Raw genomic sequence first — 144,179 nt, 5'->3', positions numbered from 1 at the left:
TGGTATAGGGCGCATCAGTATGTGGGAGATACTCCTCCCATCTCTCGCTTTTCACCTAGTTTGGGCAACACATTTTTTAAGGCAGGGAGAGCTGATGGGGGTTTCAAAATCTGGGCAGATAAAGGTGTGCAGAAGCTGGCAGACCTTTACAAGGATGGCAACCTTCTTACATTTGAGCAATTATGCCAAACATATAACATTCCAAGGAAACATTTTTACAAATATTTACAAGTTAAACACTTCATTATGTCAAAATATAGGCCAATCGAATCCGAACCACCACAGTCACACCTAGAGAATACCGTACTGCAAAATCTAGAGAAGAGAGGCCATATTTCTTTATTTTACACAGTTTTATTAACACACGATAAGGAATCCACTACTGACAGGTTGGATGCATGGAGATCTGACATTCAAGAGGAGATACAGGAGACGGACTGGGAAAATACATGTTTAAAAGCCCAAAAGCAATCAATTAATACAAGAATGAAACTTCTCCAATATAAGTGGTTGATGAGAACCTCCAGTCAAACTGAATTGTTGGTCTCCTGATATTCCAGATAGTTGTAGTAAATGTTTAGCTGGAAAGGGTACTCTCTTTCACTGCGTATGGGAATGTCCAAAATTACAGCAGTACTGGAAATCAGTCATGCAGACTTTGTCTAAGATTGTTGGAGTAAATGTACCTGTTAAGGCAAAAATGTATGTGCTGGGTATATATTCAGAGAACTGTATTTTTAGTTTGACAATTAAAACTGATTGACTTTGGTCTCCTGCAGGCCAGGCGATTAATATCTTTGTACTGGAAGAAAATGGATGTACCCTCAAATCATATGTGGGTGAAGGAGATGGCATCCTGTATTGTATTGGAACGACTCGCTTATATTGTCAAAGGAAAGGGGATAAAATTTGAAGAAATATGGTCACCGTTGACTGAGTTTCTGAGACATTATGAAGGAAATTAATTAGGACAATGATGCTAAGTGCTGAGTATTTATTAATTAATTTATTTATTTCATTTTACTTTGTTTTATTTATTTATTTTTTTGTGGGGGATTATGTTGTTTAATGTACATCTTATGTCAACTGTTATTATTTGCTTGTTTTGTAATATTGAAAATCAATAAAAAGAGGAAGGGGAAAAAAAATAGTGAATTATCACGTGTTTCACTTTATAACACTGTCCCTGATCATAATTTACATCTAGTTCATTAATATTGAGTTATCATTGTTTCATTTTATATAGTTCCTGATTATCATTAGCTCCTAATGAAAAACAGCAACACCTCATTCATTATCTGGCTGACAGCAATTACATACCCTCAAGAGGACAATAAGTGAGAACTACTGTTCAGAAGAAACACTGGTACATGTGCTCCTGCAGAAAAGAATGGTGTTTTCTTTTCTAAACATGAGAGGTAAGCAGAATGGTCTACTGAATACTGAAGTATTTTAGTAGTTGTCCCATTTGTAGGCTGATGCGCAAATTGGTTCACACTGCCAAATATGACGATGAGCCTTTTAGGGTTTCTGATCAAAACAAACACATGAGGCGCACCAGTCAATACAATGTGGTGTGATGCCCCAGCCTTCTCTGAGCATACCTGTTTCTGTGAATAGAAATGGAGGGTATAATTAATTATACTGTAGAGACTGCACAGTGTATAGTGTATTTCACTACTGTTGGAATACACTACATCAGTTAATAGTTTAGCAGAAACCTTGACAGTCTCCGATATTGAGAAATTAATGTGGAATTGATCTGTAATTTATGAGTAGTTATTCTAAGAAACCATAGTTACTAAGAAATTCTCTCTGAGACGCAGTAGCTATTGTTTAGTTAATAGTGAACTACCCTAATCATTAGTTCACTATTACCTACTGCATAGTAAACTAGTAGTTCTTGGTAGTTAAAAGTAGTTACTTAAGCATTAGTGCAGAACTACTCATTAGTTCCTGCTTAGTTCCTGATTAGTTATTCATTAACAAAGAAACAGTATTGTAAAGTGTTACCAAACATCCTTTGTATAAACCAATTTAACTGTTCTATGGGTGTAGGAATGGTATTTTGTTGTGTCCAACACAAATAATTTTTAATATATATTGATCAAAAGGACATTTAATACATTAATGGGTTTAAATATTTATGACTTACACTGGATCCCCAGTTAAAATATAAAGCTCACATAAAGAAACTGATCAAGACCATGAAGACCAATTTAAATTGTTTACAATTGATAAGACCTTGGATTCCACTCAAGGCTGCACAGGTGTATGAGCTTGCCATGATTTTATCACTTATGTCTTACTGTGGGACTGTCTGGAGCCAAGATTGTCAGTTAACAGTTAAACCTACAATGTTGTTATACACTATATTTCCAAAAATATTCGCTCGTCTGCCTTCACATGCATTTGAACTTGAGTGACATCCCATTCTTAATCCATAGGGTTTAATATGGTGTCAGCCCACCCTTTGCAGTTATAACAGCTTCGACTCTTCTAGGAAGGCTTTCCACAAGGGTTTAGGGGTGGGTTTATGGGAATTTCTGACCATTCTTGCAGAAGCACATTTGTGAGGTCAGACAGTGATGTTGGACAAGAGGTCTTGACTGGCAGTCTCCGCTCTAATTCATCCCAAAGGTGTTCTATTGGGTTGAGGTTAGGCCCGTCAAGTTCTTCCACACCAAACTTGCTCATCCATGTCTTTATGGACCTTGCTTTGTGCACTGGTTTGCAGTTATGTTGGAACAGGAAGGGGCGATCCCCGAACTGTTCGCAAAAAGATTTGCTACTGGAACCACCATCTGTAAGGTCTGTCCTTGCTGTTTATTAGGAACAGACTGAAACAGGATTCCATGCTTTATCACGAAGCATATACGATCTTCTTGTGGCTTGTCACTTTTTACGTCTCTCCACATGCCGTCTAAGGAAGAGTCTTCTAACTGAGCCTTGGCGATTTCAACCCAGACAACAGGAAAGGATAACTGATGGGAGGTTGTGGCTTGGTAGGTAGCTACAGCTCCTTCTTCGGGTCTACTTCGGGACAGAGTGTCTGGTACTATATTGCACCTTCCCTTCCTATATCAGACCGTAAAATCAAATCCCTGCAAACGGATTGCCCATCTAGTTAATCTCGAAGAGGATTTTGGTTAAAAACCCAAGACAGAGCAGCATGGTCTGTGGCTACTTCAAAGTGTCTCCCCTCCAGGTAAACACTCAATTTCTCAATGGCCCAGATCACTGCCAGACACTCCTTTTCTGAACTGGAGTAATTCAACTATGCACCTTTCAAAAGCCTGAAAGCATATGCAATCACCTGTTCTTGTCCTTCCACTTCTTGAAGGAGTACCACTCCCAAACCTTTGTCACTTGCATCAACCTCCACTTGAAACTGTTTGGAAAAATCAGGCGGCATTAGGATTGGTGAGGAGATCAAAGCTTGCTTGATGTATTGGAAGGCACTTTGGCACTCATCCATCCAAATCCATGTTGCACCCTTCTTCAGAGCATTTAACCAAAGTGCTCTGTTAGCCAACCGTGGGATGAAGTTATGGTACCAGCCAGCCCAAGAACCTCTGTACTTCCTTCATAGACCGAGGTATAGAAAAGCTCTTCACAGCTTCTACTTTGCCATGCACAGTTCGTATACCATTCGCTGACACTGCATGTCCCAGAAAAGTGAGCTCCCATTTCAGGAGGTTACACTTCTTGAGGTTAAGAGTCAGTCCAGCATAATGAAGACAACAGAACACATCCTCCAAATGTTGCAAGTGTTGTTCTACTGAGGTGGAGTAGACAATTATATCATCTATGTAAACAAAACAACAGCGACCTTTCACTTTCATTAAAACAGATTCCATCAGTTGCTGAAATGTAGCAGCAGCGTATTTGAGACCAAACAGAAGGACAGTAAATTCAAACAACCTACAACATGTGCTAAAAGCAGTCTTCCGGATGCTGTCTGGTTCCAGTCCTACTTGCCAATATCCTCTACTCAAATCTAAAGTGCTGAACACTGTGGCTCCATGAAGGGACTCCATAATGTCTTGAACTTGAGGCATAGGGTATCCATCCAGATGGGTCTTTGTGTTCAGTTTCCGGTAGTCAATACAGAATCTCATTCCTTTTTGGGCACTAACATTACTGGGGATGCCCATGGAGATGTGAAGGCTCTTATAATACCCTTTTCTTTCATGGCTTCGATCTCTTTCTTGACAAGCTCCTGTTTGTCAGAGACTCTGTAGGGGCGCTGACGCACAGGTAGCTCATCCACTGTGGCAATGCAGTGAGTCACAGCAGTGTCTTGTGTTGCGGTCTGGTTGCCAATTGATCCCATTTGCAGTTAAGTACGGTTATGGAATGTATAAGCTTCAGAAAACAAAAACACAAAAATTTAAGTTTTTAACATAAAAGTGAAATATTTGCTCAAAAATAAAAACCTGTGAATATTTTGCCAGTTCTAAGTAATATACGGATATAACAATGCATTTATATACTCAAATATAATCATGCAAACAGATATGCATATTTTATGTACAGTATTTGCTATACATGCTTTTTTTTTCTTCTAACCAGGGACTGGCTGCAATTTATCTTAAACTGGATGCATTACATGTGCTGCATTGTATGTAACATATAATGTGTATCTGTATTGTATTTAATTAATTAAATAAAATATATAAAAGGTAAATCATGAAGGCAACACACACTCTCTTACACACACACACACACACACACACACACACACATTAGCTTTCAGCAGCCCTCCTCTATCTAACTGCCAATCTCATAATAGTCACCCTCTGCCACCTGTACTCCTGCACCGCTTCTTGGAATGTTAAAGAATATTAAAGCCTGCAAATGGAAAACATCACTGACTCTGAGGCTTTCTAACCACCCCCACTCAAAATCTTAACTTATGATCTGAGCAATTAAGACTTTAGAATTCAAGACATTACAGGGCTAAATCAGATATGACCTTCTCTGTGTGTGCAGAAGCTCGAGTCTGTTATTTCATGTTTTCCTTTGGTCTATTAATGTGATCTATGCTTTCATGAATAAACGGCCCCAGCAGGAGTGACATTTCAACGGAGGACAAATTGATTTTTTCCCCCACTCATTTCTGTCCAGGGAAGTAACTATTGAGTCAGCGACTGTAGGTGGATATAGTCGACACCTGCCAGATTATGAGATCAGCTGATCTGTACATCTAACCAATTTAAAGACATTTACATTTTTACAGCAGGTCTTATCTGGATTCACCAACTATTGTTTGTATGCCTTTCAATCAACTGTTCCTTCTTTTTTTAGTAGAATCAATTTGTGCAATTTCTGCTGGTGCATACACTGAGTTGCCAGGCTACTGGGTCATTAGAGTTTTTTGCGGTTTTTTGTCCAAAGGAAATAACAAAAAACAGCAAACTAGTGCCTAGTTTGTATGTAGTACCTCTTATTTTGCAAACCTCCACACAGAAAAGTGACATATGCATTGATCCACAGTTGAGATGGAATTCTTGTGTGAAAGCAAACCAGCGATAATGAGCCCCTCCTCCCCAAAACGAGCCCAAAATTGATCCTGGGTGCAGATTAAAGTATCCAGGACAAGAGTGAAAGGCCCTTACAAGCAACTACCTTGTACTTGCACTTATCATTTCATCAGAAACATCTCATATAGCTGCACTTTGTTGACTGTAGCACTTTTGTTCTTGCACAATTTATCACCTCCATCAAAAGAAAGGAACCTCCGCTTGACCAAAAATATTTTTGGTCACTTTCTATGAATATCACATTTGTAAGCATCTATAAACATGGTTATGAATTGCACTGAAATACACTTTATAGCCATGTTTATTATACATTACGAATTTTTAACATAATGCATTATAAATAATGTTAATAACATGTTATACTGTCAGTGCCAAGGAAGTCAGTCCCAGTTTGGAGAGTGTGAAGACAAATACCTAATAAAGCTAATGGTGGTGTACATTTCCTTTCCCACATCGGGTAAAACACTGATGACAGCACTAGTTTAAACCCTGACATTTGAAGCCTGTAATGTGCTTTACTGAGTATGTTTTAGTGTTTCAGTCAATCCTTCAGTAAATACTTCAACTTGAAGCCTCACTCTTAACACTGGAGGAGGCTTTAGTACAGTAAGCTTCACTTTACTTAGAGCAGACAAATATGACTTATGAGCTCTTATAAATTGTTATTATCAGTACTTATAATGTATTATGTTAACAATTCATAAAGCATAATAAGCATGGTTATAACGTTTAATGCATTTTTATAAATACTTATAGCCATGTTTATAATGCCTTATGAATGCATTATAACAAGTTATGAATGTGTTCATACACATATATATGCTTACAAAAGCATATATATATATATATTTATATTAAATATATATTTTTTCATTTACTTCTTATTTTAAAAATAGAAAAAATAGGAATGACAGAAAAAAATAGGAAAAAAACATGGTGATTGTGGCATGTGCAGAAGTTTGGACCCCCTTCCAGTTGTAAAGTCTCAACTCAACAAAAGTCTCAAAGTCTCTGTCAAACTCTCATTAGGCCCTAATCGACAAATTAAGACTGATTAGGCTTGTTAAAATTAGGAAAATTAATGTCAGATCATTTCAGAGTGCAATAAATTCTGTGACTCTTCAAACTTTGTGCTAATAAGGAACATCTGTGGTTACCTCTGAGCAGTTGGCTGAAGAGTTGAAAATGAAACTAATTGATGCCTACAAAGCAGGGGAAAGCTAGAAAAAAGATATAAAAGATATAAAATTCCTTTTAGCTTGCAATTTCCACAGTTTGAAATATATGTCAATGAGAACTGGCAGTTAAGGTAAACTATGGCAAGTCAAGCCAAGATCTGGAAGATTAAGAAAACTCTCAGACTCGTATACTCTCCAGAAAGGCAAAGGAAAACCCCCACATGACAGCGAAAGATATACAGAAAGGTTTAGCTGGCACAGCAGTGGTAGCCCACTCTTCAACTGCGCAGCATCACTTGTATAAATATGATCTGCATGGAGGTGTCTGCAGATTACCTATGACTTCATCACAGAAGTCTTTATGCAAAACATCTAGAAAAGCCAGAGACATTTTGGAAGTGCTGTTTACCGATGAAGTAAAAATTGAACTCTTTGGTCATTCAAAGATCAAAGATATGTTTGAAGAACAACAGCAGCAGCATTTGATGAAAGGAACACCTTGCCAAGTCTTAAATACAGGGGTGACAGCCAGTGACAGAAAAATTACACGGTATTATTACGGTAGATGGAAGAATGGATTCCACCAACTTTCTGCAAATTCTGGAAGCAAATGTGAAACAGTCAGTCAAGAAACTGAAGCTGAAAAGAGGCTACAACAGAAAAAATCATTTAAAACATACCTCAAAATCCACCATGAACTACCTCAAGTAATGCAAGCTAAAGCTTTTGGGATGCCCCTCATGAACTCCTGGCCAAAACATCATTGAAAATCTATGAGTAGACCTTAAACATGCTGTACATGCAAGACAGCTCAGGAATGTCAGAGAACAAGAAGAATTCTGTAAAGAAGAGTGGATGAAAATTCCTAAAATAAGAATAGAAAGACTCCTAGCTGGCTTATTGCAAGTAGTGATATCTGCCAAAAGGGGGTTTATTACTGACTTAGTAGAGTGTCCAACCTTTTGCAAAACACCTATGATTAATATATTATTTTTTCCATTTTGAAAGTGGCCAGTTAGTGTACACGTTCAGTCTTCTGTATCAGATTGATGCTAATCAGCTTGCATGCTTGTGCACTTTATCTGACTCTCTGTATTCACATCATTGGTCATCATTGGCCATCCACCCCCGCCTTCATTTTTGAGGATTTAACATGACATATTCGCTCAAACATACAACAACTTGACTTTATATTTCATTATAAAGATAGACAGCTTGTATTACCAAAGCAGGTGCAAACTAATATGTTTTGCTATACATATAAAAGTATCATGAACCATGAACACTGCAATATATTTTGGTTGAAAATTATTCATGATCCTGATTAAAAAACAACATTAGCTTGTATTAACAGCACCGTTTGAAAAGTCTGTAACCAAACAAAATCCCTGCCAAAGGACGCATGTCTTGTACACGTGTACAGAATGAGTCTGAGCAAAGAAAGCTTTTACAGCCTGAATGAATAATTTGACTTTATTCGGTCTGGGGGGTTTCAAAGCTTATTGCTTTCTTTTATTCCTGCAAGCGTTTCCCTTGTCTCTAATGCCGTAATTCATTAAGCCTGTTCCTTCTCAATCAAAATAAGCAGCTACTTTATGTGCGCCAATTACTTCTCATACATATGTATGTAGGAGTGATCAAAGAACGAAAAGCGTGTTTCCAACCAGCTCTGGTGTTAGAGTTCAGCCGCTCAGAGCGTTCTGCATAACCAGGCCAATGTCTGCGTTTGCATGCTGGTGCTGTTGCCAAGATTGCGTTGGCTCGAAGGATGATTTGGTGATTAGAATGGAAGATGAATTTCTGAGGGAAAAAAAAGAAAAGAAAAGGAGGATCAAACTGATGGAAATTGGTACAGTGAGGAATGCGTGGGCGGTCGAGGACGGAACAGAGTGGAGAAGAGAAAGTCTGTGTTTAGCAAGTGCAGGCGTGGAACTGTTTTGCTCTCCTTAAGGGGACCAGATGTTTTATGGATGGGACAATTACCAACTTCAGTGGCGTACCACAGTATAAAACCCAAAGGAAAAAGTACCCTTTGACAGTACAGGCATGGTGACGTCTTTACTGGAGCCCTTTCATTGCTTCTCTTGCAATTTCACACCTATGATTTATGACACAACGTGCTTCAACTGTTACCAACTTGGCCAAAACTAGCAAGTAAACAAATAAATTACATGATCATTTCTAAATTGAAAAGAATTTTCATATGGGGCCACACTCATTTAATTACTTTTTTTTTTTTTTTTCAAATCAAATAACATCCCAATTATGACAATATATGTACGCCTACTGCTACACTGGAAGGAAATAACCTACTGTTACAGCCTCCCTACAAAGCAGAACACCACATGTTCACATAGTTATAATCTGAACAATGAACAGTAATAGTACAGGTAATGAATTCATCATTATTTAAATTGTACTTGATTGTTATATAGGAATAAACTCCTTCATATAGAAAACAAGAGGTTCAGTAAGAAGTACAAATTACTTACAGCTTTCATGTGAAAAAAGCCAGGTAGGCCTGGCAATACTTTCTTTTATAGTCCCTTAAGGCAACGTTATGTAACAGTTTTACCTTAAAATAACATCTTCAAAATCATTTTGATTGTACACTGACTTATAACAGGGAGAATGCTGTCTCAGTCACTGGCGCTCTAAGCCCAAAATGCCTGCTGTTGCACAGTGTAACTATGAGCAGGACAAGGCCTCTCGTGAGAACTGCTTAACGCTTTACGGCATCATCACACACTGCTGGCTTGTTGGCTCTTCAGCCAGATATAAGAAGCTCACTATTCCCAGCATGGACATCATGGCTGGGCCTTCCAACAGGAAGATACTGTTGGAGGAAGCGAGGAAGATAAAGAAAAAAGACAGTTACCGGGCAAAAGACCAGACAAAGGTAAATCTCAGACTGGCTTTTACTCATTGGCAAGAGGTACAAGAGATACGAGACAGTCTCACAGCTAATGGGAAACAACAAAAATCTAACAGCATCCCTGCCAATGATATTTATGAAAGACTGCAACAAAGGCTGTAACTTTATCTGTGTCATTCATGTCTCACAGAGCTTGGAAGTTTTACTGGAGACCAAAAGTCATGTAACCTCAGTCCTGTTTCAGCCTAGCATGCGAAGAAGTAAATTCTTCTCAAGCCAGAATGTTCAGTCAGGCTTTGTCAGTCTTCCACCAAATAAGCCTTGAAAGTTTGTAACTTACTGTAATAAAATCCTGTAATATTACTCTACCTTGTAAATTGATACGGTGCTTTCTCTTCTGATGTTCTTTGCAGGTGTTATGCCGAATCTCTCTAGCAGGTGTACAGCTGTCCAGGAGGGGGGCTGAAAGTGTGATGTGTGTTTACAACAGCGGTGTAGAGGTGAAATACACTCTGAACTGTAATGGGAGCCCATAAGCAAAAAATACACACTCACATGATGCTGCTTTTAGTTCTGGGTATTAACCAAATAACCAAACTCCAAATTCAAAGGGACCATGGTGGCAAATTCCAATGCCGTTTAATTCATTTAGACTGAAATTCAATCAGGTTCTAGGTATTAACTAGGTGGGTTTGTGGTACAAACTCCATGGTGCTGTGAAATTGTTTTTGAATAAAAAGTAGTTTTATGATGTAAATAGATACATTAAATCTGGGCTGTAAACAAAAGCATCCATTCTTACTGGGTTCTGAGAATGTATGTCCGAAACCTTTGCTAGGAGGTCTACTTTCCCACTTTAACATGACATTACAATGAAATTTAGTGTATCTGTGCATTTACCACTATGTTACTCCAAATATCGGGATATTTTACTATTTCCTAATAGCTAGAACCAGTCAGTCATTTTGATGTAGTGTAGTTGGTACTTCTCTCTATTTTACCCACAATGAAAACACAGCACTTTGGAGACTGTGTGTGTGTGTGTGTGTGCGTGTGTGTGTGAGACTTGGAATGACTCATTTAGGAGAGTCCAATTAAACTCTTAGTATCTCTCATCTTTCCTCCCTCTGGTTCAGGGACAGTGTGTTCTGTGTTCTGTGTGTGTGTGTGTGTGTGTGTGTGTGTGTGTGTGTGCGTGCAGGGGATTAACCTCAAGAGCATCTGAAGAGATCGGCCTGTGGAACATCAAAACACAGTAGTCTAATCTCAGTGGAAAATTCAGCAGGGCTTCTGTGCATGTTAAGTGTCTGTACGTCTCTCCCAGAGACTTATTTAACTCTCTTTTTTAACCTGGCCTTCTTCATTCCAGACTCTGGATCTCCACTGGAACCACTGTAAACCTATGAGCAAACCGTGTGTGCATGTAGATCTCAAATGATGTGCTTATTTATTTTTTTTTTCCAAAAAGGTTTCAAAAATATTTTTATGAGGCAGGTTGCCAACAACACAACACAACACATTTAACCAAAGATGGTTTTTTCCCCAAAACATTTCATTAGTTTGTAGTGATGCACTCTGACTGTATTGTATTACATGGGAAAAGCCCCTTACATTGAGCAGCTACTCATCTGCACATTCCTAAGTGAGCCTGGTAAAGTTCTCACACACACACACACACACACTAGGCAACACACTTAAAAAACACAGTCTTTCAACAGCTCTTTAGTAAAGGCAATTGTTCTATTTTTGAGTTTCTTTTTGAAACTTGTCCCATATCTTAATCAGTGGCCTTGACAACATCCTTAAACCACCGGCTGAATGTTGCAGTTTAAACGTTATTTAACATTTAACCTTGTAGGAATATAATTTGAAATGCTAAACCTTCTCAAAACATTCTTTGAACATTAGGTTTACTTTAAACATTGTGAGAACTTGTAAGTAACACTAACCAAAGTTATGGGACCTTTTCCTGCTTCTTACAATGTCAATGACAATAAAAAAAACCCTTTTGGTGCTATCTAGAACCATTTTCAAAAGGTTTTATGCATTTTGGATGTAAATATACAGAGATCAGTCAAATAACAACAATCTGAAACACACCAGTTGCCTTTTGACAGAAAACTTTACCAAAAAGAAAACGAGTCTTGGAGTGGTCGGTTTAAAATAAATGCCATTTACTTTGACATTTTTTTCAATTGAACATTTTTAAGCATGGGACAAATGTCCAAGTCCTTCTGGGGGTCACTGTGTACTGGCTATTGATGCAATTTCTTAGGCTCCAAATTCCAGGTGAGACAATATCAATAAGGACTAGAAGCACCACTGTGGAAAAATAACCCTCCAAGACGTTTGCCTCTAGCAAATCACAGCCACTTAGGGCATGGTCAAAAATCAAGGTGAGGATTTCAGCATGGCCTCAATGTTTGGTAAATGGATCCCCAGCTGACTAGTTCTTCCTCATAGAATAAAAGAGCTGAATCGCTTTGGTCAAATGAATGTGACATACTTCAGAAAGGTCAGCACTTTGCTGTATCCATGTGATTATATAATTAGTTGTGTGGGGAATTACATCTATATTTGATTTATATTCAGTATCAACAGCTGTGAATCTGCACTTCTGCATAAAGGATGCTTCTTTCCTTCCACAAACTCAAATCAGAATAAAAACTCTGTATTTACAAACACATGTGATACTGATTGAAAGTTTACAACCCAACTGATATTCCCACTGAATTTCCTGCTCGTTTCAAAAAGCTACAATTGAGAAATAATTAATATTACTTATTTTATCATATTATGCTTTGCTTTTGTTTACACAGATGATAACTGTGACGCCCAAAGGTTAGTATCAAATACATATTGGTGTGGTCTGACTTGTCTTAGCTAGTTAACCCCTCTTGCTACGGGGGCTTGTTTGAGGGATGGAATATCTGAGCAGGACAGTCTGGTTGACAGAGAAGAGACCGGAGCCATCGCAGCAAACCAGATGCCACTAGATTCAATTCCAGAGCAAACGTTTCTGGGAACCGGGTGTCCTTGTGGAACTCCAGGCGTCTGGTACCGAGGCGAATTCACTCTAGACCCAATCTCTTCATGTTCATGCATTAGCTATAATAAGCCTATTATATCATTACCAGTGGGCCGACATATCCATTATAGCTAATTGGAATTTGAGAGCAGAATCTCCACACACGTCCCCATTCCTCATCGCCGCACTTCTTTATGACCTTATCAGATCCCACCCAATTACCACCTGATGTATCCATGGTAACCCTTCCCCCACAAACTCTGTTCAGTGGAGGATGGTGCTTTGTTCCTAGTGACCTCTGTCTGTCCCCTATTTGATAGACATTACAGACCACAACTGCTGAGAATAGCAACGAGAGGACAGATGAGTTTATGGGTTTGTGAGCCAAATTTGATTACGCCAGTCTACAGCCTCAATTGCCAGATGATTGTACTGTCTGAACTCACTGTGCTTCCAAACTGGCAATAGCCCTCTGATTTACTTAGGCTTGAAAAACAGCACCTATTATATCATCATTCATGGCAGTTCAAAGTTTCGAATCAGTTGTCATATAATTTTTTTAAAGTAATAACACCAAATGCATATTTAAACATTATAAACTAGACACAATGTATTCCTAGATGTTTTGGTCAAGTATACTCGGAAGTTATTAATTGATAAATAACCATTTATATTGTTTACAATCTGAAATTTGTGAATTTGCATAGTAATAGCTTATTAGAATAAATATACATGTATCTGCGAGCAAATTGTTTTATATTACTGATGATAATGATTCAGAACTTATAACTATTGCCTAAAGGAGCAACTTTGGTTTGAAAACTAGATTTATATTTATCATAATGTTATTTAGATGTCACTAAAAGTAAGATGAAGCAAAGCCTGTATTCCCTGCATGATATTAATTAAGAATAAATATGAAATAATCACCACCAAATAAAAGAAATTGTACATGGTAATACTCTGCCACAGATGCAGTAGATGGAGGTTAGGTTGAAAGACACTGGAGTATCCTTTAACGGCACAGATGTGACCTAGAACAGCTGGATGAATACTGGATTCTGTTAAAAATTCTGTCAGTTGAGCTGAGCCAAGATAGTGATGATATAAAGTGAGTCTTTAATGTTTATTCACAGGTTTTATGTAATGTCAAGAGAGATAATGATGACCTACTGGGCAGATTGGTGTTTGTCTTTATAAATATATATGGCTGATGTCAAAATGATAACTTTACAGGAGAAGGGAAAAAAACTGATTTTGCTATTTCTGCTGTATAAGTTAAGTGATACTTTTTTGATCCCACAACTGGGGAAATTCCACCTCCACATTTAACCCATCTGTGGTTAGTGAAACAACCAAATACACACTAGTGAACACACACACTAGGGGGCAGTGAGCACACTTGCCCGGAGCGGTGGGCAGCCCTATCCACGGCGCCTGGGGAGCAGTTGGGGGTTAGGTGTCTTGCTCAAGGACACCTCAGTCATGGACCTGGGGATTGAACCGGCAACCTTCTGGTCACAGGGCCAGATGCCTAACCTCTAGCCCACGACTGCCCCTTAAATATATATGGGTATGTAAAGTACATGGTTCTTTCTATCAAACTGGTTCAAAATCAGAGTTTGAAACATCAGGCTTTTACCTGGAACTGGACTTTAGACTAAAATCATTTAGCTTAGAATGAACTTCAGTCATGTTAATTTTATTAAAACAAATGACTGAACATTCTATTTTGTCACTATACCAAAACATTCATAACTCTGCCGAAACTTTACCAAATGTATATGAATAGCAAACAGCTGTACAAAGATAAAACAATAATATTTTAAGCTTAGTTAATTGCAGAAAATGAGGTTTTCAGAAGTGACCATTCTTAATGTTACGTTAATAATGTTTCGAATATTTTTTTTTATTTGAAAATGAAGCTCATGAGCAATTTAAATCTAAAACTTCAAAAGGAATTGAAAAAAATCTTTAAAAGAAATAATAAAAAAAAGAAGAAAATCAGGGAAATTTAAAAAGTTGAGGTTTGGGAAAGCCACTTCCCATAGAAAGTACCCCGATATACTGTTTTAATATTTTTACTGTGGGACCGTGGTTTGATCTATTTAGGTATAATGGTCTATATGTGTTAGATAAAACATGCCAGAAATATGTTTAGCACTGCTGGTTGCAACAGTATGTTAGGGATATATATATATTTATATCTTCTGCCTAAGGAAACCACTTCCCCTTAGCTGTGTTTCAAAGCCAAGGATGCAGCTGAGGCCGTTGCATCACTGAAGGCTGGTCTGTTTCATAAGATCCTTCGAATGCGGCTGAGAAATGCAGCCTTAATTTCAGAGAAATCAAAGGACTCAACTAATGCATCCTTGCAGACCTTCAAGCACCAGCCATCCTTCACACCAAACACTTTGAAAAACAGCAGAAACAGCTGTTAAAGGAGAGGTGCTGTGGAGCCAGACCTTGTAATTTAAGAAAACATTTCATGTAATGTTTTCAGGCTTAAGACCTAAAAGTGTCACGATGCTCATATCAGTAAACCATGATGTCAGTACAGCCTGCTCAGACCCTCTCAAACATGCTCGAGTAAAACATGAAGAGCAGCCTTTTTATCCCAGTGCTCGTGAGATCTCTCCTCAACTGCTGCCTTCACTTACAGACATGCCTATTAACGGGAAAGGTTCTAGAAGAGCTCTATATAGAACCATTTGCATGGTAAAATGCTTCTTCAGACTGATGGAGAATGAGGTCTATTTGTCTGTATATGGAACCTTTTTTGAAAATGCCTCTAAATAACACCAAACAAGGTTTTTCTATTGTTATATTGTTAAGCTTCACATCATCATGATGGTAGAACCCCTTTTTGGTGCAACCATTTTCAACAAGGTTCCATATCAACACATTCTCCGTCTGTCTGAAGAACCATGCAAAGAACCCTTAAGGCATGAAATGGTCCTATATAGGACTCCTGGCTCTAAATAGAACCATTCTCTTTATTAAACAACGCTTAAAGAACCATCTTTTTAAGAGTGTAGAGGTTGCCAGAAAAATGTCATGTGTGAATGCTGGAATCCACAGTAAGTAACCACTACAGTTACCACTATGGAGAGAAAACTACACAGCTGTCTTTATTTATGTTGCTGCAATGGAAGCTTAATTTAACTTAGTCGAATCCATCCATTCCTGAAGCAACTGCACTAATGCATTAGACTCTCCTGAGAGCCTGTAGCTGTTTTTAGTGGCTGTGTCACGTTGATTAGGTATTGTTGTGGCAATTAATGGTAGATCCACCTTATCTCCCCAGAGTACAGAAGATGCTGACACCTGTGAACATTCTGCCAGTACCACATCCCTCATCCTTGCACACACACACACACACACACACACACACTCTCTCTCTCTCTCTCTCTCTCTCTCTCTCAGAGCATCAATGCACTGTCATTTATCACACTGTCAGTCTTGTCCCTATTTCACCTCACCTGGGAATCTGTACTTGCCTGATCACGGTCACCATGTTACACAGTCTATCATCAGATACCACAGCATTTGTTTTCTGTTCAGCTAAAACTAATTTATTATATCTCCACTTTGCTTCTTGCTACCTTGGGAACATATTCTCATACCTTAGAGATAGAGTTTCTATTCACAGGCCATCAGGCTGGTGAACACCTCACTAACTACCTCTTCCCCTCTCCCAATCTGAACTGATTTAACCTTGCACTCAACAACTGCACCTTACCTGCACTGCACTGCTGCTGTTAGAACAACACTGTTTACATCTATTAATGCACAGAGTAATATTGTTTACTGTTTACTGTTTACATCTGTTTTCATCTGTCACTTGATGCACTTTATGAACAGCTGCTACACTTATTTGCACATGCGCACGTGTAACTTAAATTTTATTTCAACTTTGCACATACTGTACACTTTTTGCTTTTACCTTTTACTACGGTTTTTTAGAGTTATTCTTATATTTTCTCTTTTTTATTCTCTTAAGAGTATATATGGTAAATGGAGGAACAGCAAAGTAAGAATTTCATTGTACAGTGCAACTGCCTGTTCTGCTGTGCACATGACAATAAAACTCTTGAATCTTGAATCTCTTGAATCTTGAGATGCCATAGTTTGCTCATTGTAGAGCACCGTCCACTGCTTTAGGTCAGACTGTTTGCAGCCAGCTCTGTTTCATCAAAGCTGGCTGAGCATTGCTGGTATTTCGAATGAAAATCTCTCACAGAAATTCCGTTCTTATTAAATCACCATTTAAAAACAAATGCTTACCTGGAACCAGATTCATGACAGCTTTCCTAAGAAAAAAAACCTACAAAGAATCTTAAGACAAAGACTAAGTTGTTCCTGAAAATAGGCCTCATTGCCCAATATCTTTTTCCTTTCATTTGTTCTTGAGAAATATCTTTAAAAAGTTCTTAAACTGCAGAACTCATTGTGCTCATGTGTAGATTCTGTTCTCTGGTGAAAACAGTTCCCCAAATAAGAAAACACTGGTGAATATCAGAATGTGTGTTGAAACTATGGAAGTGGGTTTTAAGAAGAAATTTGTGAAAGAGGCCCAAAGTTCTTTAAGGCAGTTCTCATAAAAATAAAAAAACAATCTTCCATTTTCTTGAGAACAACTGCAATGACTTTGATTTATGCTACAGGTTGTCAAATAAATGTTAAATATCATGTTGTATTTCAAGCATTATCAGAAATGATACCATGTTTCTGTTGTCCACTTATTCATTTTAATTACATCAGTGCCCGTGATGTCACGTTGTTATAAGCTTGACATCATAACAACAGAAGAATCCTTTTTAGTGATGTATGGAACCATTTTCAAAACGGTTCTATAGAGAACCATATACAGCACATTCTCTATCAGTCTGAAGAACACTTTCACGATGCAAAGAACCCCTTAATCATGCAAAGGGTTCTTTGAGTGTTCCTGGTTCTATATAGAACCATTGTCTTTACTAAAGAAATCTTGAAGAACCATCATTTTTAAATGTGCTTCATAAAATGAATATAATAATATTCTCAATTGTTATAACAACTAATCAGTAGCCTCTTAAACCACCGGCGGTTCCAAAACGCACTTCGTCGTATTCTTCATAACTTTCATATTTCATAAGCTACATTCAAAAGGTGGGTGTCATACGAGAGCTGTCTTCTTTCGAGTCAAATAGATGGATTATGTCATTTTAAACCCTTATAATAAAAGAAACTGAACTCCATATACAGACAGCATCTCTTCAGTGATGAACTCTGTTAAAATTATTTTTATAAACTATTACAAAGAGTGTCTAAGATTTTTGGCTTTCAGCAGTGAATTGTAAGCATGTAGCAATATGTCTGATCATAAAACACATTTTCTGTTAATTTGAAGGGAGATTTTACAAAAAATGAACAAATAAATACAATAAAAATTTACATTTACTTCATGCAGTTACTGAATAATTTGACTTTGATTTGGTCACATAAATTCAGATGGAAAACCCAAAAAATACCCTTCAGATTAAGAGGTTAAAACCGTGTGGGTCAGCTGTAGCATCTAGACTCAAGTAACAAATCGTTTAAGCAGCCAAATGGTTCTTTATGTCATCATGCTTCTGTATAAACACTGCCTTTTTAAAGCGTGTAGCCAGGTGCTCTTACAAACAGGTGATTTATTTTCTTCTTTTTCTACTCCTGCAAACCCAGCTAAGACACCTAACCCCATGTGCAGTGCGCAGTGAGCCTCCAGGCAGTACATGCAGGATCACTGTGCTTTGGTGTATGCTGCATAATTTAGCAATACAGAGAGGAGATATGTTCTGTATCTTTAGAGAAAGAGTAGGAAGAGGGAGATGAACGGAGATGTGAGCCGAGGCACAAAGACGAAGGCAGATGACACGACTGGCCCTTTTGATTCTCATTCCTGGTTTCTTATTAGCTCAGATTGGCAGGCTTCTGCAGAGTAATGTTGGCTGAAGCTACATATCAGTCCATCAAAGTGAAAACGTTGCCCAGGGGGCTGGCAAAGCTGCTACAGGTGCAAAATCTTCATATGCTGATTGAATTATTGCACATACGGGCTCCTAGGGGTGGACAGCATGATGCGTTACGGTCATCATGATGAGGTATGCCACAATAGCTTCTTTCTGACTATATATTCAGTAATTCTAGAGCCCAGACCTCCTTCGTTTTTCATAAAAAGACATATTTAGAGTTACAGCTATAGCGAGACCTGTGTATAGTACCAAGTAGCTGATGGGATAGTCTGTTATGATGCCAACTTATTTACTAATTTATTTAACAACAATTGTTTGACTGTTCCTTCTGGTGCCTATTGATTACTTTATTATAGCAAATGTTGAGCTTGGTGTTGCATTTGTTATCATTTTATAGGGCGACCAACTTGAAATACAAAAGCTGAAGTGGGAAAAGGAAAAAATAGACAGACCAACAGTTCAGTAAAACAGCAAAACACCAAATCACCCCCCCCCTTTCCCATAAGAAATGTGCTGTATTGAAGACAAATGCATTAAACTTTTCATCGCCTTAATGGTTTGACTGGTCTGACACATTAAAAACAGAAATACAGTCCTTGATTTGCAATTGAGTTTGCTCACCATCACGCTTCAGCTCTGCCAAGTTTAAAATGTTTTTGGAACCCTGTTCTCGATTGCATTTTTACTGTCAGCAAGGCTTCCTATCAATCAAAGATATTTACTTACATTTGCAACTGATGGTTACATTATGTGCATTTTTAAAGTAGGATTTTTTTTTTACACCTATTAAACATGTCTGGAAATATCAGGCTAATTCAGCCTAGCTTCACTGTAAAAAAAAAAAAAAAAAATTACTTCATGTAGCAATAAGCAACTGAACTGGTTTCATTCAACTCTAAAAATTACTTTCATTGAAATAGTCAGCCAAGGGAGGCCGGTGACATCGAGTCCGAGGAGGCCCTGTTCCATGCCTCCATTGTCGATGCAGCCAATCGGAACTGTGGCCGCAAAGTCGTAGGTGCCTGTCGTGACGGCAATCCCCGAACCTGCTGGTGGACACCTTGGGTAAAGGAAGCCGTCAAGCTGAAGAAAGAGTACTATCGGGCCTGGTTGACTTGTGGGACTCTGGAGGCAAAAGATGGGTACCGAAGGGCCAAGCGGATCGCGGCTTCGATGGTGGCTGAGGCAAAAACCTGGGTGTGGGAGGAGTTTGGTGAGGCCATGGAGAAAGATTATCGACAGGCACCGAGAAGGTTCTGGCAAACCGTCAGGCGCCTCAGGAGAGGAAAGCGGTTCCCGACCAATACTGTATACATGTGGGTTTCGCCCAGGTTGTGGAACACTGGACCAGCTTTTTACCCTCACCAGGGTCCTGGAGGGTGCATGGGAGTTTGCCCAACCAGTCTACATGTGTTTGTGGATTTGGAGAAGGCATTCGACCACGTCCCATGGGGGATCCTGTAGGGAGTGCTCCGGGAGTACGGGGTGAGGGGCTCGTTGTTATCTTGGGATTTTGTTCACAAGTGAAGGAAGGATGGAGCGGGAGCTTGACAGGCGGATTGGCGCGGCGTCTGCAGTAATGCGGATCCTAAACCAGTCCGTCAAGGTGAAGAGAGAGCTGAGCCAGAAAGCGAAGCTGTCAATTTACCGGTCAATCTACGTTCCGACTCTCACCTATGGTCACGAGCTTTGGGTAGTGACCAAAAGAATGAGATTGCGGATACAAGCGGCTGAAATGAGCTTTCTCCACAGGGTCACTGGGCTCTCCCTTAGAGACAGGGTGAGAAGATTCGGGAGAGGCTCGGAGTAGAGCCGCTGCTCCTCCATATTGAGAGAAGCCAGTTGAGGTGGTTTGGGCATCTGGTGAGGATGGCCTCTGGACGCCTCCCTATGGAGGTGTTCCAGACATGTCCGACGGGGAGGAGACCCCGGGGAAGACCCAGGACACGTTGGGATTATATCTCTCGACTGTCTTGGGAACACCTCGGCATTCATCTGGTGTTTTCCTTTGGTCTGACCCTTCAAAAACATTCAAGGTCAAGAGGGATTACCCAGGTGCTTTTTCCTTTATGTAAAATGAGTACAAATCAGTGAGCATGTAGTTAGTTGGGAAGCATGACAGTTGGTGAGTTTGTCAGTAGAGTCAACAGAAAGTGCTTTTTCAATGTACTAAATAAACAGTTCCCAATTTGCCCAACATATATTTGTGCAATGAATCACTTCCCACTATTTCAGCTCCTACATCCACACAAGAAAACAGTAGCTGCCACCTATTTAACAACATATTAAGCTTTGGAGTGAATCTGTCTGCCATCTAATGACTGTACACACCTAAAAAAGATGGTTCTTCAAGAGTTCTTTAGTCAAGAAAATGGTTCTATATAGAACCATGAACACTCAAAGAACCCTTTGCATGATTAAAGGGTTCTTTGCATCATGAAAGGGTTCTTCTGACTGATGGAGATGTGATGTAGATGGTCATAGCACTAGAAAGGGTTATGCTATTGTTACGATGTCAAGCTTGTGTCAGTAGAAGAACCTTTATGGTGCTATATTCTTAGGACAGAAGCATGATAACACTAGTATACTGGTTCTAGGTTTTCCATGGGATTTGAAAAAGGATTCTTATCATTTATATCAGAAATTAAAATACACAGGGAGAAAAAGCCTGAATGACATCCACTGTGACAATAAGGCCTAAGTGGTCAATGCTGATGCCATGGCTGGCATTTAAAGTGGGATCTAATGGCACATTTAACTGACAGTAAGGTGAGAGTTTTTCCCTTATTTTTTTTTTCAAACCTAGTTAGCATTTATTTAACTTTCGTCATGAATATTCTCATTATTATCCATTACTCTCAATCTCTAAGATCAGAAGTAGATATACACAAAGTCTCATGTCCCCCTACATGTGGGAATGGAGTGCATTATAATGGCAGAATTAAAGCTGGAATGTTGTCACTGTCCAAAGAAAAGCACACATCTCCACTTTTTCAGTCTTCTTTTTTTTCACATTTGAACACAGTAGTTGTCCTTAATATTGTGCAAAATTTCATGACTGGAAATGCTAGAAATGCTGTAACATCACTTGGAATGAAACGTCTTTACATTAACTTACACTGAAAGTAAAGAACGTTTCTGACCTCTCCTGTAAACCTGACTTATTTTGATTTAGACAGCGACAATATGCATAAATCATTGTTACTACTATTTGAACCAATAGTCATAAGACCAACGGTCAGTTGAAAGTAGCTGTTTACCTTTAATGTGGGAAAAAAAACAGAAAATTAGAAATATTTTATGATGGAGCCGTTTCTGCTTCCTTTTTTTATTAATAAAAATGAGTTTTCATGGATGTCCACTGTTGTCTAATTAGTGCAAAGGCAACTGCTGCTGGATTTGGCGATGTGAATGACCTGCAGAGACAAATTACCATCTTTAAGCAAACTTTCACAGCTTCTCTGAGTTATAGGCGATTCATTAGGAGTTCTATCAACTTGACTGTGTTCCAGTCTGTGCCCAGTGTCAGCTTGTGCCTTTTTATTCTTTTCTCAGTGAGCTTGCAACATCCCATATTCTCTCACTCTATCACTCGATATATATATATATATATATATATATATATATATATATATATATATATAGCATGTTAAAGCCTACCAGTAGTAAACATAAACATGAAAACATGAGTTATAAGGTTTTTTATATGACCACAACAATATGTTGACAATTTATATAATATGACTCAAACATGCATGTAAACAATGTTAATGTCTATTGTGTATATCCATTCTTGTGCAGGCACATACACTAAATAATATAAATTATATATTCTATATTATTTATTATTCAAATGTAATGACAGTGTCCTGCACAAATATTGGCACCCCAGTAAATGAGCAAAACAGGCTGTAAAAAAATGAACATTCTTTATTGCTTATCATTTTGATCTTTTCTTCAAAATATCAACACAACTAACAGTACAATAAATGAATCTTATCAGGCAATAAATATTTTTTCTGAAATGTTTCTGTGCCACAATTGTTGGCACCTCTTCATTTAATTCTTTGAGCAGCCTCCCTCTGTAAAGATAACAGCTATGAGTCGTCTCCTATAATGCGAGTTTGCTCCCTGATGATGCTACAGTCAATGATGTTGTGTGAGCAGCACAGAGGAAGCCTGGGCTAGTCTTCACCCTCCAAGCACTTGTGGTATCGTGTGATTGGGGGAGTATTAACTAGTGGGTGGGAATTGGATCTGACAAAATTGGGAAGAAAATTTAGGGGGGGAAGCTGGAGATGACACTGGAGAACAGATGGCAATAGATCTGAGACCATTCCTCTATACAGAACCTCTCCAGATCCTTCAGACTGTATGGCCCATGCCTGTGGACCATCCTTTTCATGTCATCCCACAAGTTTTCTAAGGATTTTAGGTGAGGGGACTGGGGTGGCTGTCAGTGAGACACTATTATGTTGATTTTGAAATGTGCTTTGGATTACTGCTGGAAGATCCAAGCTATGGCCCAGTGTGAGCTCCCTGGCTGAGGTACTATGGTTGTGAATTTATTTTCACTGGTACTTCATGAAGTCTGTGAAGATTGTTTTTTCTTTCAATCACTGTCCTTGAAATATAACATTTTTTATTGATGTTTTATATGAAATATCAAGAGGAAAAGCATCAAAGAATGTTTGTACAGCCTGTTTAGTTCATGTTTCTGGCACTATACATCTACCTGTGTCAAATATAAGGACATATATGATCATTTGTTAGATATGTATATCTGACAGGCTTGGTGTGATGGTACCTGTGTATTAGAATTCTGTATATTGATTTTGTCAGCCAATTCTAAAGCATCCTAGGGTGTGAAGAAATGTGCTCTTCTTATTATCTTCATCTTCTACGGAATATCAGAGAAATGAGGTAAGTGAGGGTGTAATTTAGAGTGGAATATAGAAAAGGAAAAGAAGGGAAGATGAGGGGAATGAGGATTCCCCTCCTCCATCTCTGTTTTCTGCTCTCCCTGCTGTCACAGTACTCCACATGCTGTTACTCTGCCAAATCTCTCACATCGCTCCCTCTCTCTCTCTCTCTCTCTCTCTCTCACTCTTACACACACACACACACACACACATACATGTAGTGACTGCAATATACACTAAATTACCATCTGGCCAGTGGAGTGCAGAGGTGACCTTAGAAGGCAATAGGGGAGGTCACTACCTGTCTATTTGTCTCTCTCATGTTTGTCTCTCTCCCATGTAATCACAGTCACATCATTATATTTTTATACACCATATAAAAAAGCCAGCTGGCCTTTATGTTGTGTGAATAGTTAATGATGATGAATGAACCAATATAAATTGTCCAAAATTCCATATAGCAGAATGTCATTATATTAACGTACGGTAACATTATGTTAATATAATGAACGTGAACGCGCTTCCTTCTCCTGTAACCATCATGATACAAGGTTCTCATAATCATAATGGTTATCATATGGTTATATTCTCCGTAGCTGTGTGGTTGAGCTATTAGACTCTCTGCTGGAGAGTCTGTGCCCTTTTAAAAATATTTCAATCAAATATGGGTCTGCCAAGCTCACTACAAAGCACTGAAATCCCTGCTTCATCTGTAATATGCAGATTTCACCAGCATGCCACAATCATCAACCAGCCAAAGACACATTTTCATGTTGATTTAAATCTTCCTACATCATATGATTTGTGGGAAATACAGTATATATCTTTTGTGATTATAGACTTTTCATGGGATGGAATTTGAACTAATAAATATCAGGCAATGTAAACTGACCTTTTCATGTGCCGCCAACAGGGGCACTTTTCTTTAGCAACTGCTGGGCAAGTTTTACTTGGAATATATATTTGGAAGCATTCCAGCCTTAAAATAGCCTTTATTACATTATTTGTTATGTTATGTAGTGTTCAGTGCATAATTGTACCCTCAGTCTCATCAGACTGGCAGAACTCATGATTGTATGTCATTGTCATGCATGCCTATTTTTCTTTATGCAAATACTTGCACAACCATTGCAAATCTTTACAGTGCTTAACAGAACCTGACCGTAATTTAAACTCATCTAGAGGTGAACAAATACTCTGTGGTGCTAGTTAGCATTAGCATATATATTAGCATATAGCACCAGAGGGGAACCTTCAGGGCCTTCTAGGCCTTCAGAGTAAGCCTAAGGATTTCTGGGAACCTAAAAAAAAAAAAAAAAAAAAAAAAAAAAACGTCTAATTTTTTTGTTCTTTTTTCTTTTTTACATAGAATCATGCTCATTTTCAAACTCACACATTTCATTGTTATGCTTTGATTAGAAACAAAAGGGATTGAAATTTGAATGGAAAATTGGCCAATCAGGTATTTTTTCCCTGTAACCAGGTATCTAGGGAGATTTAACTAAGTGAGCTCTCCTATTGGTTGCGACTTCAAGAGCTGAGGAGAACTCCTAACATGTTAGATTAACTATCAGCATAATTATGAAGTGACAGAGGGATCATCCAATCACATTATGATTTTAACAAGCAGGACTAATTTGAAAAAATGTGAAAAGGCCAGTGGTGTCCAGCTCTGGACCTGGAGATCTACCTTCTTGCAGAGCCTGATTTCAACCACAGTTTGCCACACCTGCTCCAGCTAATCAACCTCTTCTCAAGTCCCTGATTGGCTGGATAATTAGTGTTAGTGTTAAGTAAGTGGCAGGGCAGCTTAGTGGATACAGGTAGGAAATAACTCTGCCAGCATGTAGCGCTCCAGGACCAGGGCTGACAACCACTGCTCTAGGCCTTTTGCAAGCCCTAGATATGTCACTGACTGTGAGTACTAGCGGCAGCCTATTCAGAGACGTTATCAGTCAGAAGCTTCAAGTAAAGCATGGAACTGCCAGGACTGGCGACCTGTCCAGGGTGTATCCTGCCTTCCACCCGAAGACTGCTGGGATAGGCTCCAGCACCCCCCCCGCGACCCTGATGGAGAAGCGGCTTAGAAAATGGATGGATAGATGGATAAAACTACCAGAATCCCATAAGGATGCTAGCAATCAGCAATGTCATAGAGGTGGGCTTTTTCCTCATGTTTTGGTATTTATGGTTCAAAGGCCTAGCTCTAAAAACTGACAGTTTGCCACTGTACAGATATATTCTAATTATAATGAATTATAACAATAACAATAGTATTCAATAAACAAACAAACAAACAAATAAAATAATTCAAACAACCCAAATCAAGTGTCCACCACAATGCAGTTGTCTTTCAAAATTTGCTTCCACTTTCAAGATTCATAATCAGAAGTCTTCCTAGACTTTATCTCACTATAAAGATACTGCAGCACTGCTGTTAGAGACAAGTAGCCATGTTTATAACAGATGTAGCGGCAGCTGCACTTTCCTGTTCCTAACCCTAACCCAAAAAACACTATATGGGCTCTGCGGCCTTTCACAATCACATTAAATAAATAAATAAATATTAACAATGTCGAGTTTGCATGTTCTCCCCGTGTCTGCGTGGGTTTCCTCCGGGTTCTCTGGTTTCCTCCCACAGTCCAAAGACATGCAGTCAGGCCGATTGGACATGCTACATTGCCCCTGGGTGTGAGTGTGTGAGTGACTGTCTGTGTCTGTCTGCCCTGCGATGGACTGGCGACCTGTCCAGGGTGTATCCTGCCTTCCGCCCAATGACCGCTGGGGTAGGCACCCCCCTGCGACCCTGAGGGAGAAGCGGCTTAGAAAATGGATGGATGGATGGATGGATGGATATTAACAATGTAAATAATGTAAATGAAATATCACTTGAAATTAGTAACACTCTTAATATATGTCCTTTTACTAAATTGTTCTGTGTTATAACGTCTCATTACTTTTTTTTTTAACCAACATTCTCTAAACATTCTCTTACATCTTCTACATGTTCAACCTCGTAATCTGTGAAAATGCGTAAAATTGGCCATTAGAATGCTGAAGAGTTTAATGTTTAAAGACAATTTACTTACGCAAATGAAGCTATGCAGATTTTTGTCCTCACTTCCACTGGTTTCCATTCATTGATACCATATCATTTTGGGTGTTTTATTATTACCATGGGTGCCCTATTATTCCATTCTGACTATTCCTTTAATACAACTTCTCATAAATATTCACACTGCCCACGGTGTCTCGGCTCCTTTGCATGTTTTAAAGTGATTATTTTAAGGCACAACTCTCTTCGCTGTATTTAAATGCTGACAATGTTGACCTTCTGCTTAAACCCAGACACAGCTTGAAACAATTTACAAAAATAGGGGTCAGTTTACCACACTATCAGCAGTAAGCAACACAATTACTTTCACCAAAATGCAGATTTTACTTGCAAGTTTTCTTGAAATGAAAACTTTCTTTGCATGTAAGCAACCACCATTTATTTTGAAAAAGTTTTGAAAAACGACCATTTTGAGCAAACATGAACACTTCATCCTTCACTTTTATTGTTACTTTGATATAAGTCAATAGTAACTGTTCCCATAGCAATGTGAATTGCATTCTGAATGTGTGTTTGCTTAGAAAGGCAGCATGGAGCTTCTTTTATATATGGATGGAAGGCATGCCATATGGACCTATTCAAAAGGACACCCAACAACATCTCCACTACAGGTTTGATAGCACTTTAACACACAATTTCTACCTTGATATACAGAATATAGAATATAAAAAGCAGAAAGGTCCCTGCTAGCTAACGTAACACAGTATTTCAATGACAGAAAAATTGACAACCATAGTGCACAGCTAAAGTATAATATAAAAATATTGTCGGTCTAAACTGTGGCCTACATACTGTAGTAATTTTAGGTTTCTGATTTCTGCTTTCGGGCAAGGATTTTCTTTTACTGAATTTCATGATGGTTAACATACACATTCATGCATCGTAACCACTCTGGGGGAGATTAAACTGATTTAAAGAGGACACAGTCTCTGAATAACGGTACGTTCAATAAAGCCATCAGAACAAACCACACACTTCCAAAATACAAGCGAAACCCGTCGTTTAACAGTGCAGCAGAAAAACGTTTGCCATTGAGACATCATAAGAGTGCTGCTAATACTTCATGCAGCAATGTGTTTCACCAGCTCCCTGCAGATATAGGCTCAAGTGCATTTAGAGCACTTAGTCTGCTGCACACATGGAAAATCTCATCTGTCCCCACTGGATGGAGAAATTAGCAACAGTGTTTTAGTTGTGGAGACACGTACACATGGAGGTGACTGAAGATGGCAATACCTAATATATAACAGGCATCTGACTTGCATTTTATTAAAGGCTAAGGCTAAGCATAATATTTATGTTGGAACAAAACCTTAGATCTCCAACATGGTAACTCTTCAGGAGAAGGGAAAACAACCTCAACATATGATGGACGTTAATGTAAAAAGCTAGTTTTCCATAGCCCTGTTTCTGTATGCCCATTCACTGTGAAATTGTGTAGTCAGTGTTACTGGTCCAGAATTTTTTATGCTAAATGCCAAAGCCAATGCTGGAGTGGACCAGTTTGCTGATTGTAACTTTATCTCATACAGTGGATAGAGATTAGAGGAAGATGAAGGTAGCTCATTCTAATTCTAGTTTCCCATTCCACATTATATGATGTAGCAGTTACATTCAGATGCCTATATAGGTATTCAAATAAAAACCTAACAACAGCCTTGACACATTAGCATATCAAATTTAGTAACAGAGTAAATCTGGTGTTGACCAACACAACAGACACAGCGTTATTTTTAATTGCTGATGTAGCAACTTTCACATGTGAATTCTGACGATGGACAGCAGAGGCAAGATCTGCATGATAAAAAAAGGTGGCACCAAGAAGAATGAATGAAAAAGCTTCTTAAGAAGGATGAGGACATATCCGAGCAGGTCAGTGTTATCTCAGTGTAGCATATAAATACTAAATGTTTTTTTTGAAAACGTTATTTTGCATTTAACAAATTTAAGTCATTTAACATTATTTAAGTCAATGCTCTATGTGTGTGTGTGTGTGTGTGTGTGTGTGGTTTCTTTTGGAACTTAAAGCATGGCGCCTGATAGAACCCAGGGAGCTAGTTAGATGTACCTGCAAGAATTTTTAGACTATCAAAGATTACTCTAGTACATTTTTCTGTGGCATCTAAAATGTATTTTTTCAGTTTGAGTAGCGTATTGGATTTTAAGGGCACCTTCCGTTAACCGAGCAGTAATTTGTGGCCTTTAGATGTATTACAGCTATATATTACATACAAAGCATTTAGTGTTTCCTAAAGGAACTGTTTGGTGAAAAATTCAGACTTATGTGAATTTCCACTTGCCCCAGTTGTAGCCCATCAGGCATGACATATTTGGTCAAATTTTGCTTCTTTGTTTTTGTGCTGAAGCTATGTGGCAAATGCTGCAAACATACACTAAAATATATATCAACATATGGTGGATGTTAATGTAAAAAAGCTATTTTCCATAACTCTATTTCTATATGCCTATTCACTGTGAAATTGTAAAGAGCAGTCAGTGTTACTGGTCCAGAGTTTTTTTATGCCAAAGCCAATGCTGGAGTGGACCAGTTTGGTGATTGTAACTTTATCTCATACAGTGGATAGGAAATGCCCCATGAAATATCTCATAACCCTTTAATGACCAGGCCCAAAATTTTATTACACACTTCAAGAACCTAAGAATAGCTCAGCCAGTTTGCATTGACATTCCTGTAGTTATTCAGTAATACGCCTTAGTATGTAATAAGACTGGGATTTTTAGGGGTTTCTGTTGCTGATAGGAATATTACTTCTTTGCTGTTTTATAATCCAGTGTGTATCTGCATATCTTCAGTAATGTTGCTATTGTTCAATTCTCTACCCTAACAGATACAGTTAAATATATTTTACCCAATTATTGTTTCCAAAAAAGATGTGCCATCTACTATTACTTCAAAACTTTAAAAAATCAGATTTTGTTCTTCATGAATAAGCTCCAAAACTTTGCAACATAACGCTGGCCTAAAGGTACGCTCAGACTGTAAGCAGATCACTTGTCAGTAGAACATGCGTTCAAGAGGCTGGTCGACATCTGGATTTCTGTAACTTTCTGGAATCTGCTGTGGATCATAATCTATAAGATCTGACATAACCACTCAAGTCTTACTGTGACATTCCATGCAGAGGGAAGTTTTCGCTCCTATTATCTGGCTGTTTTTATCCTCTCTGCCTGCACTTTTACCTGCCATCTGTTGAGAGAAGAGAAGGGAAGTCATTAAATGTTCTTCAGAGTTTATTCTTGCATGTTTCACTTGTATATATACTCTCGCTTTGGATCCTACAGGTTACTTTGTTCCCTTTCAATTATTCATTAGTCTATGTACATGAAACACTACAATTCGTTATGTTATAAAGCAAACAGATTTGAGTAAAGTAAACATAAAATCAGCTGCAGGGTGATGAATGGCTCCTATAACCATTTGAATGAAGCTATAAACTGCTTAAGAAGCAGTGCAATTTCTGCTCCGTTTGATTATCCTGAGCACAGACCTAATAAATCCCTTGCTTAGCCATGCATTGGGAACAGAGATTTAAGCCTAAATTATGCAATGTGGCACCCATGGGATCATCAGAAGGTGGATAACTGTGTAGTTAGAGGGAAGTACAGCAGACTATTTTCCTCCTTTGCCACCAGTCTACATTATTACCCCCTTTTCACAGCAGCCATAAATGCACTTTTTGTCTGCATAATTTTATCATAATCTTCCCAGTTCGAGGCTTCATATGCCCGAATCTTGGCCCTCCCACAGAGTCCTTGCACACTGGAAATTGAGAATTGGATAAAAAAAATGACCAAAAATCAACATATATACTAAAATAAACTTCAAGTAGCATGAACACTGATGCTAATTTGTTCTTTTTAGCTGACAAGTCTGAAGTGTGTAGTCAGAATCTCTCAGCCTCATATCTACATAATGTAAATGCACTTAAGTCGAGAGTGAGCTGCATTCAAACAAGCCTTCATTTCTAAGTGATTGTGCCAATTGGATCCAAAGCATAATTGAAGTGCTGAAGTCCTCTCTTTTTGTCTGTTTTGCATGTCCCCTCCACCACTGAGTCAGAATATTATGTCTACTCATAGATGAAGCAAATAATATTGTTACTCTTCCAACAGCAGCAAATGAAAAGGTCTAGGATATGTGAGACAGTAATAGTTCTCATATCTGCTTACCTAGTCTGCCTACTGTCTCTCATGGACTTTGAGGATGACTGTTTTGAGGTTGTGCTGTGATCCCTATCAGCAGTGTTGAGTACCAACTGACAGTGGTCCAAGAAAGGACACATCACCAACTGGCAACAGGGTGTAGGGTGGCCATGGCTCATTAATGTGCAAGGACAACAAAGACACTTTGTCTGGTCTGACCTGACAGAAAGACTAGAGTGGACACTTTGGAGTGACAGATAAAGGACATTGGAGCAACAGAAGGAGTCCGTTTTCTTTTGCATCTATGTGTGTGGCATTTACCTGGGGATGTGATGGCACCAGGATGGGAAGAAGATAAGTCAGTAGGGGAGTGTGATGCAATGCTGGGCAATATTCTGGGTCCAGACAACTATGTGGATATTTTGGACATGTGCCACCCGACCAAAAATCATTGTGAGGCAGGTACACCCCTTTAGGACAATGGCGTTCCCTGACGGCAATGGCCTCTTACAGCAGGGTAATGCACTCTGCCACACATTGTTCAGGATTGATTTGAGGAAAATGGTGAAGAGTTCAAGGTGTTGCCACGGTCTTTAAATTCCCCAGATCTCAATCCAGTCAAGTTACCCTTGCTGTAAAGGATCTGCTGCTAATGTCTTGGTGCCAAATACATCAGTGTATATTCAAAGGTCTTGTAAAGTCCATACCTCAGAAGGTTGGACCCGTTTGGGTGGCACATGGATGACCAACAGTTAGGCATGTGGTCATGTTTTGGCTAATCGGTGTATACTTTGAGTGAAATACATGTGATATACAAAAAAAATGAAAGCGAACTGGATTTTCATTTTGGCAGGTGAGCAAGCAAATCAATATTTAGAGGTGTTTTAATTTTGTTTAAATGCTATTTTATTGTGGCAGTTGTGCACATTTTTTTACATTAAGATAGATGTAGTTCTACTGACCATTTCTTTCGGCAGCTGTCTTTGTGGCTGTCTACTTCCAGCCCACACTTGCTTGCTAGCAGCTCAACAGAGTCCCAACAGAGTCCCAGTCAATCTGATAACAGAGTTACAGGGAAATGTATTTTTATTCATTATATCGGAGTCCATTTCCATTTCACTGGCAGAATGGCCATTATGGGGCTTGAAGAAAGAGACTACACATGCATGTTGCTCTGCTTGAAACATATTGAGCTAACCTGTAATAACAATCTGCCTTGAAAAAACATGGTCGCAGACTTTCACCATGGCCTCCATTCATATGAAACACAATTTAATCACTCTCAGTCACTGAAATGCCTACAAATATGAATAGCTACACATTGTACAGGACTGTATGGCATAAGCTACTTTACCTTTCAAGAGCTAGGCTGCCTTTAAAGAAAGCACAATAAAATTCATAATCTTCCAAGTTCGAGGCTTCATATGCCCGAACCTTGGCCCTCCCACAGAGTCCTTGCACACCGGAAATTGAGAATTGGATAAAAGAAATGACCAAAAATCAACATATATACTAAAATAAACTTCAAGTAGCATGAACACTGATGCTAATTTGTTCTTTTTGGCTGACAAGTCTGAAGTGTGTAGTCAGAATCTCTCAGCCTCATATCTACATAATGTAAATGCACTTAAGTCGAGAGTGAGCTGCATTCAAACAAGCCTTCATTTCTAAGTGATTGCGCCAATTGGATCCAAAGCATAATTGAAGTGCTGAAGTCCTCTCTTTTGTAGAGGAGAGAGGACTTTTTAAATATATGTCTGGCATTTCATTTGGGTGAATCACAGCTGCATGAGTGTGAAACAAAATTTGGCAGACAGACACTACAGCACAAGGCCTAGCTAAGCGGTGTGACTTAACACGCTCTTTGTATCTGATTGTTTCCATATCAAGAAATGTGAAGCAGAAGATCAGATTTCCCTCAGCTGGGTTTGCTTCATTTCCAGTTATTGTTATGAACTCTATGACAGTTACAGTCCAAATCTAACCAAGAAATGCAATTTATTGCAGTCTATGGGGAGCAAATTCACAGAAATTCTGTGCAGTTTATCTGGAAAAATGTAACTGGGTAGGTAGTGCATGGTTCTCATTTGCCAACTAGCATACTTCTATTTTTGAAGCAAGGATAATAGTTCCCCTAATTATGTGTTAATGAGGCATACGCTGAAATGTAATACACTTGCTGATGAGTTAAATAGAGTCCTAGAGAAACACACACATACAAACACACTTTACATGTCTGCAGGCCTTTAGAATGACTCAAAATAACCTCAGGTCAGAGTCTTTTAGACACTGTGCTCATGAATCATGCTCTGACTATTATTTGAGTAACACATTGCAAGAATAATGGTAAAAACACAAGTTTACACAGATGAGTATAACATGCTTTTGGCCAAGTTCTTTCCAGCGCTTGAAGAGAACCTTGTTAAGTTCTTAAATGTTGTAAGTCTGAATGTGGGCCCACACATCGTTTCCTCACATACTGTACATCTAACTTAGCTTCATGGTAGCTACTGAATATTTTAAGGAGGTACTGAGTAAGAAAGGTCTTGAAAAATATAATATAATATAATATCCATTTTATCAGCTCCACTTACCATACACACTCACCAGCCACTTTATGAGGTACACCTTGCTAGTAAAAGGTTGGACCCCCTTTTGCCTTCAGAACTGCCTTAATTCTTCATGGCATACTTTCAACAAGGTGTTAGAAACGTTCCTCAGAGTGATTTTGGTTGGTTATTTGAGTTACTGTTCCCTTTCTATCATCCTGAACCAGTCTGCCCATTCTCCTCTGACCTCTCACACCAACAATGTATTTTCGTCCACACAACTGCTGCTCACTGGATATTTTCTCTTTTTTGGACCATTCTCTGTAAACCCTAGAGAAAATCCCAGTAGATCAGCAGTTTCTGAAATACTCAGACCAGCCCATCTGGCACCAACAAGCATGCCACGTTCAAAGTCACTTAAATCACCTTTCTTCTCCATTCTGATGCTCGGTCTGCACTTCAGCAAGTTGTCTTGACCACCTCTACATGCCTAAATGCATTGAGTTGCGGCCATGAGATTGGCTGATGAGCTATATGTCTTAACAAGCAATTAAACAGGTGTACCTAATAAAGTGGCCGGTGAGTGTAGGTGCACTTTGTAGTTCTACAGTTACAGACTGTAGTCCATCTGTCATTTGGACCCCCGGAGGACCACCACAGAGCAGGTATTACTTGGGTGGGGGATCATTCTCAGCACAGTGATACAGTGATACTGACGTAGTGGTGATGTCTTAGTGTGTGTTGCGCTGGTCTGAGTGGATCAGACACAGTGCTGCTGGAGTTTTTAAACACCTCAGCGTCATTGCTGGACTGAGAATAGTCCTCCAGCCAGCAGTGTCCTGTGGGCAGCGTCCTGTGACCACTGAAGGACCAACAGGGTAGGTGTGCCTAATAGAGTGGACATTAAGTGGAAACAGTGTTTAAAATCAAGAGCAGCACTGCTGTGTCTGATCCACTCGTACCAGCGCAACACACACTAACAAATCACCACTACGTCAGTGTCACTGTGTCAGAAACAGATGGACAACAGTCTGTAATTATAGAACTACGAAGTGCACCTAATATAGTAAGTGGAGCTGATATAGCGGACAATGAGTGTAGAAAGGAGGTAGCTTTAAAATTGAGGCTGATTGGTGTACATTACATTATATCACGTTATAGGCTGCAAAGAAGCTGCCATATTCAGGTGACGTGAATTCTATGTCAGTCATACTTCTCACATTTCTCTGCAACTAAGAAGAAGGAACCTTACTCAGGAGATTTCTTGCACTCTCCGCTCGCTGAGAGGGGAGCCTAAAGTTTATAACACCAATAATGACTGTTAGCTGCCTTGTTATGGACAGCTATGCATGAAATGGTATTTCAGGATGGCACAGCTGACATTTTCAGGGCTGGCTGTGATTGACAACAAGCCCTCTTAGTTCCAGGAATATTTAACTAAGAGTGTGTATACATGCAGCCATGTATTGAGCTCATTCCAGGGACCTAATGTGCTCAAGGTGGTGAAAAACATGAAAGGTTCTATGGTGCAAGAACGTTTGACTGGTTTGGCAGCCAAACCAGAGGATTTCTTTTGGTTCCTGAGGTCACCGTCAGAGTTGGTTTAAATGTGGAGCAGGTAGCGCTTAGCTACAGTAACACAAGTCAATCTGATTCCCACAAAGATAGCAATACATGTGTCTGTGGAGAGCGAGAGAGAGAGAGAGAGAGAGAGAGAGAGATCTCGTGGCGCCTTATTCGGAGGTAGCTTAGCTCTAGAAAACGGTCTGAAAAGATAACCCCTGTGAGACTCCACTTTTCAGTCTCTCACGGGTTAAACATGTAGCTCTTTGTATTTAAACACTGAACGTTAAAGCCTCCACTCGACTCCTACTTCATAATCCCTCACCTACAGTTTGATAACTACGCAGTCTTGGGCAGGAAAGACGAGGGAAAGCCGGTCTTTCCATGTTTGGCTAGTTGTGAGGAGAAGCCTATAGGAGGGAGCCGCTGCGCTGCTCGTATAGCCTTTAGGACCGCGCAGACTCGGCGGTTGGTCGGGGCAGAGCTCGTGCAGCTAACCGCTCTTGAGGAGAGAGTCCGTTACAGTCATCGGCTGGAGAGAAGAGAGAAGACAGAAGGAGGAGACGGCGGACGAAACGTCTTAAACTCGGGCTTTAATAAGTTTTTTTTTTTTTTATATCTCTGCTCTGACAAGTTTTCGCCCACTTCCGAGAAGAGCTGGGTCTGTTTTCGCACACCACAGCCCCGAGTCTGGATGGAGTTTGTGAGGTGTTTCCCCAACACCGTCCAAGCGTAGCCGAGAGCGGAGTGCTGCTTCTTCCTTCCCTCTTTTTTCTCCCTCTGAGGCAAAAAAACAGCCTTTCCTTCTTCAGTCTCGCAGTCTTTGTTCTCGCCACACACGGTAAGGCTGTGACTCGGACCGGCAGCCTGTTTTCCGCTCCTCCGCTGTGGCTCCGCGGGTTTCAGTGAAAGTGTCCTGTCCACGATGAGCTCGGACATTAACATGTACCTGGGCCGGGAGAAGGCGGGCATCATGCGGAAGAGAGCCCATCTGCTGAGGAAAGGCTGCAGCTTCGAAATAACGAGGTGAGTTATTTGGGGAGGAGAGGGATGGAGGGATGAAGGGGTTCGCATTGGGGTTGTGGTGGGCACCGGTGAGATAACAGCATCGACCCCATCAGTGGACGGCACCTCCAGCTTGTGGCCGCATTAGTGAAGCGCAGCTATAGACGACCATAGAGACGAACACAGTGTAGCCCCCAGAACCCAATTAGGGGACCTCTCGGCTCGTTTGGCTCGAGATGGACTTGACAGAGCGCTATGGGCGGATGGTGGAGGTGGAGATTCGACACTGTCTGTTTAAAAGTAACATTTAATTCAACATTTTTCTGCAGTAAAAGACTTTATATGAGAAAAAAGCCTTTTCCCTCCCGGCTTGTTAGACGAAGCTGAAGTTCATATTCGCCAGCTTCTTGTTGGAATTTTCCCGTTCCACCTTAAATGGTGCAGGCGCCAGACTGGAACCGCTTAGCCAGTTAAGGTGGAACGTGAAAATTCACACCACAATATTCGTGGTTGTTGGGCGCTTCTCATTAAAGTTGCCGCTCTGCCTTAAATTAGTGCAGCAGTCGGCGTCAGAAAGTAACGACCGCACCATTTAAGGTGGAACGGACAGTGCGAATGGGAAGCCAACTTCAACACACAAGCTTTGAGGGTCTAGGAGGGTTCCCCTCCAGCCGAAAGAGGGAGCTCGAAGCCCAGGGGGGGGCGCCGCAGCCCGCAGTGTCCCCAGCATTTTTACAGAAAAGTGGCCGAAGATGCTGCCAACCGGATAGTCGATGCTCGCAGTTTATGCGGTGGGGATTTTAGTGCGCAGAAATATGGCGCATTTCTGTCAATAGTTTCGGTTTATGGATTAGAAAGGTCATCTCATTAACTTATCCAGACACATCACAGCAACAACAGCGTGCGGGGTGTCGCAGTACGGTGTGTGTGAGTGAGTGTGTGTGTGAGAGAGGGAGAGAGCTAGGCTCTGTGTGAGTGTGTCTCTCTCCAAGGCTGTGTGTGTGTGTGTGTGTGTGTGTGTGTGTAACGTGTGGCTGCATCAGTGGTGTTCTTGCTTGGCTACAGTGTTGCTTGTTCATATGTGTGTGATTGTATGTGCCAGTATCAGTGATGAATATGTGTGATTGTGTGTGTGAGTGTGTGCTTTTGAAGCAGTGTCTGTGGTTGCGTCAGTGGTGTGTGTGTGTGTGTCTGTGTGATTGAGTGTTTGCTCTGGATCAATAGGGCTCTCCCGTGGAGCTGCACCGCTCCCACCCGCAGCGAATCTATCTGGCCCTGTACCAGCCATGGAGAGACTTCCAGATGCAACTGATGTCTCACACTGTGGCTGCGAGCAATCACAGACGTCTCGGCCCATCCTCCACTTCTCTCAGCAGCAAACTTCACCTTTATTCACAATAAGTGTGGATATAAACAGTAAATGCAGTGAGACTCTCACTGGGCAGAAACAGCTTTTATAAACTGGTTTTGAAGTAAAGCTGCATTACAAATCGTATTTGTATAGTTATTGTGATCTCAGTTTCAGAAATAAAGAGATTGTTAAAGGTGCGATGATACCATGGATTAAATGGACCCTTTCCACATCTGCATATTTGATGCAGCAGAACTTGTTAATACTACAGTAGAGGCCATGTTGACGAATGGGAATGTAGAGGACTCTCACTTTTTTACATCCTCGTTAAGGTATTTAGTGATTTTTATCCACAATAGATTGTTTAGTGAAGAAGTTTGCATTTTTAGAGAGAAGCAAGCTTGACAAGCTTTACGCTTCTTGCCTTGGCACTTGGTGGGTGTGCAGTAAGGATTTAAAGTAGGTAAAAATCGGTTTTGAACAGACAAAAGAATGTAATGATGTCTATAAATAAAACTAATAAAAAAAAACTGGTGGAATCAACTTGGTCAGCTAATGTTAGGTAGATGATTGTGTTGATTGGTCTCTTTTGAGTAAATGTTAGCACTGGTGATATTACTGCTCAAACACTGAATTAAATTAAACAATGTTGGTTAGTTTACATAAGAACACTGACCTGAACAAACACTGGACAGTTGGACAGACATTACAACGTTGGATAGTGTACGACAAAGCATTAACAATAGACAGGAAAATGTAAAAGTGTAAAAAGGTAAAAATATAAGTCACATAATACAACCAAAAGCCAGGAAGGTAAAATAGACTACTTTAACTTAACTCTTAAAATGTTGACTATATTCTAGTAAACATTAGACAGGTAAACTTATCTAACCTGAAAAGGGTCTGTTACCGCGCACATCACCAGAGAAACGTATTTAGGAACCCTGGCAGGCACCACGATCTGTTACAAAACACATGTGCACATCTCAAAAACTCCTGAACTACTAGCCTTTAAAAATACTTTTCTCAGTGTGTTGTGTGTCACAACAAACTTGCATCACCATAAGGAGCATTTAATGAAGTATGTATTTTTGTGTTTTGTAGGCCAATACACAATATAAAAAAAACAGATATTTGTTTTAATAGCTTTTACAGAAAAAGCTCTTCATGGGATGTCGATGCTTTTTAGCCTTATAGTGCACCAAAGAGAAGAGTCCACTTGTGGCACATCCAGTCGGAGGCGCACTATTTTAAGCATATATTTTGCTTTTCATATTATCATGATGTGCCACAGCTTTACTGAGCATCTCATTTTATGCCCACATATTGCAGCCCTACTTTGAACTTATCTGTTATGTTTTAATAGTTTCAGTTTAAAAGTTATTCTAAATTAAAGAGGAATTTTCAAAAATCTCAAAATGTCTGCATTATTCAGTTGATAAGATGTAAACAAAGTCGTCTTTTCATAGGAATTGGTACAGACAGAAAATTGCCGACCCTGATTTCTTTACAGATTGGAGATGGCAGTTTTTCGCTCTACACATGCAAATGGCAACTGTTTGATTTATTTTTCTTTTTGTTGAATTGACATAAATAACACGAGTCAGCTATGTGAACTGACATTGTATTTGACCGCCACTGCTGCTGGGCCTGTACCAAATTATCATAGCAAAATTGTGCATGACTTTCAGGAAAGTCACGTCTTACTTTCAATGTAGTACTTTCAATGTTTGATTCATGTTGTATAAATAGGCAACTTTAAATTTAAGGAGAAAAATAGTTTTATGGTTAATTTAGCCTGTTAAATAAGAAGTTACTTATATACAACTTATTTTATGTGTTCATTTAGCCCATTAAGTGCGAGCTGAGCTTTAGAAAAAGAATGCCATTGCATGGTTGGGATAGTGTAGTGGTTAACACCTCTGCCTTCTACACTGTAGACTGGGGTTCAATCCCCACCTGGGCAAAACACCCAACACTATACCAATAAGAGTCCTTGGGCAAGACTCCTAACACCGCCTTGGCCTCCCTGTGTAAAATGATCAAATTGTAAGTCGCTCTGGATAAGAGCGTCGGCCAAATGCCGTAAATGTAAATGACTAATCAATAATGGTAAGACAATGGCAAAAAAAAAAAAAAAAAATCAGGGTATAACTTTACAATGACCTGCCTTTTCCAATAATGAATGCAAAGGCAACCTTATACGTTATTGTAAAATTAACAGAAATTCAATTTCTAGAAAGCAAATTTACTGTTTGTGTTTTAAAACTGAAAATGAAGTGTTGTGATACCGACAGTAACACAGTGATGTGTTGCACATCGCACAGTGTACCTGAAAGTTCAAAACAATGTGGTAAACAAATAGAATGTTTTTTCATGGTATGGATGGTGTGCTAGTTAGCAAGAAGGTGTAAAGGGTTCACTCCACAGAGAGCAGAAGAGGGAATCCAAAAATGAATGAAATGCAATAAAAAAAACAACATTTTTAAGAAGGTCATCATTATAACTCTACTTATGTATACTCAGTATTTGTGTACTCTATGTACCTTCTTGTGTTGGGGATTCAGTTCCAGAACTGTCCTTAAACTGCCAAGTTAGACCACATTAAAACAAATGTAAAACAAAAAGCCGTTAGATAGACTTAAACTATGATTGAAAGCAGGGTGGTTCATAGGAAGGTTGCTTGTCAGGGTCAGTAAAAGCTTCCCTTCTTAGCTATGCAGACCTCCAAAAGAAGTGGCTTTGATTCATTTTTATTTTCTGCCTGAATTTAGCAGGTTGTTCTGCACACTGATTGCACACTGTTTTTTGAATGAAGCACAATACAGAGCAGGCAAGCACAGCAGAGGTCATTTACATATGTCAGTCTTACAAGTACAACCTGTTTAAGTCTAAAGGATTAATAGAGGTTGGAAATTAGTCAAGGCATAAAGGTTTAAGACTGGTTTTATTATGTAAAACCACACAAACATTATAAGCCGACTTTAGGGAAAAAAGGTACAAGAACATGAGATGCTTAAGAGTAATTAATGTACTGCTAAGAATAGGAACAAAACAAGTCCCTAAGTTGTTTAAAGCTATTTATTAACCTATGGTACCAATTATGTCATCACCAAGGTTCTTTAATCAAGGTTAAGAGTGTAGGGTAATGTAATAAAGAGTGGAATTTACTAGAATTTTTTTAAAGGATTTCCACAGCTTATACAGGGAACTCCTAGGCAACGGCATATGGCATTCGTCTTATGTTCTAATACCTATGGACTCCCAAAGGATTGCTGTATACTGCCCGGTGAAGTACTGACCTCATAACAGACCTCATTACAGTCTGCCTGTCTAGTTTCAATAGTACGTGGAAAGTATCCATACATTATTCAGATCCTGTGTAAGACTTTACATTTTAAAAGTCTAAATTAGTCCACTTCCCTTTCAGTGTGACGCATGGCTAGAGCCCTTATATAAATAGCTGTCTATTTATTGTTAATGGACATATGAGCAATTACAGTATGCATACTAGTCGACAGGTCTTTTTATAGTCATGTGCTTGTTACAGAACGTTGGGCTAATTGTTTACATGAAGGCGGACTTGGCCTGACTGATTTGTACCAACTTGTAGGTGTTACATTTTCAGTACTTAGACAAGCCAGCATAGCACAGATTTCTTTTTCTAAAAGCCCACTGTACTGCCTCACTATTGTAATCACTTTTTAAATAGTGTTTATGCAAAGTTGCGGACGTCTGACCTGCAAGGATGTCGTGTTTTGAACAGGCAGACAGTCTTAAAGAAAGAGCTACTTGGTGAAAATGAAGCGTAGGCGGGCAGGCCGTGCGCCTGGAGAGCCTTTGAATGTCACACGATGCTGTATTTAATTTGAGCTTCCTTTCTTTCTTTTAGCAGCATACATAGAAAGTGAGATATGCTATATATGTATAGATGTATGTGTATATATATATATATATATATATATATATATATATATATATGTGTGTATAGAGAGAGAGAGAGAGAGAGAGAGAGGAAGAGTAGTACTTTCACTGCCACTTGAAGGTCACACAGCATACTTCTTTTTTTGGGCTGTGAAACGATTAAAAAATTTAATCACGATTAATCGCATTTTTTAAAATTGGTGTAAATGTTACAGAAAATAATGTTACAATTAAAATGGTAACACATTTTATGCTAAATGTACTTTAGAAAACCGTAAGGGAGTTTTATTCACTCACATACTAGGCAGTAATACTGAACCTACAAAACACAAAATTGGATTTGTAATAGATTAGGGAGCTGTAGTCTCAAATATAAGACATGTAGTCACATCCTACGGTGTCTCAGTTCAGATCTGTGTAACAAAAGAAAATAAAAACTAGATAAAACGTCAGTTGTGCTGAAGTTGTTTTCAGTCACAGCCTGTAGGACTTCACAGTCCTGCGCAAACAAAAGTACATTACACAAAGTTGAACTTCATTAAAGACATGTAGTGTCATACCAGTGCTACAGCACTGTAAACAGCATGTAAACGTGGCTACTCACGAGGTGGGCAAACCTCTAAATAGTCCGTTAAATAGAAGAATATTAGCCGTGTAAACGCCTGAATCCGATTACACCCCAGTCGGAAGGTGTAAGACCGTTCTGCGCATGCGCGGCGCGTCATGGCGAAAGGTTTCTACCGTTCAGCACAGAAGAGACGAGGTTTATAATTAAAAGACGGCGGTGGGACGGGCGGCCAGCTTCTGTGTCTCAGAGCACGACGTCCTCCTCTCGCCGTTTCCTTTATAAGTACAGACCAGGGACGTTTTTCTGAGTCTGACATCAGTTTACAGCAGTTAAAAACACAAGCGCGCCGACTGGAAACTCACCTCACTCGGACTGGACATCACGTGATGTTCGCTGTCATGGTAACGTCACGCTCAGCGCTGCTCCACGCATGCGCGTCATTTTGCATCGGATTATTTGTAGCGAGCGTGTAAACGAAGATTTTCATCAGATTGTTGAACAGAGTGAGAATAAACTCCTCAGTCTGAGTCTGTAATCTGACTGTATTCAGTCGGATTGGCAAAAATCTGCATGTAAACACAGAAACTTAGTCCTCTACTCTTAATGAGAGACGCCGCGCACGGTCAAGTCTCTACGTGAACTACGGATGACACGCAGGGCCAAATAGAATTTGCGTTAACGGCACATTTTTAAAAATTGCGTTAAATTGAGATCGCGTCAATGCGTTATTATCGCGTTAAGTTCGACAGCCCTAATATATATATATATCACATAGGGGGCAGCACAGTGGGAAAATTGGTAGGTTTTGCGTCGGCCTCATTAGATGAGCTAATGAGCTAACAGTAGAGCTAACCAGAACAGTGTTGGATGCTGATGAGGAGTTCTACACGATATGTTTTCACCTCAGTGGACGATCGAGGGAAATATACTTTCCCATGTTTCTCAGGCTAGAGTGGTTAGACAAAAAAGAAATAAAATAAAATTGTGCTAGGACTGGCCACAATATCTCTGCATCTCTGCATTCTAAGTAACTTCCTCATCCTTGGCAACGTGCTCATGTTAAGGCACTCGTGTTTTATAGAGAAATGTAATACAGTATATACATACTCACAAATATGAGCAGAACAGTCACGTTTTACTGTCCTGTTTCAACGTAACATAACTGCATTATTAGCCTGCGTATTTTCTCCGTCTTCCCATGATGAAATAAAATATTAATTTCAGTGTTGAATTACTGGCTCCTTGAACAGTTAACAGAGGACTTGAGTACCTGTGCACATCCCGACAGCTGACCTTCAGAATGATAATTCAGAGCAGCACAGAGCAGCTTGTAGTTCTGATATAAGCAGCAATTATTATTTCTTTATTTTTATTTTGCACAATAGTGATCAAATAAATAGCTTCTCATATAGTTATTGTAATGCCAGCTCTGTCGAACATCGCGTTTTATGTCCATATTGTGAAGCTCTAGTACAAACTTGTAATTTATTTTAGATGTAAAACATCTCAGTCATGACTTGTACCAGGGCCATGTTCAGAATATTGATATGGCAATATATCATGGATAAGGGTGATACACTTCAATATAGGTTATGCCTGTATTGACATTAAATATACTTCTAGATGGTGTGTTAACGCATGACTGCATTCAAGTCAGTTTACAGCATTTAACATGTGGTAGACTTGTTCTAATAGTTAGGTTTGTGTTGTTGGAATGAAAAGCTGATCCAGTTTTACTCTTATGCATGTGAGGTGTTCAGGAGAATCAGTACAGAATAAAGTTCATTCATTAGTTAATCTTCTTCTATTGTGTGCATGAATGAAATAAATATTTTGAACTAGCTGTTGTTAAGGCCTGTATGATTGTTGTTAGTTGTGTACCACTTTCACTTTTACAGACCTTGTGGTTTGAGTTATTGGTTTGTAAGTGCTGTGGTTAATGTTAAGCAGTCAGTGTTTATATTGTGTGTTTGTGCTGTTCCCTGTTGTAACGCTCTTAAAAACTAAACAGATGATATTACGGTACTGTGTGTGTTCTACAGCACAAGTTAGTGAACATTTTGTTGTTGACTGATAATTTTACAGCCACATACCTTCACAAACGTGCCAGAATACTGACTAACATTAATGCCTCCTGGGCTGTTGCTGCCCTTGAGATAAGTACAGAATGTTCAGTCCTTTACCTCTCTGTGCTCTGACCAGCACCTTAGAGTGAATTACACCTACGGTATAGTCCTTAAACACAGTTAAAGTGTTCATAATAGTTGTTGTAAAAATGCCCGTTGCAAGTTTAAATGAATGAGTGACCCTTATTAGTCCCACACCTGGGAAATTTCACCTCTGCATTTAACCCATCTGTGAAGTGAAACACCACGTACACACTAGTGAGCGCACACACACACTAGGGGGCAGTGAACACACTTGGGTGGGCAGCCCTATCCGCAGCGCCCGGGGAGCAGTTGGGGGTTGGGTGCCTTGCTCAAGACACCTCAGTCATGTACCGTCAGCTCTGGGGATTGAACCAGCGACCTTCGGATCACAGGGCAGGTTCCCTAACCTCCAGCCCACATTAATGCGCAAAAGACTTATCTGCTTAAACACATTTTTTAAAACCATTTATTTTGGCAGTAGGTGTGTTTTGTGGTTGAAACACCATATAAACATAAATATAAATATAAATACAGTAAAAAGTAACAAGAAGTAATTTTAGCTCTTGAGCTCGTTTAAAGACCAAAGATCGGTTCCAGATATCTCCTTGATGCCCCCAGCCATCACATGGATTTGTTAAATTGTAGCATTACACTGATACTGATACCTTGTCAGTGTTGGTGCCAATACTCATGGCATAAAATGCTCATGTCAACATCTGTAATGCTGGAATATTGTGGGAAGGCTCTGATATTATGTGATAAACCAGTAAGAATTCTTTTTTAAGTATTAGTTTTATTGGTACCTGATACATAAGCCAGCAAACTACATAGACACAGTGTAAAAGATGCTACCAGCCCTTTACCTGAGTGGCTAAGCCAGATTCTTTCATTATTTCACTCATCTCCCACTATGTAGTCAGTTACAGTCCAAGTTAATGTTAGTTCAGATTGTTACTGAGGGACTGAATGTTTGACACATGCATGAAAGAAACTGTTGATGTCTTTGGGTATTGATAGACTTTTGGCTTGATTTAACCTTTAGCATAGCAGCCCACTGGCTAGGCTCACATTTCCACTATCACCACCTTGGTCAGTCACCTGCATCTCCATGGCTACAGGGTCTCATGACCTGTTACCAACGTGGAAACAATTGCTGAAAACAGCTGGTACTGACAGCGCAAGTGACTGTAATATTTACTAAACTCCAGCAGAGTCTGATGCTCGTAGACATAAGAGTAACATTTATAATAAGTAACATTTACCACCACTTTAGCTGAGCTGGTAAGCTGCTGCTTACATGTGTACAATGCAGTTTTATCTGTATATTGTCCTGTTTTAAACTATTTTACATTATAAATATCATTTACATTTACTTAAATTGTGAAATATTATTCTTATGACTAATTATATAGTATTAAATACTAAACAAAAAAAAATAGTATTTCTTAAGCATAAAAAAATTCATTAAACAGATAAACTGACATACAAAGTTGTTGATGGACCCAGGCCTACTTGTAACTCTCATACTGACACACTTTTAGCACGTAAAAAAGATTTTCCACAAGGCAGAGCTTTTAGTGCTTTGCATCAATGGCATTGTGACTTTGTTCTTTTAAATATTTCCCTATATAGAAGTTTGCTTAGCATGAGATACATCAGCTACTTGTGTCCCAACATTCTCTGCAGTTCTGTCGCACTCGTTTAGTCAAAAATGCCTTAAATATTTTACGATTCTTCACTATTTTTTTTTTCATGTTTCCATCCACACTTATACCTTATTCTAATATCTGATTAGACAAATTCTAAGACACCTTCGCGAGCCCTGTTTGGACAGGGTTAAGTTTACATGAGGTCCTGGGGTAATTTCCCTTTGTAAAGGAGCTCCTAGGTGATTTTGTTTCCAACTGGATCAGTTATGTCAGTATTTTCTCCCTTCACACCAGGGCGAATTACCTATTTTTTAAATGATTTTTTTACCAGTCTCAGCAGTCATCTGATCAATTTAGTCTTGTTTGGCTACAAGTCCCTGTGATTTTGGTGGATTTTCAAAGCAGATGTTGCATTGCATTGGGCAAAAAAAAAATTTGGCTGCTGCTACTTGCTGTTTTTACTCTTCTAGCACCTGACCATATTAAACCTTTTCCAAATTGCAAAATATGAAAGTGAAAGTTTTAACCATTTATTTGATCTGGTTTATCAGAGAAGCTCGATCTCACAAGTTGATCAAAGGGGGAATTATAATGGCAGCTACATGTATACACACACATGATATGACATCTAAGTATGAAGAAATTACAGCCCAAAACTCACACCTCCTGTAATAATTCTGTTGCCAAACAGATGCATAAGTCTTATTTCTGAGGAAATGTGTACATTTTATTTTTTACAGACGTCTCCTTAATAAACCAGTCCGATCCGAATAGGACTATAAACTCCTATAGCGTCTGAGATACTTCCATGTGTGTGTGTGTTTAGGGATGAAATGGATATAGTCATCAGAGTTTGATCCTGTCTGAAGATTTGCTGGTATGTCTGATGTCTGTTAAAGCCATTTCTCCACCACGTGTGCACACACATGTGCACACACTCACACAGACCTCTTTGTGTTTCACACACATGAAGCACTCTCCGTTTCCTCCGTTTCACTGACTTAATGTCTTTTTTGCCTTTCTGCCAGGGTTCACTGGCAAAACACCTTTAATGGGAATTTGAAGTTTGTCACTATAAATTATTCAAGGCGTTGAGAGTTTGGTGCCTTTTTGTCATTGTAAGCCAATCAGTGAGCTGATCAATCTGTCATTCAGTCCATCAGCCGGTCCATCAACTCAGCAATCGATACTGCAGACAAAACTGGCCGCGAGCCTCTGAATACTCAGTGCATGTGTGAGAGAGTTTCTCTTTTTCGGTCTCTTAAACTTTGAAGCCATGGTCAGATTTACAACGTAAGACCATTTCAGTTGTTTTTGCTCACTTTCTCCACTTTTTGCAGATTTCTCAGTGATATTTCAAAATGTACAGACAATTAGCTTGTGTGTCTTTTAGTGTCAGGTGAGAGTATGAGCCTTCATATTTGCTGCCACAGAGATGAATCTGATCTGGACTAGGACCTAACCAATGTGAAAAGTTTGAAACCTACACTTAACAGGACCTAAACATCTGATAGCTGATAACACTGGCCAACATAAACTGTAAAATTTACAATCAGGAGAAACTCACAAAGTCATAAATGATGTAAATCATTCATAAAAACATGATACTTTAATGTTAAAATGTATCCTTAAAGTTGGTAAATAACTAATCCCCACCATGAACATAAGTTCTCTTAACGGCTGACGCTGAACTGTTGGGTTGTCCATTCTTATATAACATTTTAATGGAGACTATCAGTGCTTTATTGAATGGATTTCTGCCAATGCTGATAAGTCTGGAACTTCAAAATCAGCCAAACATTCTATTGCTTAGTGTCACTATTTCCCTTTGCTGGCCCCATCCTCTCCAGTCTTCTCTCAAGTCCCGCATTATTTGTCTTTCCACATGTGTATCGTTTCTCACCCCCCTTTCTATGTGTTTCTAGACTTGCGTGCTTTATATGTAGCCCTCGTGTTTCTCTTCGTCTTTGGATTTATACGTCAGTTTGTGTTTTTTTTTGTTTTTGATTCTTCATTTATATGAAGTAAATCACTTGCACATCCTGCTCAAGCTTCAGTTGATTCCAGTTGTGGCCTTATCTAAATTCACAAGCTCAGCTAAACATTGTAAATGTTTGGCTATTATGCTCCCTTCCCTAGAGATGCAGCTACATAAAATTCACCATTAATTTCTATTTGTATTACATGTTGCACTGTATACAGTTACAGACTGTATCAAGATGTTTTTTAAATATGAAAAAGAATCATTCATGTATAATTTATACGTTAGTATAATATTCAGTTTTTATAAAACAGGTCATAAACATATTATTATTAATACTACCACTACCACTTCTACTACTACCACCACCACTATTGCTAATAACAACAACAATAACAACAACAGTGGACAGTGCTTCAGCAGATGTCTATATTTTGTATGTTTTATGCAGAATAATAAATATGGACAACAGCTGATCATGTTGCTATGCATTCAAACTGTAAAAATAATACTGCTTCTGATGATGAAGAAGTTTCTGATATGTGCTGAATCTGTCTTCCATTTACTGACTGAGAGAACGATGTACACAGAGAGGCAGAGAAGGGAGGACGGGGAGAGCTCTTAGTGTTGAGCGTGTCAGGGTGGGGATGAGACACACTTTGTATGAGTCATAAAGTGTGCGTTCTTGATTGAGTGCAAGTGTGTGTGTGGTGCATGTTTAAACACATGCCAGAACATCTTGCCAGCAACATTTTCTATTGAGAGAGGTCAAGCTACAACTAGTACTTACCTGCACTGCTAATGATTCTTAACAAAATGTTGACAAGCTCGAGTTTGAGAGAAAACAAAACTCTGACTTTGCTGACAGCGGGTGTGGTGTCACTACAAAACCAAAATATTACTATAGCAAAAACTGAACATCTGATGTTTATTAACTTAAATAAACAAAGATTCAGATTGCCACAGCTTGTATAATGAATCAAACCAGTAAATAAATCATAGAAATGTAGTCTCATCAGGGACAGGCAGATTAACAGGGAGATGAGGACAATGTAGCCTAGCACTCATCACATCATGTTAAAAACTAATAGAAAATGTGTTGTAACTCGTGTTGCTTGTTTCAATGGGCATAAGGTCATATGTTACTGAATAAAACTCTTCACCTGTATGTTTTACATGTGGTTATGGATGCTTCTCCCAGTCCTGATCAGATTAGTGTGTGCCTGCAGGTAGCATGTATCAACACAGCGTTAGCCTATTTTGATAAGGAGTTGAAAGTTTCAAAAGTTTCAGTATTGAACTGTTAACCACATTGTGGTACTGGAATAGCATTGAACTTTCAGTACCACACTAGTTCTGTCTGTCTTTCTCTTTGGCCTTTGAATAGCCTGCCCTGCGGCTGAAGCTTTCTGATAGTACCATTGCTACGGTTGACGGTAATCACTCTCAGCTGTGCGGCCTGCGGTCCTCTAGCCCGACCGCCTCGTTTGCAGAGAAAAATAGAGGGAGAAATCAGGCAGAGGAATAAAAGAGCGAGTCTCGCTCTGATTACAGCTCTGTGTAAACTTGCACTCCACTCCCCACATCTGCTTCCATTTAAGGCTGAAAGACGCATACCTACACATTAGTGTTTTTCTCTCCAGGAAGCTTCGCTAGGGGAATAAAGAAAAAAAAAAAACCCAAAACTTTTCTTCCCATTATAACCCAGCTGAACTGCGACCAACATAGAAGGGAACAGGATTTTGTCGTTTGCCTCACTGCCAGTTAAAATGCATGTGGTTGACTTTACCACAAGGTACATTCACATGGGGAGTGTACAGTGTATATAAGGCAATGTGGGCACAGGAGGCCGTGTTGCAACAGTCTAGGGGAGTTCTAATGTGGGGGTACACATACATGTGTAAAGAACATGCATAGTGGAAGAGCTATTTCTGGGAGTTTGATCCGATCACAACGTCTTCAACACAAGCATAGCCATTTTATTTACTATCCAGAACGACCTGTGAACCTACACGTCTTCACACATGTTAATATCTAATGTTGAGAATTCTACTATAGTCATTTTGATGGATATCATGTATATGATGTTTAGGGATTTGTTTGCCTAGAAAGCGCCCTGCATGTATCTCTCCACATTTAAGGATTTTCAGTATAAGTACATTGTAGCCCTAGAGGTTCTCCCCAAACTATGATAGAACAATATCTTTTGCATTAGGCAGCATATTCTTAACCATTTCATGTAATAACTTTTTGTGATGTAGGTTTAAGAGGCATTAAGTTCTTGATATGTTGGGCTCCACTGTGAACAATTCCCCTTTAAGCTGCATTCTGTTAATACCGTTGGTACACAGTTTGGTACACCTACTGTATAATATCATATTGATTATTGACTGCAGTCCACCTGTTGCTGCAAAATTGGTGACAAAGGGGACACCCTTTAAATTTCATCATAGCATGGCACTAAAATGGTTAACAATACATATTGTTGGCAATGTTCAAGAACCTTGCATCTCCATTTTCATCATTTTTAATTGTTGTCTAGTATGAAAACCCTAGTTATCCTTTGCATTGTGTTAAAATTTCATGATGAATCAGTCAATGAAACTGGTCCAAAATTACTAGGAAAAAAATCTTGTTACATTAACTGTCATTGCAAGAAGAAAAGTTTTTCCTTCTCCTGTTAAGTTGTGGTTTTGGAGATCCAAAGCGATGATATGTGTGCTGCAGTTCAAGATTGTAGCTTACAAAAGTGTGGAATATCTGCTTTACCTCACTCTCCATTGGTTCGGTTTGTTTATTTAACATGAGCTGCATTTTGTGGACAACATGGTCAGTGTGAATCTGTCTGTGGAAGCCAGTGAAAGCACATCCCATAGTTGGACCAGGGCCTCAGTGCGAGCTTGACAGATGGAGGAAAGATCAATGCAATACTGGACTATGGGCTTTTTTGGGTCCTGCTCACAATCATAAGTGCTTTTTGCATATGAAAAGTATTTTAATGTTTATTGGACTGTATGTTTTTAAAAGTGTATGTTTGTTCTGCCTGGAAGCTCAGCTTCTGCATGTGATTGGTGGAGCTCTCAAAGATGGGGGATTGACAACAAACTGCCAGTGTCATGTGCATTACTGACATCAACTTGAAATAGTCTACTGTATTACACAATTATTTGAGATCATTGCAGTTTGTGCTACAACAAACAAAATGTGAATTAGGTGCACTGGGTTGAGGCAAATAAATGTAACTAAAAGAAAACAGTAAATATGTTCCCTGAGGCATCATGAGAAAAAGTAGGTAGTGTTATTTTGCTTTTAATTTCACTTTGATTCATTCTGCACATATGTCTGTGTAACTACAGACATTTGGGCGAGCGTGCATGCAGTATTGATTTCACAGTACAACGAGTGTTAGCTACTAAGTAAACACAGTAGGATGGCTAATCAGCCAAGTTGGCCACTTTAGGCTTGTGTTGTAATAGTTGCTAACAAGATACAAGAACAAGATAACTGACAAAACAAAAATTTTATTTTTATCATTAATTACATGCTCAGTGCTGCAAGGGAATCATTTGTAAACTAGCATTGGCATTGCCTGCTTGATATAATTCACAGGTCTTTGTGATCTTTTGCCAGTGCCTTTTGAAAAAAACTGCAGAAAGAAGAATTCTTTGATTTTCTTTTACTTTCCTATCATTTTTAGGTACCTGTTAACAGTAAAGCATTTAATAACGATTGTATGTAATTTAGCAGCTAGAGCTGCTTTTTTGAAGCAGCAGGCAGACATTGCAAATGTAGTAGACCTAATCTAGAGAATTAGCTAGAAAATCATACACTATCATTCCAAAGTTCAGGATCACTGTTCTCCAAAATGAAACCGGTTTGGTGCATACACTCTTAAACAGGTGCGATAAAAAAACAGCACATTCTGTCTCTACATAGACACATCAGTGTATTCAGTTGGAGACAACATATTTTGTGTTAAATGTAACACAAAATGTGTTGAAAATTTTATTTGACCAGTTATGGATAACACATTTTGGGTACTGTTAACACAAAATTTGGTAAACCTGAAAACAATACGACATAAAAAGGGTTAAAATGGGTCGCACAAGTTAGTATGTTGTTATTTAACATGTCACTTTTTGGAACGTACAAAATGTATAAAATGATTTTAATATGCTAATACTGCACCTTCACAAATTTCAAATAATTAAAATTCAGTGATAGATGTGTCCAGAATGATAAACAGCTGTAAATTCCTATAATACTAGTTGCTTAATTAATACCCAGAATGCCTTGCATGTCAATAGGTGGTCGAATCTCAAAGCAGTAACAAAAAATGATTCTAAGTTATTACTTTGAATTGTTTATCATACCGTAATTACTTATCGTTCTCAAAAATGTTTGTAATATTGAATGATTGCCACCTGTGCTTCCCACTGATTTAATAAACCAGTCTCTACCCTCTCCATCAGTGGAGAAATGGAAAGGGACCACTGACTGCATATGATTTGGGAGATCATAGTGGTAACACTGGCAAGGCAGGGGCATGTTGTGCGCTGTGCTGGTACAAGTGCATCAGGCACAGCGGTGCGGTGTTACACACCACACTGTCACTGTGGGATTGAATAATAGTCCACCATCCAGAAATATCTAGCCAACACAAGTCCTGTGGTTAGAAAATGACCACTGATGAAGGACTTCAGGATGACTAACACAAATTGTACATGGAAAAAGATGAGATACAGTTTCTAACTGTACACCTACAAGGTGTCTAATGAGTGGATAGTAAGTGGTAGTTAGGGGTAGAGTGTGGCTGACAAATTGTGCAGTAATAAGCTACAGTCAGTAATTATATACCTGTATATGGTAGGTGTTTCAGATTAAATGGCTACTGAGTGGAGGTACACAGTTACCTAATAACTTGTACCCAATAATCTGTCAAATAGAGCGCTTAACACCTAAGCAGCTAAAATGATTTGGGGGAAAAAGTCACAGGTCATTGCTACAGGCATTTTCAGTTGCTTGGCTGTAAAACCTGATTCTGTAATAAGCAAAAGGACCACTAGAGGACATAGTAGGTCCATAAATGATGAATCAGTAGACAACGGGCTCTGGGCAGAAGCTGCTGTCTTATGATGCCCTATGACCTTCTCTATAACTTTTCAAATCTTAAACTTCTAAGTGTATATAAGAAACTGCACTGACCACTAATCTCGAAACATCTGTTTGATGAAAAGCAAGGGCGAGTGTACATTCCAACAGACGGATGGTCCAGTCACTTTATTTGTAATAAAACTAAGGCAAGAGGTTGGAATTATTTTGCCTTGTCAGACTTGCACATTTTTAATAAAATATTTAAAACAAATCTGCTTTGTTTCTTGTAGTTGATTTGCTTTTGTAAGAAGTCTACATAACCTGATGTCTGAAAAGTTGCCCTCCTGCAGTGATAGGACCCCAGTATGACCTGAGTTTTAATGTCTAAAATGTCAGCATGCCATAGACAGGCCTCAGGAAATGTCACTCTGTCTGACACACGCTATGAAGGATGGCCCTACGTTTTAACATAATCAAAGAGCTTAACCTTTTAACTGCACTCAGCCAAATACTGTGTCTCTCTGTGTCTGTGTGTGTGTGTGTCAGGCCCACTAAGCCTAACTTTGCCTAGGATGCTTTGGCATTTAGCTTCTAGAGAATACTAAGAGACAGACTTTTAGGATGACACTGATTCTTTCACCTTTAATCAGAAAATTTAATAATTTTTTTTATTTGTCTTAGGGAGTTGAAGCTTAATCTTTGTCAAATAAATGAAAATAATATTACAGTTGAGTAAGAGTTGTGGTTGTAATATACTGTCACTTTTAATTTGTCCGCAAAACTGGGCCATTTTGCCTGTTGTCCAATTGTACGAGAGCTAAAACATGAGTGTTTTTTCTGAGACACTAAGCTGATTTGTCCCATCTCTGAAACCTGATGCTGTGGTCAGAGGATGTTCTAAAACTTGCAGCATATTATAGGTGGCATTTTGTACAGGTATGATATCTGCCTCCTGAACCATGCGCAGCTTAACAGTTGTCAGGTACAGAAATGTGGTATTAATGTAGGATATCGGATCATGCCACATGTTTATACGTGCAGTTTTTCACGTTTAGGTATGCTACGTGTCTTGCGATGCTTTGCTTGGAATAAATCAATAAAGGCATACAATCTTTTCGATAAATCAAGTTTCAACATTCACTGGGGGCTATTACCACGTTAACTCTGTTAACCTTCACCAGGCACATGCCATTTCATGTCCACAGGCCTCTAAAATCAGATTATACCATTCTGAATATCTTTAATTCCTATAAAAGGGGAGCTGGAATAAAGGCCTGTGCCAGACACTTATAACAGTACAATATAATAAAGCTCTGTGTGGGGACTGATATTTAGAAAGTCAAATGTCTAATATCTGTTGACAATTTCTTTCACCAATATGCATAATTAAAGGTTTAGTTTGGATTAGTTTAGACATCTGTTTTGTTAAACATCTCCAGTTGTGCATCAAACACACGAAAATGTTGCTTATCCAAATGATTTGCACCAAGGAATGCACAATAATTAATAATAAGGTTTTGATCTCGCATCAGAAATACTAAGGTGTGGAGTTTGTGTTATGCATGCACATTGAATATTTAACATTTCTGCCCTGTGTAGGGCGATAGGACAATGCTGCTGAACAACAGCAATGATTGACAAGTAACCTAATGATGATGCTTCAAAGGTGATTGCCATGCTGGGTAGAGAAGTGATGAACTAGAGAGGACAAATTATATGTTAAACAGCTTGATAAATAACATTAAAAATGTACATGTTTGATTTCTTTTGACTTAGTAAACTTATTAAAGCAGTGGATTACAACAAGACTTTAATAAGCTGTTAAAGTACAGTAGAGTCCATTCCCCCTGATGTTTCCCCCAGTATGACATACCGTCTGAAAAATTTCTCAGTATTTTAAATTTCCCCCAGACATCTGCAGAATTCCAGAGTGCGTCCGGTATAGCAGCGGAAAACGCCTCGTGTTTTTGTTTAATTTTTTTTTGTAAAGCAAGTGGACTTACATAATATCTAAAATGCACCACAGCTCTAAACAAAGCTGCTGTATGCCTTTCGGTAGTAACTCACTTTAATAGTGCAGATCTTTACTTGTGTGGGATTGAGAAATTTTCATTTCAAGCATTCATTTTCTGCCTAGGACAGTATGGCAGGACATTGATTGATAGTCTGCAGTAACGCTGATCCAAAAAACAGGGTGAAGTCAGTTTAGGCCACGTTTGGCTTTGATATTGATAAGATCCATTATGAGGGGATATACATAGATTTAACCCATATACTGTGGAGGCAGGCCTAGATTTGCCCCCACAGTAAGTACATGGGTTAAATGTTGTATATTCCTCAGTGTTGAATATTAACATGAGACATTCTCAGCTGTAACGTCCATTTTAGTCTTTAGTCTTTAGACCAATTTGTCTTAACTGTTTTGTTTTTTTTATTCTAAAGCAAGTGGACTTCTTGGATTTGTAATTCACTTGTGCATGTTCAGAAGACAAAAACAGCACTCAACCCACACCAGGAGGGACTGATGAATGACATGTAAATGAAGAATTGAATCTTTTAATTTAAAAATGTTCATTAAATCCGTTCAGGCCAAACGAACGAACAAACAAACAACAACAAAAAAATGTAAGCCAAAACAGAAACAACAGAAAATAGATAAAAAGCAGATGATGTGTGTTCACGAGAGGCACACATCCTGATATTTTAACAAGAAAATATTGTGCTGATTATTTTTACATCACCCAGGCCTGATACAATAACAGCATGGCTGAACAATCTGAAGAAAAGATCTAATTTTTTTTAACCATGAAATTGTGATTTAAACACAATTATTTTCTATAAAAGAAGCTCCAGATCTTTTTTTTTTGCCAAGAACACCAACACACCCATATTTTCTGACTCAAGGTTTCTGTGATGAATGTAGTGTGCCAGACTTCCTGTTCACAAGTTCTGAACTATTAGGTCAAAACAGCATAGAACAATGTGAGATCTAACTAAAATTGCAGCTCTTGTAATTTGAAAATTGCACAAATAGTGATTTTGATTTAAAAACATTTAATCATTCGGCCCTAATAATATGTGTGGTCTGATGGCAAAGTGTGTCAGCAGTTTGAACCAATTTGTTGACAACAAAAAATACAGCATGTGCCGTGCTGAGAAACGTGATGTCGCTTGTTGGTTGTAGTACTGCAACTAAATCTTTAGCTGTTGAGCTAGTGATTGTATTAGAGCTGAGGTCAATACGGGCATTTTAGAACTGGACCTGATCTATGTGGGAAAACATCATGCTGAGACTGATCTTGGCAAGCAAACACACAATATGTTCATGGGATTTCATGATAACTCGATCTCTACTCCCTGGGGTGTGTTTGTGTGTGCATGTAAGAGGACAGGATAACTAGAGGTATTATGGGCTTTCCACATAAGCGTTCAAGCAGTGCAACACAAGTGCATTACGAAATCTTGTTCTGGATAAAATATATACGAATGCACAGCATTGAGCAGAGACCACATTCAGCTATTTAGTCAGTCAAAACAGCCATTAAGTACAAATTATTAATTTTTTTCCAGATGTTGTTTCTTGGATACAAGAAATTCAACTTGCATAAGGAAGGTGAACGTTACAGGAATATAACTGGAAAAAACAGTTTTCAAAACAGCACTTTTCAAAAACTTTTGAAAGATATAGAGACAGCGTGACTACCAAGAGCTGTGTAAGACCTGGTAGACCACCAAAACTGGCACCTTCAAATAAACAGTATGCGAAGCTTACGACTTTAATAGATATGAGAAAATTGAGCTCCACATTTGTTACAGATTCTTCAACATCATGGAATGTTATTGCCATCACTTGGACTGTGAATCCAACTTTTAAGGCTGAACTTTAAAGGTTTGGAAAAATATAACCTCAGGTTGCATTGAACAACTGAAAGCAAGTCTCCCGAAAAAAAAGAAATCTGTGGAAAAAAGGCAGTCAAATCAAATCAAATCAAATCAAATTTATTTGTATAGCGCTTTTTACAACTGATGTCACAAAGCAGCTTCACAGAATTCCAGAAAAGACAAGAATGTAAAAACCCCCCAGTGAGCAAGCCAGGGGCAACAGTGGCAAGGAGAACCTCCCTCAGAGCTGAGGAAGAAACCTTGGGAGGAACGAGGCTCACCAGGTGGACCCATCCTCCTCTGGGCAGACTACCTACAAGTGATTATACTACTAATATTAATAGCAGTAGTATTAGTAGTAGTAATAGCTTGGAGTCTATGAAAACATCAGTGTAGGGTGGGCAGCTAGTCCAATGTAGGTGGTGGTAGCTGGGGCGTGGGCAGCTGGTCTGAAGTGGGTAGCAGGAGGGCTCGACAGTCAGTCGTCCTTCAGTGTCCAGCCGGACATGTGGGCGGTCGTATACTCGGAAAAAAGGCAGGGAGAAGGAAATAGTTTTATTCTGTCTGTTTGTACGTAAAACAGGGGATGTGAACCAGAGTTCAATTTCCAGAGTGTGGCTAATGAGGCAGATCTAACTATGACAGCTTTACTAAAAGGAAAGAACCAGAAGGAGACACAGACACGGCAGCACTCTGAAACAGTTTGGCATCCCTCCGCTCCACCGTCCACAAACCTGAGTGACCGCGTGCGAGCAGCGGGACGACAGCACCAGCGTCTCAGTTTACTATAATTCCCTGAGTCCATGGACCCCTGGATCTGCTGCCTTTATCTAAGGGGGAACGTTACCTACCAAACGCTAAACTGAACAAGTGAGTCTTCAGCCTAGTTTTAAAGATTGAGACTGTGTCTGAGTCCTGAACAATTTCTGGAAGATCATTCCAGAGTTTGGGGGCTTTATAAGAAATAAGCTTCCCCCAGCTGCAGCCTTATGAATTCTAGGAACTATTAATAAGCCAGCACTCTGGGATCTGAGTAGTCGTGATGGCTCGTAGTGGGAAATAAGGTCTTGCAGGTACTCAGGAGCGAACCCATGTAGGGCTTTATATGTCAATAAAAGAATTTTATAATCAATTTAACAGGCAGACAATGAAGTGATGATAGCACTGGACTGATGATCAAATTTTTCTCAGTTTTAATGAGGACCCTGGCTGCAGAATTTTGGACTAGTTGAAGTTTGCTTAGATTCCTGCTCGTACATCCTGACAGTAGTGCATTATAGTAGTCTAGCCCTGAAGCAATAAAGGCATGTACTAGTGTTTCTGCATCACGCAGGGAAAGGGCAATTCTTATATTGGCAATGTTGTGAAGATGTAAAAAAGCTGTTCTAGTGATGCTGCCTATGTGTTGATCGAATGATACATCTGAATCAATTATGACGCCAAGAGGTGTAACTGGAAAGTCAGCAAGATATAAAATTAAATCTGGTAGTTTATTTCTTGCCAATTTTTGACCCAGAAGGAGAACCTCTGTTTTGTTACTGTTTAGTAGGAGGACGTTCCATAACATCCAGCATTTCACGTCTTTTACACAGTCCTGCATTTTCTTTAATCTGTATTTGTCATCAGGCTTTAACAATGAAAGTTAATGCCATGGTTACTTATAACTGTGCCTAACGGTAACATGTATAGTGTAAATAATAATGGTCCTAAAACAGAGCCTTGCGGAACTCCAAATCTTACTTTTGAATAATTGGAAGATAAATTGTTTACACTGACAAACTGATAACATTCTGTTAAATAAGATAGGAACCACGATAGGGCTGTCCCTGTGATTCCAACCATGTATTCTAGCCTTTTTAGGAGAATACTGTGGTCTACTGTATCAAAGCTGTGCTGAGGTCAAGTAGCACTAACAGGGATATGTAGCCTTGATCAGAGGCAAGAAGAAGATCATTAGTTATTTTAACTAGAGCTGTTTCAGTGCTGTGATGTGGCCTGAATCCAGATTGGAATTTCATATATATGGTTCTTATGTAGATATGAACCAAGTTGTTGGGCCACAGCTTTCTCTAAGATCTTCAATATAAATGGTAGGTTAGAAACAGGCCTGTAATTAGACAGTACGCTAACATCAAAATTTGGTTTCTTGATCAGAGGTTTGATAAATGAGTGGACTTGGGAAAACAATTGTAATTGAGTGTAATTTTAATTGTAATGTTTAATTGCAATGTTTGTGGTGCTGAAATTGATTTTTTTTAATGAATCAACTGTACTCAATGGCTGTTTTGATTAGAAATTATACATTCTGTATGAATTTTGAATATACATGACTTCCTAAAACATGTGTTAGGCTGGCACTGCCAAACAAGAACTAATAAAGCACAACTCCAAAGAAAGCTGCTGAAAGCCTTTTGGTAGTAACTCGCATTAATATTTAGCCAGATGTTTATTTGTGTGGGAATGAGAATTTTTTATTTCAAGCACTTTTTCTGCAGTCCACACAATAGGACAGAATGGCAGGACATGATTGATAGTCTGCAGTATCGCTGTTCCAAAAAACAGGGTGAAGTCAGTTGTAGCCATACTTGGCTTTGGTATTGGGATGGTACAAATGTAAAGATCCAATACAGAGGGATATACTTAGTTTTAACCCATATACTGTGGAAGCAGGCCTAGATTTGCCCCCACAATAAGTACATGGGTTAAATATTTTATATTCCTCAGTGTTGAATCTTTAACAATGAGAGTAAGAATGTTGGCATGAGACACTCTCAGCCTTTACAGCCATTTTTTTCCGGGGTTCTTTAGTAAAGAAAATGGTTCTGTATAGAACCATGAACACTTAAAGAAGCCTTTACATGATTTTCTTTGCATTGTGAGAGAGGTCTTCAGACTGATTGAGAATGTGCTGTAGATGGTTCTATATAGAAGCTTTTTGAAAAGGGTTTTATGTAGCACCAAAAAGGGTTCCACTATTTTTACAAGCCCAGGAACCCTTTTTTGTACTATATAGAACCCGTTTTGCTAAGTGTGTAGGTTAATTCTGAATATTAATTTGCATCACAAGTCTGTTGCTGTTGTCTCGACATAACAGCAAAAGTGTAAATGCCAGTATGATGAGATTAAATTGATTAAACTGCTCCAGGATGTAGGCATAAATGTCTCAAAGCTACTATGAAGAGATGATCATACCAGCATGACCTCAGAGGATATACCACAATTGCAAACAACTGGTAAACCACAAGAAGGCTTTCCAGTGTAGGCCAGATTTAGGCTTTTTACAGTGTCAGTGTCTGGTAGGATGGTTAGCCCATGATTTTTTCAGAATCCTTATTTAAATGCATAGGCAACTTAAACCAGTGGTGTTTAGCTTGTCTGGACCACCATCTCTGCTCTGTTAACCCTGAGGTAAGTCCTGTTGACATTTCTCCCCACTTATTTAATAGCACTGAAAGGCTAAGGAAGGAATATATATATATATATATATATATATATATATATATATATATATATATATATATATATATATATATACACACACACACACACACACACACACATATATATATATATCTATATCTCTCTCTCTCTCTCTCTCTCTCTCTCTCTCTCTCTCTCTCTCTATATATATATATATATATATATATATATATATATATATATATATATAGAGAGAGAGAGAGAGAATAGAACATTCTGTACTGTGTTCTACATCACAAAAAAAAAACACATGCAGATGGAATTTAGTTGTTGGATATTTATTAAATGCTAGAAGAAAGTTATTTTTGTTTATTTGGTGTATATATTTAGTATTTACTGTTATATAATTAGTAATAAGAACCATGTTTAGCAACCTGTGGTGTTTATATATCAGCACACAGCCACTTCTCTGGCTAAAAAACGGAGCTCAATGTTGTTTCACGCCCAAATTTCTCAAGTCATTTGTCTCATACAAGCATCTTGTTCACTTGTGGTGCATTTCTGAGCATCAGTTCATCGTTCATGCTGTCAATATTAACGATTTTCAGGGGTTTATTTGCTTTATTTGTTTTTTTGGCTTGGTTAAAGCGATGGGCTGTGAGACCCCGCTGCTGAGTGATACAGCTCATAGTCATAGGCACCAGTATCCCCATCACTGATACTGATACTGTGCCAAATAATGTAATTAGTGCCAAATTAAATTAACCATGTTTGAGAACCACTGCCATAAATAACACTGTGGCCTACAAAGGAGTTTGATATGTCAGTCAACCTGACTTCTATCTGATCTTAATGCCTATATATGTATGCTGTCGGAACAAACCTTGTATCTCCATTTTTGTCATTTTTTAGTTTTGGACATAATCTGTTACCCTCTGTTACATTGTGTGTCAATTTCATGATAAATGGACAGATATCATGCATTCATGCTTACTGACTGCTTCATTAATCGTCTAAATGATTCATTTCTTGATCACACACACATTTCACAATTCTTCAATATGCCTAACCCCCCCAAGACTCTTACTTCTTGACCAAGGACAAACAGGCAGAAGCGCATGCATATCCACCCACCCACCTTAATACAGTCCAGGCTAGTGCAATCTTCAGTAGCAGCAGCAAAGTCAATGTAAAGTGAATGTGAGGGACAGGGAGAGACTGTTTTCTGTTCTGTCTCAAGTTTGATTTATGATGCATTACTGGCTGAGTGTACTGTATGAGCTGGCATTTGTTATGGTTGTTGACTTTGGAGTACTGCTGTATGTACGACATGTGTGTGTGTGTGTATGTTCCTGTTTCTCTTTGCTCACGGTTATGTTGTTGGCGTCATATAGAGGTAAAGTTTCAACAGCATTGTGGTGTGTGTGTGTGTGTGAGTGTGAGTGTGAGCGTGCATATGTGTTATTGTTTTGCCTGGAACCTGAAACTCGATGTTGACTCCGAGGTGTTGAGTCTTACATTTCATTAGGTGCTTTCATGCCCACAAGCTTTAACACTCAAGAGCTCTGGTTTCAACAAACATGTCTCACTAATACTTTTTGCACTTAAAGAGCATCAGTAACTTCTTACTACAAATACACATACCTTCTTACTGTTTAATTTTACTGACATGGAATTTAAACTATCTCAAAGAGACACTGGCTGTGACCAAAGCAGATCCCTATTTGCATTTAGGTCTTTCTTCTCTCGTAAATTGTAGTGAACTCTATAGATGTGAATTCCAAGTATTTTTGAAAGTTTCTATAAGAGTTCATAACTGGAACTTCATCACACTAGCTTCTCATAGAAATTCTTTTCCACTGTCTGCGATATAAGAACCATATTTTTTTAAGTAAATATTATAATGCAATAATTAAATAGTCAATACTGATATGATTCAGATATCATTGTGCATCGACACTGACTACTCAATTAATTGTCTAAATAATTGGAGTACTAAATTAGCCATACAGTTGATATTTCTTACACTAAAATTAAGGTTCTGTGCAGGTACATTTTTCTGTAATCAAGGTACAAACAATGTAAATGTGCCCTCAAAAGGTACACCAGGTCCAATTGTGTACCTTGAAGAAGTTTTTACTAGTGGGAAAAGTATGTATTTATAGCTTTCCACAACCCAATATTATAAAACAGAAGAATTAAAGAAAAAGCCTGGAGATGAGACGGGATGTGAGCAGTCAATACAGCTTAGAAAATATAATTTTAGTGGATTGTAGTACAATTGTGTTTCCTGAGGAAAGGTACTTAGATGTACCCTTGAGGGTACCACCCTAGTGGCAAGTAAGGCAATGCCCCAGTGACAGCTTCATACCTTTTTTCTGTATTTTTCCTGACACATTTCATAATTGTTCAATATGCTTGACCATTCTCCACTAATACTCTTGCTTCTTGAACAAGCACTCGAATCTCCACTCTGTGGGCCTAGCCAACATCAGCTAGAGGATTTAGTCTAGCTGGCGAAAAAGCACAATTTTGAAGGCAGCACAGAAAAGTTTTGTCTGTAGAGGAGTTTAACTATTACTTATACTCAAATATTCAAATTGGCAGAATGCGCATCCCAAGAGTGCATTGTTGGACTTTGTAGTGGCCTCAAACTGATGATGATGATAGATGATAGCACTGGTGCTAGGAGGCTAAAACATTTTAAAATGTCCAATTATTCAGAAATATATAAGGGAAATGTGTAGATTTTTCTGCTTGATTAGTAACAGGTCTCTTCAGATGAACTAACATGAGTTATGAGCTAACACTTCAGCTATCCAGTATAGTGTTGGACTCATCATCTTCTTAGGCGCTGATGAGACAACATGTTAGTTTGTCAGAGAAATATATTTTCACTGTTTCTAGGCCAAGCTAACATCCCCCAAGCCTAATTTGCAAAAAGGCCACGCCAAAGTCTGCCCTCTGTCTTTTAAGTCTTAAAAACGAATCCTTGGCAACATGCTCACATTAAGACACCCACGTTTCATAGTATAAAGTGCAATACAATATAAATACATATAAACAGTGATTTCGGTACTGAGTACCCAAGTACCCCTGCACACCCCTAATACTACTGAATCAGTTCAGTGTATATCAATGCTTTATGAGTCTTATTACTATGCAACAGACAGAGGATGTTAATGGTAGCTAGAGAGCCATGAAACTAGCCATGAAAATGAAACTACCACTTTTGACTCTGTCTGCAGAAAACTGCAGTTGTGGATGAAGAATTGTGTGTCCAGTTTTGTCTCCTGCACTGTTCAAAATGTTTTTAAATGTCTACAAATATGAAACAGACTTCAGCCTTATTTAAGCACTATGTTGGTTTGTGTATGCAACTGATGTGATGAATACTGACCCAGGTTGACTGATTAATTAAGTCATGCATTTTTATGACTACTTAGTAAACTAAATAGTTCCTCCTTATACAGCACGATACCAACAAGGGGGAAGGGATCCATTTCACACAGCTCGTGTCTAGATGGTGGCATTACCCATGGTGCTCTTTGTTAGAGTTTAAATATTGATGAGCTCCATCATTCCAGGACTCTCTGTGATGTCATGAGTTAGGGACTTGAATATCACGCCCTCATATGTTCTCATATGACCTACCTGAGCGTGGGCGTGAGCGTCTGTGTGAGTGGCTGAAATGCCTGATTTCCCAAGGCCTTCATCTGAGAGCTAATACTGTAATGTAGCACTAATAAAGATGCAGAGTAATAAACTGAAGGCAGTTTCTCCCCCACAGTCTTCCTGAAAACTACAACCCTCTCATATTCTTTAAATTACTCTAGGGCCTTATTCACTTTCATGCTCTCCCTTTCTTTCTTTTCCTGGTCTAGTTCTTTTTCTCTCTTCTTCTCTAATTTTTTTCTCTTTCTCTTTTCCCTCTTGCTTCTTTCTCTCCCTCTCTCTGTCATAAGTCTTATAAATCCTGAGAGAGAGAGAGAGAGAGAGAGAGAGAGAGATGAGAGAAGGAATGAGGGAGAAAAAGAGGAAGGAAAGGTAATGGTGTGATCTGACTTTGACCTCATCGTCTCCCTTGCTCCTGGGCTAGACAGGAGGATTATGGGTAAACCTGAAATCAGGAGGAAGAAAGAGTGATGGTTATGAGATCATATGGGCCAAGAGCGAGACAACACACACACACATACACACACACACACACACACACACACACACACACACACACACACACACACACACACACACACACACACACACATTGAAACACAAGAGGCAGGAACGTGTGGTGATTAGTGGTCAGTGTTTGTAGCACACAAAGGTGAATGCAAAGTAAGCTGTGTCCTTGGACAAACCAGACAAACCAAATGCACCCTGTTGATGTGCAGCAATATAGGACACAAACACAAGTTTTTGTAGCCGTGTGCTGATATAGTCTTTGTGGATAATAATGGAAATGGTTAAAGCGATTTCTTGTTGTTGGGGAGGATCCAAGCAATTCCTGGGTGTATTTTGTTATCTTTACATTTAAGGTTACAGAGGATCCATTTCAGACTGTAGTCTGTATGTGTTGCTTGTCTATGGAATCTGCAGAATCTCAGCTGTTTTTTCTTTTTCACACCTCCTTGGGATGCAGTACAGCACTGCTCTTAATGAGAAGAATGAAATGAAGAAACACATGAAGAAACGCAAAGAATGGAAACTTTTTCAAATGCATTTCTTTAAATATGAGCACATCAAAGAGTGAAATCTCTTTAAACACAACACATGTAGCTGCCAACAGGTCTTAATGATGCTCTGAACAAAACTGGAGCCTACACATGCTTTTCCAGGTAACAATGTAAATGAATTGTCATTGGCATACGGGGGGCACTAGAAACTTTGTTCTTCTCTCTGCAGTCTGCTGTGGGATATTTTGCAGGATTAGGCAGTTTGAAAATGAGGATATTGCTGTTGTCGGAAGAAAACCTTGTATTTCCAAAATTATAACTTTACAAGAGAAGGAAAAAACCTACTTTACCTTTAATGTAAGGCAGTGGAACCAGATTTTTTCCCCAAATCATTTAGGGCCATTTCTTTTGGTCCATCCATCATGAAATTTACACACAATGTAAAGGGCAACAGGTGTTCTCTGTGTTTTCTTCCGACCACAGTGATATAATGCTCTGTAATTCCCATCGGCTGCTAGAACCAAAGCCTATATAATGAGCCTATGTAGCCTAGTTCTTTCTTAGACTCCTGAAAGTCGTGAATTGGAGAGAAATTGTTCAGCATTCACAACTTGTGTTCTGGTGAAGGCTTGAGAATCTACCACATTGAACCAAATCTCTCTGTTATCAACTTTTGACAGTCATTTCAATAAAACGTGCACAGCTGTCCCCATTGGGTTTTATGGGTCAACCTTTGCTTAACCTTACCAATGATAATATTGATCATGTCAACAATAATAATAGCCACATTTTTCATCTGTTAATTTTGAAACGGTCCAAACATTGAGGTGGTTGTGAGTGATAATATGTGAGTTGAAATAAAAGAACATTAAATGCACTATTCAACTTAGCCTGATGCGGTTTTGGCTGATGTACGAGAGCTGAGACATGATTTAGCTCATGTGTTTTTTCTGAGACCAGCAGTTTTGTCTGGTGTCTGAACACTGACTCTGTGCTCTGGGGGTGTACAAAAATGTACACCAAATAGACAACAATGTCATCTACACTAGGTACAATAAATGTGGTATTATTGTAGGATATTGCATCACTCAACATGTTTAAAAGTACAGTTATGTCCATGTTCTCCTATTACTATATGATCACCTGGTTGTTCATAAATCTTGTGTGCTCACACACACACACACACACACACACACACACACACACACACACACACACACACACACACACAGGATAACTACTGTCTCCATCCCCTTGTACACAGAAGAATTAGACCATCGACATCTATCATCATCATTACACCAGCACTGGACTGCATCATGGTTGTACATTAAATGCATCTACAAATAGAGCAACAGATGGAGCAACTTTACTTAAATAACTAAATTTTACCTAAATAAGCTAAATAATAAGAACAATATTAATGTTGTCTGTTTACACAGTCTGTATAATCTGGCCTGTATTATGTATTTCTTATCTGTCTCCACTGGCATCCTTGCTCTTCTTGTGTCTATAGCTTTTTTTACACGCTGTATACTTGTGCAGTCTTTCTGTATAATGCTAATAAAGAGAACTGGGACTCATCACTCTCAGATCAAGATTCTTGGAACAGTTCCAGTCTAGTGTTTTGTCTTATCTGTCTTCTACTCGATAAAGTGCTTGCTTTATTAAAGCAGCATTCCTGTAGGTTTGTTACTGGAACTGATATGTTTGTATTGCTATGTTTGGGGGTATTTCCACTGCCTTCTGTACTAACTGTAGTTAGCTCTGCACCCAACGTAATCCTAATCTTAACTTCAGTAATCAAAAGGAAATCTTTTGGCTTCAGTACTTTTTCAAATCAAATGCACATATTGTTTTTTGCTTGTGGGGAAGAACCTTAGGCTAAATGTTGGTATCAAATATTGCAGTAATTTAAATTAGTGCCGATATTTGCAAATTATGATTCTCTAATCATTCTAATCTATGGTCAGTCTAAAAATGTGTATAATAGAAAACATAGCATTTACTCATAGGCTGTACAAACAGAACACCATCAACTTATAAACACCCAGCCCAGTATTGAAGGATATGTCGATACCCGAATTGGTATTGTACTCATACTTATAAAAATGCAGTGATACCAACATCTGATACCATGTAACATAAGCCTAGTGTGACACATGGCTCAAGCTGGCAATTAACAAGGGTCTGCTCACTCAGTGAGGTGTTACTGATGCTGTGAAAGTTTGACACAAAGTTGTTGGTCACTTTGAACATTCTGGCCTGGCCAATTCCCACGAGACATACACTGCAATTTTAGCCCGTTTTCAAAAACATATGATCACAACCACTTTCCCAGTACAGGTTGGGATACTTGGGTTAGCCAAACAGAGGCAGAAAATTCAACATTAGCGGGACTAAAGTTTGTATAAAGCAACTTCACTCTTCAAAATAGGCTGTTGAGAGACCGAATTTCCCTTATCCATGAACATCACTGCCTGGTTTGTGTTTCAGTGCACAGTTAGCAAAGATCAAAACTATGAAACATACTTTACTTATAACTGCCAATAAATGCTTTTCTAACATGGAAAGAAAACTGCTTTACTCCACTGTGATACCTGATCTAAGCTAATTAATGTAACATAGCTAGCCGATGTACTTCACTTAAAATCAGCGAGGTTTTAATTTAACTCTTGTGGTATATTACACTCAGCAGAGCGACGCCCCTGTGATGGAACATGAATACAGCTCTTTGGGGTTACAGAATGTTGCCTGGTCCCCACGAGGATTTACTTACAACGCAAAACTAAGAGCAGCTTTTAGATGAAAACGTAGCTACTTCTGCAACACTGAGAGCCGAGGTAATACCCAACTAAGATAGGAATACAATCGTGGGTGTGTGTGCATGAGAGAGAGAGAGAGAGAGAGAGAGAGAGAGAGAGAGAGAGAGAGAGAGAGAGAGAGAGAGAGAGAGAGAGAGAGAGAGAGAGAGAGAGAGCAGTTAGCCAGCCCGCAACCCGTCTGAGCTCAGCGAGAGGGAAATCCGCGGGAAAGCCAGCGCGCTCGTGCCGCGTATGGCTCGTGTCCTCCTCCCCTCTCCTCTCTCTCTCTCTCTCTCTCTCTCTCTCTGCCGTTGTGACCGTTAGGCTCCGCACAGGCGGTCTCAGTCAGTCACATACACACGAAGTCATACTAGAAACGCGGACCGCGACGAGGGAGGGGTGTGATAAGTGAGGGGACGATGGTCACCCGTGGTCTTCAGTGACGGAGGAGAGGGAAGATAAGGGACACACAGCCCGAACCAGCCGGGGGGTAGATCCTGACGCCGCTTGGGGGGCCATGAGCGGGGCAGACACTGCGGCGAGCAAACTGCTGAGCTTCAACCAGCGGTGAGTGAGCGAGGGGTCCAGTCCGGCTGTCTAGCGCCGAACCCCTGCTGTCTTTTTTCTCACGTCTGTGCTTTTTTCGTGTCATTAGAGGGTCTGTTCGCGGGCTTTCGCCCCCAGCTGATGCTCTGCTCGGTCACCGTGGCGAATTCAGTCACACATTTTTGTTGTTTTCAGTGAGCAACAAGCTGCAGGCGACGAGGCTGAAGTTGGCATCCTGTTCTCCAGCTTGTTGTCCGTTCCACCTTAAATGGTGCAGCAGTCACTGTCTGGTGCATGAACGGGCAGCAGCATGAAACTACTGCACCCTTTAAGGTGGAACGGAAAATTTTTGGACAAAGTGGGGTTAAATACATACAACGTAGTGGTTAAAAGTATCATATAGTCTCTTCAACTGAGGACTTACGATGTATTTTTTGCTAAAAAAGCTGAAAGAGCCACTGCTGAACGTCCCCAAACGGCGACCTGTTATGCATTTTTATACGGGTTTATTGTGCTGTATAGGGTTTAAAGTGATAAACGCATTTGTAACGTTTAAATATACGAACGTGTACCAGCCATTGTAAACAGAGAACATGGTTTCACGGGAACACACGGAAAATGCGTGAATTATTCATGTTTAATGGTCGGTTCACGGTAGGATGGACTTGCATGCACCACTTTCCCATAGAGAGAGAGAGAGAGAGAGAGAGAGAGAGAGAGAGAGAGAGAGAGAGAGAGCGCGCGCACACACACACAAACACAGAGTGGGAGAACATCCTCACACCTTAATACCACAAAGAGGAACGTTTAAAATTATCGTTCACATGTATTTACATAGACGCGGATGTTCTCAGCCCTTGTGGTCAGTAGCACTTTCTCAGAGGAGATGGTGTTGGGGTGGTGGCCCCACACTGTATATCTATTTCAGTCTTTACGCAGAAGCCATGAAGACATCTTCAGCAGCTCATGCCTCTGCGTGACACTGGATCTGTGTGTGTGGTAGGAGGGAGGGTGCTGAAACTTGGTTCAGGTGCCAAGCAAGGTTCCTGTGGGCACGTTCCTCTATCGGTTTGGGTTCTTTCCCATGGTCTGGGTAGTGCAGCCAAAGATCTTAGAGCGATCATAAGAAACAAAGATAGTATCCAGCCTTTCAGCAAAGACTATGACACCATTTAGTGAAATGCTGTTTACAGTTTGCAAAGGTGTCAGAAGTTCATTGCAATAGCGAGACCTCTCCCACACCCACTCCCTGAACGTTGAATATAACTGCAGGCCTTGTATGTTTATTTATAATTAAGTCTGACAGTGTGGTAGCCACACATATTCAAAGTAATGATTAAAACTGACAACTAGCTAACATGTTAAATTGTTTTGGAATTTAAATTTTTGTCAACCTACAGCACTGTGGGACAAAAAAAAACAAAGATTCAATTCCTATGAGGTCTCTGAGCTCTGCACAGTACTGTATATCAACTGGGCGCTCTGGTCCACCACACATGTGTTTGATATTTAAGGCAGTATGCAGCAAACACATTTTCCTCATTTTCACTTCTTGGGCAGCTCCACTGAGGCCTACAGCATGTGCATGTTGTATGTAAATTTTGCTATGGCACAGTATAACAGATTTGCTCGGTATCGGTCTTTCTTTTCACCTGACAATATGAGGGAGAAAAATGAAGGCCCCCGCTGGAGCACACAGAATTGTAATGCAAGTCAAAACTCATGTTAATGTTGTACAGTGTGACCTAAAAGGAGGTGCAGTAGCATTTTTGCATGGTGAAATTAAAGAAACAATGTGGGACCAAATCGTGCCACAAGAGTCCAGCTTGCTGCAGCTGGAGGATATTGTAGATTATCATGGGAAATAAGTCTTTGGCAATGCTGTGCTATACTGTGTTATACAAAATACTCTTCAGCCACAGTAAATACAGGAAATTCAGTTGTATAAAAATGTGTACATTTAGATCCATTTTAAGATACTTTGATGCAGATACTGATCCAGAGAATTGTCTCAAGAAGTACATAAATTGAGAATTGTTGCATTGCACCTTTCGTATAAGTGCCTGCAGACAAAATTAATGGTCTAACATACGTCATCTTCTGAAGGCTATATTGACATGTGTAGAGGCATAGTCACGTTGACAGATATTCTGGTCGATGACCCTAATTGGTGCCACAAGATGACCTTTGTTCAGGCTGTCAAGCTGCCTCCACCCTGTTTCCTTAGCAACCAGCCCTTGGGTTTGGAGAAGTGTCTGAGGATACAGCCTCAGAAGGGCTTGGTCAAAAAGAAGAGTAGAAGTTTTGGTGTACATTAATACATTCGGCAGACAGTCTTATACAGAGTGACTTGGTACGGAGGTGGGCGACTAGCGTTGGGAATCCTGGCCAAGGGCTCTTAGTATGGTGTGCTTGATTTGGTGGGGAATCAAACCCCAGTCAGCTGTGTGGAGGGCAGTTGTATTATGAACTACCAACTGCTATTTTTACATACAGCAACTGAAAATATGCAATCTAGCATTCACAAACCTGTATTGTGCTGGAAGGGTGAGCCAAGTAATCTACGCTGCATGCTGCATGACCATGTGTTTAGTTTTTCAAAGAAAATGCAGTCAGTGGTTTCTGTAAGACACTGGGCAGTGCTGGCTCATGTCACAGCTGGGACATCTAGTTGTGGTTGCAAACTCTGAGAGTATTAGGGAAGAGTATTGACTTACATCACCATAATGATAATAATGAACAATTCTTGTGTTATTACTGACTAATTCATATAATTGCATTATTATGTAACATTAACAGCAAGCAGCAGGTATTTATATTGTCTTTTGCAATTTGTCTAGTCTCTTATCGATAGTCTACAGATACTCTCCAGGTGATAATATAGAGTAATGCAGAAGATGTCAGTATTAATGTTAGTTTAGGGCCAAGATGAGGGTAAATCAATTCAGTTCATTTACAGGGGTCTCACCAAATTAAAAAAATGCTCCTTTTATTGACCTTGAGGCTTCACACAACTACTGTCTGCTCTTATCCCAAAGGCATCTAAAGTGTGAAGGTGATCTAAAAAATTGGGGGAAGTGCCAAAACGTGATGCACTGGCAGATTTTTTATCATGTGGAAAGTGTTTTTCTTCTTTTGTATTGTAGATGGCATTCTAAAGCCCAAGTCACAAAGTTGTAGAGGTATTTCTGGGTGTTTGTGGTCAAATTTGATGAGTCAGCATTTATCAACAAAGCAACAGTGTAAAAACAGCTTTTATATATAAAAAAAAACATGATTATGCTGTAATACCTTCAGAATGTAGAAATCTAGGAATCTGATGCTTCTACCATCTACCAGTCTACCTCGAAAACCTTTATAAATGCAACTTGAAAAAAGCCCACTTTCCTTAATGTCTGTTTCCAGGTGTAATTACCTAGATATACACATGTTCATTCTCACTCTTTTTTTGGAGGTCAAAAGTAGTAAGTGAGAAGAGCATCACATACAAAGGTGAGGTCCATGGTATTTGACCTGCTCTTACATAGATACTTAGAGAAAGCAGAGCGAGGGTACCCATTATCCACACACACAATCTCAAAATAAAGCTTTAAATGGCACATATAACCTCTAACATGACCTCACGCTCAGATGCAGTCCTTTTTATAAACAGAGTTTCTTTTATAAAAAGAATATATTAAATTATTTGAAGTATAAAGTGCTAATGGAAACATAATGATAGCCCTTTCACAAGTTCAGACCTTTCACACACTATCTTAAAACACTTTGCCATACACAGTCTGCCATGAAAAAGCTTCTACAGAATCAAATGTCAGCATGTTGTGTGTTATCTAAGTAAGTTAGCTCTTGAGCTCTTAGAAATTAACATCTTGACTGATATTGACATTAATATTATGAGCCATGCTTTGATTTCAGAAAGTTTTAAGATTGAATTCAACTTGCAGCGGACTAATGTGAACACACTACCTACACACCCCTGAAAGTGCAAAACAGAACAACCTGTGAAAAAACAGGATAGAAGAGTTCATCCGAGCTTTGTATGCAAACAGCTTAGAGCCGGATGTTAATATGATTATTTGCATGGATAGCATACGTAATGCTATGTAACCTTCGTAAAATATTTAATGACAAACCATTTTGTCTCTTTCAGTTCTGCCTCAGAAGACCTGGGGTGCAGGAGGGGAGAGTTTAGCCGAAAACACTATGGATCAGTGGAGCTGGTGAGTAGTAATGTCTCTAATGCCCAGTGTAGACATGTATAGCCCTGTCACACAGATCTGTTGCAGAATCACTGATCTGGGAATTGTTGGTTAGGTCTTAGAGTGTTAAAGAAAAAGGTTTTTGAGATAGGGAATGTGGTACTGGATCAGTCAGGTACAGGGCTTGTTTTGGAGACTCATCAATTTCACCGTTTTCTTCTGTGCCACAGCTTTGGTGTGAACGACAAGGTTGAATGTTGCTCTGGGGGCTCGTCTGTTAGTCGAGTTTCACTTAGGGGAAATCTGTCATTTTGACACCTTGTTGATGGCATATCCACCTGTGTACATGCCTTATCCTGTTTTTTTTTTCATTCTTGGTTTCATTATAGCATTTCAGTTTGCCTGCAAATGATTCTAATGTTTCATTACAGTCCTACTGTAGAGTTTTAGACCTATGCTATTTAGTATGTGTGTTCCTTTTATTGCTGTCTGGCGTGGCTCGATAGCCAGGACAGAAAGGATGTGGCAGAGAACCGCACTCAATGTCGCTTCCTTTGTGAAGTGCACTAAAGGGTTTGTGGCTAGTGTGAGGGTAGCCTTCTGTCAGATATGGTTGAGTGACAAAAACACACACTCATTATCATGTACAGCAGCTGGTAAATATGCACATGATGAGACTTGGCTGATGGATGCCAAGTTTGTATTAGTGAAAGTGTTTATGGTCATGCTCTGTAACAGTATGTTAAGCATTTTCTGTAAGGAGAGGTTGAGTCCCATGTTTAAAATAATGTTTTAAGATTTCTGCATAGTGAATAGATAATCTAAAAATATCTATTTACTTTAACATCTTTTCTTTGTTTTCTTGGTTAATTAATTCTTGGGCTCAATTTCTGAGCTGCTGAGTAAAAGTGTATATTGTATGTAACGTATATGTGTAATGTATGTAGTACAGTATATTGGTTGAACAACAGCTGAAAGGCAGTGTGTTTGGTGATATGGCTGGTGTGGAACTGTGCAGAATTGTGTAGAATTGAGGTGTAATCGCTGTCTCATAGACTGTTGTTGGAGTAGGAGAGTTGGAGCGGACATTACATTGCAGTGCATGCTGGGTACCGTAGTACATTGCATTGTGAAACGGGCTTATATTAATATAAAATTAAAATACTTTTGCGGCCCTCTGCGTAGTCCTCAGAAGCACTTGTATCAATATGCCAGCCCCTATTGGCTGGCAGCTGGGAAGTGCCCATCAGCCAGCGGGAGGCTGCATGCCTTTGCTGGAGTAAGCTAGAGCAATAGCCCCTACTATCCAGTGGGACAGGCGCTGTTTAGTAATGGGCTTCCCAAGGTAAGGTCGTGCCCAGGATACGAACAGCTGATCAGTTTTCCTAAACTGCTCAGTCCTGTTCAGGTAAATCTGCAGTGCGCGCACCGGACACAGCATGTGTAATTGCCGCTGCTCATCAGAGGCAAATGCTGGGGGGTAAAAAGCTGTCAATACAAGACGGGGAAACGTTCCTGATGAATCAACAGTTTTGGGGATAAAGACAAGGTTAGGTTTCAAAACAATCTCCAGATCCCCCAGTGCAAACAATAAAATGTCTTCATTAATGAAGTTTTGAGATTCACGCCATGAATAGGCTCAAAAGGGCGTGCTCCCTTCATAAAATGGCGTATCCCACTCTTGTGCCTTCAGAGCCCTGATGGCAGGAGGATATTGCAGCCAAATACACTTTAACAGTGAAAAAGGCTTTTCTCTTATCCAAGAGCTCCTGTAAGGTGGACAAAATCAAAGGGATAGAGCAATGAAAAGGCAATGCCTGTGATTCTGCACAACACTCCTCAAAACCTTGCCACTTGTGCTTGTAAAGGGTTCGAGTAGATAAGGCCCTGGCACTCTGAATCGTTGCTATAACATTATCGGGCAAACCTACGGTAGTTAGGTTGGACCTGTCATGCACATGCTGAGATAAGCGAGATTTATTAAGGACAAATCCAAAATCAGGGTCGAGACAGTCCAGGGTCATAGAGCCAACAAGGATAGATTGGGGGACAGACATGACAGACAAACCAGAATCCAACTGAACAAGCAGAGCAGAACAGAACTAACAGAACATCCAACACAGCATATAACAAAGACCAACGGCAAACACAGGGCTTAAATACACATGGAAAACGAGGGACAGACGGAGACAATTGGGGGCGGAGTCATGAAACGAGGGTCTAAACCAAAATGTGAACGCATGGACAGAACTGGGAGGGGCCAATCGTGACATCATCAATGAGGATATTTCCTCTTAAAGAACATGAGCTGATTTGCCCAGAGCTTTCGAGGACAGTATTCCCCTGAATTGTGGTGGAGTAATGGCAAATTGGAGTCTGTACCCCTTGTCTATCGTGCACTACACACATTTTGAGGTCACACATGCATATCATGCTTCTCTCTTTACAGCTAGTGGTGTTGAGGGGCGCTCCACTGACACTGATTGGCACGTGTGCGCCATCTGCTAGTGTAAGCTGGTGTAAGACACTTTACAGGTCTGTACCATCCAGGTGGTTTTGTGGCCACTTTTTGTGGGCAGCCATATTTTTGTTTAACACTGTGTCTGGAATATTTTGCAACATGGTATGAGCACTGTGTTTTAACACTGCATGTGTCTGTAACCTATGTGATAGTGCCCTCGGCTGCAAGCCTGGATGTGCTGTGGGGAACACTTATTAAAGAACACTGGTGTGTGCTTTTGAAACTTGGTGGCATTAAAAGGAACATCCACCTGAACATTGTTTCTCATTTTCTTTGCTGGGCTATGTGAACTGAGCACCAGCTGGGGCTCTGAACGCCTGAACTGCAACTCTTGGGGGGATAGAGAAACCAGCATCTGGCCATCCTGGTTGTTCCCTGCCCATGGCTGTGCACTAGGTAGCACGGTGCTTTTTCTTCTCACCCTGAGTGGAGGCCTGGGTTGGCTGAGTCCTTTGCATCGAAGCAGAAGGAGAGGGGTTCTTGGACCAAACAGCTGTTGCGTTGAGGGACTTGGGCTGTGCAGGAGATCCCATTTGTGTCATGGGGCGCTTAGGGATCCTGAAGGCAGGAGGTGGGCGGGCCACTGCCTGTGCAAAGGTCTGGTGAGGAGCAGCAGATGGGGTCTTCCTGGGGAGACATATCAGCAAAGCTTCACCTTTCCTTTTCTTCTCTTTGCAGCGCTGTTGCATGGCAGCGACAGCAGAACCAAACAGGCCCTTGGGGTCCACTGGAACATCCAGAAGCTGAACCTTCTCTTTGTAAGAGAGGCTAGAAAGGTTGAGTCAAAGACCCTCTCCTGTGCCACCATGATACCCATTACTCTGCCAGAAGCTTGGACAGCACATCTGTGTACTCAAAGGCAGAGATCAATCAGTCACAACTCATCTCAGCGCCTTGAGTCCGGTTTGGATGTCATCTCCTCCTGCAGCTCAGCCTGGTATTCCATGAGCATGGATTAGGCATTGAGGGCTCTGACGGCTGTAGCAACCGAACGATATGACTTTTCAGTCATGGAGGACTGGAAGCCGTCAGATTTGGGTGGGAAAGTAAAGCTGGTACCAGTTATGGTTTTCTGCCCTGGGTGCAGGTGGAAGGAAACTATGGACTCGACTGGAGGCAGGTGAGAGAGGCCACTTCCTTCCATATTCGCACAATCTAGTGCTGACCCTCCCTGAAGGAGTTTTTTGGCAGAGAATGATTTATTCTGGGAGTTACTTCCTCCTTGCATTCAGGGAACACTGGCAGGAGTTGTCTTGCTGTTTGCTTGGCTCTTGGTAGCCATTTCCCCTTATAACAGGAACTGGTGGTCTCTGCCAGGATGCTGGGCCATGGAATGCCCAACTGCTCTGCTGCGCATTTGCACATGTGCTGCAGATCCATGCTAAGGGGCGCTGAGTCGCCATTGCTGCAGTCCGCTCCCGCAAAGTTCGGTTGGGTAGCCTGTCTTGATCGGATGAAAGTGGACTCTTCGCAGTCCTTTTCCTCAGAAAAAAGCCCCTCAGACTCTCTGTCTATGACTGCAGAGATCAGCTGTATGGCTTTGAGGCCACTGAAGTCATCCATTAGCGGCTCAGCTTCATCAAGCTGATTGCCCCAGCTTGCGCTGGTAGGAGCCTTGGAGTCCTCCGCCCCCCCGGTCACTGAAATTGGTGTAGTTCCCAGCAGCAGGCCTAGGTCAGACAGGTTAGCATGGCATGCTAGCCTGTGGCGGAGACACTTGAGGGCGTGCACAATGCTCAAAGAAGTCAGGTTAGGTTAGTGCTGCTTGGGCGTGTCGCAGCCCAAGGCACGTGGCACATTTGGTGTGAGTGTCCGTGCCTGAAATCTTATAGCCACATGGGCACACTTGCGGAGGTGGTTTCTCCTCCACCTTGGAGCTAGAAGCAACCATGGGCGCTTCTACCACTGTGAGTACCAAGGGGAAGTTTTTTGCAAAACTTTAGCTAGGTGGGTGTAGCCACGACTGCTAACCAATGGTCAGCTAGCAGACTGATTAGTTCGCTACTTGTTTGGAGACAACGAAATGAGCAGGGCTGCTGTTTAGAGACAGCTGAGCCTCTTCCTGTTGTGACAGAATGAGGTTAACTCCACTGCACAAGTGGGCAAGTTAGTGCCCAGTGACTGAGTTGTTAGCTCAGGCTGTGGACAGTTAAACTAAGCACCCAAGTGCGGTTGTATTGAAGCTGAGCTTCTGAGTGAAGCGAGAAGAGGTTTTTGAATAACCAAGTGACGTTGTATCAGCCCTTAAATACAGAGGAGGGGCGGCTCCTCCCTGACGCGCACGACCCAACACCACTACACCACATCCACCAGCCTGGACTGTTGACACGCAGCAGGTTGGGTCCGTGGATTCATGCTGTTGGTGCCAAATTCTGACCCTGTTATCGATATTGGAGAAATCGAGATTCATCATACCTGGCAATGTTTTTCCAATCTTCCAGTCCAATTTTGGTGAACCTGTGCCCACTGCAGCCTCAACTTTCTGTTTTTGGCTTCTTCTGTTTGACGTTTTGTGTATGTTGACATACTTTTCTACTCACCACAAATGTACAGAGTGGTTATCTGTTTTAACTTAGGCTTTCTGTCTGCTTGAAACAGTCTGGCCATTCTCTGTTAACCTCTCACCAACAATGCATTTCCATCTGAGCTGCCTCTTAGTAAATGTTTTTACTGCCCCATTTAGAGTAAACAGCCTGTGAAAATCCCAGAAGACCAGCAGTTATAGAAATACTCAAACCAGCCTACCTGCATGAACAATCGTCTATCAAAATCACTGAGATCACATAATTTCCCCACTCTGATAGTTGATTTGAGCATTTCCTTGTTGCTACATGATTGGCTGATTACATAATTGTGTAGAGTAGGTGTACAGGTGTTCCTAATAAAGTGATCAGTGAGCGTGCTTAACTGCAATAGACATCAGTTTTCAAAGTCAGTGAGTCCATTTACATGCACTTAATAATACGATAACTTAAAAAAATCAGATTTTGTCAGTAATTCAAGCAGCATGTTTACATGCACTTGAGTAATCAGATAATCTGCCAATAGACTCATGGAAGAAGACATGACGTAAACATAACGCAAAACTCAAACTTCATGCCATGGCTTTTTTTAAACATTGCACTACTTTAAAAAGTGAACATGCATCATGTAGAAAATGAAGAGAAACATTTCATGTTTGGTTTCAGTGCCACTCCAAAAGTGTTTTGCTGCTATCTCACGACATCCACCGACTGTTCTCGCGCATGTGCAGACTGAGAAATCTGAAAGAAATTTGAGTAAGAGTATACATCCACTGAAAAATCTGATTACTGAGTTCTCTTTATCGGATTTCTTAAATGGAGTGTGGTGTTCACATGACCATTTGAATAGTTGGATAACTGCAGAAATTCACTCAGCGAGATGAGAATGATTCCAATAAATTCCTAGAATGAAGCCTTAAAATCCCTATACCAGGTGTATCCCATTGTCAGAAAGTATGATCACACCAACTGTAATGACAGAAAACCATATAACTGGCGTAAGTGGCTACCTTATAAATATGGCATGATTTTAGCTTGGTACAGAGCATCTACATTTGGAGTGTTGACATCGCAGAAAGAGTCTGCTGCCTCTAGCAGATCATTTAGTTATCTCAAACCAGAATGTTTTTATGCCTTCAGTTTATTAATTAACATATCGCCTCGTTCAGAATGATATAGTTGCTGTCAGTTATTAGCATTAGTCTCAAACAAATGAATACTCTAATTAAAAGTGAAAATAAACCACTGTTTCCTTTATTTATGGTCTGCAAAGGTATGTCATATATGCTAGTCATGATGTCACTGACTAATCGGTCTAGCGCATACAGAGAGCCACAGCAGAGGCTTTAAACATGCAAATGTCCATTTTATCTTTGAATCTAATTAATATTCAAGTGTCAAACTTTATTTTGGCAGCCCTACAAATAACACTAGCATCTTCACATTCAGAAGACATTGGCTGCCTTTAATGATGTACAGACTACTCTGTGTAGGTAATTATTTTACTACAACCCTAATTCCAATGGAGTTGGGACGTTGTGTAAAACATAAATGAAAACAGAATACTATGATTTGCAAATCCTTTTCAACCTATATTCAATTGAATACACTACAAAGACAAGATATTTAATGTTCAAACAGATCAACTTTATTGTTTTTTGCAAATATTCACTCATTTTGAATTTGATGCCTGCAACATGTTCCAAAGAAGTTGGGACAGGGGCATGTTTACCACTGTGTTACATCACCTTTCCTTTTAACAACACTCAATAAGCGTTTAGGAACTGGGAACACTAATTGTTGAAGCTTTGTAGGAGGAATTCTTTCCCATTCTTGCTTGATGTACAACTTCAATTGCTCAAGTCCGGGGTCTCTGTTGTCGTATTTTAAGCTTCATAATGCGCCACACATTTTCAATGGGAGACAGGTCTGGACTGCAGGCAGGCCAGTCTAGTACCTGCACTCTTTTACTACGAAGCCACACTGTTGTAACACGTGCCGAATGTGGCTTGGCATTGTCTTGCTGAAATAAACCGGGACGTCCCTGAAAAAGACGTTGCTTGGATGCAGCATATGTTGCTCCAAATCCTGTATGTACCTTTCAGCGTTAATGGTGATAACAATCTGGACAGACCTTTTCCTCTTTGGCCCGGAGGACACGACGTCCATGATTTCCAAAAACAATTTGAAATGTGGACTCGTCAGACCACAGGACACTTTTCCACTTTGCGTCAGTCCATCTAAGATGAGCTCGGACCCAGAGAAGCCGGCGGCGTTTCTGGGTGTTGTTGATATGTGGCTTTCGCTTTGCATGGCAGAGTTTTAACTTGCACTTATAGATGGAGCAACAAACTGTGTTCACTGACAGTGGTTTTCTGAAGTGTTCCTGAGCCCATGTGGTAATATCCATTACAGAATGATGTCGGTTTTTAATGCAGTGCTGCCTGAGGGATCGAAGGTCACGGGCATTATAGTATTGGTTTTCTGCCTTGCCACTTACTTGCAGAGATTTCTCCAGATTCTCTGAATCTTTTGATGATATTATGGACTGTAGATGATGAAATCCCTAAATTCCTTGCAATTGCACATTGAGAAACATTGTTCTTAAACTGTTGGACTATTTGCTCACGCAGTTGTTCACAAAGTGGTGAACCTCATCCCATCCATGCTTGTGAATGACTGAGCCTTTCAGGGATGCTCCCTTTATACCCAATCATGACACTCACCTGTTTCCAGTTAACCTGTTAATCTGTGGAATGTTCCAAACAGGTGGTTTTTGAGCATTCCTCAACTTTCCCAGTCTTTTGTTGCCCCTGTCCCAATTTCTTTGGAACGTGTTGCAGGGATCAAATTCAAAATGAGTGAATATTTGCCAAAAACAATAAAGTTTATCCATTTGAACATTAAATATCTTGTTTTTGTAGTGTATTCAATTGAATATAGGTTGAAAAGGATTTGCAACACATCGTATTCTGTTTTTATTTATGTTTTACACAACGTCCCAACTCCATTGGAATTGGAGTTGTAAAATAACATTTAAACACTGTACCACTGCAGTGTATGAGATGGTTTCTGCACAAGCTGTGTATTGTTCATTACACTACATTGCCAAAAGTACCCATCCAAATCATTGAATTCAGGTTTTCCCAACCATGCCCACAGGTGTATAAAGCAACTAGGCATGTAAACTGCTTCTACAAACATTTGAGAAAGAAATATCGCTCTCAGGAGCTCAGTGAATTCTAGCATGGTACTGTGATAGGATGCCATGTGTGCAACAAGTCAAGTCGTGAAATTTCCTCACTACTAAATATTCCACAGTCAACTGTCAGTGGTATTAAAACAAAGTGGAAGCGACGGGGAATGACAGCAACTCAGCCACGAAGTGGTCGGCCACATAAAAGGACAGAGCTGTGTCAGCGGATGCTGAGGCGCATAGTGCACAGAGGTCGCCAACTTTCTGCAGAGTTAATCGCTACAGACCTCCAAATGTCATGTGGCCTTCAGATTAGCTCAAGAACAGCGTAGAGAGCTTCATGGAATGGTTTTCCATGGCAGCTACGGATGACTTACAACACCAAACACAATACAAAGCGTCGAATGCAGTGGTGTAAAGCACCACCACTGGACTCTAGAGCAGTGGAGACGTGTTCTCTGGAGTGATGAATCACTGTTCTCCGTCTGGCAATCTGATTGATGAGTCTGGGTCTGGCAGTTGCCAGGAGAACAGTAATTGTCTGACTGCATTGTGCCAAATTTAAAGTTTGGTGGAGGAGGGCTTAGGATGTGTGGTTGTTTTTCAAGAGTTCGTCTCGGCCCCTTGCTTCAGCAGACCAAGAGATTTTCCACAATTTCATGCTCCTAACTTTGTGGGAGCAGTTTGGGGACAGCCCCTTCCTGTTCCAACATGATTGTGCACCATTGTACAAAGCAAGGTCCATAAATACATGGAAGAGCAAGTTTGGTGTAGAATAACTTGATGTAGAATAACTTGACTGGCCTGCACAGAGTCCTGACCTCAACCCGATAGAACACCTTTGGGATGAATTAGAGCGGAGACTGCGAGCCAGGCCTTCTCGTCCAACATCATTGTCTGACCTCAGAAATGTGCTTCTGGAAGAATGGTCAAAAATTCCCATAAAAACCCTCCGAAACCCTTGTGGAAAGCCTTCCCAGAAGAGTTGAAGCTGTTATAGCTGCAAAGGGTGGGCATCATATTAAACCCTATGGATGCCACTCAGGTTCAAATGTGTGTGTGAAGGCAGATGAGCAAATACTTTTGGCAATATAGTGTATGTGTCAGTGGTATAAAACGAAAGCACAGTGTAGCTAATACATCTTTAAATAGAACATGGAATAGTTGCAGCATTTATTTCTACAAATGAGCATTTTTATTATTGGTATTATAGATGATACTGAAAGGTTTTGGTAAGTTAACTGCGATTTAAGCATTTTTTCAGGTTGTTAAACATTTACGCTGAAATTTACTCACACTCTTACAGACGGGAGAGAGATTGTAAAATTATGACAAAGATGAACTTCATTAATAACAAAACTGTGCTGATTTTCTGCTCAAATTTGACTGTACGCAACTATGGGCTATTGTCCTGTAAACTAGCAAATGACAGGCAGTCCATCCAAGAATCCAGACTAGATGTTCTGTTTATTCAGCGAATTGTATACGTTATAAAATATTTCATGCGTGACTGTCAAAGTGACAGATGCGGAGTCGTGCCCTGTCTGCATAACAGCTTCATCCTGGCCGGCATTATTTTCAACAGATTCTTTTTAATTATATTTTTGTCTGTTGACGGCTTCTTTGTAAAAACACACACAGGTGTATGCAGTTATTATGACAGAAATAGAGGCTTGCAGTCAGCCTCTGTTTGCAAGACAAAGTGCGCACTCTCTCTCTCTTTTAATTACCACATTACTTAATTTTATTAATTAGAGGATGTGCGTGTCTTAACACTGCTCTCTTGTTTTGGTTGGAATCAGCTAGCTGGTATGTGTGTGCATCCGTGTGTGAGCAGTATGTTATAATTTCCATGGCTCTGTAATGCTAATTGATTTTGATCTGTGACCAGTTCTGATGCCATGCCAGCAAAGCCATAATTGTACATCTACATATGTGTGTGTGTGTGTGTGTGTTTGTGGTGCTGGGGAGAGTGGGGAGAATAAATGGCAACAGACGCAGTTATAAGCCAGCATGAACTGCCTCCTATTTTCAAGGCATAAGCAAGGCCTGCATTTACTGTGGTGCAGTGCATCAGTCCCTGGTGCTTGATATTGTTGCATTACTCCTAAGTAAAATGCATGTCCACAAATGAGTGCGTGTAGCCATGAAACCACCAGAGCCACTCAGGCCAGATGGTCTAGCACCAGCTTTCCTAAGATAGTCCAAATGTAAACAGAACCAAGAATAAGAAAAACCCTGCACAAATCAGTCGGCAAGGAATTTGGCAAGGAGCTTGGATATCCCAGTGTGTTCGTCTAACAGATAACTGAACGTCAACCTGCTGTGTGAGATCTATTGGATTCGATGCTTGAAAGGGGAAATGAAAAATGCTTTGTCATCACTGCAGCAGCAACATTAAATTCAATGACAGGACAAAGCACACGGTCAGCAAAAATCTGCCAGTGGAAGTAACAGCGATTACAAAGAGTCAAGAATTAGAGGTGTTTATAAAATCAGTCAACAAATGTGTATCAGCCAGAAAAAGTGCAGTGATCTTACCAAACTCACTGAGGGAACATTGAGAAAAGGCAACAGGTCACAAATAGAGCCATGAAAACATAGAGAAAAGGAAGAAGCCCTAGATGTAGTGTTGGGCAGTATAACAATATTTTATTTTTGTTACTGTAATACACAATATGCAGTTCTGAGCATATTGTGCATATTGTCAGTACTTAAAGAACTGTCCAACTGCATGTTTCATTAAAAAGAGAACATAGTTAGCCATGTTTAATTGTACTTAGTGTAGCACAGTACGTGAAATGTTGAATAATAATTCTATTCATAGTTTTTGATAGCAGCACATTCTGACTGTGTGTCAAAATATTGTGATGCGTATTGTGTATCATGAAAACGTCTTTAAGTATTATGATATACTGTTTTTTCCATATCAACCGCCCCTGCCTTTGTGTCATCTTGAGCTAAAGCTTTATCCACTTTAAAACCACTATAACTGACACAAGAACAGTTTAATCAAGGGAGGCTGGCTATGTTTGCGTTGCATGAAAGAGCAAGGTATCCACCTATAGCCTGTTGGATAGCTACTAGCCTGAGCTGAAGGTTAGACAACATTGTAATTTCCTCTGTAAGGTGAATGGGGATGATAGAAATATTAGCTATGGAAACAGCATAAAATTATAAACTTATTTTATGTGCTGCCTTATCGATGGCTGTTGATACCAAATTGACAAGTGCTGCATTGCTAGGATTTATTACTTTGGTCTGCAAAAAGCTGAAAACATATTTTGGTCCATGAAGTCAGGCATTTTAGTTTGGTTATTAAGAAAAGAATCAAGAGCAGTTAATATTCTTACCTAGGAAAATCACCTTTCAGAGTGGAAAAATTACATTTGCAGAAATCAGGATATACATCAGCTGAATTAAATGGAGAACTGCAGTATTGCATTAGTAGGAAGATAAAACAGCAGACTGGTGTGTGTGTCTGTGTGTGTGTGTGTGTCTGTGTGTGTGTGTGTGTGTGAGAAAAGAACAAGCATGAGGTGGAAAGAATGATGGAGGATGAAATAAAAATAGTGTGTAAATGTAAACCTTGCCCTTAAAGGACTCAAGTTTTGGGTGAACAGCTTTTCTTATGTTAAAAGAGAAAGTTCAGTGAAAGAATGGCAAGGTGGCTAATGGTAAATGGAACCTATTGTCATTGGTGATACATATTAGCATCATGCTAACTTGAAACCTAAGTTTAACATGTCAGCATGTTAGAGTTCTTCGGTTGAATTATCCTAGTAAAGCAGATAGCTGAGGTGTTCAGTGTCTTCTAAGCTATGTTTACACAGTGGGTAAAAGCGGCCTAAATCTGATTTTCTCATCAAATCCGATTTTTTTGTTTGGCTGTTCATATTGTCTTTTAAATGTGATCTGTATGCGACATCAGTCTGAACAGATCACGCTCCCAAACCGACCCGCATGCACAAAAAAAACAATACTTCACGTGGCTTGTCCAGAGGTAAACAATCATGAAGACTAGCGAACACCAGTCTCTCCTGTTTCATCTTCTCCAGCATCACAGGAGTGATTATGAAGTTCCAGTTGTTGACAGCTGGACTCATCACCCACAATGTGTTCCAAGTTCCCCATAAAAAGGGCGCGTTACTCAGCCACTTCTTTGTTCCGTGTCCTCGGATTGTCCTCGGGCTCCTTTGGCTGCGCTCTGCCTTTTTTTTCGAAACCTCTTCAAACACGGAGCAACTGCTATGAGTTTCTTCTATTCTTTGTTACAGAAACATCAGCCTAAATGTTTGTGAGTCTCAGCAGCACAAGATTATGACGAACATCTAGTTGAACTGACGTAAAAGTTGCATGAATTCCGATCTGGCTGTTCAGACCGAGTCGCATTACTGCAGATCGGTTACAGATCGGATTTCAGTACGACATATGAAAGCGTCTCAAATCAGAATTGAAAATGTCAGATTCAATGCAGTTTTTGTTGTTCACACTGCCACACAAATGACACATCTGTGTCACATATAAAGAAAAAGATCGGATTTGGGCCACTTTTACCTGCTGTGTAAACGTAGCCTTAGAGATGATCCTTTCTGAAATCTCTTCTGATGCTATGATTGAGATACTGACTGACAAACTGCAGGAAATACAAATATAATTTGCATAGTTGAAGATAAATGAGTACTACTGGACTGGAAAGACAGGAATATATTAGCCTCATACATTAAAATAAAAGTACTGAAATATGTTCTGAACTCAATGTCCTGACATGCCTCAGTATATCAAAACCACCTCCAGTTGTGATGATTGCCAACAGCCAGAGTATTTGTGTTCAGACTGAATTACTTATTTACTTGTTTATCAGTGCCTCTTCATTGACATATTGATCTTCAGGCCATACAAGTCAACAAATTAGCCTGCCATGTTATCCATTTACTAAAGCTGCTCCCCTCTGCATCAGTGTTTAACTAGCCAAGTGCAGAGCTCAAAAATGGTAATTTACATGTGTCCAAACTACTACTTGAGAAAAAAAACAGTGTCTGAGAGGGACGTTGACGAAAAAGGCATAGACAGACAACTTACAGAATTAGTTTTTATTCTCTGCGGTTAAGAACTAAACCATTTGCCTGATGTGTCAGAGTGCAGCTTTGCCCAAAAGAGATGAAAGCTTTGCTGAAAGCCCCACAAAAGGGAAATACGGATGGGGAGTTCAAAAGAGGTGATGACCGTCTCTGCCAGCTCCTTTTTCAGAGACTTTAAAAACATAAATGAAATATGAGCAGCAATAAGTAAAATGTGACTTGGAGCTGCAACTCTAGCAAGAGTAGTGGAGTCACTTTCCTTGCTTTTGTCAGTTACCACTGTCATTCATCAGCAAGTGCTTCCCAACAAAGTAGTGGATTTCTCACGTGTGATGACTGTTGTGGTCACATTTGTACACAATTGTTAATCTATTCAGCATCACTTTTTAAATGAGTCATTACTTGATGATTCTGCATGTCACATTGTTCAAGTCATGGGAAGGTGCTCCAGCATTTCATTGATTTGTTGCCAGACATTACAAGACTTTTGAAGCCAAGGTATGAAGACTACAGGATGAATGATAAAGCATCTGACAGGCCTAACTTCCAGACTAGATGAGCTAAATTGAGAATTACAGGGAACGGACAGAAACGTGACATACATGATTAGTACTGGGTCTGCCTTCAAAGTGAAATTACGTTAGCTGCTTTTCCACTGCATGGTACCGGCTCTACTCGCTTTTTTTGGTTTATGCAAAATGCAATATGTGCTATGCAAATGTGGTACCTGGTACTAGGTACAATTTATCGTAGCATCTCCATCAAGGTTCCAAGCTAACTGAGCCGATACCAAAAGGTGACAAAAAATGCTACATACTTCTGATTGATCGGAGAGAATCACTAAACACAAGTCAACATGTCTACTAGCTACCAGGTGTGCGCATTGTCTTGCGTCGTCTTTGAGCCACCAAATTTGTCTTGTCATCTGAATTTTAAAGTAGTATTTCCCAAACTCTTGTTTTTTTTCAGCAGCAGTTATCTTGCTGCTATTAACCTCTTAACAAAATGTAACAAAATGCTGAATAACATTTCAAGCAAGGCTTTTTCCGTCCTAAACACTTGTGCATCCACCTAGACAGACTGGCAGAAGAGTTCAGGAGGCAATTTGAGGAGCTAAACAAGGAGACATTGTCCATTTTAAATCCTTTTCTTGTCACTCAGGATCTGTCAGCAAAATTACTACAGGTCTTTCTATTGTCAAGTGGAGCCACCATGGAAATAACTGACTTGCAAAATGACCTTGAGATAAAAGCCAGGCCAAGAGACAACGACTTGTGAATAGTGCGAGTTATATACTTCTTTCATCATGCACTCTGAAAGTGAATGGCTTTATTGGATCAGAATATATTTAAGAGAGTATTTTCACAGTTGAAAATGATTAATCCTGAGTATCACACTTGCTAAGAGATGCTTGTTTGAATGACTGCATTTTAATGGCTGTCTCAAACTATACCCCAAATGTCTATGCATTGAGTGCAATCATTGTCAGCACTTACACATGAATTGTTAACAAATGAATACATTACAGTTTAATGAAGTAAACGAACAGTTACATTTTACGTAATTAGACTATAAGGACATGCATAGGTTTGTTATTTTAAGTAGCATAGTTCTGGCATTCACAGCGACACATCTGATTCATTTAGACTTCAAAAGGTGATCTTATTCTTAGAAAGGCTGACCACCGTAGTAAACTGACTGGAGAGAGAGAAATCTCTTTGTGTAATACTCACTTGAGCTCTATGTATCGTAATTGTATGTTTAGTTTAACACTAAGAAAGTACTGACCCACTGAAATGTGAGATAAGCATTTTTTACACAGATTAGCATCTCAGCCCAGATTCAATGGCAGTAAACATTTAGTTCATTAGTCTCGCTCCAGCTTTTCCTCACATTATCGTTTTGCAATTCATTTTTTGTATCCAACTGTGTTTTCTCCCTCTTTGCTTCCACACCTTAATTCATCTCATCCTATATCTCTCTCTACTGCCCCTTCCTTTTCTCCAGCTTCTCTCTGTGTCTGTTTTGCTTTCAGGCAGAGATGAAAAACGACCTCTCATTAACTATTTACTGCAGGGCTTTTCCCTCCCGACACAGCTCGAGCCTTAAGATTGTCTGAGGCATTCGCCCCCACACGTTCGGCCTCGGGTAGCTGCAATCCCACCAAAACGGCCCTCCAGAAGTATTTCGGCCTGTTAGACCACCCTCAACCCTCCTCCTACCAATCAGATCCATTCCTGTTTGTCATCAGTATGACATCATTACTGTTGTCATGGTTATTTGGATGGAACAGAGATGTGTCGTCTGTTGCATCTGTTTTTTCGTAATAGCATCTCGAATTAATTAAACAGGAAACAAACTAAAACAGTTTGTGTCCAAGACTGCTTGTGTGCTTGCTGCGTCTTAGTAAAAGTCAGGCTCTGTGATATTCTGTTGACTCGGTCAGTTAACAGGGTGTTGATTCTATTGACACTATTTGTTAAGAATGTCTATTAGTGAAAGCAGGAGTTTAGTTCTTGCTGTGTACCTGGTACGCATAATATTAGTGATATGCTGTAGCTCTCATATGTTATGTAGTGACCAAAATTTTGCATGTCATTTCAAGTTCTCAAGTACACACACCTGTGCACTGGAGTGTGTAAGCATCTAATGAGATGCATGAGGCAGAAAAAAATGTATATATATATATATATATATATATATATATATATATATATATATATATATATATATATATATATATATATGAAGTGATGCAGGGGGATTATTCTGTTTTCATACAGTATTTCAGCTGCACTGAATATTTAAAATATTTACATCTTGTACAGGTAGATGTTTTTGCATATTTATCAGCCAAATATTTATTGGCATTGGCTGGTAAATTTTAAGCAGCTCCTAAGTTTAAGAACAATTCTTAAACTCAGTACCAATTTTAAGGAGCTGGAAATTTTGATAACTGATTGCCTGTTCTTAGTTGTTACTTCTTAAACCCAAAGAAACAGTTGGGTTGGGTTATGGTGTAGAATTGGGGCGGAGCTACCCAAATTACTTGTGGTTTTGGCTAATGTTCATGTGCTTTTATTTTTCATTTTTGTTCTTTGTCATATTAGTTTTTATGGGTGCTTTATAGACTGCTGTTAAAAGATACATGTAGATACATTTGGATACATTTTCCTTTTTTTGTAATGTGATGTAACTGCGATGGTGTTTTACCAGTTCAGCCTGTATTGCTGTGATCCTATTAAACACATAGTGACTTAATGAGTTCCCAGTTCCCCAGTAGCAGAACCATCTAAGACTTTGTCAGGAATCCTGTTGATGCCACATTTGTTGGTGATGTTTTGCTGATACTGATAAAATCAGCAGGTGTTAAATATTAGCTGATATATCGACTGGGCTCAAATTCTAGTTTTGTGATTGTAATTCAGTCACATGCATACTCTGATTTTTGTGTATCTTGTCCATTAAATACAATTTTTCTTTGGTTTATACCAAACATTTCATGATATATACTGTATTTTGTTAAGCATCAAGTCTTCTGAAAAAGTGCTGCATTTATGTCAGGTATATATGAGGCAGATGAGGGATGTGAGTGCATCATAATGCAACTACTTGATCGTATGAAGGCATCACTGAATATGTTTTCTCACTGCCTTTATTATTATTCAGTATATTCAGAAATGAAAGATCTCAGTATTCTAATGTTCTGTGGAAACCCCACACACATATGCTAAGCAGAGGCAGAGTTGGCAGCGGGTCCATTCTGGTATAAAAATAACCAATTTGGCAAGACGCATTCCATTATATCATGCCATGCCTCTGGCATGACTCAAGCATATTAGGGCCAATAACGTGGGTGTGCCTTTTTTTTCTTAACACTCTAACCCAGTATACCGTACGTTGGGACACAAGATAGGATGGTGTAGTGGGTGGGCTGTAAAGTTTCTTATAGCTTTCCTACACCAGTTTAACCTAGTCTTACACTAAATGAAACTCTTAGTGAAGATTTTTAGTAAAGCTTTTTTGTTAATTAAACATTTTAACTTTTAAAGTGTTACTTATGCTTTCATTGTACAATTCACATGCCTCTGTAGTGGTTTGGGTTCAACAGCATTTTCAACAAGATGCATGATCAGGCAGCTTAGTGCAGCATACTAGCCACTTTGATCTGTTTATATGACTTAGCTGTTTGACTGCTACATTGCTTAGCTGTCTGCAATGTGCATACCTGTGTATTGGACTAAGTGTGAGAGATGGCAGAGAAGCAGAAATACTCATTTATATCATGGGTGAATTATTTCTTCTCAGGAATTCAGCTTCATTGAATATTTACTTGCCTTAAAAGAGGCAGATGAAGACAGAAACTCGTCCATCACTCCCACCAAACAGGGGGATTGTTGCTATCTTTTAACAGGCTAATCCAAACTGATGGCTACCACTGTCACTGCCAAGTAGTTAAAGTTGCATTGAACAAAGATGACAATGTTACGATAGCGCCATTATGATGATGGGATTACATTAAAAAACTTACTTAAAATTCTGGTCAATCAGTAGTTAACTGGATTTTTTTTTGCACACTGCTGTCCCTTACATAGCCTGATGGACACATTCATTTAAATGCATTTTGTGTGTAAATGCTGGTAAAATAAATGTTCTAAAGGATTCCTAGTTTGCTTTTCAAATAACAATAACAACTTAAAGAGGCCCTGAGCTGTATCTTTGCTTTGCACTTTAAAAGGACTGGGATATTCTCCAGAGTATCAAGAAACGAGTGAAAACAAGTATTTTTACATTATTTAAAATCATGGGTATTTTGTAGGGGTTTACATATTCTGTATATCTAGGACTGTTTCCATTTTCCAAACAGTTTCCTTTTTTCATTAGTGCCAGAGAGGGCGACAAAGCCATGACGCATTTTCACACTCAGTCTGGGTTTTGCAAGAAAAAAAAAAACATCAAGCCCATCATTAGCACTAATGCCATCTTTCACATCAGAGCTTTTGTAGCATTTTAGTCATTGGAGCTCAGATGAGGCAATGCCTTGAACTCCACACTCACACACCTTGTTGTGCTGTTATTGAGTTTTCTTAACAGAATCGGCTATTACCGGTGTACTGCGCTTTTGAATTGCACTGGCTAAAAGAAAAATGATAACTTTGTCACCATTACTACTCAATTAATGCATTTCCTAATTTTTGTCACATTCTTCCTGCATTCTCAGGATTAAAAAAAAAAAAAGATTTGATAGATTTCAGTGCGTTTAATCTGTAAAAATCGACTTAATGTGAAAAGACCTCACAAAAATTGCAACTGGCAGTACAGCAGTTTAAACAGAAAACATTCAGAGCGTAATGTCTTTTTGCCCAAAATGACATGATAGAGTTTGCTCAGTACACTGGGAACTGCTTTCTAAACATAACTTATAATCTATAATAAGTGATTATACCTTATGAATCATCCATCCATCCATCCATTTTCTAAGCCTCTTCTCCGTCATGGTCGCGGGGGGGTGCTGGAGCTTATCCCAGCAGTCATCGGGCGGAAGGCAGGATACACCCTGGACAGGTCGCCAGTCCATCGCAGGGACCTTATCAATCATGCATACAAAATGGAAAACAAAAATAATAAACAAATAGCAATTTATCAGTATTTGCCAATACATCAGCAAGTATTCCCAGCTCTGTATTTTACAAAAATAAGGTGCAATATTTCTATACATATGAACAAACTGAGAACACACAGTTGTTGTGCTTAGTGTATGTGGTGAATGCATGCATTCTAGAATGAAATCAAAGGTGTTGGGCAATGCAGGGTACATCAGTGTGTGTGGGACTATCTGTCTTAGTAAACAAGGTTACACTAAAAGAGACCTGTGTCTCGCTCTTGTATGCTATCCTCTCATTCGGTCTGTAGGTAAAATGTTATTGATTTTGCCATAATGTGTCCTGGACATATGTGTGTGTGTTTATGAGAGAAATTGAGGGAGGGACATGAAGCGATGGAGAGTGAATGGAAGGGAACCTTTCTCATTTGATAATGACGCAAAGAAAAGATCATATGTCTAGTCTCAGCTTATAACCTCTACCCTTTTGACCTTTTATACAATGCTATGCTGCTCAGAAAAGGGCATTTAATGCGTCCTTTGCGTCCTTTTGATATTTGTCAATGCTGTGTGTGTGTGTGTGTGTGTGTGTGTGTGTGTGTATAAGGAGTGTGCAGCCTTATTGTTGCAGTGACTGGTTAGTGCACTGGTTAGAGCAAGCAGAAATTTCAATTAACATGGCAAAAAAAATGTTGATGTATCTTTCTATATTATAAAAAAAACTATAAAAATATTGTAGTGCCTGACTGATATAAGGTTTTTGAGACAGATATGGAAAATCTGATGTGTATATAAAAATCAGATGTATGATATATCAGCCAATATTATTTTTTTCTTCTTCAGAAATACATCAAAACAATTACCTTAGCATTTTTGTATGTAGCTATTTAAGAGTTCTTACCAAGATAAGGATATAATGCAGTTTAAAAATAAACTTGCAAATTTGGGATTTCACATTGTAGTATTACGAATACAAGTAAACATCTGTTTATCTGTGTATCATTTGAAGAATTTAATGATTCACTGGATTACATGTGGGAGCATCTGAACACAAGCAAACAACAAAGCCAAACCAAATGATGCCATTCCAACACACACTCTACATGTCTGAAAGATAAGCTAGATAACTTTGTAAGATACTTGTTCAGCTCACATTTATTTATGTGTCCCATCTGGTTTAATAAATTGCACCGACTGTAACTTCAGACATGCGAGTCACAGATATGTTTACCTTTGCTTCATTTAGGCACTAGGCTGAAGTTGCCTTCCTATTCGCCAGCTTCTTGTTCAGATTTTTCCATTCCACCTTAAATGGTACAGCAGTTACATTCTGGTGCCTGAAGCTACTGCTTTAACTGCTGCACCATTTAAGGTGGAATAAGAAAATTCAAACAAGAAGCTGGCGAATAGAAGGTTGATTTCAGCTTTGTCATTTAGGCAGAATAAGTTAAAATAAACTTTGCGGGCAACCTAATTTAGCAATGAACAGCATTGTAAGCTGCTGTCAGCGATGCTACCAGAGGATTCTTAGAAATGTTGAGCTAGGGAGAAATGATATTACTGTTGTTTGGTTCATAAATCAGTAATCAGGTTTGTCAGCACCTACGTCTACACCACTCAACTGCTGTGACATTAAACATAGGGTGATTATGATTTTTGCCTGACAGTACCAGCTTTCACATTACTGCTGCGAAAGCAGCATGGGTGACGTGAATGTTGCCAGGCTTATTTATCCACAACTAGCTCATATCAGCTAATGACATCAACACGCCGATTTATCGGTTATGCTCTATGATGTACCATAAATCACAATATATACACCCAACAAGAATTTATTAATTAATTATACTAATAATGAGGCTTCATTCATCAGACCAGGCTATGCTTTTCCAGTCTTCAACTGTTCAGTTTTGGTGAACCTGTGTCCACTGCAGCCTCACCTTTCTCTTCTTGGCTCATGGAAGTGGAACCCGAATTGTTTTTCTGCTATTGTAGCCCATCTGCCTCAAGCTTTGACATGTTGTGCATTCTGAGATGCTTTTCTGCTCACCACAGTTCAGAGTGGGTATCTGACTTATGCTAGCCTTTCTATCAAGCTTGAACCAGTCTGGCCATTCTCTGTTGACCTCTCTCAACAAAAAGGCATTTCCACCTGTAGAATTGCCATTCACTTAATGTTTTTTCTTTATTGCACCATTCAGTGTAAACTGTTTGCATGAAAATCCCATGTGATCATCAGTAAAAATAGGTTTCCAACTGCAACTGTTACCATGCTAGTTAGCATGCACTCAGCTGCATTTATTTCTGAGAAGTAAAGAAAGCTTGAAAACTAGCGAGCTGTCTGAGCCATAGTAAACCTATTCAGGCTGCACAAGGCATAAAGTCCAACATGGAGTGTAGCGTATTTTCTGGTTAAAAGCTTAAAAAACTTCCTTACATAGAAATACAGCCACATATGCTCACATTCTCCTGGAACAGCATTTTATGCTTCTATAAAAATAACTGTTTATTAATTATGGTTTTCTGTACCCTGTAGTATTTCAATATTTTACACTGTAAAGTTTTTTATAATCGGAAATAAAAAAGACTAGTTGCAGTGCTATTTATTACTTAACTGTGACTCAAGAATCAAAAAAAAGTATTAAAGCAGAATATTTTCTGGAACGTCCACATGGATTTAGTGTATGGGACTGATGTTGAAATCCGGCTGGACTTGCAAAACGTCCGCAGCATACTTCATTTATCAGAGTGCAGCAGACACCAGTTCAAACTATGTAAATGTTTCCTTTTGTCTTTTGTTGGGACTTGTTGAAAGATGCTTTTTATTCTCCATCTGTCTCCCTCTGCACCACCTCCCCCCACCCCGACTCTCGCCTCTTTCTCCTCCTTCTTTCCCTCTCTCCAATGTGTGTGAGGCGTGATAATGCATTCGGAAGCACTCTGATGAGATCAATTATATATCCGCTGCTGCAATAGCATTGATTTATCCCCTCTTTCTTTCTTTCTTTTTCTGTTCTCTCTTTTGTGTTTTCTGAGTGTACTTCGAAAGTGAATGTAAATGTGGTAATTTTCTTTTGCCTTTCAGAAACACTTTAAAAACAGAACAAATTTTTTTTGTTTGCCTCATAGCAAATGACTTTTTTATTGAAAGCTCTCCATTACCTCTCTATTGCCCACTTTAGTTAACTCTCCCTTCTTTTGAAAGTTAGGACACTTGTCAAGATTATAAAATTGGAAAAAATCTCTCTCAGCAAATCTGCAGCAATTAGCAGACACAAGATTATTAAACATTTTAAATTCTCCTAATGATCTCTCTCACAATAATGGCTGTGCACAGTATGGTATGGTTACAAATCCTTGATCAAGCATTTGTTGTTGTTTCCACTGGTGCACTACCTATGCTGAGTCTGGGGTACCAAATGTGCCAAGGGGGAATGTGTGGGTGGAGCTATTAAGGAGTCTTCATAGAAGTCACTATAGAACTGCAGTCATCAAAGCATCATAGAATCATAGCAGAATTGTCTCACTGTGTCAGTCCCATCAGATGACTACCATTCAAAAAAAATGTGTATTTGCTGTTAATGCTAGATTTGCAAAAGAAGTCATGTGACCCTATTAGCTGAAAGTGATCTCCCAGTTTCACGGTTCTGTTATTTGATGGGAAATGGCAGTAAGGGTACTGTGCCAGGGTATCAAGCAAAGTATTGATAGTTCTGGGCCGTTTTTTTTTTTTTTTTGGTACCATACTGCACAGTGGAAAAACGGCATAAGAAACAGCCTCATCAACAACCTTGGGCAAGTTTGTGGACATGGATAAAGCCTGGTTTTGCAATGCTAATGGTATTTCACCATTAAAAACAGGGATGAATCAATACCATTTTTTTTCCCCAGACCGAGTATGATTACATATTTTTTAGTACGTGCTGATACAGAGTCCGATAGCGTAGCGGATTACCCACTTAGAGTTAAGTAATTGTTACTATAAATGAGTGCAGTGTATCTTAACAGTTAAATGATTAAAAGCTAAATGATGTGCATTAGCTAGCTTTATACAACAGTTCTAACCATGCTATTATTTCGCCATATCACGTTTTTCACAAACACTATCACGACTTTGACAGCAGTCGCTCAAGCCATTTGAACGTTTTTACTTCTTACTTTACACTCAAACAGAAAATGGATACTATTAAGATCACATTTGACCTATTATTACACATTTGGCCGATTTGGTCAGACTCTGAAGATGAGGCTACATTACTGTCATTAACTGGTAACTGTCATTACCAATTTCTTTCAAAATGACACGCTGCATCCAGAGTACCAAGTAAACACGCTGAGAAACTGTGCTACAGCTGCATGACTAGCCACACTGCACGCTGAAAAATATGCGGTAGGATAATATGGTCCCTCACATCTCTGTTCAAGCAGACCCTTATTCACTTCCAGCTTGTTCATTAGTGTGGTAGTGTACACTTGGCTTACGTCATGTGATATCATGTGGTATCACATGTAAGTATTAGTGCATTTTCATGAGCCGATAAAATTTTAATCAGTCTTTGCTTATGCTTGATCTGGGTCTAAAAAAACTGGCTCGTAATGTTTATATTTGTATGTTTTAATGGTAAAAGACAAACTAAGAAGCCTTTAAAATAACTTTAGTAATATATTTTGAAATCTATGAAATATTACTCGTTATTCTATTTGACTGTTCTTTAAAAAAAAACTCTGATTACTCCTTTTTGTTAAGATAATTAATAGAATATTTATGTAGTTGATTGTGATCATCTGAATGGAAAGCCAAATATGACTGTTTATAAGAGAGACATAGAACAAAAGAATGTGCACATTTAGAACTCATTAGTGTATTTGTTGTACAGTTTGGCTCTTGATCTCCAGTTTTTGTGAGGAATAGCCTGTAAGGAGTAGCCACCTTCCATCACTCACACACACACTCATCATCATCTTCCAAAAGTATCTCACATCAGTTCTTCAGCCTTAACTCTGCACTGACAGCATATATTGCCCTTAACAAAGAGGACCTTGAATTGTCTGTTTAGTTTGACATACGCCTTCAAACTGCTGTCAAATAAACCAAACCACTAAGACAAATGTTTAGCACACTGAAACATGACAAGTACTCAACTTAAAACATCAAAACTCTATGACAGACACATGTTGGCTTCAGACTCGCTTGCCATTAGCAGTGCTGATACTAGCTTCAGTGGCAACAACATGTTTTGTTGAACAGTTCTTTTTTGGGAAATGACCTTTTTTAGTTTGGCAATGTGGTCTTCCACACATTCTTACACATCTCTTTTGTCTTCAGCATGGGGAATTCTTTCCACCAAATTCTAAGTAAAAGTTTTCAGATTTTAAAATGTGCTGAAACTGTTTTTCAGACATGTCCTGGGCATATTTACAGCTGCTAGGCTGTGAAGGACCTACTATCTGAATACATTTACTACAATGTCATGCTTTTTTTTTAGATATCTGTACTCGAGTGTTTGTCACTCACTACGTTTCAAAAGAAAAATCTGTACTGTATGTACTGTAATGTACTTTTTACTCACCATTTTTTTCACTAACCCCCCCACATAGCTCTCATCTGACTAGATGTGCAACAAATACAATTCCAACTAACATCTCTTTTAAACAAAACTGCAAAATTTTGAAAAAGTTTGAATTATGTTCACAAGACAGTAGCTTTTTTGTGTGCGTTTCGTTTTGTGATTGTTTAGCTGAACATTACGTGCTCTACATGGGAGCAAGCATGGTTCAAACCCAGTGCAGGGAAGCACTTTGTTCTGACGCAGTCTTCCTACCAATCCAATTTCATAACTGTAATGATAAAAATGTGATTTCTCGTGCAGCCCTAATATACACTATTCATCAGCCCAGTTCCCTCATTTATTTAACATGTAAAATTGTGTACACTGGTGTGTGTGTGTGTGTGTGTGTGTGTGTGTGTGTGTGTGTGTGTGTGTGTGTGTGTGTGTGTTTGCTTTCATGTAGACCTGGCAAGATAATTACATAATCACCTGATCACTATTATTTGAGCTGATCACAGTTATTTTCCAGAGTTGTTAGCTTTTACATTCATTTGTTTATATCACAACAAGCATTGTAGTTTGGGTCCTTTTACATCAGTTGGTTGAGGCAAATACATGCAGATAAAAGAAAACAGAAAACATGTTTACTGAATGTCGAGTTTTACAAAAACAGCAAAGATTTCTAACTTCATATTTTGTGTTATTACGCCTTTTGAGGGCATCTGCAATCATTTGTTTGTTAAAGATTTTTAACACCATTAGAGAACAGTGGTGAGTAACTGAGCTAGTGCTTCATTTTAGTCTTCATTCAACTTCATTTTGGAGCTATGAAGTAGGATGCAAAATGTCAGTCAGTTTGGCCACTGGCTTGTATGTTAAATCATTGAACAAAAAAAGAGACAGTTACAATTGTTACTTGCAGTTCTGCATATGACAATGATTTGTTCGCTATGATTATAACAGGCTTACATACATGTCTTTGTGATTTCACAGCTTTAGCCCCCCCAGGGCCTTAGTGCTTCTCCTTTTGGCATTTCCAGAACAATATTTTAGATAGATAGATAGATAGATAGATAGATAGATAGATAGATAGAGAGAGAGAGAGAGAGAGAGAGAGAGAGAGAGAGAGAGAGAGAGAGAGCGCAACAGGTGGAATGTAAGAAAGAGTGGGGGAAAGACAGAGAGGGAGCAAAAGGAGAGGGGAAGGGTGAGGTTCTGTGATCTGTTGCTTGGCAACCAACATTGTTCCATCTGGAGGATGTCACAATTTTCCAGCAAAAAGAGATTACACTGTGTCAGAGATACAGGTGACTGAACCACACACACACACACACACACACACTCACTCACTCAAATTTTGAATTTGCTACCTAATATCTTGAGGTCCCTTTAACAGAGTGGCTGCTGAAATATATCCCTCTTGTGCTTCACCCATAGACATAGAGACAGACACAGACACACACAGCTCTGTAATTAGTCTCAGATTGTGTGTGCAGCTGGTTCTCCATTGTCGCTGAAGGGCTTTCATGTAAACAGAATGTGTGCACGCGTACTTATGTCTGTTACTTAGTGCTGACAGCTGATTGCCAGAATGGCCTTTGCTGTCTATCTTTCTCACTCACAGTTTCTCACTTCCCCCTTATTCTCTTTCATAATCACATCTTATTTCTCACCTTCAACACAAACCCATCCAGCTCCAGCTGAGTCACTTTTGGGGGGAAATAACAGACGCAGAAATAGAATGAAGAGACTCAAAGGAGGAGGGAAAAAAGAATGGAGTGGGGGAGGGTGTGCAAGAAAGGCTGGTGGGAGGAGAGAAATTCTGCTTCAGTGTCTGTCCCTGTTCAACTTTGACTCCAGGATGAGGCACATTCAGTAGAGAGAACTATGTATACAGTCTAATATTCTGCTACAACAAGTTTAGGTTAGTAAGACATTATGGTAGCATTATATTGAGCAAAAGGGTAGCAGGACTAAATAGGTATACAGCTTTTGGGCATGTCCTTTCATTTTATTTAATATACTCAAATCCATGTGCTCAAATCCACTTCAGATTTGCACGTCTTTTGGCTTTGTACTTTACAAAATGTATAGAATATTAATGAATAAATGGTTTATATATATATATATATATATATATATATATATATATATATATATAGTTTCTTTGTTTAACCATTTCCAAACCTCTCCTCGAGGAAGTCCAGTATAGTATACAGTATAGGTAGTTAAAAAGCAACTCCTGGTTTGACCAATCAATGCTTCATTAAATTGTGCTCATGATGTAATTGATGACATTAACACGTCTCTGTGGTGGCTGTGAAGGCATCAAGGAAAAATGTGGACCCAAGAAATTCTTGTTACTTTTTATTGTTTTTATGTTTATTGTTTAAAAATTTGATTAGATGCCTAAAACTTTCGCACAGTACTGTATATTTGCTGTATATTTGTCTTTAAGGAAAAACAATAAAAACATCACCCTTTAAACAATTGTCTTTTTTTGCCTATAGACAAAAACTTTCGAGTCTGAAAAAGGCAGCATGGCTATACTATATGAAAAAAATTTTAAAACTAAAAACTAATTTAAAAGTGCTTATGAGCTTTGAAAACCTATAGGTGCTTTACCTTCTCTATTTTAAATAATTAAAGGAAGCTAGATAATGTGTCTGTGTCAGTTAGCTTTATCCTTCTCTCTGTGATGTTTCATAGAGTTTGAGAATTACTTTGCTACTGAAATGAGTGTGGGAGGGGACATTGTGAAGACCACTGCACGTCTGATGCACCATGTTATGTAGCGCAGTATCACGTAGCAGAGAGCTGGTAAAGAATGGCGGCAAAGAGAGCTGATAATAGACAGGTTCAAGTTCATTAATACTCTCTACTAGCTTTCAGGCCACTTATCTTGCTTGGCCATTTAACTTAAATCTTTTCACAAACTCACTGTTTTGAAGCTGAAAAAGGCTAGGATAGAAACATTAGCTGAGTTAACTTAATATTAGCTGTTTACCAAAAAACTGACTGCTGGAGACATGAGCACTGTTGCCTTTGACTGCTGGTGCTAGTGTGCAGACCTTCATTGAAAAAAAAGATTTGAATTTTTGAATGCTGCAGGACACATTGCGGTGCGTCTGATATGCAGTGGCCTTAACTTCTCCCTGTCTTGCTAGCACTCGCCACTGTCATATTGGATTATTTGTTTTTAGTTCCCTCTTCTCTTTTGCTCATATTTGCATACAGAGCTCTGTTAGGCTCCAGAGAAGTTCTGTGGACCTGAATGTACAATGAGCATGTAGTCTGCGGTGGAAAAAGCAAGTTTTTATAGGAAAATTACAGGAATATTGTAATATCATGAATTGTGTGCGCAAATTGAACCACAGGGGACGTACCAAATGATTCAGTAACATACTTTATATCATTGCATCCTTAATATACAGTGTTGCTTTCAGGGAGGGTCTTTTGCTAGAACAGCAACTTACTTCACAAGGAGTCTGCTCTAACAAAGCAGTAGACAGAAGAGGATTTTTGAAGGCACTGGAATGTGACAAGTCTTATTACACAGTAGTCAGCAGGGAATATATAGATGTAAGAAAACCTTTCTATGAAGAGAACTCGATGAATATGAAAAAATAAGAGCTTATTTGCGAAACCCACCATGCTGCTAAGCTCTGACCCCAAGTGCTGCCATATTTCTAGATGACCGTTCACAGTTGGGTGGGGGAGATTTTTTTAATCAAAGTCAGTATCTATATCGGTATCTATATCACAACACTTTCATATCAGTCAGTCCCTAACTACCGGACTGTGTGATTTCTCTTGGACAGCTTGATCTTTATGTGGCAGATTTAACCATGCAATGATATATTTGCTCTCCTTGCAGCTGATCTCCAGTGATGCAGATGGAGCCATACAGAGAGCTGGGAGGTTCAGGGTGGAGAATGGCTCATTAGATGAGGTGAGCGCGTGCCTCACACACACACACACACACACACACACACACACACACACACACACACACACACACACACACACACACACACATCCTCAAAGCATCTCCATTTTTTACCCTGTACAGCAGGAGGAAAAAATGCAAAAGAAAAGGAAATGCTTACTCAAAAATTATATTTAAGATTATGTAAACAAAAAAAATGGATAGAGAAATGCCAAAAAGGTGAAGACAAAAAGTCTGTTGCTCTTGTTGCTCAATTACTATATCAAAGTAAGTCAGGCTCTGTGCGTACCAGTGCGTTTGTGGGCATAGATGACATGCACATGGGTGAGCACAAGCAACAATCAAAGCCAAGTGACTCAATATTATTCAATCAGTGGAGTGTTTAGCTGCAAATGCATCACCCCTTTTCCCTCCCATCTTTCTCCTTTTTCATCTCAAGCACCTGACTGTAGCTATGACAACCCAGGCTGTTTTGTCCTCTCAAAAGGAGCAAGGGTGGACCTGGGTGTAAATGGTTGAGAGCGGTTTTTGGCTCAGCAGTTGGTGACCCTGGCTGTCAGTTTGTACTGCGCTTTGTGGCTTAATATCTCTTTAACAGCTATTTGTGTTCATAGAAGAACTTGATGTACATGATTACAGGGTGAATCACAATAACAGACCTGTGATCAGGTGGCAAGGTTTGCATGTGTTCGGGTGTGTTTGTCTAGGATGGGCGATATAATGACGTTTACTGTCAATTTGCCTTTCTGAGCCTATCGTGGTTATTATTAGCACTTAAACACTGACCAGGTGGATTTTTCAGCACAGAGAATGATGAGGCCTGTTGAACTGTGTTTTGTTCAGCATAGAATGTGAAACTACTTTAATTAAAAATCACTGTATTTACTTTTTAACTAAATATCATGATACATATTATGTATTGTGAAAATGTCTTCAAATATTGTGAAATTTTTGCTATATCATGCACTCATGAGTGGTGAGGGTGCCACAGCTGCATAGACTATGTTTAAAGTGTTTTGTTTATTATTATATTTATGCCTAAAAAGAAAGTCACAAATAAATCAAGGCAAATAGAACTCTGTAACAGCATCACTGTTCTCACATCAGTGTTGATCAGCTATAAAATCAGCTTTAAAAAAAAAAAAAAAATTATTTAAAAACTGACATTCTTTTGGAAGTGCTTGGTTGGTCTTCCAGATTTATCCTCAGGCAGCACATACTTTTTCCTTGAGGCAGTTTTTCTCAGCATTTGCTAGTCCTTTCATTAATTAGTCACTGCAGTCCATTCCAAAACTGACTTTGCTGTAGGCACACTCAGCTGGGATTTTTTCTGGGGACTTTATCGTTCATCTCAGAAAACACATACTGAACTGGAGCTAATGTTCCTGCAAAAGATGTTTATCCAGTTCCTGGAAAACTCTACCTGTCCTTTATCTTATTCCATATTTTTGTTTGTCCATATGTATTTGTACCCCCCCACTTCTTATTCCATGAGGCAGTGCTCCTCAGAAAGGCCCACACCATCTCAGTGCCCCGTAATGAACTGCTCCAGTGGTCTGAATAGTCAAAGGCAGTTAAGAAAAAGTTCTCAACAGCATAGACAACAAAACAAACATAATTGGCTATTCGTAAGACCATGCTTACACATATCTGTGCTCAGGTTTTGGTCTATCTGATGAGGCAGTTTTGCAAACAGTTAGCTTATTTGATGGTTAGATTGCAACATGGATATGAAGTTCACAGAATCACGTCTTTAAAAGTTATTCAGCAGTTTTCTTTAAAGCATTAGAAGTGAGGTATCCTTGTGTATTTGCCGACGCATACCTTTTTGTTTCCTGCAGTTGTGTTTTTATTGTAGTTGTCCTGTTTTGAAAAACTGCCTGCCTCTACACATCACACAAAAATAAAGGTCTGTGTTCATTGCCTACAGAAAGAAATCTTAATGAGAAAGTATTTTGAAATGAAAATAAAAATATTCTGCTGTAAATGAGCACTGAATTTCATTTAAAAGCTTTAAGGCTTGCAGTACATTATTGCTTATAATAAATATATATATATATATATATATTAAATGAGAATCTTTCACCCTTTTTGTCATTAAAGAGGAAGAAAAATGTTTGAGAATAAACTACGGCATCCAAAATTAGGCAGAAAAAAAGCGGGCATCGGGCCATTGTACTAAATACCTATAAGCACATACACCGTAAGCAGGTGGGGAAGATCTTTACGTTAGGCACAAACTGAATTACAGGCATCTGATTCCATCATTGTGGGTGTTCACTACTGCTAACCTTTTGGTATTGAAACTGAAGGCTCAGCTGTTACACAGAACTTAGATTAGTACGATTAGTACAAGGACTATATAAAATACGGATATTTTTGTAGTTTACCATAACTGAGTTCTACTTACAAATTATTATTAACTTTTGTAACATGGGTTATACATAGTACTTATTAAAATAATACATGTCTTGTAATCTTAAAATGTATCAGTTGTAACAGAATACAGTCTTAACAGAGAAGCGTAATACATGACAGAGTTTTTGGCTTTGTAGAGTGATGTGTGTTGCTTCTCTGTGGGATGGTTCTTCTAGACTACCGACTACACCCCAGGAACCTGGAGGAGAACAGATGTCCATCTGGAGAACCCAGAGTACCACACCAGATGGTTCTTCAAGTACTTCCTGGGAAAAGGTTGGATTTTTGCTGCCAACTCCGTACTTGCTCACACATGCGCTCTCTCTCTCTCTCTCTGTCACACACACACACACACACACACACACACACACACACACACACACACACACACACACACACACACACACACACGCGTCATATGCTTCAATTCATTTAGCAACATGGAAACATTCCTTTGTCATTTTCTGGTCAGGTCCAACATAGCAGCCCATATAAAGGGGAATTCCACACATTTTTCAGCATTTCTACAAATCTTGCAGCATTAATGCCTACAAATTAGAGTAAGGCAACATCTACAAACTGTTATATAATGATGATGTCTGTAGGGAAACATTGCAATGGATAGTGACATTGGAGTGGGGGTGGTGGGAGCCTTAGTCTTAAGAAGGTACTCGATTCTCCTTAAAATATATATTCATCAGTTGAGTTGCTGCAATATAACAGAGACACTAGAATTATACCAGGCACAGCATTTGAGCACTGCAGAGTGGGAGTGGAGCGAGACGAGGAGTGGCTTTTCTGAAAGTTGGAGAATCAGTGTCCTTTCTTGTCTTGAAATCACTCCAGTATCGCTCCATCACGCGGGCCAGGCAGTCCTCCCCACCCCACTGACTAACTCTGTATGACATGAGTGATGCAGCAGTGACTCTACAGCTCTCACACACACACACACACACACACACACACACACACCGTTTCATATGTAGAATGTTCAGCCGACCAACACTGGGAATTGGACGATGACATTATCCATTGACCGAGTCGTATTGTAAAATCTGTTTCACAGAAAGTTATTTAATAAAACAGAATACACTGTGTGATCCCTGAGACATTGCTTTATGGTAGTTTAACTGTGAAACTTTGAACTAAAATGATTTTTTTTCTAATTTATTTACGGTGGAGATTTACATGCATGGAAGTTCAAAATAGAACCCAAAAAAACTTCCAACATTACATATAAAGAAAACACACCCATGCCACTTAATTTTGGATGATACAAAAAATGTATCAAATGATACAAAAAATGTATCAAAACGGACAAAAAAAAGAGAAAGACTGTATTTGAATTTATTGCAAGTCAGTAATTTTCTGTATAATACATAATTTCACATGTTCAGTTGCTGTTGTTGGAATGAATGCATTTTGTGCCATTTAGTTATCAATCAATTTAATATTTTGCCTTTTGGTGAAGACAAGCCTTAAGAGGTCTTTTGCCTTTAAAGGCATTTTTGATGTATCAAAAATTTACCCTTATGTTAAAAATTTGAAAATAATAGGACTGTGTGCAAAAAATAAATGAACATCCATACGCATACACTCACACAAGAGCAAGGGAGATAATGCAGTTAAAGTCTGTCTGGCTTCTTTTATAATAACATTGTCAATGCAGTGTGTGAGAACCCTCTGCAGCAGCACTATCATTCATATTCTTTCTCTCACAGCTCTGCAAAGCACACACTGCATGCTCAGGAAGCAGATGCCTGCATTATGTCCTCTTAATTGATTTAAATCAGTACAAATACCTTTTAGAGACAGAAAAAAAGGGGGGGAGAGAGAGAGAGAGAGAGAGAGAGAGAGAGAGAGAATATGCAACACAGGGAAGGGTGGGGACAGTGAAACAGAACAGATCCTTGTGCTGTAATTGTGTTTCAGCCTCTATTCATTTATCTTGTCTCCTAACCACCTCTCTGGTTTTATCCAAAATAGCTTTGGCAAACTTTTGTGCTTTTCCTCCCCACTTACTTCACTGTGCGCTGTAATGTCCATGATTACCCTAGTTTTTATTTTTGTCGCAATTATGAACGCATTCTTAGCTAAATATCACTGCTGTCATGCAAGAAAATCTCTAAATTTGAAAATACCAGTTGTACTTATGTATATGTATAAATACTTAAAATGTATTTAATTGAAACATATCTTGTTACATTAACTTCTACTACAAGCTAATGTTTTTACGTTCTTGTACATTTTTGTAATATTCTAAATTTTGGCTCCAGTGCATCAGAACTATGTTGGTGTGGATGCAGAGAAGAACCCGTTTTACCTTTCTGTGGTTCTATCAGACCAGAACAACCAGAGAGTTCCCCAGTACAGAGCCATCCTCTGGCGCAAGACGGTAAGTGTGTCTTAAGGTCGGTGACTCATTCCTGCCTGTTTCTGGTCATTCTGTTCATCCACCAACAGTGCTAGCAGTCTTTTTCTTGACATCATTAGAGGTTGATGTTCTGTGTTAAAACAAACACCCACCTACCTACACACACACACACACACACACACACACACTAAAGGTCTAAAGATTAATTCATTTCATCAATGTTGTTTAAAATTCCTTGATGTGACTGCATTGATTGCAAAAGAAAAAAATACATTGATTTAGTTCATTTTAAATGCTACAAATTTGAACTGAACAAAAATAACTTTTTAAAGATGTGTGATATTTTGGTACATCTTCAGTGCCATGCAGCTTCTTGAATTGTGCATTCACAAGCTAACCATATATATATAGATGATGCAGAGAGATTTATGTACTACTTCCGAAGCACTGCTAAGCAGATATTAACAATCCAAACAGTCTACACGTGGATGCTTTGTACAGTAGTGAGCTAGTAATCACTTAGTGCTGATGCTCATAAAAAGTAGCGAAGTTACCTTAGCTGACTGCTGCTTCTTAAACACAGCAATTTAAAACTGTTTTGCATTTACTCAGTGTGCTCACATGTCAACTTACCTACCAGTCAACCTCTGTTTTTACTTAAATAGCTTGATAAATAGTTAAACTATTCTTAATATTGAAGAAGCTAGAATTGCTGAGTCAGATCCCTGAATTGAATAGCTGTTTAGTGTTTTGAATCAGATTAAATTATTCTTACTTTATAAAAATCACTTTAGAATCTAAACCAAAACCAATGAATCAAATCGATTCCCTGTCATCTGAAAGATTCACACCCCTACCAGTAGTTTATCTATTTACATATCGGAATAGGTGCCATTTATGAAGTACGACAAATGCTTTGCAAGTCTGTCTTCTGCTTCTTCTTCATTGTTGTCATTTATTTCTGTATGACCCACTGTGTGACTTAATCCTATTCACTGTGTGTCTAATGCACATGCCTGTTGTTTTTTTTTCCTGCAGGGTACTCTTAAGATTAGCCTTCCCTACAGCCCCACAAAAACACTATCAGTCAAATCTATATTAAGGTAAGCAACACACACATGTGGATCCATGTCCAGTATGTGGTTTAGATACTATGTGTTTGAAAACCAGAGATAAATGCATACCAACATTTCATCTCCACATGAGAACATATGAAATCTTTAGTCATGATGCACTCTTAATACCTTAATGCACTAATTCTACACAAAGAAATATTCTTAACCATTTAGAGCCTGAGCCTAAGCCTAGAAGTGGCTGGTTGGACATACAAATCTATCTTGGTGATATATTAGACTGTTATCAGGTAAACATTATGGTCTAATTCAGTACAAACCTTATACAAATATACAGCATTAAAGATGAAAATATTATACAAAGGCAAAACAAAAATGATATTACAGAATGTTTTTCACATTTTACTGGATATACAATGAAAACACAGAAGAATGCAATTTGAATGAATACCACTTTATGAACATAGACAATTCAGACAGTGAACAGAGACTTTGTTGAAAAAGTCTTTGTTGTCTGTGTGTCAAATTTGAATTTGATGTTTGTTGATAGAAGACATTATTTTTAAAAAGAAGTTGTAAACACCTCTGAGGCGACATGTTTGGTCTTTAAAGCATTAACAAAGAATGATCATTTATTCAAGCTTTGATAATGATTAAGTTCCTCTCTGTGTCTCATCTGTGTCCTTTTGTGTCTTTTCATCACTCTACAGTGCCATGAACATGGACCGCTTTGAGAAGGGCCCCAGAGAGATCCTTAACCCAGAGATCCAAAAGGTGTGAATCACGTCGGTCATCTGTTCCTTTTTGTGATCTTGGCCTGGGAGTTCCGTTCAACATCCTGGTCTTTTGGTGCTGCCTGTACCAGAGAGCACTGTTAGAGATAATGAGTGTTTTTTGCCTTAGGGAGAGGTGATGACTTGAGAGATGCTGATTAAAGGTCTGATCTTTACTGTTTTTACTTCCTTTCAGGACTTATTGGTGCTTGAAGAGCAAGAGGTATTGTTGGGATTGAATTTTTTTTGTATTATTTTTATTACTTTTGTAATAATGTTCTTAATTAATCTCTGTGCATATATTTACAGGGCAGTGTAAACTTTAAATTTGGAGTGCTCTATGCCAAAGATGGCCAGTTGACAGATGATGAAATGTTCAGTAACGGTGAGCACAGTGCTACTGGCCACACTTCTGTATTATGTGGCTTATAGTCTTTGTAACTTTGTTCTGATTTTGATATTGTGAAATTTCTGCAGAGACTGGAAGTGAAAACTTTGATAAGTTCTTGAATCTGCTTGGTGACACAATCTGTCTGCAAGGCTGGGCTGGGTACAGAGGAGGCCTGGACACTAAGAGTAAGACATACGGTCATGCACATGCACTTATGTGCATGAACGTCCATATATATTTGCAAAAGGCAGGTAACATTATGGAGCTTTTTATGAAATTTATAACATTTGATTTTTCTCTTCTTTGCACTCTCTATATCTCTCTCTAGATGACACTACAGGAATTCACTCCATCTACACAGTTTATCAGGGTCATGAGCTCATGTTCCACGTATCTACCATGTTACCTTACTCAAAAGAGAATAAGCAACAGGTTTGTCTCAGCAGGCGCACACACAAACATAGTCTTTGTCAAATCAGCTGATCAAGAGGAGACAGAAATGTTTTGAATCAAATGAAGTCTGGTCAGAGCAGTAGGGGTGGCTTTAGATTACCAAAGTCAAGTATGCTGTTTTTGGTTCAGGGCACTGGACATTTTTTGACTTTTATTATGCTGGTCAGTTGCTGGAGTATATAAATTGTTGTGATGTGAATGACTGCATTCTGATATTACCTCAGCCTGGCCTGAATATTTTAAGATAATAAATTAGTATTTGATTGTTACATTGGTATTCGTTTCTCTGTTTAGTATGTGGAAGCTTTGTCTTGTTTCTAAGGCCGATTTTAAGAAGAGTATTCAAAGCCTGTAAAATGGGCTGGTCCTACTGTTAAACAGAAATTGCACTGTGTTGGACTTCCCTTGAAATGAAACTTGAATACTTGCTTTTCTTGCTTGCACCAGAGCAGATAGAACAGATTGGTCAAAGCATATGGAATGCCCCACAGGTAAACACAAGGCAAGATATTTTAAGGTTGACAGACAGTTAAACACAGACCGAAAGAAAAACAGAATTTAGTGAAGAAGGAGAGGAGCCACATCCACAGCACTGTGAGCGGTAAGGTCGAAGAGGCTATATATTTCATTCCAGAGCCATGGATACATGGATATCACAGCAGTCAGTCTTTCTCTCCTTCTCCCTCTCTCTCTGTCTCTCTCTCTGTCTCTCTCTCTGTCTCTCTCTCTGTCTCTCTCTCTGTCTCTCTCTCTGTCTCTCCCCCCCCTATTATTTTTTTCCCCTTTAGGGATGTTTTGTATTCAGTGTCAAACATTGTAACACCATTCCCATATAGAAGGCAGTCATTCATATCATTTTTTCCTCCAAGCATCAGCATTGCCTTTCACCTCTCTGTCCCTGTTTCTCCACTTTTTGAATTGGTAAGCTCTAGTTTCTTGACATAAGAGAAATTCTTGTCATCTTGATGGGTATTGTGCTTCACCTCCTTGAATAGTACATCGTATTACTTCATATATAAGGAGGGATGTTGTTTCTTTCACCCATCTGTGAGAGTGTGAGGCAACTGACTAGCAATTGAGTACAGGTGGGCAATATGGTAAAACGTAATATCCCAGGACTTTAGTAAGTATTTTACGATCTACTGACATCTGAGGAATTAGAACAGACATATTTTAAAAATAGTCAAAAACCGTGAATCTTGTTGTTTGTATTCACCATTTCTCACAATGCGCTGCACTAAATCCAGTTAAATGACTCCTAATTGTTTGACTCTAATCAATCATACAGTTGCTCAGAAAAGCACATTGTAACATATTGTGATGTTGTTTATCACAATAATGATAAATATTGTCATACTACCCAGCTCTACAATTGAGACATATCAGGAGAAAATCTGTAGCTTTAGAAGAAGTAAAGGTGATAATAAATTTATAAAATCTGAAAGATCCGACTTGTCTTTTATGATGCCGAACTCAGTTATTGGGCTATGATCTATTTCTGTTTTGCCTGTACTTGACTTCTCAACTAATCCAGTAACAAATTAAAACACAGCATTCAACTAAAGTGCAGTATCTTGTGACATATTAAGTAATTGTCTGGACCGGTGAAAAGAATGAGAATGATTTTCTTATCCTGTTCCAGGAATCCATTAGCTTATGAGATTGGATAAGGTCATTAATCAAAGAGGTTGATTTTGACAGTGAGCTTGTAGTTGTTTTTCGGCAGACCAGATTAGAATGAAAATGCTTGCATAGAATTGGTACTATTGTACTGAGGCAATAAGTTATTTCTTAAGCATGCTGACTGTTAAAGTGAGTAATACTTCAAATATAATTCTGCATGGTCATGTCACAGAGGAAGTTCAGGCATTTTTAAAGGAACAAAGGAAGTGTTTAAATGAGTGTGCAGCTGCTAAAAAGTCACTGTATTATCATCAAAGGATTTCTGTGTTTTTACCTATTTCAACTTCCTCAACCAGAAACTGGTGTACCATATCTTCCTAGGAGGAAATTATAGCGGAACACTTGTTTTTTTTGTGAAATAGAAGTTGTGTAAGCAGTTTTATAAGCATTTAAAGTGAATAGATGTGGGTTATTTTAGTGAACTTTCTAAAATGTACACTGTTGAGGAAAAAGAACTATAACTGTAAGCTTAAAAACAAATCAAATGTGAATAAATAATAATTGCCAGTAAAACTGAAAATAAAAACAGAAATATATATAGTATTAGGCCTACTATCTGTTCACAATTAATGCCCAACTGCCATTTTCTGTGTATGATGTGTAAAAGTTCAGTCCATAACAACTGCTGATATATTGTTGATGATCATGTACATCATTTGCCACATGCCTTGAAATTATAGCATTACTAGTAAAACTAAAATTGAAAATTACAGGTGAATAAAAACTTCACTAAACATTTCACATACAAAACTGGAAATGGTGTAGAAAAATGCACATTAAAATACACAAAACTATTATTATCTTGGTAAATCAGCAGAACTTTGGTTTATAAGCCCCTTCCCCACAGACAGTAAAACATTCCAAAGCGGTTTTCATTTTGCTAGCTATGCTTACCACTATAAACTAGTGCTATAGATCTTGAAAATGTCTCACAGATCAACAGCCTACGCTTCTGGCAGAGTTGAAATGAGTTCATGTGGCTGGATTTTAAAAAATCCTAAAATGGATTTTAAAATGCTCTTAATTATCTTTTGAAACATGGACAGCATGCATGACCCCAGGAACTCTGAAATTACAATTAAAAGACTATACACTGGGCTCTCCAGTGGCGCAAACATCTAAGCATGGGCCCTATCATTAGGATATCTTGAGGTCGATCCCTGTTGATGCTACCGCCATCTGTAGCCAAGAGTCCAAGAAAGCACAATTGGCCTCACTCTCTGGGTGGGTGGGGCGTCTGTTAACTGATGTAACAGATCTTGAGGTTGGCGCTTTCCTCTGAGCCTGTTCAGCTGTCCAGTGATGTTGCGTGAGAGGGAGTTCGAAAAGAAGCGGTTGGTGGGTTCACAGGTCTCGGAGGAAGCCTGTGCTAGCTTTCACCCTCCTGGCGTTGATAGTATTGTGTGATTGGGGGAGTCCTAACTAGTGAGTGTAATTGGAAATAACTAAAATTGGGGAGAAAACTGGGTAAAAAAAAAAAAAAAGACAACACTATACAGTTTGAGTAAATACATAAGCTTTCTTTGGTCAGCTATCAAGTTGGCGACTAATTTCTGTGCCTCTATTCATTTTGCAGTCTGAATTCTATATAAACAGTATAAATCATTGAGAGATATGTAATTTATGTGACCTTAATTGAATTAACTGATGTTTGAATGAGTCTGTAGCTCAGTTTAGCAGCCACAATATTGTACTGTAGTAAGAGAAAGTGACAACGCTACAGCAGGAGTAATGCATTACATTTTTCATTTTGTATTAGTAACACTTTTTTGTGTCCACAGTGTTGTCACTGGAAGAAAGTAAGGCTTAATCTTAAAAGAAATCTCAGAAAATGACCAAGACATAGAGTTTGTCATTTAAACATACAAAACCTTTGTTACAGTGCAGAGAAAATGTATGATTGCTCTTGATTTCGCTATAGACACATAATGGCAAATAAATTAGAACAGAATATATAATATTTTCATTGTTCAGCTTTTGAAGACCAAAAAATCAAGGGTTGATATCGTTATTGCTGGTAAAGAAACATGAGGTAAATGTGAAATAAGCCAAGATGAAAATCACTGTCAAATAACACACAAACTGCCTGGAGGAAACAGCAGCAACACAGCAAACAGACATTTAACACAGAGTCTCCAGAGAAAGCTCTGAATGCTGCTACAGTCAGAAAGAAGATGGTAAATACAGATATATCAAAAAATGTAATATACTTACTTATGCATGACATTTCTTTGAAAGTCTTAAATTCTCTGCAGGGAAAATCCTTAAAACAGCCCAAGTGTTGATCTCTCCTTACAAATAGCAAGCAAAACAGCCAAAGCTTTTTTCTTGGAGACTTACAAGTTTAGAAAATTTCTTCAGTAGTTTCTTTGTGGATTATCTCAGTACAAGCTTAGATTAGTTTGTGTTTTCGGCCTTAACAAAGTGGCCCATCTAGTGGCTGGAGGATATAATAACATGTCTTGTAGATTACTTAGATCAGGGGTGCACAACTCCAGTCCTGGAGGGCTGGTGGCCAGCACAGTTTGTTGGTTTACCTACTTAAACACACCTGATTACTCTTACCTGTTGATTACCAGGTTTACTGGGTGTGTTAGTGTAGGGAACTTCCAAACTTTGCTGGACACTAGCCCTCCAGGATCGGAATTAGGCACCCCAGTCTCAGATTGTGAAAGTTAATTAAGGAGTAGAATTCCAATGCTGTTGGTTTTGCCACATTGTGATATATCAGAGTAACTAGGCTGTGTAGATGAACACAAAAAACATGCTGTTTTCAAACTGTCTGCCTCAGTTCAACTGCAGTGATGTAGAATAGTTTGATGTGAAATGGTCCATTGCAGAGAAACCTACCAATAGGAACCAGGGGTCATGATGTCTACAACATAAATATAGCCATTTTATTTGCTATCCAAAACAGGAAATTAACCTACATGTGTCTTCTGAGCTTTATGTGCAGTGCTGATGGTAAAGTAGTGGTAAATCCCCCCAAAAAACTTTGGGTACTATTTTGACTTAACACACCCTGTATATACTTCTCCACCTTTTAAATATATATTGAACCAAAGTATTGTCTAGTATCTATAAAAAAATGTCTCAGGCATCAGGTGTCATATTTGTAAACAATTCATGTAACAACTTCCTTGATAGGTCTATTTCACATCAAACCACTCTGAATTACTTCATTTATAACTATATAATTTTCCAGAAAGTTTGTAAATCCTCTTTAACAAGAAAATATTTTGATTGAAGAGCTAGTTTCTGCTGCAGGGGCCTAGGCCACCTAGGGCCTCCCCGCAATCTCCCACTGCCAATATGGCACTGCACCGCTCCCCCATGCTGGACCTTGCGGGTGGTGGGCCCAGATGGCCTCCCTACGTTGCCTCTTCGGGCTGAGCCCGGCCGGATTACGTGGGCTGCCCGGCCACCAGGCACTTGCCGTGGAACACTACCCCCAGGCCTGGCTCCAGGGGTAGGTCCCGGTGACCCTTTCCCAGGCAGGGTACACGATTTCTTGTGCCCGATATGCATGGAGAACTTTGGATCGTGTAAGTCTGGGTCTTCACTACAGACCTGTTCGCCCTGGGAGACCCAACCAGGAGCATATTGCTCCCGACGACTTAGCTCTGAAGATCCCTAGACCACACAAGCCCTTCCGCCATGACAAGACCCGATCCAGGAAGGGCTCCAAGTTGTCTCCAAGTTGGCTTGGGAGCGGCTTGGGGTTCCCGGGAGTGAGCTGGAGGAAGTTGCGGGGGACAGGGTCATCTGGGATTCTCTGCTCTCCCAACTGCTACCGCGACCCTGTCTGGACTAGCGGTCAACGATGATGATGATGATATTTTGATTGAATTTGATTGATTCTCCCTCCCTCACTCAGATCAGATGTCAAGTTGAGTATGAGCGGAGCTCTTGAGCTACTTGTGGAAGCATTCACAATAGCTGGATTTTCAAAGCGTCTGCATTTGCCCAATAGAACCACTTGAACTCTCACTGTCAATCCACATTTATACATATTGACTGTGGAAAGAGCATATACCCGACACACACACACACACACAGTACATTCACATTGACGAAACATGAACAGAGAACACTCAAACACACCTAACCTCCCTACCAGTACATGCATAGTATTCTGTGTTATGAGCAAAGGCTGAGTGTTAGAATGCAGTAAAATAAATGTCAAATCTACCATCACCTGGAGATGGGTGTTGCTTGAGGTTTTTTTCAGTTTACAAATATCAGAGCTGATACATGACTAAAACTGTCAATGACAAGATTTCTATAATTTTCATAATTTTTATTACATATTTCTAACCTTTTTTCCCCTGAAAATATTACAGTTTTACTGAGAGAAATTTCAAATTTATATTAAAATCCGAGGATATCTCTGATGAAACATGGATTTACAGATGTCAGTGCACTTTTATGTACTGCCAGCAATACACAAACCAGTAAATTTGTGTAGTGCATATACAGACATGTATAAAAGTCATTGAACAACAATGAATGAACATTGCAAAAAATAATACACAGCATATTAGTTAGTTCATGTACAGGCTGTTGAAAGATAAACTATTTCAAGTGTTAAATATTCCTGTAAAATATAAATTTATTGCAAGATTAACACATACTGTTACCTGTTAAGATTCTGATTGACTTTGTTGCCACAAATATTCATTTAGAGTTGCTATGTGTTAACTGAAAAAGTATCAAAACATTTTGTTAGGAATTGGTAAAAAAAGGAATGTTTTTAAAGATTGCTTAAGGTTTTATTTACAAATTTAAATAGATAGCATTTTAATATGTATCTATAACTGTCCACAAAGTTCACAAACTGTATATTTTATGTAGTGTATACTGTTTTTATTTAATGTTGTATTGTTGCAATAATGCTTGTATTGCCAGTCATTGAACTTGAACCTGTTTTTGGACTTTCTCAGGTGGAGAGGAAAAGACATATTGGAAACGACATTGTCACCATTGTATTCCAAGAGGGAGATGATGCCTCACCGTCCTTCAAACCCTCCATGATACGATCTCATTTCACACGTATCCATTCATTCAATATGAAGAAAATTTAGCAACCATAAATATTGTAGGAATGTTTCTATATGTGTCTGCAAGCATTTATTATTCATGGCTTTCATATATCCTTAACTCACTTCACAGATATTTTTGCCTTAGTTAGATATAACAGTCAGAATGACAGCTATAGGTATGTTTCTGTGTAATATCAAATTTCTCATTTTTAGCATGTCCTGTGCATTCAACTATAATATATATATATATATATATATATATATATATATATATATATATATATATATATATATATATATAATATATAATTGTAATTTTGTCAGGGAGAGTGGTGTTAATTGTGTCAATATTGTTGCAGGTTGAAAATTTTCTCAGAGGAGAGCGTGCCATTGTTTGGTCCACCCTTACCTTCCCCACCAGTGTTCACAGACCATCAGGAGTTCAGGGACTTTTTACTAGTCAAACGTTAGTCTACAGTAATTTTTACAAGACAGATAAGATAAATATGAGACCGCTTTAAAAAAGTAGCACTGTTATATACTAGAAATTGTGATCACGTGATCTCTCGCTCTCTTTTTCTCTATCTCAGTAATAAATGGAGAGAAAGCCACTCTTGAAACCCCCACGTTTGCTCAGAAACGTCAGCGAACTCTTGACATGCTGATTAGATCTCTGTACCAAGACCTTATGCCAGACCTGCACAAGGTACACACACATTCACACAGACACACACTAATTATCTACTGCTTCTGTCAGTTTTTCCTTAGAGCCTAGTTCTACAGCACAGCAGACTCATGTTGTTTTAGTTCATCATCTTGCCTTTTCTCCTGCTATACCACACCTTTTATCTCACTCTTATCTCACTCTCTTGTTAATGCTTTCCTATCAGTGCCTCTTTTTTCCTTTTGTTCTCTATGCTGTGGCAACAACTAACAGCATCTCTACTTTGAACTATTTTCATATAATTTATCTAACATTGAGAGCCAGCAGATGATACAAATATTAATACAGACAACTGAAATTGGGTCATGGAGACAAAGTACTGTATTTAAGAAATTTTACAGGCAAATAAATGTAGAAAATTTAGAAAACACTTGATATTCTGTGCTACAGAGTTGCAACCTATTCTCCTTATTGGTGAACCACAAAGCTCTTTGTTTAGATTTCTATATTGTACACATAAAGCTACAATGCCTTCTACAAATATTGACACCGCTGGTAATCATGAGCAAAATGAGCTGTAAAAAAACATGAACATGTTTATCCTTTTGACCTTTCATTCAAAATATTAGCAAAATCTTATCTTTTATTTAGTGTAGAATAATTGAACAAAAACTAAATCTTGTCATGAATTAAATAATAAACAAATCTATAAAGTGAATTATCAATAAAGATTACCTGAGCGATTAGGAACACAGTCAACCATGGCTTCCAGTTTCACTAGTGAATATATATGAGATGAAACAGGCCAGATTCCTTTAGTAATACAACATTATGAGAAAGACCAGAGGAAGAAACAGTGATGTACGGCAAAAGGTTGTCGAGCTGCACAAATCAGGAAATGGCTACAAGAAAATAGCTAAATAGTTAAAAATGCCCATTTCCACTATGAGGGCAATGATTAAGGAGCTTAAAACAACAAGAGATGTTAAGAATATGGTGGTAAGAGGATGTATGTCTGTATTGGCCCCACATAAGTGATGAGGATGGTTTGAGTGGACAAAAAATCTCCAAGGATCACAGATGGGGAATTACACAAATTAGAGTTTTTTAGCAACAAACACCAGAGGCACAAAGATTGCAGAAAAGTACCTTATCTCCACTGTATGGTGGTGAATCTATGCTACTGTGGGGCTGTTTTTCTTTTAGAGTCCCTGGACAATTAATACAGATACATATTGTATAATTCAGATACGTATAGTCCATCAAGTACCAGAAGAAACAAAGTTTAAGCTCCACCTCAGCCAGGGAGCTTAAACTGGGCCGCAATTTGGATCTTCCAGCAGGACAATGGTCCAAAGCACATTTCAAAATCAGCCCAAAACGATTCACTGACCACAGAATTAAGGTTTTGCCATGGCCACCCCAGTCCCCTGGCCCAAACCCCATAGAAGACCTGTGAGATGACCTGAAAAGAAGAATCTACAGTGCAGACCATAGAATCTGAAGGATCAGGAGAGGTTCTGCATGCAGGAATGGTCTCAGATCTCTTGCCATGTGTTCTCCAGTCTCTTTCAGCAAGATTTCTACAGAGACTCACTACTTTCATGACCCAAGCACAGAAATATCTATAGCCTTATAAAAAGAAACAAATAAGTGAAACATCAATAACAAAATAAAATTGACTGATTTTTAGATTATTAGATTATAATACCTTTGACGGTAACTGACGCATGAAAGAGAATGCTGCAACAGTTTTGAGAAACACCTTCAAATCACCTCATTTTAATTTCTTTTTGTTTACCAATACATGGTCTGCTGCCGACCCCAGCCTGCTTGTCTTTACTCTGTTCTGGATTTCCACTTCTTTCCTGGGTCCGCCTCTCAGACCCATGTGTCTGTTACTGCTCCTGTAGGTTCCCTTCTCTCCGCAGAACATGCTCAATCGCCGCTCTTTCAGCGACGTGCTACCTGAGTCGCCCAAGTCGGCTCGCAAGAAGGAGGAAGCACGGCAGGCTGAGTTTGTCCGGATAGGACAGGTACTGCACCCATACACATACATAGACACACAGACAAAACAATTCCATGCCACTCATAAAATTTGAACCCTTAGATATTGAGAATTATTCATTTTATTGACAGGATTGAGCCTGCATTTCCAGAGCTTTTCTGGACCACATGCACAAGAATAACTTTTGATTAAATTCAAATCAAAATAGCTTCTCTACTACTTTGTGGTATTGATTAAAAGTTTAGAAATCATACCTTTGACAGAATTTCTCCATGTGTTACAGTGAGCTACCAGGGAGAAATAATTAATATTGAATTATGGAATGCTTAAGCGTGTTGTCTTTGACATTCATGTGTTAGCTAACAAGCTTTGTGACATATTATATATTTTTATGTAAATTATATTTTGGCATAATTAAAGAAAAAAACTTTAATGAGAATTGTGTGTGTTTCTTTCTAGGCATTGAAGTTGAAAACCATAGTTAGAGGGGATGCTCCTACCAGTCTAGTCAATACTGGACTTTGCAGGAAAGAGGTGAGAGAAGGTTGGATAGAGAGAAAGAAAGGGAAAAACTATGAAATGTACGTTTTTTTATACCTTTGTTGCTCTTGTCTGTTTTTTGCAGCCATGGGAGTCTCAGTCTTTCTGCAGTAGCTTTGCGTATGACATTGTGTGTGGAGATTCCTGGGGTCAGTCGTTACTGATTGCCACAGACTCAGCAGGGGTCATGCTGTTGGAGGGTGAGAATATCTAATCATGAGTCACCATGAATTAACTGTCTGCATGTTGAAATCAGCATGAAATGCATGCCCTTCCAAAGCTCTTTGATCTAATTTTAAGCCTAATTCACATTTCTACAGCTCTTGATACAGTGTGCCTCATACACATATTCTAATGTAGTATGCAGCCACTGCAGTATGTTTCAGTCGTATAGTACATACAACACACAGCAACAGAATCATACAGTAAGTATAGTAACAGTACTGTAACCATTCACTGTATATAGCTTAGAATAAGTGTTATACTGTGACCATATACTGTATACCATTTAAATCGACCCTGTTTCACTGTACCCATATAGTGTGTAGAGCATAGCGTAACAGTACTGTACTGTTATACAGTATTATACACAGTTCAGAGCTAGAGTACTGTACTGTAACCTTATACTGCATGGTTTGTGCGGTCATGAAAATCCTGGAAAAGTCATGGAATTACCTGGACTTTTCCATCCAATGCCTTTTGTTTTCATAACATAAAAACCACACCTCGAGACCCAAGACTAATGGGTTAACAGATAGTGTGTCGATTAGCTGATTCACTAATATGTACTAACATAATTCTTGGTTACATTCAGGATGTGGGCCTTGCAAAACTTGTGGAAAATGTTTTCCATTCAAACATTCAGACACTGGAGAAGGGGAATTAAAAACTTGCTACTCAGACTGACACTAGCAGAACTAGCTTCTTTACTGCCATTCAGCTCTCAGCCTTTCATTTGACCATAGGAAAATCCAGGTATAAACTCCCCAAGGACACACTGTGTCCAGCTTATGATCAGGCCATTCAAACCAGTGGAGGTTGTCAGAGATGGATCTTGACCAACTGGTGATATCCCCACTCATTGTCCATATTTTCAGGTCCACCTAACCATATCAGTGCACCTTGTAGTGCTACAATAACAGACTGTAGTGCTTTCCTGTGTAGTCTGTTAGCCCCCTTTCACTCTTTTTTCAGTGGTCGAACCCTCACCGGACCACCACAAAGCTGGTTTTATTTGGGTGGTGGATCATTCTTAGTGCTGCATTGACACTGATGTGGTTGTGGCATGTTAGTGAGTGTTGCGCTGGTACTGCTGGATTATACACAGCAACTATATGCTGCATGTCACAGTTACACAAAATTACTGTATACTGTACAGTATACATGTAAAATTACCATTATTTACTGAAGGGTAATGTACATATTGAAATGTAGTATTCTGTCACTGAGAGTACTGAGGTTTTGTGGCATTTTTCTTGTAGTTGCTTGCTTAATGTCAGTTTTATTAGTGAGCTACTAGATTAGTATTATTCTAGAAAGATTCTAGAAAGTGGAGGTCAATGAACATGACTCAGTGGGATTAGTAGTACACAATTCTCATGCTCTCACTACGGTGTCATCTTGACTGCAGCACCTCAGTGACGTATGCTGTGCAGCCTTGCTGGCAGCTACATAGATGAGTCCTAGCAGCAACTGGGTAAACCTGCTAAGCCTTTGGAGCCATGAGTAATATAATCATTGCTTAAACCAGATATTTACTGCATTAAGGTAAAGTGTGAAACTGATTCACAGGGAAAGGTTTATAGTATCTAAAGCACAAACAAAAGCAACCTTAAATTAGGCAGTAATTGGCTACATTAAAAAAATTCAGAAAAACAGGCAAAACTTTGGGATATTGATGTGAAGCTGTGTAGTAATTTACTGACGTCATCCTGACATTTGTGTAGTTGGAATAGGCAGCACTGTTGCAGCATAGAGAGAAACCTTTGTAATCCTCAAAAATCCTCAGTGCCTCTACATGAGTCACCATTGTGTCAGAGATATTTGCTGCTCTGGGACTATGGACTACTTTAACTACTGTACTTAACATTTTGAAGCATATCAATTTTAAGTGACTATTCATTTTTATAATTAGTTTTTATTATCATTTTATTTTTACTATTTAATATTTTCAACAGTGGATTCTCTTTAACTGTTAAAGACATTTATCTTACTTACGACCAACATTTGTTCAATGCCAAGTTTATCAGTCTAAGAATTTGTGTAAAATTGATCATTTCATGTTTAACCTTTTAAGGCAAGTGGAAAAATGTGACTTCTTTCTGCTGTTTGATCTGTTCTCCTTTACACTCACTGAGAACTTTATTAGGAACAACTGTACACCTACTCATTCGTGCAGTTATCAAATTAGCCAATCCTGTGGTGGCAATGAAGTGTATTAAATAATGAAGATACAGGCCAGCAGCCTGTGGAAAAATGTGATTTTGACCGTGGCATGACTGTTAGCTGGTTTGAGTATTTTTATAAGTGCTAATCTCCCGGGGACAGTCTCTAGAGTTTACTTTACATAATGGTGCAATAAAGAAAAAACACCCAGTGAGTGACATTTCTGTGAAAAGAAACACCTTCTTAATTCAGGAGGTCAACGGAGAGTGGTCATACTGGTTTGAGCAGACAGAAAGGCTACAGTTACTCTGTACAACTGTGGTGAGTAGAAAAGCACATCAGAATGCACAACATGTCAAACCTTGAGACAGACAGGCTACAACAGCAGAAGACCATGTCAGGTTCCCCTTCTGAAAGCTGAGATTGCAGTGGGCCCAGGCTTGGCAAAACCGGACAGGTGAAGAGTGGAAAAAACGTAACAGAATGGATACGGATCAGAATTTGGCATGAGTTCATGGACCCAACCTTCCTTTTGTCAACGGTCCATCTGGTGGTGGTGGTATAATGGTGTTGGGAGTGTTTTCTTGGCTCGTTAATACCAGTCAATCATTGCTTGGAAACCACAGGCTATTTGAGTATTGTTGCTGACCATGTGTATCCCTTCATGGCAGCGTAGAAGTGAGGCTGTTTTGAGGGTAAAGGGAGGCCCTACCCAGTATTAGTACAGTGTTCCTAATAAAGTGCACAGTGTATAAAACAAAGCCAAACATTTTTAGCTTTTTTTGGAAAAGAAAACACGCTGTAAAAAGTGAAAGATAGCTCAACTTAACAAGTCACATTATTAAACAGCTTTTTTTAGTTAACTGAAGTTCACCCAGCTTCTTAGTTTAGTCGTAAGTTCTTTTAATTCACAATTTAGAATTTTCTGCGACTCCATCACCCAGTACCAACAGGCTCTAAGTTATAAAGAGCTGTGGCATTGCTGGAGTTTGAACTCCTGATGTTGGGGTGAATACTTGATCAGTTGTGTAGTTTGGGAGCCCCTGAAGCTGCTTCAGTAAAGCACTTTCAAAGAAAATGTTTGGTGTAATGTTTGGTGTATTTTTAGGTAGTTCAACCAAATCTGCCTCAGGGTTAAGGACATATAAAATACTTAGAAAAATTGTAATATCCCAATTTTGTAATTGACTATAGTTTTAAAAGTTTTGTATTCATCCAAACATCAGGAGATTTTAAAATAAAAAAAAATTTAAATTCAATATTTTTGGGACTACTAAGTAAAAAATATAAAAATACATACATTTGTTGCAACAAAACCAACTCCCTTATTATTGTTTTTCATATTTTGCATAATTTGAAAATACTAGCTACCATTTACATTATGTTGCAGTTTTATGACGAATAGCTCAGTAGCAATGGTCCGTAAAGACTTTGAATAAATTCTTATAACATTAACATTAGTTAATGGGTTTTTTTTTTTTTGCTTTTTGGAGATATAAGGTCTTCTTCCGAGAGTGATGAAATATGTTCTCCATTGTCTAGTAACTTAAAAATTGGATAAGAGAACTTTAGAAATTTGAATTGGGTGAACTTTGGTGTCCTCACATTGAGTTTATTAAGAGAAGCTGATATACTGATATGTAACTTTGAGCTGTTTGGTTTCATGTGGTAAAGAGAAAATATATCAGGATAATTTTGCTGAAAAAACACAACTGCTCTGGAAAAGGAGAACAATGGACATTGAAAAATGGCTTTGGAACAGGGGAAAGTGAAAGAGTATTAAAATCTCTTTACCAGTTTGATCAGTAGCAAGTGTACACTGTTGTCTTCTGAAAATATTTTGGTACTCAGTACTGTGATATTAAACAGACATGAGAATTATCAACACACAAAGAAAAAATAACCAAAATACAACAATAGAGAAAACAATGATTGAACTGAGATAAAACAAGAAAAGAGGGAAAGCACTACCCTTTTGCAATTGGAGCTCTTAAGCTGTATTGCAATTAACTCTGCAGGAATGTGGTTTAAATTTTTGTAGAAAATGGTTATCCAGTTTGTTTGTGTTTTTTTTTTTTTTTTTTTGAAAATACAGCATAGAGTGCAGTGAATTTAGAACCCTGTAATTTGGAGAGAGCAATAGCTGGACAGCACCATGTAGTTATAGTTTTCTTCCTCTGCTAGTTACCACAGCTTAAACACTTGAATCTGCAAGTGATTTAGAACAAGCAAAATCTTCTAAGAAAGTCCCCTTAAATATAACTAAACTAGTTTGTTAATCTAAAAATGTAGTGATATTTCTATGAAACCTGTGTTGTTAAACTCACTTTTTATTTTTTCAGCATCAGATCCACTGCTGTCCAATGCAGGTAAAATACAATTTACAACATAAAGTACAATTGAACAAGTGCTAAACAGTAATTCCTATAATGCATTTGCATGTTTTTAATTAGCGTTACCTCATGAAATTTAATTTTACAATAAATAAATAAATGCTCACCCTTTCATTCCAAGTAACTCCCAGCTGATGTTTTACACAGACTCTCCATCCTTGCCTCCTGTGCAAGTGTTCGACAAGACTCTTACTGTCAAACAAATGCACGTGCTCGAACCTCAGGATCTCCTCATCACAAGGGCCGATAAAGGTACGTAGGATGTTCTTTTGATTCTTTAATGCGGGAAGCTTACTGTAGTTGAAATACCAGCCACACATCTAGGCAGTCAGTAATTTTGTAATTGTAATTAAAAGCTCAGTTATGTAGGCTGGTCTTTCTGGTAACTCTGGGTCTTTAGAGTCCTTAAATTCACAAAATGAAAGTAAAACACACACAACTAGCAAAATATTTTTGATATGGTAAATAGTTGAAAGTTGTCACATCTGGAGGAAAATGCTGTGTTTATCTCTAAACACTGTACTGTTTGGTAACATAGTCATTCATTTACACAAGACAGGACATGTAATGCATTTGACCACATTTCAAAACGTGGGCCCTTCGATAATGTATTTTGATTTGCGGACTTGGATAAAGATTTTTAATGGTATGTGTGTATGTGTGTGAAAAGAGGAGAGAAAATGAATGAGTGTTTGTTACACACTTATAAGTCTGCAGCTGTAGGACAGATTGAAATAAAAGACTGGAGGAAAAAGTACAGAAGCAAATAATATGACAAATCATGCCTTCTGTCCTAATGAACATCTTAGCACTCTTGGAAACAGCACAGTAGGCTCACTCTCTCACACATGCACACACACGCACCTACACCTCATTTCAATTTTACTGCGTGGTCTAGACTCAAAGCTCATTATAGGGACATGAGGAGTACCAGACATGCATATAACACTCTGTCTACTAATGTGCCCTGGTACAGTCATTAGCCGGAACCTGTGCCAACCGGACATCCTTAAGTTGAAACCGGCTAGGAATTTCTGCAGGATAACAATAACGAATTCTCTATGGACCTTGTCACCAGGAAACCAATGTTTATTGAGACAGGAATTTCAAAAACCAACAAATTGCATTAGAAAGGCTGGCTGTAATTCTGATAAAACAGTTCCATAATTTGTTGTCAGGTTATTATCAGTAACATGAGAGCATAAAAAATCAATTTTAATGGTGTGTCCAAATGGTACACTGGCCAAGCAGAATATAAGAATATAGTACCAAGAATAATCACACCTGTAATAGCATATCACACACCTTAGTTTCTAGACCACTGAAAGGAAAGCAAGAAACCTCCTTATTGTAAACCTCTAATCTATTTGAGCACAACAGTTAATCTATGTGATCACAACAGTCAGATTACTACTTAGCAATAGGCACTGTTCGGAATTTTTTTTCCATTCTGGTTATAGTCTAAACACTTTTTAAAAGAATATACCTTTTAATAAGTAGCCTTTAGTGTCAACAACACCTGCGAAACCGAGGGCCGCTAAAGAGTTGCATAAGCAAGTACTTAAGAAACCTGCAAACATACAGAGAGCAGTAATCAACCTGAATATGAGTCATGGCATGTTAAATCATAACCGATAAACAACAGGCCTTTAGCACACTGGAAAATAAATTAATTCAGCTTTTTTAAATGGGGAACTGCTGTGCCTCGATTTAGTGCCTTGCTGTGGTTGACTCAAAACATGTAATCAGGGACTCTTAGCAATTAATAAACAATCATGAACATCAAACAAAGAGAAATTGAAGAAAGATATAAAGTTACATGTTGTGTTTCAGGGAAGGATGCCCGTCTCTATGTGTACAGACTGAGCACTCTCAAACGAGGCATAGAGGAGCGGCAACTTGTCCGCACCAAATGTGACAGCAGAGAGAACAAGCTGGAAAAAACCAGAGGTATGGGAAACTTTACCAATGATCCATTTAAATTGTTATGGTATTAGGAATGGAAGGATTTCACAGTCTTGGTGCCAGAATTTCATGGTAGTTGTTTATGTTTATTTTATTGGGGTTTTTTGGGCACTTCGGACAATTACACACTAAGGGTTATTTCAACTGAAGTATCCCTCTGGGCAGTGTAAGATTGAATCAGCATCAGTTTATTTTTAAAAGGAATTAACATGGATATGTAGAGGACATTGACATGAAGATGATTTTGAAATTACATCATGAAGTTTTTTTTAGTTTTAAAATAATACATTTTGGCCTCTAGATTTTGTGTTAAAATGCTATACTTCTGTTTCTTCAGGCTGCCATCTCTACTCTATTAACACACACCATGGGGTGGAGCTCCGTATTGTTGCGGCAATAAGGAACAAGCTCCTCCTCATCACAAGGAAACAGCCACGATTTGACTGCATCAGTTCTGTAGGAATGAGTGCTGGAACCAGTGATTCACCAGTAGAGGAGTTCCAGTATATCAGGGTAGGAGAAAGGGGGCAGATAAATTGTGCAGATAATGCCTTACATATTTTTTTCTTAGTTTTACAAAGCAGTTAATTTGCATTTGAAGAACTCTAAGGCTTAAAAGTGTGTGCAATACTGTGGCAAATTGGTAATGACAGAAAATCATTGACAGACAACATCAGAGTCCACAGGGACTTCCTTCAAACAGCACTGCTGTAAAATTATGATCTGTCTTGATCTGAGAATGAGAAGACATGGTATAATTGACTTGTAGCTTAATTATAGAATTTGCGATCAATTCATTTAAATGTCCATTTTGTATTATTTGCCTTCATGTACTTGTGCAGAGAGGAATGTAATGCTAAATAGAAATGACACAGGAAATTGCGACTGTCCATTAAATGCATCATTTTACCTGTCTGCATGTGTGGCACACAGGAGATCTGCCTGTGTGATACTCCGGTCGTCATGGCGCTGGTCGATGGTCCGACGGGTGAAAATGATCACATGATCTGTGCAGCCTATAAGCACCAGTTTGACCTGATCAATGAGAGCACAGGAGATGCCTACAGATTGCATCATGTAGACTCCAGCCGGGTTAGAGACACAGATATACACACATAAGTGAAGCATGTTGATGAATGTGGACACAAAGTTGATGGTTCATGTATGTTGCTTGTGTGTTTGCAGGTAAATTTTGTAGCAGCCATAGATGTGTATGAAGACGGGGAGGCTGGGCTACTGCTTTGCTACAACAGTCAGTCTCTATTATGTCTTGTATTCATTGCTTTAATATAGGGATGCAAATTTCACCAAATTCTTTTGACCGATAACCTACTGTCATTAGTTGGTGATTAATGCTTAAGTAGCAAGCCTAGAATAAAGTATGTGATGCATTGAAATATCCGTTGTACATTGATCGGCTGAGCCATGTTCAAATCCATGGTAAAATGAGTAATATACACACACACACACTAATAAGCACAAGCATCAGCTACATTTTGTATTAATACACTAAAATATATATTTTTTTCCCTTGTTTGTATCATGGAATGTAGTACTGATAGCTGCGGCCAGGCATATGTACATGAAGTAAAAGGCTTCAAACATAATGTATATATGAACCCAGTTTTGTTTAAACTGAAGGGCTGACAACTGTAATATGCTCATGACTGAAATGTACAGTAATGGGCAATATTCTAAACTTCTGTACCGATGTCTCGCTCCGATTAATATATGCATAAATGTCATGACAATGCCAATGTACCTCAGTAGCCTTAGAAAACCACCACTGCCCACCGTGCTCTTCCCTATAATTTCGTAGATCCACGTGTGAGCACCCTTTCTCATTAAGAACATGGACAAAATAATGTATATGGGTAAATGGTTGTCTGTGTTTTACTTGCAGATGTTTGTTTTCAATATTGTACACCTTTGGAGTTATGCTATCATTGATACCCCTAATTTTAGCTGTGCTCTTCAGTTTTTAGTAGGCCTAAAAACGAACATTTTTCAACTTGAATGATAAACCTGCCTATAAATTAAATGAAAAATGAAATAAAATTAAATACACTCTCTTTTAAACAACCAGCATTGGTTGAACAATTGATTATTTATGAGTTAACCAGTTAATTTATTTATCAGTTAATCATTTACATGCTTTGACATTCTGTCTGACACCTCCTAATTACTTTCCTAATAGATCTCTGCGCCTATAAAAAGGTGTGTCCATTTAATGGGGCCACGCCCATGATTCAGCCCAACTCGTCTGACTTTCACTTCAGCTGGAATCAAATGCCCAACAGCATTGGTGAGTAACCATAGCAACACTGTTCCAGCCCATTACACTATAGAAACACTATCTATTGCTTGGTTCCATGGCATAAAATCACAACAGGCAGTTGGGGACATGTCAGGCATACCAATGTGAACCCTGCTATATTCTATATTTGCGCTGTTTTACTCGTTTTAGCATGTGCTTGTTTTTAGTGGGTGTTACAGAGGTTGGGCAGACCTTTAACCATGTCATCTTGTGGTTTCTTTCTAACTGCTTAAACATGTTTCGACTACATTCAGTTTCTTAAACCTCTAAATACAAATCCAAGTTGGTCAATATTGCATCATCCCAAAACATACTTTTAATTAACAAAAATGTCTATAAAATACTGTTTTGGAATAGACAGGAATGTGATTGTTATTCATGAAGTGAATAAAGTTTTATTTCTGTATTATATTTGATTTATATAAAAGTGTGACTTCCAGTTTGTGTTTGATTTGCCAGATGTTATTTAATATTTTAGAGGGGGATCTTCTGGAAAACTGTTTGTTTTTGAGTGTAGGAAAGACATTTAGTGTTCTTGTAAATACTGTCTCAAGTTCGTGCCAAACAATATCAAACACACTACACAACATTTCCTATGATGAGTACTTATTTGTGTATGTTGTTTCCCCACAAGGCCAAAATAAACTACACTACACACCAAACTACACACCAAAGTGATCCATAGTTTGCAGGAATAGGAAATTGTGCTTGGAGAAGGGGTTGGAAAGATAGCCATCATGTTGAACAGTTTTACTGGCTACAACTTGTGAACTGCAGCAGATCTTATGGTGGTTAAATATTGGATGTAAAGTTCCAGACACATTTTAAAGGCCCTGCATCATGGAAAACCAAGTTTTCCTTACTTTGCGAAACTAAAGATTCTGATATAGTGCATAAACATTGTTATAAGTGGACTTAAATAGGGAAAAATAAAACAAGAAAAATGGACGCCATGAACTCCACACGTTGTGTTCAATAAAACTTAGGTCTACATTAAGGAAGTACCTATAATTTAATTTCCAATCTGTATTTTTAAATTTGTTTTCATTTCATAAACTTGATATAGGACATAAGTAGAGATCACACCATTTGTGTGCATGATGTTATTATCAGTGTGATGTCACTTCCTGTGTTACAGTGTGTGCATTCCCCTACATTCTGGCCTTCACCACTGATTCCATAGAAATTCGACTGGTTGTCAACGGAAACTTGGTGTACACTGCTGTGGTTCCAGAGCTGCAGATGATTGCCTCTAGGGTTAGTGCGGTGTTTCATCACCACAACACAACACACATTCTCACAACCAGAGCCACTGTGGTTTATCAGGGTAGAAGTTCACAACATGTAACTGTTACATGATAACATTTGTTTTGGATCAGCTTACGTAAAAAGCCAGGCATGAAGTGGAAAGATAATTATTTACAGCAAATGTCAGCTTTCTGAAATGCTCTTTCATAGATGAAATCTTTTTTCACTCCCTCTATCCGTGTCTCTCTCTTTCTCTAGTCTGACATCTACTTCATATCATCAGCACCAGTAAACTCTGCCTCTAACTGTAGCTCCAGAGACACCAGTTCCCAAAGCTCTCCTCAAACACCAACTGGCTATGAGATGCCCATTTTTCCCTCTCCGCTTGGAGATGGTAGGCTTCTCTTCGATATAAAGCATGATGGGATGTATATGAGATGTAGTTTCAGGCTCTTTTTGCTGTCATTTTAATCATCATGGGTCTGATTTGAGTGTCTTAAATTTTCACAAACAAATTTTAGAAATAAAAGTTTCTGCGTGTTTCTAAATTATGTCCTTGACAGTGTATTATTTGTTTGTCTCTTACATGATGTATGTCTAGATTGTGGTGAGAAACATCATTGCTGTCCAAAGAAAAACAGGTATCTCCAAAATAGTAACTTTACAGGAGAGGGCAAAAAAACTTTCTATGCTTTTAATTTAAGTTAATGGAAAGATATTTTATTCTAAGCAATTTTGGAGCATTTCTATTGGTACAATCATCGTGACACCTGCTGAGCTCAATTGAAGCAGAAAAGTAAAAATGGAGATACATGTTTTTCATTGGACAGCAACAATATATTTGTCTGTCTTTTGTTCTATCTGTATCTATCTATCTATCTAATTTGAATTAGTATGTGGGTTGGGTTGCTGTAATGCTCTTTTCCATCCCTGGTCCAGATTGTATTCGGATCCCCTATGGCACCAAGCTTTCCCTCTACATGTCTAAAGACTCTGAAGGTACTGCAGGGGCTTCTGCTTTTGCCTACGTTTCCCATGCTGCCTCACTAACATGCACGTTGCCCACGGAAACTCACCCCGGTTTTGTTTTCATTCACAGATGCATGCTGACAGAGCATTGAGAAAATGTTCTATGAGCACAATGTGTCCCTTCGTTCAGTTTCAGAGAACGAGAGAGAGAGAGACAGAAAGGGAGATAGAGAGAGAAAAAGATTAACAGGAAAAGAGAAAAGATGAAGTTGATCAATGGCAGAGGGACACATTTGCCACAGCATGACCTGCAGATCGTTTTGTCACCATGGATACTTTTGTTAAAGCCCCTCTTCACATGCTCACAAACAGCTGAGAGTGCTTCTGTCCAAACAGACAGCCTAAAGAGAGAAATTAGGGGGCTGTGACAAAAACCCACATCCTGGTAGTTTAACCAATCAGCCAGTCACCTCCGACTGGCATTTCTGCATCATGGGGTAGGATCAGAAACTCCTATAGGAATCTTCTGTACTATACTATGCTATTCAGTATTGTATAGCAAACTGTAAAATTGTGTAAATGTCAAAATACACTATTAGTAGATCACTGTGGACGGGTATAATACAGTGCACACTTTACACTGTCCCGTGAAGCAGAAATGGACAAGGAATATCTCCATATATTCCAGATAATGCATGCTTTCACTTAAGTTTGGGTCAATTCATTAATACATTTCTTGATCTGGCTGTTTTTTTCAAAAGGTAACATAAACAATTGGCAGAGAATGTGTAAAGACAGGCAACACAGATAACAATGAGCTACAAATTCTTAGTGCATTATTAAGTTCATCCTAGTGCCTATACTGCGGTTTGTGGGGCCAGTAATGCTCAGTTAAGGATTGACCCAAGCTTTTGGCTTTGATATAAGATATTTCTGTTAAATTAACATTTTTAGATTTCTGATTTTGCTCTTCAGGGAGAAGTCTTCCTTGCCTCTGCATGCGTAAAGACCATGACCTATGTTCTTGACTATTTTCTTTGTCTTTAGGTTGAACAGATTTTTTTTTACATTTATAGCTGGGTGGTTATGTGCACACAAACTACACACACACACACACACACACACACACACATATATACCCGATGTGTCTGTGATACATGAGTCAGTGTTTGGTTCCTTGTACAATAATGTTGTTATGAAGCTCAGACAGATTAACTGTGCACTTCCCCCTTTACTCTGGCCAGAGCTTTTACAATAATCATATTACAGGTGGTACACCATTTATTGTTCAGCTTTTACAGGTTGTGCTACGTTGATGTATTTATATTAGTGTATGGTTTCAATGAATAAAACCACTGTTTGAGTTCACAGTTCATTTGACTTCAAGAAAAATAATAGACTAGTAGTGACCTCTAGTGGAGAAAAGCTTTGGTGCTATTCTGCTAAAATGCTCATTATTAAGAAAGAATAATTCCACACCTGAAACAAAAACTAATTTAAAAAAAATAATTTAGCTTTTTATTTAAAAACGGTAATGACAAATGTATTTTTGTTTAAAAAAAAAACAAAACAGAAAAAACCCTGTATGTTTATTATGGAAATACCTGGTATTGTAGACCTCTTTGACTGCCCAAATACATGTATTTATATTATGTCTGTCAAATGATTAAAATGAGCAATCCCAATTAATCACATTTTTCATTTACGCTCAGATTTGATGGTTAAAAATGTGATTTTTCCATTTTAAAAGCAATGCATTTTGTTATACTTTATCTACATTAATGGATAAAGTTTCATCAGAATGCATTTAATATGTTCAGTAATTCAGCAGTGCTACTTTTATTATTCCAATATAACATTTTTTTATTTTAATGAGTTTATTATTGCTGCATGCTGGGTTCACATAAACCTGAACATGAAACAAGGAGAACTGGAGTTTTCCACTTTGCTGTTGCTTTTGATTGATTTATCCACAGCTCTCCCACAAGCAAGGTCATTGGCTTAGTCTGCTGGAGGCATCCTCTTGTGCTAACATTACTCATATTACTAGCATTGCCAGCACTGTGTTGCTCACTTATGACTCTGTGATAAAAAAAAAATGTATTAACAGCTACTGCCATGTTGTGAAGTTGTTTATGTCAAGAGAGCCATAGAACTTGCCATCTAAAAGCTGTATTTGGGCAAGAGAGCTTCAGTGAAAGCAGCAATGCACAAGTAGCTGGGTCTCAGGCTGGAACTACAGATGGTTGGAGGGTTCAGACTAGGAAAATTTGTTAACAATATTTTAAAAAATCACATCACACAAAAACAAAGGTCTGTTGTTGCTAATTTTGTATGTCAGTCAGATGGCTCTATCCTGCTAACATTGGCCTCCGTAAGTGCCACCAGAATCCCTGAAGACAGACAGAAGAAGGCTTACAAGACTAACTTTAGCCTCATCGATGCCTCTTTACCCCTCTATTGTAACACAGACTTAACACAGTGTCAACATTATATGCCTATTCCTTTTGTGTATGTACAGCATGTAGTGTCAACTATGAGTTATACTTACCATGTCCCAGCTTTTCTCTTTAATCCTTATTTACTTTACTTTTTTAGATTGCTTTTACCTACTTCTCTCATTTCTCCTTATTTCAGGTGAAGCTCCCTCCAAACAGATCTATAAGATCCCACTGAGTAATCTAGTTGGCCGGAGCATAGAGAGGCCTCTCAAGTCTCCGCTGGTCAATAAAGTGCTTACAGCTCCTGGCCCTGGTGTGATAGCTCCCGTCCCCATGATCCCGACCACACCCTCTCTCTCATTGTCTCGCATGGAGATCAAAGAGATTGCTAGCCGAACACGGAAAGAACTGCTAGGTAAGTGGAGTCTGTGTGCATATGCAAGAGGCTACCGCCATTGTGCAAGTTGTAAATCTCTCCAAGCTCATGTTTTCATCTGTTTTTTCGTAATGGGTTAGCCAACATGCAGGATGTTGCAGAATTTATCATATACCACCATCTGTTCTTAGTATTAAAAACATTAGAATCTGTTTAAGTTAAAATTAATCTGTTTTATTGCATGTCGCTTGAATGCATCTGCATGCAATGCGTTTTTTTTTTGGCTTATATAGTATAATACTGCCTCCCAGTGGCCTAACTCAGAATAGCAACACAGTCCTACTTGCGTTTTGCTTACATTCTAACTTATATATATAAAATAATGTCTGTTATTCTGTGTAGCCTATTTGGGCAATAATCATTGTCTGATGAAGTAAGTGTGTATGTATTGTATGTGTCTTTGTGTATATGACCTCCTGTGCTTATTTGTCCTTGTTCCAGGTTTAACTGAAGAACCCAGTAGTAAGGCAGACAGCAGCTCAGTCAAACAGAGGAAAATGAGCAAGAAAACAAAGGAGGATGACAAAAGGAGACCAACAGGAATCTCAAGCACTGAGTAAGTAGCAGTGAGACTTACTCCAAACTCACTAATATTAAAAGTGAGGTAGGCAGTCCTACCATACAGATGTGGCAGATAGAGATTAAGTTGGAAAATGCTTGAGTATTTCTTTAATTGGATGTTCCATTAACCCAGTATACCCTACATAGTGCACTAGGTGTCAAATAGTTATTTTGGAAGTTGCTTGTGATATACGGCCATAATTATAATGGGATCTGTCAAATCCTCCAGAGTTGGACTGGAGTGTGTTGACGGCGACATTGACATTCAGCGGCACTGCTCCTCCAGCTCAGAGCTGGAAATTCGCGAGGACAGCCCACCCGTGGCCAGTACTTTAACACTCTCTGCTTCCTTTGAGGAGGACATCCTGGACCTTAAGTGATGACAATCCCACCGTGCACCTGATGTACCCCTTTCTCAACCCCACTACCGATCCATTATTTGTTGTTTTTTTTTCTTTCTTTTTTTTTTTTGTTTCGACTTTTATATCTGTCCTTAGTCTGCTTACTCATCTGCAGTGTGTGGTGTAGAAACGGACCCCAAAGCTTTGCACCTGAGTGAGTTTACATTAATCAGAGTGATGATGGCTAAACTTGTGTATGGATGTGTGTGGATGTGTGGGTGTGTGTGTGTGTGGGTGTGGGCGTACATGTGTATGTATTGGTGTTTGTCATGTTCAGTGAGACTTACGGACAGTCAAAATTTCAAAACGCTGGAAGGATCGGACAAAGTGGATGAGCGTCATCTTTGGCATGGAGTGGGCTGCAGAAACACGTTCTAGATCAGGTTTTGAATACATGGAGCTTTGTAGGACACACTTAATGTAGCCATGCAACATAAAAGGCCAGAATTTCAGGTCTTTCAGGTCAAAGGATTTGACCCAAGACTCGTAAGTCAAGGTCAAGGCAAAGCATTGTGAACCAAGCTTGAATGTAAAGCTGAAGCACCTAAAACACAACAGAATATATATTTGACTCACATGTTGTGATTTAAGTGTTTGTGTATCTGTTGATTGCATATTGTGATTATTAAAAATAATTAAACATATACATATCTATACACACTCAAATTAATAAAGGTCCTTTATGTAGAGAACTTTATGTGCATCTCAGGCTGTAGTTGCACACAGCATTATATATATAGATGAATACAAATAAATAAATATCCTTTCTAGATACATTTAATGATTAAATATACAGGTGAGTTTAATGTTATGCTCTACCCAAGCTTACAACCCTTGACTTGCAATCCTTTGGCAAACAGGGCAGATGTATCCCACAAGTGCCATTTTTTTCCTACAACTTGCAGGAACTGCAGTAAATCTGATTGGCCATAGACTACATTTCCCATGAGGCAAGCAGTTACACTTACAAGCCACAATTTCTAGCTGTTTTTCACACAGCTCATTAAAACTGACAGAAAAAGGTTTGAGTTTCACTCCATTAATACATGTGCTTTGCCTCTCGACACTTAGCCTAACACTATATAAGTGCACTCTTAAAAAAATGCTTTTGCCTCTGAAAAAGGGCTTTGGAACACCTGCATGCCTCCCTTGAATCCCATTACAAACTAAAAGGGATTTTATATACTAAAATATTAGAATTAGGATTTAATACCTTTACAAATCATAGACGTTTTACAGAGAAGGGAGCAAAATACCAGAAATGAACACAAACCGCAGATTAGAGACAGTGAAGTGTGCAACTGTGACACAGGTTTACTTGTTCATCTTCAGATACAGTGTGAAAATGGAAGCAAAACTTTGGTAGTGACTCCGGATAAAGTGGCATCATGCTACTGTTTCTGCTAAGCTAAAGCTAAATGCATGCCCTCCCCAGTCCTCTATTCCACACTTACCCTCTCTGACTCTCTTTGTATGTCTTACCCACAACTATCCTACACTAGTAGCAGTCTGATTAAAAAGGGAAAATCATGGGAATATTTTTGCAAATGAAATTTTAAATGTTATTTATTTTATTATTGCTCTTCGACAGGAGTCGTGGTGGAGCTGCAGACTGACGGATGATGTGTAATTTTTTTTTTTTAAAGCACTTTGTTCTCTTTGCCTCCCCTTCACTCTATTTACTTGCTCCTAAACTGTTTTCGCAGTGGTTTTGTAATCTAACTCAATATTAACTGTTTAGACTGTTGCTGAAACTCTGTGATATCAAAATGAAACAAACAAAACAAGACAAAAAAAATAAGAATAAAAAAAAAAAAAAAAAACACCAAGTGTCTTAAAATATTGTATTGCCATTGTTTTTAATGCCAAGTATTACTTGTAAATGTTTGTGTTTCAGATGTGGCCTCAAACAAATCTATTATTATTATTATTATTATTATTACTATAGCTTTTATTTGATCAAGTGCTGTTGACCACTGCTGTAGTTCATATTGTTCATTGATATGAAATAAATATTTATGAAATTTCAGCAGCATACTACCCTATTGAAGTGTACCATTTCTAACTACACGTTGCCTGAAGCATCATGTCTTCTGAATTAGTGGCCATTTTATTCAGGAGTTTCTTCTTGGAAGAAAATGATTAATACATGCACAAACTTCATCTCCAATTGCATGCAATTAATCTTACAGCTGCATCCAGTTTATTCTGTGTGCTCTACTTAGAGATCTACTTTTATGGTGAGAGTGCTAAATATTAGGAAGATGGTTTGTTCCACTTAAAACATGTAGCCGTGAATGAAAACAAGTAGTAATTAGTGGCGTCACAGAAGCTTGTGGTTTTCAGCCTTTTCTTCTACTACAGTTTAAAATCTCAGTCTTCTTGTGGCTACCAGTTAAACAGTAGCTGATAAGTTAAAAGACTGCACTAGCTGTGCTTCCATAATGTTGAACTTTGTGCACTGAAGTCAGGTCACTGAATCTGTGGCTCTATTATGACTGGATTGCACTAAATCCCCACAAACACAATGCTACTTCCTCACATAGGCATTTCTATTGTTGGGCTTAAAGTCAAGGTCCACCATAATAAAGACCTGTCTGAGGCTGTGTTAAAGCCACACATCATTAGAACAGTCATTTCTAATACGTTGCTGTGGATTCCACAATTTTCACATATCGCTGCTGTCAGATATCTCCAAAATTATAACTTTACAGGAGAAGGAAAAACACATACTTTACTTTTAATGTCAATGTAACCAGTGTATGTATATATATATATATATATATATATATATATATATATATATATATATATATATATATATATATATATATATATATATATAAAAATATATATTTTTACATAGAAATGTGTATGATTTACAAAACCGAGGGCACACTGGATTTTCATCTTCATAGGTCAGCATTCATGAGTGTGTTCTTATTGTCTCTAAATGCAGTTTTTTATTGTGGTAGTTGTACACAATGTGATATGAAAGATTTAAAAAAGCTGCAGTTGTGCTGTCCGTTTTATTTTGGGCCAGCCATCGCTGTGGAGAGATGAGTTGTTTTTTCCCCAGCAGGGTATTCTCACCCCTCCCCTTTCACCCATCATTGCTCAATAGGGGCTCAGCACTGAGTCACATTTTGGAGACAATAGTGTCCTGGTTGGTAACAGTGCAATGTGTAAGATTTGGGTTGGTCTGTTAGCAGAAATGGAATACAGTATGCAGAATGCTTTCATTAGTGTTAGGGCAAGACCTACCAATCATTGTGTTAGCTTGGAATGAGCCTTCCTATCTACACAGGATGGGGGTCCTCTTTCAACAGAGGCCACAATGTTGTGCCACCATGTTCCTGTAGTGGCCCACAACAGACAAACCCAACTCTGGGTTTTTTACATTGCATTGCATTTACAGCGCATTTACATTGAAGCAGCAGCTTGAATGTGTAGCTATAGCACTGATTGGAAGATATACAAGGAAGAAAAATCAGTGGTTGCTGCCGTTGCTGACTGTCCTAGTTCTCAAAGAAACAAAAACATGAAGAAGCAAAACAAAATCGTGACAGCCATGCTTGGAAAAGGGGTTGATTGCTCTGTAAATTCACCACTAGATGCCACTAAATCCCAAACACTGCACTTCTAACGACTAACTGGCCACCACTAGTTGGCCTGCAGAAAGAGCGTAAGGCAAGACACTACAGGCAATAAGAAATTATGATTGTGATCCTGTCAATCATTTTCATATTTTTGGATAAATCACATCTATAATGTCTTCTCTTAAACTGTAATCATCAACACATAAGTTTACAGAATTTATAGCAGTGTGTTTTGTGAATTTACGTGTACTTGTATCCTGAATTTTCCAAAAGTTAGCAACTTTACTGAAGGCTTAGCTCAGTCACAGTCTGCACAACCACATCATGTCATATATCACTGAAAAGCCTATCAGCTGCTTCCTATTTAATCCAAATATGTCTGTTTCCTTTGACACAAACAGTGCATGTGTTCTGAGATCTTACTGGGTAATGCAGTTCTTAGGCCTGTTCTTAAATTCATTTTTCTCAATAACAGCATTTTTCTACATTTGATACATTTACAAAATTTTACAGATCCATTAATATCCATATTCTGAAAAAAATGCTACCAAAGACTTCCTAATACATTTCTAATAGCTAGATTTATGCTCGATTTAGTCCTGCAAAAAGACATGAAACTTAGATGTTTAGTTTATTCGGTTGGGTATTTTTAATACCAAACATATTTGGTATTGTTGAGTTTGCTGTTGCCTCATATCCTTATCAAACGTTATACCGTTACTGCAGCCATAAGGAACGGTACCCATTTTCTGAAGCACTGTTGAATTCATGTTCAAACAGTTCACAATTCATATTTACACTGATCAGGCATAACAGTAAGACCACCTCTTTGTTTCTACGCTCAATGTCCATTTTATCAGCTCCACTTACTCTATAGGTGCACTCTGTATTTCTACAGTTACAGACTGTAGTCCATCTGTTCCTCTGCATAGGTTTACCCTTTTCTTTAGTGGTCAGAACCCCCATGGACCCTCACAGAGCAGGTACTATAATCAAATATCCAGCCAACAGCGTCCTGTGGGCATCATCCTGTGACCACTGATGAAGGACTAGAGGATGACCAACACAAACTGTGCAGCAGCAGATCAGCTATCGTCTCTGACTTTACATCTACAAGGTGGACTGACAAGGTAGGAGTGTCTAATAGAGTGGACACGGTGTTTAAAAATTCCAGCAGTGACACTGCTGTGTCTGATCCACTTGACCCTCACAACACACACTTAACACACCACCGTGGTCAGTGTTACTGCAGTGCTGAGAATGATCAACCACTCAAATAGTACCTGCTCTGTGAGGGGTTCATGGGGGTCCTGACCACTGAAAAACAGGGTAAACAAAGTATGCAGAGAAACAGATGGACTACAGTCTGTAATTGTAGAACTATAAAGTGCTCCTATAGAGTAAGTGGAGCTGATAAAAATGGACAATGAGTGTAGAAACAAGGAGGTGGTCATAATGTTATGCCTGATCGGTGTATATCTGTATGTAAAACCTAGTCAAACATTTTTGACTAATTGATCGCTGACATGTGCAGTGGACCACACGTTTCCACACTATCCACAAGTAAAATATTTAATAAATCAAAAATTCTGAATTAAATATCATTTATGAAACTATAACGTAGATCTTTTTAAATAACACAAGGCCTTAACCTTTCTGAACCTGGAGGTTTGCTGTACATATTGTGACGGCAGCCACGCAACAGAACACACCTTTTAACCAACAGACAACAACATAAACAGCACCTCTTTTGACTGGGGCACGCAGCTCCCATGAGCCTCTTTCCTGCATTTCATCTAGTTGGCTGCACACCACATGACTGTTATCAGGGAGGGGTTGCTGTGTAGGTAACTGTGTTGGGAGTGGGTCACTGTCAGGGTGAAGCCAGTGGCTGGTGGTGACTGTTGGTCTGCTGAGATAAAGAGCATTTTGTCGCTATGAATAGAGACACAGTTGACACCTGCAGCAGTGTTTCTACAGCACATGTCTCTGAAAAATAACATCTGGCTTATATGCAGACAAAGTTAGCGATCAACCACTCAGTACATTCTTTCAATAGCCATTTTTCAGCGAACAGATGGGAGAAGATAAGCCGTCAAGGTTGACCAGCGTCCCCGTTGCTATGTGTACACAGTCTCTGTGTTTTCACATAATCTCAATAAAACTATCACTTCATGTTTAGAGGTTAAATCAAATTCACTGAGTCTTAGTACCTTGTAAGGACCTCAACAATAGAAAAATAATACACAGTTCATAAACGCAAACATGGCACACAGAAATGCGCTTTTTATTCAAACAAACTTGTTGAAAATGAAACATGAATAAACACAATGAGACAAAGTCTTTTCAGCGTGTTCGACTTTATCAGTTGTGCTGTCATCTCTTCCTTCATTAGCAGTCACTTCAGCTGGATAGTTTTGGTTGGCTTGCTATACAGGATTAGTTTAGTTTATACTATACAATATACAACTCTTCAACATCTTTAATTTGAATACCTCTAAGAGAAAAAGCAGCTGTGTTAGCTGTACTTTAGTCAGCATTCCATTCATTAATGCTTTATGTTTAGACATTTCCTTTATGTTTTCTTGTTTGGGACATTATAGTCACCGTTAAGCACTTATATCTCCTGCGTCCAAGTCCTCACTCTGTATGCCACGAGTCTGAAAGTCTAAAAGTAGTGTCTGAATATTTCAGGTACTGTAAGTACCTGTAAGTACTTCTCTGTATTGGAAATTGTTCAAAATTTAAACATTTCAACCAAGATTTGAGAAATCGAATCAAAGTTGTTTTGATCAGCCATTTGTTTTTTTCCCCAATCTGATGAAAAATACTCTCAAAGGACTGTGAACAGACTGGGGGCGTCTCATGCCTCCCCATCCCTGTAATCAAAGCCACCTTCAACTTGATAGTCCATAATACCTGATCCAGAACTGAACATTCAAGTCTTCATCCAATAGGAGTGCATTTCACTAGACAGTGGATACTGGTCATACCTCAGGAACTGCAACATCCATCCACTTCAAGTAAGACAGACTTCCATCTTCAATTGGAAAACTGATGATTTCTGGAATTTCATATGGATGCATAGCTCTGGAGGAGCAGACAGAAATGCCAAATTATACAACATATTTTACTTAATAACAGCTGTTGTACATGTAGAGGAATACAAATTCATAGTTTTAAATGATGACAAGCCAAATTTACTTACGTTATAAATTCGGTGAGCCTCTGGATCAGAGATGTTCTGGTCCTCACCAGCTGCGACACAAACACAAGCTTAACTTGTTACACTGTCCATATTCAGTTCTCAAATGTATTCAAATACAATTTTTTGCCTCCTTTTGATTAATTTCTAATGATCAAAATAAACAAAGTAATCTTTTTATCTTTTAAGTCCACCTACCAGCAGTATTTCTGAAGCGTCCCGAATCTCTCCTTTCCAGTAGTACCTGATAAACAACAACAACAACATATCGCATATTTAACATTTGCCGGAAATCCATTCAGCAACACTCTATGCCAGATGTTCACACTGCAAAATTTGACTTGCCGCAAGCTCAAATTAACATCTGGGCTGCTAAATCTAACTATCTCTAACGGCTATTTATGCCATTGGTAAATTGTTGAATTCCACCAATTTTCCAAAATTTCTCCACAATTCAGTCGTTCAGATGTAAACAAAGCCATTCAGAGAGGTCTGTTGTGAAGTAGTTTGTTTTAGAAAAACCACTACAGTGGTGGTGATAGAAACCAGGGTCATACTGTCTACAACACAAAATATAGCCATTTTATTTACTATCCAAACTGACCAGTGAATAATAATAATAATAATAAAACTACAAATATTTCTATTTAATGTTTTACAAACTGTGCAGCATCAAATCCAGTTAAACAGGGCTACTTTCTAATGAAACTTAGTTGGTCAGAGTTCTTTACTGACGATATCCACAGTAAGCTCAAAAAAGCATATAGTGACACAATATATCACAGCTACAATAAAATCTGATCATACTGCTCACCCCTACCAGTGAACCTACACAAACCTGTTTCTTTTTCTTTTTTATGTCATGTTAATTGTGATAAAGTAGTGGCAAATCTGTTTATGTATTATTTTGCCTTAAAACACCATGTATGCATAAAACTGGCATTACACCAAAAGCTTATTACAAAACTGTTATAAATCAATGTTTTAGCATGCAGTGTATTCATAACCAAGTTATGTAATACTTTTGTGTGAGGGAGCCATTAAACGTCCATCACTGTTGTGAACTATTCTGACACGGTAGGTTTCTCTACAGTACCATACTCCTTACAGCTAGAGCTGGGCAATATGGCCAAAAATGTTATCACGATAAACCAAAATATTGTTCGATGTCAATACATATCGTGATAAATGTCAAATCATTATTTCTTTCAAGTTTGAGGGCTATTTACTCCTGGCTGGTTAATTGCTGTTTTAAATTATGCTTTACGGTGAGAACATGACACACACTCGCCAAGCAGTGGAACATTTCATAAAGCTGTCATGGGAGGGTGGGAGAAAGTTTCTGTTGGGCTGTTTTTACCAGCTGGAAAAGCACGGCTGCAGTTTTTGTAACAGTCATGATTTAAGAAAGAAAAAGATTATTTTTAGCCGTCTGGTGACGAGAGCTCGGCTATCCCGTTACAGAGGCTAAACAAGTGGCCAACAACAGCTAAACTGTTTGTTTCTCAACAACGTCAACTTAGTACAAAACAGCAAACATTAGGGTTAGAAGGTCAGTGATAGATCACACCGCCTTAATGCCGTCACTCCCACCACATCTCTGTCAGAGTATATCACAATATCCAAACACCAGCTAGCAGATGACTGGATTTCTCTATTCTACTGTAGTAGTTTAAGGGGTGAACGGAAATACACTGCTTAAAAAAAATAAAGGGAACACTTAAACAACACAATATAACTCCAAGTAAATCAAACGTCTGTGAAATCAAACTGTCCACTTAGGAAGCAACACTGATTGACAATCAATGTCACAGCTGTTGTGCAAATGGAATAGACAACAGGTGGAAATTATTGGCAATTAGCAAGACACACTCAATAAAGGAGTGGTTCTGCAGGTGGGGACCACAGATCACTTCTCAGTACCTTTCTGCTTTCTGGGTGATGTTTTGGTCACTTTTGAATGTTGGTGGTGCTTTCACACTCGTGGTAGCATGAGATGGACTCTACAACCCACACAAGTGGCTCAGGTAGTGCAGCTCATCCAGGATGGCACATCAATGCGAGCTGTAGCAAGAAGGTTTGCTGTGTCTGTCAGTGTAGCGTCCAGAGGCTGGAGGCGCTACCAGGAGACAGGCCAGTACACCAGGAGACGTGGAGGAGGCCGTAGGAGGGCAACAACCCAGCAGCAGGACCGCTACCTCCGCCTTTGTGCAAGGAGGAACAGGAGGAGAACTGCCAAAATGACCTCCAGCAGGCCACAAATGTGCATGTGTCTGCACAAACGGTTAGAAACCGACTCCATGAGGATGGTATGAGGGCCCGACGTCCACAGATGGGGGTTGTGCTCACAGCCCAACACCGTGCAGGACGCTTGGCATTTGCCAGAAAACACCAGGATTGGCAAATTCGCCACTGGCGCCCTGTGCTCATCACAGATGAAAGCAGGTTCACACTGAGCACATGTGACAGACGTGATAGAGTCTGGAGACGCCGTGGAGAGCGATCTGCTGCCTGCAACATCCTTCAGCATGACCGGTTTGGCAGTGGGTCAGTAATGGTGTGGGGTGGCATTTCTTTGGAGGGCCGCACAGCCCTCCATGTGCTCGCCAGAGGTAGCCTGACTGCCATTAGGTACCGAGATGAGATCCTCAGACCCCTTGTGAGACCATATGCTGGTGAGGTTGGCCCTGGGTTCCTCCTAATGCAGGACAATGCTAGACCTCATGTGGCTGGAGTGTGTCAGCAGTTCCTGCAAGATGAAGGCATTGAAGCTATGGACTGGCCCGCCCGTTCCCCAGACCTGAATCTGATTGAGCACATCTGGGACATCATGTCTCACTCCATCCACCAACGCCATGTTGCACCACAGACTGTCCAGGAGTTGGCGGATGCTTTAGTCCAGGTCTGGGAGGACATCCCTCAGGAGACCATCTGCCACCTCATCAGGAGCATGCCCAGGCATTGTAGGGAGGTCATACAGGCACATGGAGGCCACACACAATACTGAGCCTCATTTTGACTTGTTTTAAGTTGTTTTCATTACATCAAAGTTGGATCAGCCTGTCGTGTGTTTTTCCACTTTAATTTTGTGTGTGACTCCAAATCCAGGCCTCCACTGGTTAATACATTTGATTTCCATTGATGATTTTTGTGTGATTTTGTTGTCAGCACATTCAACTTCATACAGAACAAAGTATTCAATGAGAATATTTCATTCATTCAGATCTCGGATGTGTTATTTGAGTGTTCCCTTTATTTTTTTTGAGCAGTGTATATCTAACACCAGACAAACAGAGTCCTCCTTTTAGGTATGTTTTAACTGAAAGCGGTGCTTTTGTGTCTTGTTCTCAATTTGTCGTATTGTGCGAGTGATGGAGCACTGCTTCAAGTTAGCCAGCTAAAAACAGCTAGCCTGGAAAGATAGTGCTCTCTTCCTCTCCAATACCTCACAGCTTCCTCAGTTTACTTTCGTTTAAATCAGGGCTGTAACTCACATGAACCCTCTTTCTTTCACTATCGTTGCTCGTGAATGTACTAATACTTAAATAGAACTTTTTGAGTGCTGTAACAGCGCTGTAGTTGAGAGGAGCAGATGTGATTTAACGCTGCTAAAGCTTGTTAGGTTTTAGTTTTCTACATCATTCCAACACACCAGATGTCCTTTACATTGTGTAACAATTTTATGATGAATAGACCAATAGAAATGCTTTAAAATCAATTGGAACAAAATCTCTTTACACTGACTTACAATGAAAGGTAAGAGTGTCTTGCCTTTTCCTGTAAAGTTAATATTCTGGAGATTTTCATTGGGCAGCAATGATATAGGGGGAGTTCACTGTAGGACACTACAGTTATGTCACTTATCTTGTCACTCACACTTGGTCACAGGAGAACAGATTGCCGGTCGCTCCACTCAAACAGGGAATGAATAACTCCACTTTTAAGACGTTGCTAAAATATTTGGTGACCCTTTTTTACTCATGGCCCTCTTCCCTCTCTAATCATGTCGAAAAACTCGGAAGTGCGCCCTCTCCTGGTGACAGCAGAGTGGTGTCGCTTTCCTTGCAGTAGAAAACGCCATCAGGACCGTTGTCAGAATGTGGAAGTGTGAAAATGGTGTATTATATCAAAAGTTTATCAAACCTTTTATTAATATTACCTTATTGCTCTAGCGAGGAAAAGTTATATTGCAATAATTATCATTATCGTTTTATCCCAGGCCAGCCCTACCCCAA

At 39.0% G+C, this 144,179-nt stretch overlaps 2 protein-coding genes across 6 annotated transcripts in view; one reads left to right on the top strand and one right to left on the bottom strand.

Annotated features, from left to right (window-relative positions):
* The first annotated feature begins 35,139 nt into the window (after positions 1-35,139).
* garnl3 (GTPase activating Rap/RanGAP domain like 3) lies at positions 35,140-135,004 on the top strand. 5 transcript variants are annotated; one of them, XM_017698823.2, is made up of 31 exons: positions 35,141-35,962; positions 72,137-72,206; positions 100,534-100,608; positions 103,200-103,299; positions 105,300-105,418; positions 106,436-106,500; positions 107,181-107,244; positions 107,440-107,466; positions 107,553-107,628; positions 107,721-107,819; positions 107,963-108,066; positions 114,714-114,822; positions 114,943-114,988; positions 115,172-115,278; positions 115,403-115,518; positions 117,408-117,512; positions 117,944-118,018; positions 118,110-118,224; positions 122,752-122,778; positions 122,950-123,054; positions 124,636-124,752; positions 125,105-125,280; positions 125,701-125,859; positions 125,953-126,019; positions 126,965-127,072; positions 128,223-128,341; positions 128,591-128,726; positions 129,272-129,331; positions 131,939-132,157; positions 132,620-132,734; positions 132,969-135,004. In XM_017698823.2, the coding sequence occupies exons 1-31, from the start codon at positions 35,862-35,864 to the stop codon at positions 133,117-133,119; spliced, it is 3,132 nt and encodes a 1,043-aa protein (XP_017554312.1). In that variant the 5' UTR covers positions 35,141-35,861; the 3' UTR covers positions 133,120-135,004. The 5 variants fall into 5 exon arrangements, with proteins under 5 accessions (XP_037389384.1, XP_017554312.1, XP_037389383.1 ...); XM_017698817.2 differs by having other exon boundaries at positions 35,142-35,962; positions 117,390-117,512; XM_017698832.2 differs by lacking the exon at positions 35,141-35,962 and adding an exon at positions 67,620-68,007 and having other exon boundaries at positions 117,390-117,512.
* Positions 135,005-138,993: 3,989 nt separating this feature from the next.
* Positions 138,994-144,179, bottom strand: part of zgc:63972 (protein CutA homolog) — a 19,124-nt gene continuing 13,938 nt past the window's right edge. The window contains exons 4-6 of the mRNA XM_017697289.2: positions 140,143-140,188; positions 139,948-139,997; positions 138,994-139,829 (exon numbers count right to left, since the gene is read on the bottom strand). Of these exons, the coding sequence (XP_017552778.1) occupies positions 139,727-139,829; positions 139,948-139,997; positions 140,143-140,188 (199 nt within the window). The 3' untranslated portion in view covers positions 138,994-139,726. The remainder of the gene's footprint in view (positions 139,830-139,947; positions 139,998-140,142; positions 140,189-144,179) is intronic.

The sequence above is a fragment of the Pygocentrus nattereri genome, chromosome 23 (assembly GCF_015220715.1).
Source record: "Pygocentrus nattereri isolate fPygNat1 chromosome 23, fPygNat1.pri, whole genome shotgun sequence".
Taxonomy (NCBI): domain Eukaryota; kingdom Metazoa; phylum Chordata; class Actinopteri; order Characiformes; family Serrasalmidae; genus Pygocentrus; species Pygocentrus nattereri.
Note: the sequence above shows the minus strand (reverse complement) of the source record. Positions and strands in the feature narration are given on the sequence as shown.

What these genes read in the sequence shown, in the direction of transcription:
- garnl3 (XM_017698817.2), top strand. Translation starts at nt 35,862, where the DNA reads ATGAGCTCGGACATTAACATGTACCTGGGCCGGGAGAAGGCGGGCATC. An exon ending in GCTACTGCTTTGCTACAACA is followed by an intron (nt 126,020 to 126,964) that starts GTCAGTCTCTAT and finishes CTTTCCTAATAG; the next exon opens with ATCTCTGCGCCTATAAAAAG. An exon ending in CATGTCTAAAGACTCTGAAG is followed by an intron (nt 129,332 to 131,938) that starts GTACTGCAGGGG and finishes TCCTTATTTCAG; the next exon opens with GTGAAGCTCCCTCCAAACAG.